General features: G+C 44.2%; 3 protein-coding genes across 6 annotated transcripts in view; 2 read left to right on the top strand and 1 right to left on the bottom strand.

Moving 5' to 3' along the window:
- HEATR9 (HEAT repeat containing 9) overlaps window positions 1–46,493 on the bottom strand; it is a 56,548-nt gene extending 10,055 nt beyond the window's left edge. Inside the window, exons 1-12 of the mRNA XM_061613369.1 lie at window positions 46,397–46,493; window positions 43,855–43,904; window positions 24,471–24,640; window positions 19,642–19,738; window positions 18,139–18,195; window positions 16,734–16,790; window positions 14,537–14,597; window positions 7,878–8,008; window positions 7,561–7,749; window positions 5,164–5,256; window positions 2,388–2,507; window positions 674–747 (exon numbers count right to left, since the gene is read on the bottom strand). Of these exons, the coding sequence (XP_061469353.1) occupies window positions 674–747; window positions 2,388–2,507; window positions 5,164–5,256; window positions 7,561–7,749; window positions 7,878–8,008; window positions 14,537–14,597; window positions 16,734–16,790; window positions 18,139–18,195; window positions 19,642–19,738; window positions 24,471–24,640; window positions 43,855–43,904; window positions 46,397–46,493 (1,196 nt within the window). The remainder of the gene's footprint in view (window positions 1–673; window positions 748–2,387; window positions 2,508–5,163; window positions 5,257–7,560; window positions 7,750–7,877; window positions 8,009–14,536; window positions 14,598–16,733; window positions 16,791–18,138; window positions 18,196–19,641; window positions 19,739–24,470; window positions 24,641–43,854; window positions 43,905–46,396) is intronic.
- Window positions 46,494–59,260: 12,767 nt separating this feature from the next.
- XYLT2 (xylosyltransferase 2) lies at window positions 59,261–104,148 on the top strand. Of its 2 annotated transcripts, none has more exons than XM_061616066.1 (11): window positions 59,261–59,767; window positions 79,749–80,220; window positions 81,578–81,753; window positions 86,120–86,322; window positions 88,076–88,156; window positions 89,878–90,094; window positions 92,273–92,449; window positions 94,001–94,263; window positions 95,231–95,426; window positions 99,068–99,299; window positions 101,626–104,148. In XM_061616066.1, the coding sequence occupies exons 1-11, from the start codon at window positions 59,627–59,629 to the stop codon at window positions 101,946–101,948; spliced, it is 2,481 nt and encodes an 826-aa protein (XP_061472050.1). In that variant the 5' UTR covers window positions 59,261–59,626; the 3' UTR covers window positions 101,949–104,148. The 2 variants fall into 2 exon arrangements, with proteins under 2 accessions (XP_061472050.1, XP_061472049.1); XM_061616065.1 differs by having other exon boundaries at window positions 59,263–59,767; window positions 99,068–99,401.
- Window positions 104,149–111,585: 7,437 nt separating this feature from the next.
- LOC133379905 (uncharacterized) lies at window positions 111,586–143,836 on the top strand. 3 transcript variants are annotated; one of them, XR_009761303.1, is made up of 6 exons: window positions 111,586–112,561; window positions 124,623–124,744; window positions 135,357–135,455; window positions 136,589–136,753; window positions 136,991–137,136; window positions 141,747–141,834. XR_009761303.1 is itself a non-coding variant. In XM_061616064.1 (5 exons), the coding sequence occupies exons 1-5, from the start codon at window positions 112,474–112,476 to the stop codon at window positions 141,891–141,893; spliced, it is 618 nt and encodes a 205-aa protein (XP_061472048.1). In that variant the 5' UTR covers window positions 111,586–112,473; the 3' UTR covers window positions 141,894–143,836. The 3 variants fall into 3 exon arrangements, 2 of the variants coding, with proteins under 2 accessions (XP_061472048.1, XP_061472047.1); XM_061616064.1 differs by lacking the exon at window positions 136,991–137,136 and having other exon boundaries at window positions 124,626–124,744; window positions 141,747–143,836; XM_061616063.1 differs by lacking the exon at window positions 136,991–137,136 and having other exon boundaries at window positions 141,747–143,836.
- Window positions 143,837–144,179: the final 343 nt, after the last annotated feature.

Below are 144,179 nucleotides of genomic sequence, written 5' to 3'. Positions count from 1 at the left end.
GTCCATGATGGGCCAAGGTTTTTTTAAATTTGTGTGTACTGAGGAAATGATAGTCTACAACATTATTTAAGCAGCTTTGTGGCCTACTCCAGCAGCTCAGCCAAGCAGGATATTTTCCAGAGAAAACAGTGGTCAAGTTTAGAGAAACAGCAGATACTTTATATATTATCTCCTAATCACACAATCCACACCTCTATATATACCTGTCCTCATAAACCTTTCCTCAGTGTAACTCCTCCTCCCACCCCAAACTAGAGGCCTTTAGGCTTCTAGAACTTTCCCTGGCCATCAGGGTCTACCTCTCTACACATTCCCCTCCCACTAGGAGTTGTTTTAAAAGAGTATAAGGCATACAGTGACTTTGTGCTACAATATTGTATTAACTCTCTGATAAATAATCATCTGTACCCAGCTGAAGCAGATCAGGATTTCCTTGACTTTAACAATATGGACTCTAGGCCATGAAATTAGTAATCAAATGCTAGATTCGGTAAAATGTAAAGTGTGTGTGTAGCTCTATGGCCCCTTTCACACTAGCACCTGGTGCCACAGGAGCTGCAGCTGGGAAATGTGTATGAATGTTGCAACCACTTGAGAAGGGCCGTCGTGTGGGTCTTTCTTGCTGAAGGAAAGAATGGAACACAGTGAGTCATTGCTTTTTCTTTCAACTTACTTCTCCACTATATCCCAGACTCGTTTCTTCATCTTCAGTTCTTCAATAGCCAAGGCAACTGCCTGCCTTACAACCTGCATGAAGGACGAAAGAGACAGACTAGGGAATTAGATACAAACCACATAGCACTGTCTGAATTGTTTAAAACAATATGGTATGTACATAGTGGCTATTTGTGCTCCAGAAACAGGATAGGTATCTGACTGTGGATCTTAGCAGTATTATACCTAAGATGAAGCTCATGTCTGACAATCAACAGCAATGAAATTAGGATCAGAGCAGCCTGCTTTTTTTGTGGAGCAAGATCCAAATCTTGTGGCTTGTACTGAAGCCCTGATCTCTTCATCCAAGGATTATGTCCTTCCTGGATGAGTTTTACAGCTGACTAGTCCCATTCCATCGTATTTCAGATGAAATTAAATTGGGTGTGCATGCCTATTGAGGTTTTTTGGCAGCTGTATATTTCCCATTGCCTATAACACAGCACCTACTTATCTATCTGAAGGCATGCTGGGAGGAAGGAATGGTCTCCCTTTGTGTAAGCTGGGAAACACATCAGAAAGTACCACTTAACATATAGTTCCCATTACATCTGAACTAGGAAACTTTAATGGCTTCTGAACAAGCCAGGATATGAAACCATTGTTTAATGTTGGCTTAATATCCTGGCTTATTTGGGAACCATAGCTTCCCAGTTGGGATGTAATACAGGAAACTGAGACCTCCCGACTTCTTCACTTGTTCATCCAAAGGGAGGAGAGAAGCAGCTGCATGCATGGAAGCAAGACTATTTTATATCTCAGCTTATTAAGCCAAGATATGTCTGTCCAAATGTGACCAGTGTTCTAGAAGGAGCTTGTGATGGATGGCAACACCACACTCCAGTGCCAGCCTAGCAGGGCAGCCCACTAGCAATGGGTGTTCTGTCATATGTTTCTCTCTTCGTCACCACCCACTTATTTGTTACCTAGGGCAAGGGGTGCAGGATTCCTATTTCACTGTGAAGAAAGGGGACTGCCAGCTAAATTCCAAGTCCCCTGCCTGGGAAATTCAACCTGTCCACTTCCTGATCTCCCAAGCACTTTAAAGCAGTCATGTAGCCCAAACAGTCTAAGCCACATGGAGAGATCAACCACCCTTGAATATGTTCAGAAACCAATACGAGCTAGAAATCCAATTTAAATTTTTATTTAAGAGGAGTATGGAAAAAGGGGGCAAAATAGCAAGTATACACAATTAAAATGAAAATAAAACTATGCTAGAATACTGGTCTAACTGACCCTTACACAGTAAAACTAACTCATGTGGTTTCCTCTGATGTTAGTAGCCTTGGATTTGGTTGAAGCATGATGAGGAATGCATGGACCATATCAGTATTTATGGTCTTTTATGCCCAGGTGGCTTTGAGTGATTGGTTACTAGGCCTTGCCAATCACAGAATATGCATGTCAGGGAAGTAAGCTCAACATATCGAGGAAGTTGGGAGATGGGGCTAACTGTTGTCAGAGATGTCCAGCTTCCCTACCAGATAGCAATCTGTCCTCAGCTTGCGTACTGAAGGGGAAACGTGAGCTCTTCGCTTGGGCAGGATGGAGAAGCAGAGAACTTGGGTATCTTAAAGGGTCAGGCTAAGGCAAGGCAGAACCATGGCATAGAGCCTAGTCAGCAAAATTGAAAAACCACAGGAACGGCCCTGAAAAGTTTTCAGCATCACCAGAAATGGTTCCTCAGACAACTTCTCCAGAAGCACGTTAAACACATCCTCCTCCAAGCCTTCCTGTTGGATTGTTTTGAGCCCTATGGTGGTCAACAGTCTTGCAGAGTCAGCACGATGCTGGTGGAACAAGACAACAAGAGAACATGAACTATTCAACAAGTGATGTGCATGTGGCAGCTCAACACACTCTCCCTTCAGCCTCCTCCTCATTAAGTCCCACTGCATCAAGTAGTGCTGCCTTTCTTTCTTCTGCCATTCACTACCACCACTTAAGCTGCATCCACCTCATCGACAAAACATTTAAATCAGTGCATGTGCAAATGGAAGAGGGGGGTGGGTCCAGAGGTAGGTGATCCTTGAAAAAGTATACAATGCTTGTAGTCCAATTCCATGCATATTATTCTCAGAAATAAGTCTCAATGAATTTAATGAGACTTAGGCCCAAATTAGGAACACCATAGAACACTGCCTTATACTGAGTCAGACCATAGGTCCGTCTAGCGCAGTACTGTCTACAGTCCAGCCTTTCCCAACCAGTGTGCCTCCAGATGTTGTTGGACCACAACTCCCATCAGCCTCAGCCAGCATTGCCAATGGTCAGGAAAGATGGGAATTGTGGTCCAACAACATCTGGAGGCACACTGGTTGTGAAAGGCGGGTACACTAACTGGAAGCAGCCAGGGGTGTAGTCGTCCAGGGTCTCGGGCGGTCTTAGACCCCTTACGTTTTTGAGAGCAGGCTCCCAATGTCTCTGGCATCCTACTAGCCAATCAGCATGAAAGGGCAGTGTGTTGCCACTAAGAAAAGTCTTCTAACTTGCATTCTTGTCCTTTCCTGCTGATTGGAGCCAATTAGAGTTACAGGAGGCAAGTCAGCCACTGAGAATGCTCTTCTCAGTACCTAACACTCTCTCTTTTCATGCTTATTGGCTCCTAGGAACATCTGTTGTTGTGGGAGAAGGCATTAGCAAAGCTCTCGTTCTCAATCCAGCAGCAAAAAGGGGGGGAGGGGTGTGATTGTAAGTTTGTAACTATCATGAAGGGACCCTGCACTTCTGAATTTACCGCTACATTACTGGAAGCTGCTCTCCAGGGTTGCAGTCAGGATTCTCTCCTAGTTCTACCTGGATTTGTCAGGTATTGAACCTGGGACCTTCTGCATGCAAGGCAGATACTCTACCACTGATTTCTGGGTAGATTGCATAGAGATTGCAGTCTCAGCTGTTTCTGCACATTACTTATACCACAACTCCTGAGGTATCATTTGAAAAACCCCAATTCAAAAGTGTATCTGGGGATGTTTCAGTAACATTCTAAGAAGGTGATTTCAAGGTCTAGTCATCAGGGACTCTCTTAGACTACGCCCTTTTGTTGATTTTTTTATAAGCTTTCTGTTCAGGGAGTTCTAGATGAAGCACTAGCCTAAAGAATGGAATAATGGGAACATGTCAGGTGCATTTGACAAATCATTACATATTAACAGCAATAACTGAAGCCAAATTGCATTGCTCCAATGATAACACTAGCTGCAAGATTTCTAGACATAGAACTGAGCAGTTTCTGCAAAAATGGAAATGTGAAGTCCTGTTCTAAAGCACAGTTAGGGAATCTGTGGCCCTCCAGATGTTGTTACGCTACAACTGCCATAATCCCTGTCCATTAGCCATGCTGCGGAAGCTGATGGGAGCTAGCTGATGGGAGCTGAACATCTGGAGGGCCACAGTTTTCCCATCCCTGGTTTAAAGCTGCTCTGGATTGACATCCCTAGCCGGGGGGGGGGAATGTTAGTATGTTGCAGCAAAAACACAGGGTCCTGTAACACCTTAAAGACTATAATGTACAGTGTAGACACTCTCTCAGGAGGATATTTGTTGAGGTGACTGGGAGAAGTGAAGATTGGTATTTTGTCCATGTTCCACACTGCAGTGTCTTTTGTCCTTCCAATGTACTGCTTTAAAATATTTTTATGTTGCTGTACATCACCCTGATGTTTTGTGAGAGGCCAGTATCCAAATACCTTTATAAATAAAATTAAATAGATGTAGTTTTCTTTTCTGCTCCTTTTTTTGGTTGTCTCAGCCCAATGTAGTATGATAAAACTTGCTACAATTTAGGTAGACAATCAAAATGGATCCAAATCTGAACAGGTCAAAGAATTTAAATTAGTCCTGTCCTGTTACAAAGACTGGCCTGATCCAGCAGGCTCTTCTTATGTTCTTAAGAGCCACCTTAAAGACAAACACATTTAGTATGGATGAAGTGGGCTCTAGTTCAAGAAAGAAAATGACATGATCAGTTAGCCATTGAGGTGCTATAAGACTTTGTTGCTTCTGTGATAGCAGCAGTATTTCCTCATTGTGACTAAGGATACTCCATAGTGATGAAACACACTTCACACATTTTTGAAGCAATATTGTTATTTTCAAATGTTCCAGAACTGAGCAGGAAAAACAAGTTCTGGGCATAAGCCCTGAAGCATGAACCCTTAAGCAGCAATCCTATGCCAACTTACTTGGAAAGGGTCCCAATGAACCCAATGCAACTTATTTCTAAATATAGATAAATAGAATAATGTTGCAAGAATTAAACAGAGATAAGCTCAAATACAGTCTGGCATCAAAGGACCTAAACAGCTAGATTCAAACATGAAAAAAAATACGGAGAGGACAGTAGAAGAATTTCTAAATCCATGGACAAGCAAAAGAGCAGGAGGGAAATCCTGACAAGAATGAGATACGCCATACAAAGGGCTCCAGGGAACAAAAACTACTTACAGTATATACAGTACAATGCTGAAGCTGGTCCAAAACACCCTTGATAAGTACAGCATCCATTATGCCCATTTGCTTTATCAGCATGATCAAAGCCTAGAAGAAAACATGGATGGAGAGAGAGAGCACATGTTTGGGAGGAGGGAGAAAAAAAATTGGGCTGCATAGCAAGAAGATTAAGGCAGAACTAAAAGAAATTTAGGGGCCCTCCAGACTGGTGTTTTGTTGCAGGGTGTAACAAAATCAGAATTATGTATATGTTTAAAACTGTTTTGAAATTGTGTTCAGCTAAGATAGTGTTAACAGAATGTTAGTATGTGTAGATGAGGTATGACTGACAGGTGGGAGGGGTGTGACAGTGAGAATTCCAAGGCAAGTTTTAAAGAGAAAAACCGTTGGGGTTCGACAGTTGAATTACATAAGATTAGGGATCAAGAAGAGAACATCTGGTTAGAAGGGCTGGGGTTTTGGGGGAGGATTTCATTGGGATTAGTGGGGTAGGAGAGGTAGGTAGAATAGGGATAGCAACAACTTATTCATTTACTATCACATTTAACATCTTGTATATAATAAAGTTTATTTGTTTTATTCAAAATCCCATGTGTCAGCTTGGTCAAGAGTGCTACCATACCAAGGTCCTATTTTGTACCTATACCAGTATTACAGACAGATTACACCAGTGGTCACCTTTTATGGAAAAAGCGTTGGGGCTGAAGCTTGTGGTTCAGAGGGCCCAGGCTGAGGTGGACTTCCTGAGGATTACCTGATCCAGGCATTTGGGAATCAGGAGATTGGAATCCCAGAGACACAGGAACATCACACAGGTCTATTCTGCAACATGCTCTTGACACAATAATAGTTCATTAGCAGTGGATTTCTTCTGCTTTAGTTTGTTCTGCAATGCTTCCCCAATGTTACCACATTATTGCTGTCTGGAGAGGCTATAGTGCTATAAAAGCAGGGCTAAAATAACCCATAGCATATGTGCAGTAAAAAGCTATGGGATTTCAGCAGGAAGTTACAGGATATGAACAGATTAGAAATGAAGAAGTGGGATAACCCCAAAACATTTGCAGGCACAAACAGTAGTGAACGAGGGTTCACATGTGACTGCCCAAAAGCATCATGAGCACAAATAATCATGAAAGCACAATAAAAAGGAAGTCTGGAAGGCCCCTTATAGTCCCTGAAAACCAGCCCCACTGTCTAAAACCAGCCCCACTGTCTAAAACCAGCCCCACTGTCCAACCACTCCTGATAAATTTATAGAAAGGGAGATTTCAAAATGACAGAGAATTGCCCAACTGTTCTCATACTGACAAGGGATGGAAAGACTGGTCACATTTGGTTCTCTCGGTTTCTAATTTCCCCCCCAATCTTAAATTCAGTTCTCTACAGTTCTGCAGCAGTTTGCTAATTTCTTTTTTTTAAAGCCTCATGAAAATTCTTCAGCATTTTAGTGTGAATTTCTCCTAATAAACACATTTTTGTATGCAGTTTGAACTAAAGTACATATTTTTCAAGTAATTTCTCCTAACATAATACATTTTGTATGTTATTTTCACAAATATATTAATTCCTATGCATACATTTTTGTAAACGAAAGAGAGAGCTTGCATTGCAAAACTTGTATAAGTGCAAATTTCAAAGGATTGCTGTGTTTCAGTTCTCATACCATTTCAGAAAGTGTGGATTTGATAAATGAATCCAATTTAAATGAATCTAATTTCTTCCCCACCCCTAATGCTGATGTATTAGGAATCTTCCACAGTTTAAATCTTTTCAGCTTGATCCTAAACTTGTGTCTTTGAAAGCTTTTTCTTCTTCCCTTTTCTAAAAAGTCTCTAGGCCTTGTGGAGAAGTTGAAAACGTACAATGAGGTATTAGAAAAGGTTACGCCCCCCCATCACAGCTCTACAACCTTAATCTAATTCTCTCCTCTCCCTCTTACCCATTCCGTGCCACAGCTGCTTTTGCATTTTGTTGTTGTTATTGCTTAAGGAAGATCCAATCTTGCATCTTCCAATGCCTTGACCAGTCTGTGCCAAGGACAAGGGTTCCATTCACCAATGGGTGGGACCACAGCACAAATCCAAACCAAATGAATATGGCTATTTTTCTGCATAGCAAATGTCTCCCATCTTTGGGACACTACTAGCAAAGGAAAAGAGAAGCAAATTGGAAAAGATGATGGACAAACCTATATTTTAAAATTCCCTTGAATAGGAGGAAGCAACAATAACTGCAACTCCTCCACCACCCAACTAGGATGAAGAATGCAGAACAGTGTTGATTCTCTTTTGTTCATGGGCAAATATTTCTGAGGGACTCACTTCACAGAGATATTTGGAATATCAAATGCAACTTGGATCTCTCTGTTCATTTATGCAACACCCTCACCTGAATTTTCTTCTTCCAGTCGTTTTGGGACAGGCACATAAACATAGTCTCTTTGGCAATTGGATTAGACTTATCCAGATACCCCAAACAAATGGCTGCACTGAAAGATATAATGTCCAAGGGATCCTGCAGTGTCACCAACCGCTTTAGATTTCGGATTAAGCTGGACCTGGCACCTATCCAATACCACTAGAAAAAGAGAATAGCTGCATTAGGACAGTAGTGATCTGAATGTTGTTTAAATAGGCCCAGAAAGAGAAGAGCTGCCCAGGACTTGCAGAGCATGTGTCTATCAACAGTACATCCCCATATATTACCTCTAGTTCAGGTGTCATTGACCACGCCTGCAGAGATACCTTCAAAGCAGCAAGTGTATCTTCTCTCCGATTCAGGCTCACATCCTTCAGGTGTCTAATTAGTAATTTCACTACAGGGGTCTCTAGGCAACCTGCTCCAGAGAATCAAAGTTAAAAGCAAAACTCTGATGAAGTTTTATTTGTTTGTCCACAGCAGTTCTATGCCACCACATAAGTGAAGATTTCTAGGGGCAGCATACATAAACATATTCAAAATAAAATACAAAACAATAAAAATACAATTACAATATAAAATGCACCATGTCAAAGAAAACCAATAAACTCAAGCACAGACCGGTCTTAAGAGTTCAAGGGGAAACACACTAGAAGGCCAAACAATTTTGAGGGGATATTTTATAGACAGAAGATTGTTGTTGTTATGTGCCTTGAAGTCAATTACAACTTATGGCAACCCTATGAATCAGTGATCTCCAAGAGCATCTGTCATGAACCACCTTGTTCAGATCTTGTAAGTTCAGGTCTGTGGCTTCCCCTATGGAATCAAAACATCTCTTGTTTGGCCTTCCTCTTTTTCTACTCCCTTCAGTTTTTCCCAGCATTATTGTCTTTTCTAGCGAATCATGTCTTTTCATTAAGTGTCCAAAGTATGATAACCTCAGTTTCATCATTTTAACTTCTAGTAACAGTTCTGGTTTAATTGGTTCTAACACTCAATTATTTGTCTTTTTCGCAGTCCATGGTATGCACAAAGCTCTCCTCCAACACCACATTTCAAATGAGTTGATTTTTCTCTTATCCGCTTTTTTCACTGTCCAGCTTTCACATCCATACATAGAGATCGGGAATACCATGATCTGAATGATCCTCACTTGAGTGTTCAGTGATACATCTTTGCATTTGAGGACCTTTTCTCATTCTCTCATAGCTCCTAGCCTTCTTCTCATTTCTTGACTATTGTCTCCATTTTGGTTAATGACTGTACCGAGGTATTGATAATAGACAGAAGATAATAAACAGAAGATAGTAGCCTTAAATGCAGAAGTACCAGCATGACACGTCTTCCTCCTTGAGAAGCTGGCTGTTGGGACTCATTAATGAACAAAAAGGCACATTGGCTGCTTAAGATGATTACTGCTTATTATTACTTTAGCTATTTCAAGCTGAGCCATGGTGTCAAAAAAAGTTTGTGAGACCTGGCTCAAATTAAATCCTGCTTCCAGATGTGATTTTAAAACTCAGAAGCATTCTAAAAGATCACTGGACAATTTGCAGCCTGTCCCTATATGTGCTTGTTTGAAAGTAAGGGTAGAATCACACACTCACTGTTCTGCGAGTTCCAGTGCATCTCCACCTCTCTCTTCTGAAAACAGGGACACATGACTCTAGTTAAACCTGCCCCTTTTTACTGTAAAACCTGGTGGGAGCAGCCTGAGTGCATTTTTTTTAAAATTAAGCTTCAAAGAGATTTCGCAACTTATCAGCAGATCAACCCGTTCCTCCTCCAGGAGTGGCTAATGGAAACACTTTGCTGTAGGTGACTAATCTGTTCACAACCTAAGAAATCTCAAAGCGGTTTACAGAAGGAATTAAAACAATAAAATTATTGGCAAAAGCAGTTAAAGACAGCTATTTAAAAACTTTCAAAATAATAAAAGCAACAATGAGTTAAAAACAGATAAAAAAACACAATAGCTTCTACATGCCTGGGTAGGCTAAACAAAAATATTTTTACCAGGTGCTGAAAAGAGTACAATGAAGGCACCTCCCTAATGTCAATAGGCAGGGAGTTCCAAAGTGTAGGTGCTGCCATACTGAAGGACTGATTTCTTACAACAGCAGAACAAGTACTGTGTGGCACCCGTAACACAAAAAAGGAAAGCACACCTTGAACTTGGCCTGGTAGCAAATCAGCAACCAGATTTCAGAGCAGAGGTATTATGTGCTGATAGGGTCTCACTCATGTCAGCAATTGTGCCACAGCATTCTCCACTAAGTGTAGCCCCCGAGTCAGGTTGTGTTGCATGGGGAATTCTGTGACTTTGGTTAACTACCTGCCAGGATTTTTTTCGTTTTGGTTTTTGGTTAGGAATCCTGACTGGTTGTAGGATGCAGAGTTTTCTGCCTTACTCATAGGAATCTTGATGTGTTTGGCATGGTATTGCATTTAGGAAATCATCATTGTCTTTTGTTTTTGTTTTTCTATTTGTATTTCATTTATCTTTAACCTCACTCCCTTACACCCATAGAAGCAACAAGAGTGGTCCCATGTGGTCAGCTCAACCCCCTTAAACTCACTTATGATGCACCTTGTTGGTTGCATGATGGTATGTTTCTTGCCCAATAGTGGTACATTAAAATTCACATACTGGGCAACGTGGCTACAATTGTTATTGTTCCCAAGCCACTGCCTGTGAAGGTAGACCAAACCATGTGTGTTTTCTCTCTGTCAATTATTATTCACTGGAATTGGATTGGCTGTCAAAGTGAGTTTATAGCAGCCCACAGGGTAGACAGAAAAGGGTAGAGAATCTTCTTACTCATTTCTCAGACCTCTTTCTGAAGTGAAGGGTCAAATCTGTAAAGAGATTTGGAGCAGCCATGTTAAAAGGTAGGGGCAGGGCATTCCAGACAGGGGGTTGCCAACCCTGCTTGGATATGGATATCTTTGCAGAGGAACCCTAGTCAAGCTTTACCAACAGCACAATCTAAACCATATCAGAAGTAAAGTCCTATTGAGTTATATGGGGCTTAGTCCCTTAGTAAGTGTGTTTAGAATTGCAGCCTTTAGGGGCTTCCATCTTTACTCCTGAATGCTCCCATCTAACATCACCAAAACACTAGGCTCCTTTCTTCCTACAGTGGCCTTCTGGTGACTGGCCTGGCCTGAGGGCACTTAAACCCTTCTTGCCAGAAGCAAGTAGGCTAGATTAAATGTTCCCTACCTAGGCACTATCTTTTAGCTAAGATTTCTATCTTAATTTCCAATCAGAGAAATGTTTGTGTTTGAATTGTATGCACCAAGTAACTGTGTTTGATGATTAATATATCATGCTTAATGACATCACTAGGGCCCACCCCTGCGACATCATTAAGGCCTGCCCCCATGACATCACTAGGGCCCACCCCTGAAATCTCAGGGTTTGGGATGCTTCTGATCTGGCAACCCTAGTAGGTGGGGTTTCCCAAGACTTTGTATTGACTGTATATTTTTGTGGCACAGACTCAGTGCAAGACAAGATTGTGGAACAAGGTGGGTGGAGATGCCAGACTTCTATAGCTCAGAGGCAGAGCATATGCTTTGCATGCAATTCCTGACATCTCCAGGTAGACTTGGGAAACACTCCCATTTGAAACCCTGGAGAGCTACTGACAGTCAGCGTAGACAGTACTGAGCTAGACAGACTATTGGTCCCACTCAAATATAAGGCAGCTCCCTTTGTTCCTAACCATCAGCCACCTGCTAAGTGAAGATGGGGGCTTGGAGTCAGGCAAGTCGGCCATGCTCATTTGGAGACAGGGTTGCAGAACATACAGGGGACCAAAGGTAAAACGAAGCTGTTCAGTTTTTTAAAAAAATATCAGCTGTTCAATTCTTCTCCAGCTGTTAGGAGTTAGAGGAGCAGGGAAGATTTGCCACATCAGAATTAACGAGAAAGAAAAGAGCTCAGCCGACAAATAATTCTTCCTCTATTTCTGCTGATGGTGATGGAGTAAAACACAGGAAGGTTCCTTATACCAAGTCAAACCATTTATCCAGCTAGCTCAGTATTATCTACACTGACTGGCAGCAGTTCCCCAGGTTTCAGGCAGGGGACATTCCCATCCCTACCTGGAGATACTAGGAACTGAACCTGGGGCCTTCTGCATGCAAAGCAGGTCCTCTACTGATGAGCTGCAGCACTTCCCCAAGCACTCCTCAACAACAGTGCAGGAAGATTAGGGCCATGGAAGTGCTTCAAATGCCGGTGATCTTGATCTGCTGATAGGAACAGCTGGTGGGACAGCACTTGTGCTCCCTTCTTCAGGATTCTAAAAAGGCAAAGAAGTGCTGGCTTGTGTGATGATTCATTACGATGGGATTCAGGTTGCAAAGAGGAATAATTAAACAACATCACCAAAAAACTGAGAAATGTGAGGGGACTGGAAGGATGGAGTAAATTTTTTTCCATAAATGGGAAGCATTGTATGACATGACTTGACAAGTTAGGGTTAGCTAGAAATGAATCTGCTTCCACTGCTGGCTGATTTTACAACAGGAAGACTACACCTGGATGGTTCCATATCTCCAGGGCTTATTTTCCTAATAATAACTGCCTTTCCCTTCACACATACAGCATAATAAATCTGCCCAGTGCACTGATAAGAGATCAGTAAAGTTCAAAACTGGTAAGTGGAACATTGTACATTAATATAAGCTTTCTGAGGATGGTGGTCAGCAGGATGATGTCAGAATTAGCCACAGTTAGACTACTTCAACAAATATACAGACCAGCCTTGGGTTTGATGGGACCAGAATAAGTCAGTCCAGTTCTAGTAATATATTCCACCCTCTCCTACTAAGGAGTAGCATGCAATGGCACATGCAAGAGGATGGGGTCATGGCGAATGTGAGGGGGATACAGCAGCTGTGCCAAGGAAATGTAAACTCTGACACTAATCTTGAGGCAATTCAGAATTAAGCCTCAGAAAGGGTTACTTTGTTATTAATTTAACTATTAATTTTTTAATTCACGATTTTGCATAGTACAAAACATGAAAAGAGAGCAAGAAACAGCTCTCAGTGAAATTCTTAGATCTACACAACCTTTAAAGAAACAGGAGCCCCCATGGAGTTTGGCTGTCACTAGAGTACCAGCATTTGAGGTCAATCAACAAACACCAATTGACTGGCAGGGAGACAAGGAGGAGGAGGGAAAAATAGATAGAAAGGTATGGGTTGAACATTGTTGAAGGGGCAGAACTGTCAGACTGCTTTGAAGTGAAATGTGCATGAATTCGTTCATTAAGTACATAATGTGTATGCCTCCTTTCCAAAACAAATAACTAAAAGTAGGACACAACAACTGACAAATGTTTTAAAATGCAATATAAAATTGCAATAATGCAATAAAACCCAAATACTGATTTCTAAAACGAAACATGTTAAAATTTAGATAACAGCTCTGGTAAATACAGAAGTCTTTGCGAGGTGGTAGAAGGTATACACTGAGGTGGCCTAATTGATAACTGAGTGTGATAACTGAGCACAAAACACAGGCATGTTGTTGTATGTGCTGGGGTGGAGCCACCCTCGCAACAACAGCATTGCTACTGCATAACTAAACTAGAGAGGAGCAGTGGCAAACTCAGGGCCATGCAGGTGCACCAGTGGTAGCATCGGATTGGAGGTGGCAGTCCTGCTGGTGCACCTGTGCAGCCCAATCTCACTGCTGCCCCGTTCAGGAAAGCAGCAGTGATACTGCTGTTGAGAGGTTAGCTCTGCCCCACCACATGCACAACTACTGGTATGCATGTATATATATATTCTTAGCAATTTTGTCCTTAAGCAAATTTAAACGTTTCCCAACTGCCATTCACAAATATTTGAAAGGGCCAAGGGGACAGTGTGTGGCTGTTCGTTTACATGAATTATACTGGTCTGGTTTCTACATAATGCTAAACAGTTCCTGTCCTCTGCTATGGCTACGAGTAGGAAATTGGAAGCATTCACTTCTGTTTTTATCTGACCATGGTTTGTTTTTGGCTGCTGGTTTGCCAGCTTCGGCCCCTTTTGGACAGAGATGACTTGGCCACAGTACTCCATGCTCTGGTAACTTCCAGACTGGATTATTGCAGTGTGCTCTATGTGGGGCTATCCTTGAAGACTACTTGGAAACTTCAACTGGTCCAAACTGCAAAAGCCAGATTACTAGCTGAGGTTCCCTTTAGAACTCATATAACCCATGTTTTAAAACAGTTGCATTAGTTGCCAATTTGTTTTTGGGCCCAATACAAGGTGCTCACATTAGTATTTAAAGCCCTAAACAACTTAGGTCCCAAATATCTGAAAGACTGCCTCCTTCCCTACAGACCTTCTCAGGCGTTGAGATCCACAGAAGGGGCTCTTTTGGTGGTTCTGCAGCTCTCAGAATCTCAGGGTGGGGTGGCCTGGGAGAGGGCATTCTCTGTGGCAGCCCCTAAGTTGTGGAACTCCCTCCCCATAGAAGTACGTCTGGGTACTGTACAGTTTTTGTCAAATGCTGAAGATGCACCTCTTTACCCTGGCCTTTGACACCTGAGGTGGATATTTTTAGAATCCACCTCATTTTTTGTGATATTGTGATTTTAGGTCATTTTAAACTGTGTTGATGTGTTTTAAAACTGTTGTGACCCATCCTGGGACCTTTGGGTGAAGGGTGAGCAATAATTCTTAATAATAATAATACCTTTAAAGCACAGAACTACACTTCCCCCCACCCTAAACAAACTACAGTTCCCAGGATTCTTTGTCTGGGGGCGAATGTGCTTTGAATATGTTTTGAAGATATGGTGTGCATGCAGCCTTTTTGTTCAAATCAGGACTAACTGTGGTTAGTTTTTACTATGGCTGTCCAAACACCAAGCTGTACTGAATGATCCAGTCTTGCGCAGATAAAGATCTGAGGTGAAATGTCACTCACCCAGCAAAGCCAAGGACCGTGCTGCTTCATACTGCAAAGACAGACTGTTGCATTCCTGGAGCTGAGAGAATAAGTACTAATAATAGGCTAGCTGGAAGCCACTTACATGCATGAACATCTACTATCGCAGATTCATAGAATTAATAATTCATAGAAGTGGAACGGTTCAAAAGGCCATTGCTTCCCATACCAAAGCCCAATGGTGTGCCTGTCCACTCACCAGATCCCATGCAAAACAGGGTAGTATGCACCATACACACAGAGCAGGTGCATGAAGAGCAAATAGTTGTAAATTAATCATGACAAGTCATATGCTGATAAAGCAAATTTTCCCCACGCAAATGATTTCTAGCCATCTTAACTTGGGAGGAAAACCCTTCTCAGTACCAAATATGGCAATTGGTATTATCCTAAATGTGCGCAAAACCAAATCCACTCATCATTTTTTCATATAATCTTTGACTTTTATAATCTGCGGCCCTATTTATTTTATCACTTATAATCACCACATTAATCAGAATAACTGATTTGTTAGGGAGTTTCCTCAGTCTGAAAACCCCTATATTCTGATTTATGTTGAACTGTAATGGACAACAATGCTAGAGAGCATTTGGGAATCTGGACCCCTGCATGGAAGCAACATCCTTGGCTTTATTTCAAATCCACTTTATTGGTTTATTCCACGTTTTACAATAGCACAGCTAGTCTGAACTAGTTACCTCTCCTGTCTGTTAAGTTATAGAAGTGAGGCAGCAGATATCAAATTTAAAGAAGCAAATACAACAGTTAAGAGTGTTTTACCAGATGTTACCACACCCACATTGATGGTTCACCATGACATATTGCTCAACTGCACAGCTATTATGCTACCCTGGTGTTCGAAGAATAGGTGCAATGTTTTGTACGATTTGGAATTCTCTGGACTTTAGGAAAATAAAACTGTTTAGTATGCCTAGTATTGATCCTTAAGATTTGGGGCTTTGAAACCACCCACTCAAATAGCCAGACAGCATAGTGGTTTTCAGGATAGGTTTAGCCAGCATGGTCGGAAACTCTTACTAAAATAAATGGGGATCTGCCAGTTGGAAAAGACTGCTGTCTGATCTGTCATAGTCATGCAAACTCTTTCTTGAACAAAATGTTCTAATGCTTCAGAAGCTCTACCTTTTTTTCTATGTTGTTCAAGTTGCTGAAAATGTTTGCTTATGGTCATGGTACATAATGGGACTTGCAGTCTTTTGTAAGTTGTATAAACAGTTTTCAAGTATGCATATTTGACTTAACATAGTATTGCATTATGGGAGTTGTAGTCTTTAAGCTGTGCAAAACTCCAATAGAACAAACGTTCTCAATTTTAAATGGATCTTGATGTGAAAAAATGATATTGTTTGATGGAAACTTTAACATAACAGGAGAATAAAAGATATTGCAAGAATAGTACATGCTCATTCCTGTGGCCCAGAGTCAACAACAAACTTCCTGGAAGAAGATGATAGATTTTATTGAATCCGGTTCATCTCCTGTTTTGTTTCCATGTAATTTAAGTCAGTGAAATTTTGGTACAAAATATCAAGAAAGAAAGTCTAAGCGCAGAAAAGTGTAAAGGTAGAGTCTTGCTCCAGCCCACAAAAATGAGGGGTTCTATGTTTAACCTCACAATAGTTACTATACACATACTAATTTACCTTGTAGGCACTGCCATTGCCAGTTGTTAAATATGGTGACTTATGAGGGTCTAACTCAGCCTTCCCAACCAGTGTGCCTCCAGAAGTTGTTGGATCACAACTCCCACCTTCCTGACCATTGGCAATGCTGGCTGAGGCTGATGGGAGTTGTGGTCCAACAACATCTGGAGGCACACTGGTTGGGAAAGGCTGGTCTAACTAGATGTTATGGGTGATGCAAGGCTGCCACTGACCCACATCTCCCCCAAAACATCTGTTAAAAGAAATGCATAACAAAACATAATCACATTCAGTGTTCCTTGCCCCTACATATGGCAGTTAATGAACTGGCCTGATGGTCACACAATGATATAACATTCCTATTACTCTTCCCTCACAGATGTTACTAAGTTATTAGGAAGATGTACATAAGCCACTGCCAAATATCCTCTTTAATACCTAATAAGAACCTGAAAAGTCTCTAAAATCTTGCTCATCATAGGAGGACCAGAGTTTATGAGTATTTTACTTACAGTATTATGAAGTGAGGATATGACTGATTCTTCAGCGATCCCAAGCTGTCCAAGAGCCTAGATAGACCAGCCAGAGAAATCAGAATAATCACTAGTGCAGCCTCTTCCAAATCTTACAGAAGTTCAGCTTGGCTCAGGAAAAGATACAGAAACTGCAGAGAGATTGGTTTCTGTCTTGAAAAATATAAACAACCACAAAGAAAGAGGCTTTTAAAAGGCACACATTGAACCCACACGTGGTTCCTTTTTCTGGTCCACCACAACTTGTAACAACAGACATTCATCACCAGCTATTGCCCCTGCTATGAGTTCAGCTATCACCATCCACCTGGAATATGTACAAGGTAAGATAAGCTTTAGCTGAAAGAACTTCTGGGGCTGCAGAGCATGGCAGAAAGTCTAGAGGCCAACCATGTGTTGCATGTCCTTGAAGTGTCTTGTTTATGACAGTATAACCAGCTTGAAAGTGTTATAGCCCTATTTAGCAAGTACTAACAGCATGACCCGCTACTCCCTAACAACTTGTCCTAGCAATTTATAGATAAGCAGAATGCTTTGAATTAAAGGAATTTCTTGTGTGTTACACATGCTCTAAATGTGAGAGTGTTCTCTCCTGAAGTCTTTGTTCCTTGAAAGACTATAAAGGCCTGCGCCATCTTTTAGAGAGTCAGACTCAGTTGCAGTTTTCTGCTTGGCTGTTCAGCACTGAATACTTTGAATAAACTTGCAATCTGCTTCACTTCAAATCGCCTCCAAGTGAATTCCTCCACAGTGCAAACATGGCCAATAAATGAAGATCCTACATAGCATGGACTAAATCCTTGATTCCCTAATAATAGTCTTTGTCTACCCCTCCAAACTGGGTTTTCTGAAGTTGTTCCAGATAATATATGTACACATGTGTGTGTGTACACACACACACACACACACACACACACACAAACACATATACACATATATGAGCCTGCCTTACATTGACTGCCTTATATTGAGTCACACCATTGGTCCATCTAGCTAGTATGTTGTTGTTGTTATGTCTACACTGATTGGTAGTGGCTCACCAGGATTTCAGACATTCCCAGCCCTACCTGAAGGTGCCAATGACTTAACCTGGGACCTTCTGTAGATGCTCGGCCACTAAGCTATTGCCCTTTCCTAGAATTCTTTGACAGACACATTGGTCTGAACCTTTATATGGAACTTCCATGGAAAATAATATCTTACCTCTTGTAAAAGGACTTCATCAGCAATATGATTTCTGACCTGCAGTCTCGACACTCTTAAATCCTGATAATCTTAGGTTTGTTTGTTGTTGTTTTAAGCAGATATTGCCTATACATTGAAAGAAATCTGAAGCTAAAGGCTTTGCAAAGTTCAAAAAGAATGGATGGAGACCTTACTTTACCTGAACTGCATAAAGTTGTTCAAGTTCCACAGGGGAAGCTAAATAGTTTATGAGAACCTGCAAGCACACAAAGTAAAATGTACAAATATATCAACAAGGGAGGAAGAAGAGAGCTAAAACATCTGTGATGGATTACACTGTCTTGTAAGTGGTACTGAAATGCTCTTCGCCTGGCTAGCCATAAAGTTAAATCTGACTCAGGTCATTGGGTCTAAATAGATTAGGGGCTAGTGCCAATAGGAAGATACAGAATCCACCTCTGAAAGGATTCAGGCAGTGTCATTAGTCTCAGTCTCTTTGCCTCAATTCCACACCTGTAAAATGGAAATAACAGTGACATTGGATTGTTGTGATGGCAGCAAATAAATAAATAAATAAATAAATAAAAGGACTACATTAATGATTGGTAGTGAAGTCCTACTGATGCCACTTTACAGAAAAGAGCCCTCTTTAAAGAAAAGATTGAATCAACTGGAAGAGCTCCAAAAAGATTATTAAAGAATTAGATGGTGGCAGCACAAACCTAAATATGTTTACTCAGAAGTAAACTCCTGTGCACTTAGGGAATAAGCCCTGTTGATTCAACAGGACTTAGTTCTGAATAGCCATGTACAGGATCACACTGTTAGGCTCCAATCCCTATTTGAGAATAAGCCCTTGTGAATCTGCCCTGAATTATCATTTGCTGCCCCCATGTTGGGCTTAAGGAAAGGGGCAAGGGGGCATTTGTGGGGGAGACGAAATAGGGATAGGGTTCTTAAGGCTTCCCTGGCCTGCCACTCCCCACCAACCTTTCTCCCCAGCTGTATTTTCCCCCTTTCTCCAAGACAGGCTTCAAGACTGCAAAGATGTCTGGCAGGAAGGAAAATGGCCTGGGGACAGGGGTTGTGGAGGAGAAGTGGTAGGTGGAGGAAGAATTAAGTAATCTCCCTCTCGCCAGCTACTTCTCCCCTGAAACGCCTACCCATTTTCACATTAGTCAGCAAAAGCCTGTGCTTGCCAGTCTGAAATGTAGTCCTGGCCTCAGATTCCAAGAAGGTGTCTAATAGCCATACATCATTTCTTCCAAGCAACCCCTTCTTGGCGAGCTTTAGATAGCATGGTGGTGAGAGTAGTGAGAGTAGCTGCAAACAAGCTGCAGATCAGACAAGCAGCTTCTTTTCCATCCTCACTTCCGTCACACACCAGAAAGGTATATGCAGAAAACAAGAAAAGCTCCCATTCCCTATAAAACAGTATAATATACAAAGTGTCCCTGTCAATGGGAGGAAAAAGTGTGTTGGTGCCTTCATGTTCGCACAGGAGAGAATGAAGATGTGGCCCATTTATACATGGCATTTCAAAGCGACAATGAGGCTCACACACAATAAAAATTTCCTCATTCCTGTCCTGGTGTGTGGGTAAAAAAAAAAGTATGCACCAATTCATCTACAATGGAACAAAGATTCTTCAACTTGTTCTTGACAGGTGCCTTGTCACAAATCATAACCTTTGGCTTCTGACCTGGAGCCTTTCTGGCTTCAACTTTTTCTCCCAAGTGTAGATCTCTTTCTCTTTAATCCTTGCTAACTTGATAAACTTTGCGAGGGAAAAGTCAGACCTGAGTGAGAGAAAAGACACCATTACAGACCCAAGCGCTTTAGTGCACTTGTTGAGAGTGTTAGAAAGCAACAACAGCAACAGCAAAACTCATTGCAGCACCAATCCACACTATACTAGCAAGTCCTGGACGGCCTAAATTAAAATGGGGAGAAGCAGTTTATTATTTATTATTTTGATTATGCTACGCATGGAGAAGGTTCTCAAAATGTGGGACATCTCTTGATGCTCATGCTGTGATGCCATCAGATAGTTATCATGTAAACTGTCCACTGGACAAATCACTTCCATATATTCACCATTCATCTGGATTTGTTTGCACAAAGTTTGTGAGGAGGTGAGATGGTGTTGGCTATTTATTGAACATTCATCCGGAATTGTTTGCAGAGTGGTTATACTATGTTAGCAAGTTACTTGCAAAAGAGCATCAAATCAACTTTAATTGCACAACCTGAATTTGTGGGTATGTTATTGAATCTCATCCTCAAAACAGTGACATTCTGGAAGCACCTATAGAAATCTATCCCTGTTTCAAGCCTGCAAGGAATGCTGGAGAACCAGTTGTTCCCACTACCAGTTCCTGTGGTCCAAATATGCTCAGCAGTTGCCATACTCAGTTGCTTCTTGTGGTTATACATGAGCAAGTTCCTAAGTCATGATTGCCACTTCCACGTGTATATAGTAACTAATGTAAATCTTCTTTCAAAGTTTCTACGCCTATGTGCTTCCCTGCTCTTTAGATGGCATTATTTCAAAATATAGTATGCCAGCTCTGCTGCATTGGGGGCTCTCCCAGCTCATCCTGTTGGACTTCTGCCCCAGTGTCCTGTCCTGATACAACCATTGCACACTAACACACGCAAACCACCATATGAGTCTGCCCTAAAAGCTAGTAGGCACCGCAGTGACTATTGCTTTCCTAAGCTGATGAAACATGAGAGGTTGCAAAAATGCAAGTGTGGCTTATAAACAGAGGCAGGCAATATTTGGGTACATGAAAGTTAACTCTGAAACACACATACAATATACAGACACTTTGATTTGAATAATATTTTTTCTGGTATATTTGGTAATTAAATTAATATTTGGTAATTTAATTAAGTAATTAAAGTTTGGACTGCTTCATTGTTATTCATGTCTGAGAGGTCAGTTGAACACAAAACAATGCTGATCAAATCAGTTAGATGGGAGACTCCCTCACAGAGAGTTCGATCTGCTTAGCTAAAGGACGGTGTCAACAGCTATAATGTTCCAAATTGACCCTGTTGACAAAGATGAAGAATCTGTGATAAACTAGCACCACCTACTGGACAATGGAAAGATGAAGTTTCTGAGACAAACATTTGTGCAAAGTTCCTAAGGGAGGGGAGGCCTCCTGCTATGTCCATCTTTAAGAATGGCTAATACAGCCCTTATACACATGCCAAGGCCTTATTTAAAAGACTCAGGGCCCAGACCAATGACACAAATTTGAATAACATTTGCATATGCTAATATATATGTATAGATGCAAATTTAAGCCTCTGAACAAATTAAGATGGTGGATGGCTGGGGTCTCAACGGCACTGTGTTTGCAGCATAACTAGCTGCCCCTGTAAGTAAAGTGAAAATAAAATAAAGGCTGCATGCACATCATACATTTAAAGCACACGACGCTCCCCCCAGAATACTGGGAAGTTCATTTGTTCAGGGTGTTGGGAATTGTAGCTCTGTGAGGAGTAAACTATAGTTCCCAGGATTCTTTGGGGAAGTCATGTGCTTTAAATGTATGGTGTATAGTGTACACAACTATCGTTTGTTGTTGCTGTTAAAAAGGGAGAGAATGGGGAGAGAGTTCTGGAGCTCAGTGCAAAGGATCTGGGGCTTGGCCCCCCTGAGACACCCCAAACAAAATCCCTGGGCAGCTCCCTGCACGTGGAACTCCCTGCTCTAAGAACTTTGGTTATTTTATTTTTTTTGGTGTTCCACTAATGTTTTAAAACCTTTTTCTTCCAGCAGTCTTGTATTTCTGTTGCTGTCTGTTAGTTGAATCCTTGAGTTCTTTGTTTTTTTAATGCTGGTTTCAGCTTCATGTTGTGATGCTTATTTCATAATCCTAATGGTATGGCTTATAGTTATTTTTATCTTTGAAATTGGTTGGACATTGAGTACCTCTGCTGGAGTGGGTAAACAGAGTAGAAATAACAATGAGCATATCAGCTGGGAAGTCTGAACAACGGTGAAATAGTAATAGCGCCTGAGGCCTTAATGAAAGAAGCATGAGGAGCAATGCAGCAGTGGGGAGCCTCATGTCTATGGGCCTAATTACCCTCCCCAGGCCTCCCCATTTGGCTTGCAAAGCCATTGTGGACAAGCCACAGCCATCGGCCCTACACCTGGCATCATATATGATGAAGAACTAAATGTCACAAACAGCAGCCACCTGGTCCACCACATATCCACTACGGCAGCCCAGTGGCAACATGTCTGCCATGATAATTGCCCTCTTCTTATCATCACCCATGGACTAAGGCCCATGGGACTCCCACCAGCATGCAGTTTATGTACTCAAGAGTAGGGAAACTGCCACCCAGACTCCAAGGCTGAGTGCACGCCATACGTTTAAAGCACATCATTTCCCCCCAAAAATCCTGGAAACTGTAATTTACCCTTCACAGAGCTATAATTCCTGACACGCTTAACAAATTACAGCTCCCAGGATTCTTTGGGGGAAATGATGTGCTTTAAGCCTTTAAATGTGTTTTTAATGTATACAGTCTCCTGCTTGGCAGCTTCAGCTTGTTATTGGAACAACTGCAGCAAGAGAATGCATTGAAAACCAGACTGTTACTATCTGGCCTCCCAGTTTCACAGACTCCCTTTCTGTTTCACAGACTCTCTTACTGTGTATAGGAGCCTCTGGTGCAACTGTGAGTGTGACAAGGAAATATCAAATATAGCTCTGTCAGAGGACATGGGAAAGTAGATTGTGGAATCTACAGATGCTTTCCTGGAAAGCTTCAGGTTGTCGTCCTTTCTTATCACCCTCACACTTGAATCTAATCATGTTGTCCAAATGGTCTAAACTGGAAGGGGATGGCTCTGACTTCAGGCTTGCAGGATCTACTTCCCCCCCCCCCCAGTTAGAACACTGAAATCTACCAACTGGAGCCAGCTGCAAAAGGCAGACACTTAGAATTAAAATAATTCAGAGCCCAGGAATTTGTTTTGAGCACTAGAACTGAGCTAACCTCACATTCCCCCCCCCCAAAAAAAACCTACTCCTGGTTAACCCCTGTCCTTGCTTCCTTCATTTCATTAGAATAAATTGAGGAGGGGGTAGAGGGAAGAGTCCTGGAGTTTGTTGTTGCCCTTATTGAACAACTGGGAATCAGAAATCCTTCCTGATCTACTTCAAATTGCCCTGAGATCAACCAGTAGATCCCGATCTCTACCTTCTGCCCACCCCAGCTAAGCAACATGGAGAGGCTACCAGCCCTTGAATGTTACAATAAACCAGTACACCCTAGGAATCCAGTTAAGAAATGTATTCAAGAGCAGTATACAAAAGGGTAGAGTAGGAGAAACAGTGAGATCACCACACTAGGCAGCCTAACAAAACAACACTTACAGCAGCGTCACTTCCACAGTTGGTAACTTCTTGGGATGGTTGAAAGAGGAGTGAGAATCCAGTCTAAGAGCATAACGCCATGTATCTTAAACCCTTATGTTTAATCAGGTGAGCATGATTGACAGCTAAAAGGGCAATAGACCAATGAAAGTCAATGGAGGCAGGGGGTGCTTGGAGGAAAAGGACTTTGGCGCTAGGAAAGCAAGAAGCAGCAAGGATGTGGCTAATTGTCTCCTGCTGTACAGCCTCTAGAAAAGCTGGTTGAGTAGGTGGGAGAACACAAAATGGGGTGGCTGTTCCAACCAACTACGGAAGATTCAAAATGTATGCCTTGGTCAACCCGAAGGCATTTGTTTTGCTTGAGGTGGAAAAGCAAACCATCAAGGTGTATAGTACCAACAGTTGTCCAAGTTATTTTCTGCCTCTGAGACAGAAAACCCCACAAGTGGGATAATAATAAATAATAACAACAAACAATAAATGACTGACCATCTGCTGCTGCATTTTCATGACACCCAAAGTCAGCTGCTGGAGACAGTCCCGTCACGCTCTGCTTGATGGTGCAGGCTTGTCAGATTCAGGGTTCTTCACATGGAACATCTTTCATCCATTTCAACCCTAACAAAGGTGAGGGATGTTTCCAGGGTTGGAAAGGATGAAAGGAGTTGTGAGATGCATTCTCCAAAATACTTCTGCCCTTTTCTGCCTAATCTCGCATGTACCACATCAGATTATGACTACCTTGGTTTTGCGAGCTTGTTTAGACAATCGAGTTGGCCTAAGAGAAAACTTCTATTTTAATTTGTCGGCAATTGCCTCCATTACTCAAATCAATATCTTTCCTGAAGACTACAAAAGGGTAAAAGGGTATTTTGCCTTTTTTCTGCAATTGAACTGTTGTTTGAATTTGCAGTATTGTTTTCTGTTTTCGTTTTTGGTTCAGGCAAGCCAATCCTATAATTCTTACAAGCCAGTGGTCATCTTACACCAACATAAATATCAGCATAGAATGGTTTGCACTCCAAGCAGCAAAGTTGAGATATAGTTTAATGGAATATTTATTTATTTTAAATTACTTAAAGTCAGAACTGTAGAGTTAGAAACTCAGCATTCTATTTCTTACTTTTTCTTCATGGCCTTTTTTTTCTCCTTTTCCATCTTCTTTTCATACATGCATTTTTTCTTCAGCCTAGCTGGATCAGGCTGCTCAACTATTCTAGGCTGGATAAAGTGGGCCTCAGGCATGTACGTTCTCCACTCTGAAGGAGAACGTGGGTAGGTTACACGAGGAATCTAAGGTTGAAAAAGTTTAAATCATCAGGACAACTAAAGGAGAAAGCAAAGCACTCTTATTGTCAGAAATACATTTGTCTTAGTCTTAATACAATGGCCAGTATGTGCCTCTGAATGCTTATACCAAAGTACAAGCCTAGCCTTGGACATTTTCCCTCTTTTAATATTTCCTCTTTCAACATTTAACATATTAGAAGGCCAGTCCCCATTCCTGGAATGGTATCTTGGACGCTTTTCATTACTCATCCTGCTTGAACCTTCAAAAGCTCCAACTGAGCATTCTTCAGCAACACACACACAAATTCCTCACTGAGGACTGAGTCATTCAATAGAGCCGTCCCTGCTTTAAAATGAAAACGTTTCTCTGCTAGCCTTGTGCGGTGTGATGTTTCTCTCATGTCATAGAAATCACAGACCTAAACTGAGACTGAGGCTGTGGTCACACTATTTGCCTGCAGCAAAGCATTTCCATTGGCTACACTTGGAAGGGGAATGGGTTGATCTGCTGATCTGTTGCTAAATCTGTTTGAAGTTGAATTATTTATTTATTTATTTAAAATATTTCTATCCCGTCCTTCTACCCTACAATAGGGCACTCAGGGTGGCTACAATAAAATAGCACACATATATAGTAAAATACACAATAAAAACACAAACATTACAGTAAATTAAAAAGCATGAAATACAATTAAAATACATAAAATGCATTATGCATATACATACACACACACACAAACATACATACATGTATATATGTGCATACGCATATAAGAGAGTGAGAATAAAAGAACTTAAAAGATAAAAATAAAAGATAAGAAACTTTAAACAGTGTCAGGCTGACCCGTCAGTCCCAACCAAAGGCTCTCCGGAACAAAATAGTTTTTACAAGTTTCCGGAAGACCATCAAGCGAGAGAGTAAAGCGGGGTTCTTGGGGCAAGGAGTTCCAAAGTCTGGGAGCCACAATTGAAAAGGCTCTCTCCCGCGTGCCTGTCAATCTAACATCTTTCATTCCAGGCATGCAGAGGAGACCAGAGGCAGATGATCTTAAATCCAGGGTAGGAACATATGGACGTAAGCGGTCCCTTAAGTACACTGGTCCAAGTCTGTTTAGGGCTTTAAAGGTCAAAACCAGCACTTTGAATTGGGCTCGGAAACAAATTGGGAGCCAGTGGAGTCAATAAAGCACAGGGGTGATATGCTCCCTGCACTGTGCTCCAGTTAACATTCTGGCTGCTGCATTTTGGACCAACGGTAGTTTCCGAATTGTTTTCAAAGACAGTCCCACATAGAATTAAAAAAACCCCACTCAAGCTGATCCCACCAGGGGCTCATCTACATGGTGATTTAGTTTGTGTTTGGTGCTAATCACATCTCTTTTTAATTTGCATGGTTCACATGATGTTACTGGTAAACAGAAGCTATCACACAGTTTCCCCCCTTAAATCCTTACTAACCCAAACTGCTAATACGAAAAGTTTAGAACAATACAGCTGCACTCTGCTCCACCCTTCTTTGCAGACAGTTTGCTCCAATGGTTTTTAGTAGGTGAGTGAATCGTCACTTTCAGCTACTCCACTTTCTCCGCCAACTAACTCTCCCATGAGTTCCATTTTGCTTCTGGTGGTTCATCTAGCAACTTCTGACTGCTCTGTCCTCCCCTCTTCACCGTTTGCTGCAGCCCTCCCACCTTTCCTCCCTTTCTCCCCGAGTAAATTTCCTTCACTCCTTGCAACAAGCAATGGGAATCGCCATTGGATTTTATCATTCTTTCTCATATTCTCAATCTTTGCAGAAAGAATTTTGAAGTAACATCTCTCTGGACCCGGTTTCCGATTTCCCCCCCCCCCTACAAAATCTAAGTGCATTTTTTTAAAAAGTCATCTCAAAAGTATCAATATTAATATCAATATTTTAAAGAAAATATCAATATTGATACTGATATTTTGAGAAAATATTGGTATTTTCTCAAAATATTGATATTTTCTCAAAATATTGATATTTTCTTTAAAATATCTATATATTGAAGCTGAGTGTGTGTGTTTGGAAGGACTCTGTGTGCTGCTGCAGCTGTAGCCATTTGCCCACACTGTGCCATATTCTTTTCTTCTGCTCCAGGTATATAAAGGTATATAAAAGGGACTTGGAGTCACACTTGGAGTCGTCGTGGAGTCTGGAATCCATCGCCCGCCAAGAAAAATCATTGCTGCAAGTGCTGGAGAGAGAAGGCAAACCAGCGAGCTGTTGTGATTGAAAGCCTGCGCTTCTTTAGGGTGAACATTTGAGATCTGAATGGTTTTTGTTCCTCAGTTGAGAGATGAGGGAAGTGTCATTGTCTACTATGTTGGAAAAAGTGGTTTCTATACCCCCAGGGTGAGAGCCTGGTGGGCATAGTTTCTGCCCCCTTGAGTGAGAGACAAGGGGGAATGTTGTACTTAATGAGAGTTTAGTATGAATGTTGTACTTAGAATATGTGTGTGCATTACTTGGCTATATGTAGATTTGAGTGCTTGTCATGGGTGCACATGTGAATATGCTGTTTTTAGGATGTGTGGTTGAATTATGTGAGTGCTTGTAGAGTGTGATTTGAGATAAGTCTGAGTGTGTTGGCTTAGAATGTTATGTTTAAATATGAATGTGCTGATCTTGTAAGGGTGTGTTCGAAATCAAGAGTCACCATTTGCCATGGCTCCTCAGGCATGGGAAGAGGTTCCAGTAAGCCTGCAGGGTGCCCCGAGGAGTGCTTAGTCCTCATGCAAGTTGGACAGGACTGGATGTACCTCTCAACGTAATGTTTTATTTTAGGCCACCAAAAGTCTTGTGTGACAGTCTGTAGGTTTTAAAGACCCCAAATTGTCCAGCAGTAGGGATGTCATGGCATTGGCAGAGGACCCTAGATCATAGCTCCCCGGCAGGCACATACAAAGCCTCATGGTGATAGAGCAGACCCCCCCCTTTTGGAGTACCCAGCGGACAATTCTGCGCAACTTGCTCCATCTCTTGCACACGCTCCTGTGCAAATGGGTCCTTTTCCTGAGCACTGCGCAACTCCTCCACCCAAGATTCTTGGCAACTTGCAATCATCATTTTCTCCAGCAAAATAATGTGGCTCAGCAAATCAACAGGTTGAATCCTCCCTGAACTCAGGTTTGCGAGACAGGGCATCCGCTCAACAGTTTTGAGCCTGTGAGATGCAATGAATACGGAAGTGGAACCGGGCGAAGAACTGCGCCCAACGCACTTGACGCTAGTTCAGTTTATGGGCCATCTGAAGGCTCTCCAAATTCCAGTGGTCCGTGTGAACTTCTGCTTCATGCTGTGCTCCCTCCAACAGATGTCACCAAGTCTCAAAAGTGTTCTGAATGGCAAAGAGCTCTTTCTCCTCCCATACGGTATAATTGCGCTCACCACTCAACAGCTTTCTAGAGAAGTAAGCGCAGGGGCACACACACACACGACTCCGAGCTGGCTGCAACACCACCACTCCAATGGCAACCTCTGACACATCACTCTCTACCACAAAAGGCTGCTGGGGATCTAGGTGTTGGAGTACTGGTTCTAAGGTAAACAACAGCTTCAACTCCTCAAATGCCTTCTGCTGTGCCTCAGACAAGTGAAATGGCCCTGGCCCCTTTAGACAGTCTGTCAGGGGGGCGGTCTTGTTGGGAAAGGCTGTGATGAAATGTTGATAGTAGTTGGCAAACCCAAAAAACACTGTAGGTCCTTCTTGGTTTTAAGGGGGTGCCACGAGAGCACGCAATGCACCTTCTCTGGATCCATCTCAACCCCAGCGGGGGAGATGTGATAGCCCTAGAAGTCCAAAGTGGTCAAATCAAACCCGCACTTCTCCAACTTGGCATACAGGTGATGCTCTTGGAGTCCCTGTAGCACTGCCTTAACATGTGCCTCCTGCTGCTCACGGGAGTCCAAGAAAATGAGGATGTCATCTAAATAAACTATCACAAAACAGTTCAAATAGTCCCAAAATATGTTGTTCATTAAATTTTGGAAGACACTAGGAGCGTTCAATAGACCAAACGACATTACTAAGTATTCGAAGTGCCCATAACATGTCTTGAAATCCGTCTTCCACTCATTTCCTTCCTTAATACAGACCAGATTGTAAAGTCCACTTAAATCCAATTTGGTGTAAATCTTTGCAGAGCGCAGACGTTCCAGCATCTCCTCAATCAAAGGGAGTAGGTACCGCTTGGGAATGGTGATTTTATTGAGTTCATGGTAGTCCTGACACGGGCAGAGCTCCCCATTTTTTTTCTTGACAAACAACAGTGGTGCCCCTACAGGGAATTTAGACGTCCGGATGAAGCCTCACTGTAGATTGGTATCCAAAATCTCTTGCAGTGCTGCTAACTCTGGCTCTGACAGGGAGTAGATGCGCCCCGATGGGATGCGCGCCCCCAGCAACAAGTCTGTGTGTTCTGTCCAGAACCCGAGGCACGAGACGGAGGCAAGGCTTGGTTTAATTCTCGCTTTATTAAGGTGATGCTTACATCCAAAGCAGTGTGCTTCATACACCTGTCTACTCCAGCTCACTACTTTCCCTAGCTAAACTACCTAAACAGTCTCTGCAGCATGTGGGGAGAGTTGAATCAGCACTAGAGCCTGGGTGGGCATCTGCTTAAGTAGGGAAAGTCTTTGCCCGTAAACAACGGCCCCTCTGAAGTTCCACTCTCTCAAGGTCCCTTTTCTCACGCCGTCTCACATGGAGTGAGGGGGCAAGCCTCCAACGGCACATCTGACAGAAGGGCTTCACTAGCTGATGGCTTGGCTTCAGGGAGTGGGAAGCTGGTTGGCGGAAAAGCGTTTGAAGTGCTAGGCGGGGATTCCTGGGGGGCCGTGCTTGGCGCACACGAGGGGTCGCTTCACAACAGCTCTGGCGAGGAGCTCTCAGGCGGAGCGGGAACTGCCTCGATGGGGGGCTGGTTGAAGGAGTCTGCGGGCCGACTGCACTCCCCCTTCCTTCAATGCTCCCAGGAACCTCATCCTCATATGACTCCTCTCCCTGAGCTAACTCCTCTTGTGCCTGGGGCAAAACACTATGGCACAGTCATAGGGATGGTGAGGCAGCAATTGATCGGCTTCTTTCTTGTCAAACACATCCCTGAACTCCTGATATTTTGCCAGCAGGAGTGTCTCTGACGATGGGGTTGTAGTGGCCAGAGTCAAAGCCGCAGACCTCTCAGAGGGCTGGCAGTGCTGCTCACAATAGTCGGACTGAAATGTCACAGTCGCCTCCTTCCAGGAAATGCCGGGGTCGTGTTTGGCCAGCCAGGGCATACCCAGCACCACTGGGAAAAGGGGTAAAGCAGCTAGGTAAAAAGCTATCCATTCAACATGCCCAGGCACTTCTACCCTCAGCAGTACAGTAGCCTTGGATACCACACCCAACTTCAGTAGCCTGTTGTCTATAGTTTCCACTGGGAGGGGTGTCTGGACTTCAGCAATAGGCACTTTGTGCTTATGAGCATAGTCCAAGTCCATAAAAGTTCCAGAAGCCCCACAATCAACCATGGCAAACACTTGAATGTCTTCCCCAGCTGGCAAGCCCAAGCGGACAGGTAGCAGTAAAGCAGATCTCGGCAGGAGTGGCTCAACTTAAGGTCGTTGGCTGACAGTTGATCCCAGCTCTTGGACCTCTACAAGGGCTGGGATTTGTAGTTATCCTGCACCAGTGCCTTTTCCAGCTTGGAGGGGCAGGACCTGGCCACATGGCACGCCCTTCCGCAGTACAGACATAAGCCCTCCTTGTGCCTCTTCTCCTCCTCCTCTGACAAATGTGGCCACGCCCCTCCAATTTGAATGGGCTCTCCCCCCCCCACTGTAAGGAGGTTCCCAAGCCAGGCGGATGATGGACGCGGGGACCGTCACGGGAGGCAAGGATCGAGCCGCCTCTGACCTACGTTGCTGGCGGCGACCTTCTAGCCTGCTGTCAATCTGGAGACAAAGCTGCATGAGTTCTGCAAAAGTGCCTGGTGGAGGGGCTCGAGCCAACTCATCCAAAACCTCTGAGCTGAGTCCCTGGCGGTACAAAAACATCAGTCCAAAATCATTGAAATCTGTCTCCTGAGCCAGGATGCGAAAAGAGTTGGTTTAGGTTCCAACTGAATTTTTCCCTCGTCTCAGGTGCCCCAGCTGTCTGGACACTGTTTCCTTGTGCTGGGGGTCCTTGAAAATCTCAGCCATGGCATTAACAAAAGCTGTATATTGGGTCAGGACAGGATCATTTCGAAGCAGCAGCGGGGTTGCCCACTGGGCAGCCTCCCCCTTTAGGAGACTGATGATGAAAGCCACCTTCACATTGTCATTGGGAAATTCTGACTGTTGCACATGCATATACAGTTCACTGGGTGAGGAACATGGAAAATAACTCAACTTTTCCCCCATAGCAGGCTGGCATTCTGACCAGGGGTTTATTCCTGGGTGCCGGCTGGGGCTGGGCGCTTCCATGCCTCTGTTGTACAGGGAGTCCCTGAGTGACCAGTTGAGTCATCTGTAGGCACAAGGCTTGATTCTTGGCTCAAAGAGACCGGGTTTCAGTTTGAAGGCTCTGAAGTTCAGTTAGCACGCCTTGTGTGGCTTGCTGAAAGTCCTCCCCTGCTCTGCCACTGGCTTCCATCCTTTCGGTCATGGGGGCGCCGGAGGGAGAAGGTGTTGGCTGAGTCAAACTGTCCCGTTCAGAGGCGAGGAACGCAGGCATACACATTTCAGTAAAGCTTTCTCGTTTTATTAAAGTTACATCAACCTTAAATGCCTTTCGACTCATTCATCTAACTATGCGTTCGTCAGCTCTACACTGCCTCAGCAGTGTCGGGGGGGGGGGCTGGAAATTCCTGGGTCTTTGGCAGGGAAGGAAAGTCCTTAGCCAGCAGTCGGTTTGTAAATCTGCCAGGCCTATCCGAAGCGTACTTGCCGAGTCAGAAGTCCAGAAGCGAGGTCAGTGGAGGTCCGGGATCAATTGCCAAGGAGGTCAGTCAAAGAGATGCTGCAGGGAAACTAGGTCTACACAAAGCCACGCCTGATGTTGCAGTCAGCAACAAGCTGCAGCCAAGGTGTGCCTTATAAAGAGCAGGATGGACAGCAGGTGTGAGCCCTCAGCGTTTGGACCTTAAGGAGACAGGCCTGCCTCTCTTCTGCCTGACCTTCTGCTGTCTACGTTCTGCAGGTGAGGGGGGAGTATCCTGTTCACTGTCTGTGTCTGGCTGCAGAGCCTCTGCTGTCCCTGAGGTGCTCTGCAGCTGAGGGGCAGAAGGAGCTGGATTCTCAGGAGGCTCCTCCGTGTCTCCTGCTGCTCCTGGGTCTGCTGCTGTTACTCCCGAGTCGTCCTCATCTGAGGAGTCCTCTGACGGGGCCACGACACTATCCCCCGCCCCACGACCAACCCTCCGCCTCCCGCCGGGGCCCTGGTGGGGCGCTGGTGGAAGCGCCGGACCAGACGAGGGGCATGCACCTGCGCCTCATCTTCCCATGAGCGTTCCTCAGGGCCGTACCCCTACCAGTCTATGAGGTACTGGAGGCGGCCCCGATGCCTCCGGGAGTCCAGGATCTGCGCCACTTCGAATTCCTCTTCCCTGTTGACTTGTATCGGTGGTGGGGGCCGTGGTTGACTACCCAAGGGGTGAGGCGGGAGAGCAGGAGTCAGCAGTGATCTATGGAAGACAGGGTGAATGCGGAAGGAGGCAGGGAGTTGGAGCCGGAACGCCACCGGGTTAATTTGCTGGGTGATCCGGAAGGGACCTGCATTCCGAGCCTCCAGCTTGTGAGACGGCCGTTGCGAACGCAGGAATTTGGTTGAGAGCCATACCCGGTCGCCTACCTTCAGCGGCGGGCCTGGTTGGCGGTAGTGGTCAGCAAAGCGCTTATACGCGTCCTTGGCCTGCTCCAGCTGCTCCTTCAGGACTGCCTGCAGGGCTTGCAACTCCTGCAGCATGACATCCGCAGCGGGGACCGGCGACGGGGGTCACACTGAGGGGAAGAATCGGGGGTGGTAGCCGTAAGAGGCAAAGAACGGGGTCTGGCGCGTGGAGGCATGCACGGAGTTATTATATGCAAACTCCGCCAGCGGTAACAGATCCACCCAATTGTCCTGTTGGAAGCAGGTGTAACACCGCAGGTATTGTTCGACGGTGGCGTTGGTACGTTCTGTTTGTCCATCTGATTGAGGGTGGTGGGCGGAGGACAAGTGGATCTGGACGTTCAGGGCCCGAAACAGGGCCTGCCAGAACCGGGCGGTGAACTGGGCTCCTCGGTCAGAGATCAGGTGGTCGGGGAGGCCGTGTAACCGGAAAACCTGGGTCAAGAACAGTTGCGCAGTTTCTGGGGCAGAGGGTAGGCCGGCACAGGGGAGGAAATGGGCCATCTTGGTGAACAGGTCTACGACTACGAGGATGGTGGTCATTCCCCGGGAGGCTGGTAAGTCCGTGATAAAATCCAGGGAGACCGAGCGCCAGGGCCCGGGGGGGTAGGCAGCGCGAGCAGGAGCCCCGGGGGCTTGCCGGGGTGGCTCTTGGCTCGCTGGCAGGTATCACAGGCCGCTACATAGTCCTTGACGTCCGCTTGGACCCGGGGCCACCAGAAATCCCGTAGGACCAGGTGGAGGGTTTTACATGTTCCAAAATGCCCTGCCGGCTGGCTGTCATGGCAGAGGTGGAGCACCTCTCCCCGCAGAGCTCCCGGGGGAACGTACAACCGGTTCCGGTGATACAAGAGGCCCTGCTGCAAGGAAAAGGGGCTGTCCCAGGCGGGCATCCCTGACTGGAGCTCTCGCTGCTGGGCCAGGGCGTAGGGGTCCTTTTGCTGCTGTTCCTGCACCCGGTCCAGGAGGGGTTGTGGCTGGTGGGTAGCGGCGAAGTTCTCTGGGCAAAGAATTGGGCGAAGGGGGCAATCGACCTGCTCGGCTTGGTATTCTGGCTTGCGACAGAGCGCGTCTGCTAGGGTGTTTCGGCGGCCAGGGAGGTAGGTGACCATGAACTGGAACCGGGAGAAAAACAGGGACCACCGGATCTGGCGTTGGTTCAGCCGTCGGGTGCTTTGCAGATGCTCCAGGTTTCGGTGGTCTGTTCGTACCTGGACCGGATGGCGTGCCCCTTCCAGGAGATGACGCCAGGTCTCGAAGGCTACTTTGATGGCCAGTAACTCCTTCTCCCAAATGGTGTAGTTCTGTTCCGCAGCGTTGAGTTTCCGGGAGTGGAACGCACAGGGGAGCAGGGACTGCTTGCTCCCCACCGGCTGAAGTAAGACCGCTGCCACTGCCTTATCCGATGCATCGGCCTCCACTATGTAAGGTCGGGTGGGGTCGGGTTGCTGGAGGATGGGTTCAGATGTAAAGGCGTGTTGGAGGCGCCGGAAGGCCTGTTGAGCGCCTCGGTCCAAACAAACTTCTCTTTGCCTCGAACCAGGTCTGATATGGGCGTGGTGAGTTCGGAGAAGTGGGAGATGAACCGGCGGTAATAGTTGGCGAAGCCCAAGAAGCGCTGCACATCTTTGTGGCTTCGCGGAGCTGCCCAGTGGAGGATGGTCTCAATTTTGGCAGGGTCCATCTGGATACCCGAGGGCGAGATCCGATGGCCTAGGAAATCCATGGTCGTGAGGTCAAAGGCGCATTTTTCGAGCTTGGCGAAGAGCCGGTGCTCCCGCAGGCGCTGCAGCACTGCTCGAACGTGCTCCTTATGTTCTGAGGGGTTCCGCGAGTAGATCAGGATGTCATCCAAGTAGATCACCAGGAAGCGGTCTAGGAGGTCCCGGAAGATGTCGTTCATGAAGTGCTGGAAGATGGCAGCGGTGTTGCACAAGCCAAACGGCATCACGGTGTACTCAAAGTGCCCCTAACGGGTGCGGAAGGCCGTCTTCCACTCATTGCCCTCCCGCATACGCACCAGGTTGTAGGCCCCTCTCAGGTCTAGTTTGGTGAAAATGCGAGCGCCCCGCAGCCGCTCTAACAGTTCTGGGATCAGGGGCAGAGGGTAGCGATTCCGAACTGTAATCTGGTTGAGGGCGCGGTAGTCATTGCACAGCCGGAGTTCCCCACATTTCTTTTTGACAAAGAGGACAGGGGCGGCTGCAGGGGACGTGGAAGGGCGAATGAACCCTCGGCGCAGGTTCTTGTTGAGGAACTCTCAGGGCTGCCAGTTCGGGTCCTGACAGGGAATAAAGCCGGCCCACGGGAATCTTGGCTCCGGGGAGCAGATCAATGGGACAGTCGTAAGGACGATGTGGCGGCAACTGGTCTGCCTCTTGCTTCCCAAACACATCCGCGAACTCCCGGTACTGTTCCGGTAAGGCCTCGGGCACGGAGCTTGCCTCCTGGGTCATCAGGATGCGCTCCTTCGGCCTCCAGCAGTTGGCTTGGCAATAGGGGGATCTGAGGGTCAGTCGGCCCGTGGACCACTGGATGATGGGGTCATGCCGCTGGAGCCATGCCAGGCCCAGCACGACCGGGAAGTGGGGTGCGGCAGCCAGGTAGAACTGGAGGCTTTCCTCGTGCTCCCCCAGGGCCATGTCGAGCGGCACTGTCTCCTGTACTACAGGGCCCGAGGCGAGAAGCCGGCCATCAATAGTCTCCACCAGGAGGGGGCGGTGAATGGGTTTACTAGGAACCCGGTGGAGCTTGGCAAAGGACGCGTCCATAAAATTGCTGGTGGATCCTGAGTCCAGCATGGCGGGTACTTGTAGGGTCCTCCTTCCGGGGACTGTCAGTGCGATCAACATGGTGAGATGCTTGGGCGGTGAGGAACTGAGGTGGCAGGCCCCTTGAACCATGAGGTTGCCCCGGCTCAGGGGCCTGTGAAGGCCGGGGCATGGGCGTTTCCCGAGGCAGGGGCTGTGGGTCGTTTCGCGGAACACTGGGCTGCAAAATGTCCCGGGGCCCCGCAATACAGGCAGAGGCCCTGTTGCCGGCGTCGCAGCTTTTCGGCCGCAGAGAGACGTGGACGAGCCCCTCCCAGCTGCATCGGTTCTGCCGGGGGTGTAGGGTCCTTGCCGACAGGCTCCAAGGGCCCAGCCACTGGGGCTGATGCTCTGTAGACTGGCCGGGGTCGGTTGGCAGCACGCCTGCTTTCCAGCCTCCCGTCAATCTGGAGACACAGGCGTATGAGGGCTTGCAGGGTTCCAGGGCGCTCCACCCTAGCTAGCTCATCCAGGAGCTCATCCGACAGCCCCTCCTGAAACTGGTCCATGAGAGCGGCTTCGTTCCAGCCCAGGGTTTGTTGCAATAGACGAAAGTCTGTTACATATTCCCCGAAGGGGCGTCGGCCTTGCCGCAGCCTGCGTATCCGGCGGTTGGCTGTGGCAGATTGGACTGGGTCCTCGAACATAGCCTTCAGTTCTCTGGTGAAGGCGGCGAGGTCGTTGAGCACGGGGCTCCGCTCGAGGAGCAGGGGCGTGGCCCATCTAGCTGCCGCCCCGGTGCAGAGGTTAATCAAGAATCCCACCCAGGTCTTATCATCTGGAAAGGCCTCTGGGCGTAACTCCATGAAGAGCTGGGCCTGGGCCAAGAAGGCTGAGAGCTGGTCGGAAGCCCCAGTAAATTTCTCTGGGAGAGTCACAGGGCACTTGGCTCTCCCTGTAGGGAGAGGGGGTGGGGCTGCTGCTAGCTGGGTTTGCAAGCCTTGGACGGCCAACAGCAGCTGGTCTACTTGTGAGCACAGGAGCAAGTTTTCCTGCTGGAGTTGCTCCATGGTCAGCACTTCCCCCACTCCTTTGTTGCCTGCTTTGTTTGGGCTGACTGCAAACTGTCAGCTCTACACTGCCTCAGCAGTGTCAGGGGGGGCTGGAAATTCCTGGGTCTTTGGCAGGGAAGGAAAGTCCTTAGCCAGCAGTCGGGTTGTAAATCTGCCAGGCCTATCCGAAGCGTACTTGCCGAGTCAGAAGTCCAGAAGCGAGGTCAGTGGAGGTCCGGGATCAATTGCCAAGGAGGTCAGTCAAAGAGATGCTGCAGGGAAACTAGGTCTACACAAAGCCACGCCTGATGTTGCAGTCAGCAACAAGCTGCAGCCAAGGTGTGCCTTATAAAGAGCAGGATGGACAGCAGGTGTGAGCCCTCAGCGTTTGGACCTTAAGGAGACAGGCCTGCCTCTCTTCTGCCTGACCTTCTGCTGTCTACGTTCTGCAGGTGAGGGGGGAGTATCCTGTTCACTGTCTGTGTCTGGCTGCAGGGCCTCTGCTGTCCCTAGGGTGCTCTGCAGCTGAGGGGCAGAAGGAGCTGGATTCTCAGGAGGCTCCTCCGTGTCTCCTGCTGCTCCTGGGTCTGCTGCTGTTACTCCCGAGTTGTCCTCATCTGAGGAGTCCTCTGACGGGGCCATGACAGCGTTCTAGGAACTATTTCCCTGCTTGACACTAACTAACCTCCTCTCCAGTTGCAGATGTTGACTCAGCACCCCTTCCTTGTCTCCCCCCACTTAAATAGGTTTCCCTTTTGCGTGCAAACGCTCGCTCCTTTGAAGTGCTGGCTGTTACTCTTGGTGCCTCTGAATCCTGCAAGAGCAGGGAGAGAGGGGCTGGACCTCGACTTACCCCTCTGACTGAGGGGAGCTGGCCATCTGGGCGGGCATGGGAAGCTACTGGATGTCTAGCGGGGAGTCTGCCACCTGGTCAGGTGTCTCCTCTGCTGCTGGAGCAGGGGACATGCCCTCTACAGCTTCCTCTGACAGCTCTCCCTGTGTTTCCACAGGGGAAGGGGGGAGCTGGGGGAGCTGCAAGACCTCCTCCCTCAATCCCTCGCTCAAGTCCTCAAAGTCAGAGTCCTCCTCCTGCCAGCCCTCCTCCCTCACCTGTGTCATAACACTGCCAAACTTCAGGAAGCGGTGAGGCAGGAGGGAGTGGAAATACTATGCAGGTCAAAAATATTTGCACATGCCCAGTAGCTGAGCAGTAACTGGAGGAAGTAAAAATGTAAAATTAGAGGGCGGGCCCACAAGGAAACAGCGACACTAATCCTTTTCAGATAGGGTTGCCAGGTGTCCAGTTTGTGCCCGGAGACTCTGGTTTTTGGGAGTTCTCTCTGGCTCTCCAGGTGAGTCATCTTAATCCGCGGACTCTTAGCTGTCATTTAAACAAAAATTAAGTTTCTTGGTGGCTTGGTTCAAAAGATATAAACCAAAATGTCAGCAGCCCCCCCTGCAACTTTTGTTAGCACTAGCTGCTCAGATCCCTGCCCTTTCAGGTTTTTAGCCAATAAGTGAAGTCAGGGTTGTGATTGACAAGAATTGTTGACCCCCAGGCAATACCTAAACCCTATTTCAAGTTCTGAGAACAATTTCCTTTTCCTGCATCTCTCACATCAGGAATTCGTTAAATTTATAGCTTTCAGCAGCATAAAGAGTACTCTCTCTGTACAGGATTGGGACTTGCTTCTGAGTGAGCATGCATAGGATTGCACTACAAGAGAAGATCAGCAGGATCTTCGTGGGCATACTCAGTAAACAATTTTAGTTATAATTATAATAAAAGTGTGCATGCAGGTTTTCTTAATTACTTTTAATTTTAATTTTATCTTTCAAATGATTTTTGAACAGAAGTTTTAAAAAGTGTGTATGCTGCAGCGTTATACTTTTCTAATTAAGGAGTCAAACAAGTTTAAATTTTACTGGACAGTTGAAGAGGGCAGTTTATTTGTCTTATTCATAACCTGTTTTGAAAACTTTCTCAATATGAAGCTTTTCTGGGAGTAAAGATGCAATGCTGATTCCACATACTTGGGAGTTAACCCCATTGAATTCAGTAGGACTTACTTTTGAGTAGACATGGTTAGGATTGTGCTGAAAATCAATGGGAATTTTGAGTGATCATAGAAAAGGATTGTGTTGTAAATCTTTCCCTCCCCCTCCAATGCTTTTTTTTTAAGCAGTTAGGCAGGGCTTACTTAGGTGTGACTGCTTTTATTTGGCAGGAAACTAATACTTAAACAAAAAGTTCTGCAATGGCCAACTGGTTTTGACAATAAACCAACAACCCTGTGAGATAAGGTTAGAAATCAAGGCAGCTCACAAGAAATAAAGCCATTTAAAATCCAATAACCACAAAACAAGAATAGGTGCAAAACTGCTTAAAGTGGCATAATTCTGAATTTTGAATTGGGTGAGTAAAGTTCCTTATCACTGAATTGCAGTCCTGTGCATGCTTCCTTGTTTGAGTAAGCCCCGTTGAATACATTGGGACTTGCTTCTGAGTAAACATGCATAAGATTGCACTATAAATATCATTATTGGTTGTAAATAATAAATATCTTTGACATTTATGCTGATATAAATATTTCTTCATACTATGTCTTGATATGTGTCTGATTTCACACTATGGTTGTTAATTATTATTTACAAATTATTGTTTCCTCTACATTTTACGTGTGCCCTTCTTCTTTGGAGTGGTCATGGATACCTTCTGTTGTTTTCACCCTGAGGGGCAGATTAGGCTGAGAGATGGTATGTAGCCCATGATCACCCAGTCAGCTTTATAGCTCATTTCCATTTTAAAATTCAATTAAAATGATTTATATGCTGGCAAAGTTTATGAACTAATGCAGATCCACACAATACATTTAAAGCACATCCAACTCGCATTTAAAGTGCATGACTTCCCCCAAGGTATCCTGGGAAGTGTAGTTTCCCCCTCACAGTTATCTTTCCCACCACCCTTAACAAACTACAGTTCCCAGGATTCTGTGATGGGATTCATGTGCTTCAAATGTATGTTGAATGTGCTTTAAATGCATGGTGTGCATCTGCCCTAGTATGCTGTGCATTCATTAGTGAACTGAAAAGAACAATTTTAAAAGATACATTTTTAAACAGGGCTGTAGCATGCAAAGGTCCAAAATTCAATCTCTGGAAGAGACTATTGCCTGGAATCCTGGAGAGCCAATGCTAGTTCATATAATCAGTACTACGCTAAATACTATCAAATGGCCTGACTTCGTATCAAATGGCCTGACTTCATATAAGGCAGATTCCTTTGTGCCTAAAAGAGGAAAGAGACTCAAGAGCCACAGTGACTCTGAAATTATGTATTTTATTTACAACATTTATATATTGCTTTATTGTAAAACCCCCTCAAAGTGGTTTATAGAAGGAATTAAAACAATATAATTATTGGCAAAAAAAAGTTAGACAGGTATTTTAAAACATTCAAGATAATAAAACCAACAATGAGTTAAAACCCGATAAAAAACATAATACCTTCTACATACCTGGGTAGGCTTACCTAAACAAAAATGTTTTTAGCAGGTGCCAAAATGAATACTATGAAGCGCCTCCCAAATATCAATGGGCAGGGAGTTCCAAAGTGTAGGTACTGCTATACTAAAGGAACAGTTTCTTACAAGACCAGAACAAGTATTATGTGGAATCTGTAAGATAGAAAGCACACCTTGAACTTAACCTGATAGGAAATCAGGAACCAGTGCAGATTTCAGAGCAGCTGTATTATGTGCTGATAGGGTCTCACGCATGTGAGTAATCGTGCCACAGCATTCTGCACTAACTGCAGCCCCTGGGTCAGGTTGTGCTGCATGGGGATTTCTGTAACCTTGGCTGACTGGCTGCCAGGAATTTTTTAGTTTTGGTTAGGAACCCTTAATGGGGAATTTTATATATCCATACATGTTTGATCATAACTATTAAAAGGGGTATATGTTTTATAATTATCAAGAATTAAGTATTGAATTGCAGGCCTAGTGGGGCCCTGAGTTCATGCTTATAGGGAAAACAGAATCTTAGCATTTTATTCAGGCTAATAGCAAAAACCTGTTACGATGGCAACAGGTCACAGCGGTCTCCTGTTTTCCTGCCAAATCGCCGGTACTTGACAAGGCTGAGATTAATTACTTATTGTTTGGAATCAGGGAGTGTTTGACCTGTGAGAGAAGTTGTGATTGATGTAATAAGTAGGGATTGCCAATGTTTGATTCTTGGGTAAAGCAAGAACTCCACCTAGGGGGAAAAATTATGAAATGTATTGGAAGTTTTAATGAAGAGAAAATAGTGAAATTTTATAATATTTTACAACTTTATAAGTGTGCTGTCATTAAGAAAAAGGTACTTCTGGGGTGGCCTGCTTGCCTGCCTCTATATTTCTGAGGATGCTGGTTAACCAGAGTCACCCAGCTTTCCTTTGCTTGTGTGACTTCAAAATGAGCCTAAGTGTTTTAAATACAGTATAATTCCCTCTCTTGAGCTATGTATTTCATAGGCAAGGGAATTAGATTTCTGAGAAAATATAAGGACATAAGAACGCCATGGCAAAAGAAATAGAACTGGGGGTGCTCATACATTCACAAACACCCTGAGTTAAGTTCCCAAGCTTAACTCAAGGGAACTTGTCCAAAATAGTTCCAGATGTACCAGGGTCAGCCTGACTGATCAGAAAACAATGAACCAATGGCATATGCTTGAAACATATTCACTGTAGAAACTGTTCTGACAATGGTAACATTTATGATATGGACAGAATCTTGGAATCACCACTGGAGTTTGTTAATGCTTTCTGATTGGGTTGGAACGATTGTAGTGAGGAGGAACTGTGATGAGATTGGTGAAATCATTGTCACATGCTGTAACTGTACTCTATAAAGGAAGCTTGCACACAGTGCTGCAGTGCAGTCTCTCCTGGATGTTTCTGGGAGGCTGACTCTGCATGTGCTTGTAAAGAATAAAGGCCTACCTTTTTGCTTCAAGCCTGTGTCTTCAATTTTATTTAAGGACCCCCAGTAAAAGATCCCAATGGAGAAGAATTCTCCTACACCCTGAGTGGTTATTGGATGCAGAGTATTTTTGTCTTACTCATAGGAATCTTGTTGTGGTTGGTATGGTATTGCATTTCGGGAATCATCACTGTCTTTTCTTCTTTTTTTCTTTTTCTATTTGCATTTCATTTACCTCTGACCTTACTCCCTTACATTCATAGAAGCAACAACAATGGTTCCATGTAGTCAGCTCAACCCCCTTAAACCCACTGATGATATGCCTTGTTATTTGCATGATGGTTTGTTTCTTACCCAATAGTGGTAAAAGAGAATTCACATACTGGGTAGTGTGGCTTCCATTGCTGTTGTTCCCAATCTACTACCTGTGAAGGTCGACTAAACCATGCATGTTTTCTCTGTGTCAATTATTACTCACTGGAATTGGGTTGGCTGTCAAAGTGAGTTTATAGCACACACACACCCCCGGAGTAGGCAGGAAAGAGTAGAAAATCTTCTTAACAATTATTCATTTCTCAAACCTCTCTCTGTAGTGAAGGGTCAAGTCTGTAAAGAAGTTTGGAGCAGCCACGCTAAAAGGCAGGGGGTTGCCACCCTGCTTTGATATGGATATCTTTGCAAAGGATCCCTAGTCAAGCGTTACAAACAGCACAATCCTAACAATATCTACTCAGAAGTAAGTCCTGTTGAGTTCTATGGGGTGTAGTCCCTTAGTGTGTTTAGAATTGCAGCCTTCAGGGGCATCCGTCTTTACTCCTGAGTGCTCCCATCTAACATTTCCACAACACTAGGCATCTTTTTTCCTAGAGTGGCCTTCTAGTGACTGTCCTGGCCTGAGGGCACTTAAACTCTTTTTGCCAGAAGCAAGTAGGCTAGATTAAATGTTCCTTACCCAGGCTGTCTAAGCAGGTGAGAAGGAATGATTCCGTCACTTCAGCTGGACCTGGAAATACCCTCTACCTAAGATTTCTATCTTAATTTCCAATCAGAGAATTTTTTTTGTTTGAGTGGATTGCTCCAAGCAACTGTGGTTGATGCTTAATGTATCATGCTTAATGACATCACTAGGGCCTGCCCCTATAGTATCACTAGGACATGCCCCCATGACATCACCAGGACACACCCTCGTGACATCATTAGGGCCTACCTGTGTAATCTCAGGATTTGGGATGCTCCTGACCTGGCAACCCTACTCCCAGAGGAATGCCTACTTGTGTGAATGGGAAACAACGAATTTGAAGCTACCATTGGGCACAAAGTGTGGACCTTGCAAATCTATTATGATGGAAAAGCAGTGTATTTGCTATGAAGAAATGCGCCCATGTGAATAAGCCCCAGGTTTTACAGTCAATAGGGTGGGGTTTGACTAGCATGTGTCCCCATTTTCAGAAAAGAGAGGAGATGCACTGGAACCGGCAGTATAGTAAGTATGCCTCTGCCCTGAATTGTAGTTTCTGTGAATGGGCAAGCAGGAAATTCTAGTGCTTGTATTTTGAGAGGCTAAGTGAATTATGCCTTCCTATGTGATGTGCATTCTGAAGAATTACAACTTTGAAAGTTCCTGGAGGGTTTCCTATGCATAGGTGGTGTTTGGATGGGGGTGGAGCAACAGGCTGCTGCAGCAGGAGAGAAGGACACTGAGATCCCAGGGTCATTGGGAGCTTGTGCTGCTGTTAGGATTTCTAGGCCTGAGAACATAGTTGGAGGAATGTGTTAGTTAGGCCTTTGGTCTCTGGCATGCATAGCAGAGCAGAGAATAGATCCCACAGACAGGGGACAGGGCATTTGGCATTTTTGTATAATTAATATGCTTTCGTGCCACTCTACCATGTCTGACTATAAATACAAATCAAGCTGGTAGAAGCCACAGGAGGTAAACAAAGGGGCATAAAGAAGTTACGGACTACCACCCAATCCTCTAGTTTTTCAAAATAGACAAGGCTTTGAGGAGGTGGGGTGGCGGGGGGCTGTGTTAACAAATGTATGCTACCTAGCACAGAACGATTGTGCTTGGGCACTGGTGCAGGGACACTAGGTAGAAAGCAGTATCCATTGCTGCTGCTGGCTGCTGCTGCTGCTGCTGCATACATGTACATAGAAAAGTAAGCCCGTGACAGCCTCAAGTAGAGAGTGGGTTTTGCCTTCCCCCTCTCCCATTTCTGTAGGAGCAACTGGCAGCCATTTGCTTATATGGAGGAAAGTAAAAGGCTGCTTTGACCTTGCAAATGGATTCCGAAACCCTGACATCTGGGCTAAGGGTGAAGTTTTTCCTGCTGGAGGCTCTGTTGCAGATTTGCGGCCTGTTTACTTTGTTCTGCACAGAACAGAATAGCCACTGAGAGCAGAACCAGCCCAGCTGTAGAGCCTTGTCCCTTCCTCAGAATAACCCGGCTCTTGGATGCATTTCTTGGCATAAAAAGTGACAGAGTGGGAAAGGGTCTTCCCAGTTGGCTTTTAGATATACTGGTAAGAACCAGTGGGTTCTGGAAGCTACAGCAAAGACCATACCTGGTGGAAGGAGCACTTTGCCATTGTGGACTGGACTCCCTTCCCAGTTCCTAAAATGAGAGAACCAGGGAAAACCCCATCACTAAGCAAAGCAGTATGTTACATCTTTGGTGATCAACTTTTTCTTTGTTTAACTGCAATGTAGATAATCCTTGGACCAAAGTAGGCACCACATGTTAAAAAAACGAAAGGCTCCTCCAGACTGGTATTTTTTTGTGGGTGTATTTTGCAACATGTAATAAGCACAATAATAATAGTGCGTGAACAGTGGATTTTTACTGTACCGTCTAGACATCATTCCGCTTTATTAGTTGTTCTGTGTTGCTTACCTTATGTTACCGCATTATTACTGTCTGGAGGGGCACTCTTGCACTATAATGCAACCCAAGTGGGACTATTCCCCCCCTCAAAAAAAAATGTGTGGCATAAAAAGTTGTGGGACTTTAGCAGGACGTTACAGGACATGAACAGATTGGAAATGTAGCAGTATGTCCTCTACAGAGCTTTTGCAGGCACAAACAGTATTGAAAGCGGGATTGTGTATAACAACCCCAATACTCTCCTGAGCGCAAATAAGCACGAATGCACAATGAAAAAGACATCTGGAGAGGCCCAAGGATGATATTGTTTACTAAACATGTGCTTGCCAGTGCAACTATAAAGTGAGAGGTTAACTTGCACAGAGCATGGGAGAAAAAGCCACGGAACTGGGCTGGGGGGGAATATCTTAAATCAGTGGAGGTAAAGCAGGAGAGGGGGCGACTTCCACTTCTTTCCCCTGTGCACTTTATTCAGTATTAAAATTTATTTATTTAATGTATTTATATCCCAACTTTTCACCAAGGGGAACTCAAAATGTAAATGTACAGCTTTCAAGTCGATTCTGACTTATGGCAACCCTATGAATAGCATTTTCATGAGGCTGAGAGGCAGTGACTGGTCCAAGGTCACCCAGTGAGCTTCATGATTATGTGGGGATTCAAACCCTGGTCTCCCAGGTCATAGTCCAACACCTTAACCACTACACCACACTGGGTCTCCTAAGGGGGACGAAAGGTGGTATATATAGTTTGTCCCTCCAATTTTATCCTCACAAAAATCCTGTGAGGTAGGTTAGACTGAGAGATAGTGACTGGCCAAAGGTCATCCAGTGAGCATCATGTCTGTAGGGATTCAAATCCATGGTATCCCCTGTCCTAGTCAAACACTGTAGCTACTACACTACACTGGTTGTCTAAACTAGAGTGCATGTTTAATACACACACACACAAGCATTTAGTTTGGCCCTTACTTGACAGTAAGCTCCACTGAATGTAATTCTGGGTAAGCATGTAGCATGTATAGCAACACGTCATAATGGGAATGGATAGAAATGGGGAAAAAAAGCCTGTATTTTGCAAGCATTGGCTGCAAAGTGGGAGAAGTCCCTCACAGCTGGTGCCTGCAAAAAAAACCATGACTGCTTGCTTTGGCTACTCATATCTGTTCCCAGCAGGGAGCAAGTGCATACAGCCAAACGGAGCAGGATTTAATGCCCCATCTGCTTGTCAGCTGATAAGTGGAAGAGGGTTAAATCCTGCTTTGGCTGCAAGCACCTCTTCCCACTAGGGAGCAGGCACACTCAGTCAAGGCAGAATTAAACCCCACCTCCCACCTATCAACTGACATCACGAGTGACATCAAGTGATTGGCAGGTGGACATGGTTTGGGAAAAATGGTCTTGTGGGCCAAACTGGACCCCCTGGTGAGCCAAGACTGTCCCATGGGCTGGAGCTCCCCACCCCTGATGTAGAGGTTGTAAGAGGTTGTAAGTGCCCCATCCATTTAGTAGCCTTCTCTAATTATTGTTATTGTGGCATATATGTTAAATCTTTGTGGCACTATAAGACACTGTGCTATTTTTGCTGCTACAGAACAGCAGAGGTACTCCTCTGGAATGTGCAGTTAAGTAACCCAGCAAGAAGGCCAACAAGAAAGAACATGATTATTAGTGCTAACTTAAACAATAAACAGGAGGCCCTTTCATAATTTGATCAAATATATCATATCTGTAGAAAAAACTCATGAAATACTATGTGAGTTTTTCTTCCACCATCCCTCTGGACATACACATCTCTATGCATGATGGGTTCTACAGGTATTAAGTCACTGGACAATCTAGCAGCAGATCCCAGGGTTAGGAGTCTATTGTTAGGCACCTGCAAGGGGCCCACAGCCTCCAGACCCTGCTGCTCTTTCTGCGGTGAAATCACTGCCTATTTGTCTCCAAACACAGAGCCAATCACCCTAATGGGGAGATGGAGCATCCTCCTCCTCTTGCCTTGCACTCTCCTCCTGGGTGGTTCTGTGGTTTGGGCTCAGAGGAAGATGGCAAATGAATGTGCAATGGTGATGCCAGCAAGGAGGTTATGGGCCCATATTTGGAGGGAAAGGCCCACTAAGAGCATCTGGCCTGTGTGCCCTCAAAACCTGGACCAGCACTGCAAGTTCATATAATAATAGCAGATAACATCAATGTAACATTATTTCCTGGAACTCTCACCTTTGTCCACTAATTTCTCAATGACAGAACCCCATGTTAACTTTCGAGGTATTTTGGCACCACAAGTCATCTCTGGGAGCATTTTTGATCCACCCATTTTTGGTCCTTTCACTGCAAGTCTTAGCTTTGATCTAAGGAATCTCCTCAGCAGTTGGTAGAAGAAAGATATTTCAGTTAACTCCTGGTGCTTCTTGGGGGTTCATTTTTCCTGAACTGGGAGTGTGGAGTGATGTCATAAACAACTACTATGATTAGACCCTCACTTTACATAACCCCAAACTTACCTCAGGAGTGAGGGCAACTCAACTCTGGATATTTTCTGCATGATACTGATTATCTAGATCGTTTTCAATCTGGTTTCTGACTGGTTTGGGAACTCAGATGATCTTGGTCAACCTGATGGATGATCAGCCCCAGCAGCTGGATCTCTTAGCAGCTTTCAGTACCATCTGATATGGAGTGCTATGAACTGGTTAGCATAAGGCTTGAGGGCACTTACAGTGGTTCCAATACTTCTTGGAGGGTAGGTTTCAGGTGGTAAGGAGGGATTACCACTTGATGCCATGGCTTTTGGCTTATAGTGTCCCACAGAGTTTCATCTTGTACCTCCTCTTGTTTAACATCTACATGGAACCGTTTCCCAGAGAACTGGAGTTCAATGTCATTAATATGCTGATGAGACTTGGATCTATCTTTCCTTCCTATCTCATTCCACAAAGGCTGTGTAGGTTCTAAATTGGTGCTTGAGATCCAGTAATGGAATGATGGAGGTAACAAACTGAAACATAATCTTGATACAGCAGAAGGGTTCTTTGTTGGTTTGATTTCTGATCCAAGGATAGGGGCCCTGCCTGCGTTATACAGGGTAGTACTCTTTGGGCTCGCAACATTGGGCATGCTCCTAGACCTGGCCTTACCTCTGGGTTCCCAAGTGGTGGGTGCCAGGAATGCTTTTGCCTAGGTTAGGTGTGTACAGTAACTATACACTTTTCTGGTGAATATGACCCTGGCCATGGTCACACATGTTCAGATGTCCACCATTGTTGGCTTGCTTTGTTGGTCAAAACAAAAATGGTAGTCACCACCCTTCCTCTCCTGGTAAGCCCTATCACTGCCATGCTCACTTGGGTGTTGCTGCTTAAAAGCACCCTTGATGTCATGTCCTCTGGATCCTAGTGTTTGGATTTGGATGATTCACAGGTGTGTCCCCCTCGGCACCCCTTTCTACACTGACCTGATGATGTGGCTCTCCCATCATCCTTAGATTCTGCAGATGATTTCCCTACAGCTCCTCCTGCTCCATAGCTACTCAAGAGCATGCAGCTGTAGAGTTAGCTAAAGGCTGTTTAAGGATTGCCAACAGTTCTCCTGGAGGAGGATGAAGTCATTGGAAGAGAAAGCCCTGCCAGCCTTAAGTCTTCAGATCCATCCATTCCTTTCCTGAGAGGTCTTCCATAGTTTAGCTGGCAGCTGCCCAGGGTCCTGCTTTGCTTTGTTTTGCCTTTGTCTGACAAGTTTCCGGTAATAGTTACTGCTTCCCCTGTGAGCCCCAAGCCCTAGTGGAGCAAGATACTGTGGGCTGGTTTTTCCATCGCGATTGATCTTGACAGTTCACATACTTCTGCCCTCGCTACGAATAAATTGGCTGTTTTTCTTTTTAGCATTCACACGTGTGTGCGTTTATTGCTATCAGCGTTTCCTTGTTGCCGTGCCCACACATTAGAATGTTAACTGCGGAGGTGGGGAAGGGGCAGTGTTTCCCTAAATGAAGGGAGGAATAGGCGCTTGAAAGAAAAGGAATCACCTACAGCTGCCCCCCTTCCCTGCGGTGCAGGCTTTCTTCCATACCCTCTGCTCCCACCCGTGGCTGTTAGGCTGTCCCTGCGTGAGATTGGTGTTCCTTTGGCACCCTGGGACAAGCCTCAGCATGCGTTCTGGGAAACATAAAAAACCCCCAAACAATTATCTTTAGAGAGACATTAAAAGCAGCTACTAAAGGAAGCATCGACCGTTTAATAGTATCGCTGTCCATGAGTGGGTGAGTGGAGCAGATGCTGGAATGAGACGCCAAGGCAGCTCCCCTTTCCCCTGCACTTTTGGACGCTTATAAATTACCCCAGCAGCGCCTTCGCCAGCCTCCTCTCGCCGTGGCTGTGCACGCTCCAAGCCTGGGTGTAGCTCCAGCGAGCGGCGCATAGCAGCTTCTCTGGCAGCCAAAAAGGAATTTCCTGAGCTCCAGCTCTTCCATGCTACCCTCGGGGAGTTGTTGGTGTCACTGCAGAAGAGAGAGAATGAAGGGGTGGGGAAAAAACCTGCTTGCATCACATGCAGAGAGCTTTCACAGAATTAGATATTCTAGGGTGAGTAATTTGGATGAATGTGATTTTGTTTAAAGGAGCAGGGGAGGAAATGTATTGGGGGGCAAGCGGGTGAAAGCGGGAGAAAGCGGGAGAAAGGAAGGCAGGAGCGACAGGAAATTGCTTCATCAACGGCAGGAAACAAAATGACGCCCAGAGACAGTTAAAGGGGCGGAGAAAAGGGAGGATCTAATGGCGAAGAAACTGCGCAGCCAAAAAAAGGCGCTTAAAAGGTAATACATGGTAGAAGCACACCGAAGCAGGTGCTGATTTTAAAAGCAATTTCGGTTTTTTGTCACATCCATTTAATCAGGAGTTAAAGGCAAATGCAGCTGAAAAATGTACTCACGTTGGCGGGGGGAGAGCGAGTGGGCACGGCAGGCCGGCAAGCAGGCCAGCAGCTCCCTCCCTGCAATCCATGGCAGTGAGCCTGCCATAGAAGGGGAGCACTACTCCCCCATCATAACGAGGGGCGCTTCAGGGGGCCCTGTGGGCTGCGGGGCCCGTGGCCAAGGCCCCATCTGGCCACCCTTTGGAGCTGTCCCTGTGTGCAACAGAAAATAAAGGGAGGGGTCTTAGAGCAAGAAAAAAGGAGAACATTCATACAAGTTAAAACAAACTCTGACTGGAGGTGGGGGACAGGCTGTTTCTAACTATTTAAGCAGCAAAATACCAGAATTAACAGTTAAAGCAGCCTTTCCCAACCAGTGTGCCTCCAGATGTTGTTGGACCACAATTCCCATATTTCCTGACCATTGGCAATGCTGGCTGAGGCTGATGGGAGTTGTGGTTCAACAACATCTGGAGGCACACTGGTTGGGAAAGGCTGAGTTAGAGGAACTAATAAACAGAACAGTTATTAAAAGAACTCATCTTTGCATTCATTGTTAAACTGACCTAGCTGAATATATGAATGATCCTATTCCCCTGCTGGAGGTGTTCAAGCAGAAACTAGATGGCCATCCACTGGGGATGCTGTAACTCTGGATAAATAAAGGGCTTATTTGTTTTGTTTTATTATTTAATTTGTATCCCACTCTTTCTGCCAAAGCTTGAACTTTACAAGGCCCCCTTCAGCTCTGTGATTCTATGATTCCAGAAGAACGTGCAAGAATTGTGCGCCAAGAATTGTACCCAGCACCTTCTGCCACACACAAGGGTTCTGGAGAGTGGACCCCTCAGGTCATGTGGCCTAGTTTCATGTAACACCAAAATGCACTGAGCTGGACCTTTTCCTGTTAACAGCACGGCCCTCTTAAAATGCTACCTCCTGGTTCTCTTCGTAGGGCAGTCTAATATGTTAGAGCAATGGGTACATTGTTAAACATTCCCCCTGTGCATCTGGCCCTGGTTTAATTTGATTCACCACAAGGGGCTCTTTAACTTTCAGGTAAACATGAGGAGGAAATTTGTTCATATTAATTCAGACAAGGGAGTTCTGAAAACAAAACTGTATATTGAATCTATATGTGCTTCCGTTTTGCTATTTACAGACCATTAAACAGTGCAAAGGGGACCATGCCAGAGGCTTTGTTGCTTTATGTAATCTTGATTATAACAGGATAGAAATGCAGTGTAAACAAACCTTAAAAGCTAGAGTATTTTTGTACATTGAGCCACTTGAGAATATTCTGTTTAAGGTCTAGGAACACAGGAAGCAACCTTATACCTAGTCAGACCAGATTGCATTATACTGATCGAGCTCAGTATTAACTACATTGGAGATGCTGGGAATTCAGTCTGGGACCTTCTGCATGCAAAGCGTGCACTCTTCAACACTGAGCTGCAGCCCCTCCTTTTGTGACTAGTCCACATCAAATCTGAAACAAGTTAAAATGCTTTTAAATGCAGAACTTAAGAAGTGCCTTTAAACTACAGTATAAAAAATGTACTGCCTTCAAGTCGATTCCGATTTATGGCGACCCTATGAATAGGGTTTTCATGAGGCTGAGAGGCAGTGACTGGCCCAAGGTCACCCAGTGAGCTTCATGGCTATGTGGGGATTTGAACCCTGGTCTCCCAGGTCGTAGTCCAACACCTTAACCACTACACCTATAAATATCCATATTAAGTACACGTGGGTATAGTAGAGCCCTAATGCGTGTTTTTTTAATCATTGTCCAGCAGGAACAGCTGGCATATTCTGTTGTGACATTGTGAGGCACCGTGCTGCTCAGAGCTTGCTAGCACCTCTGCAGCATGATCAGCCACAACTATAGCTGGAAACGATGTGTGGGTGTCTACAGTGCAGCAAGGCAACCCTAGAACCCACCCCTAATCTAGGATTAAAGCAGGGAGAGAGCAGAGATGAGAGGAATGCTGTGACACCAGACCAGGGAGGCACTCAGAGAGAGTCCATACCTGAGCTGTGGAAGAATTTGTCTGACAGATCCACATCCCAGACCTAATTTACTGGCTGATTTCCAGCCAAGATTGGTGAGCTGATGTTAATTCCATCCTAATGAGTTGTCTGCAAAAATTCTGTAACTGTTACTGCCCATGAACAGATGCTACCCCCCAGTATCTGACTGATAGCATGGGATGCCAAGGGACCTGGAGGTTAGAATTGTGCTGTGCTCTCATTGTGGCACTGAGCTTGGTACTCCTTGTGAGTCCTGACAGCCACAGAAGCCGGGCCATGATAGAATGCTTCAAATACCTGAAGGAAGTGTCATATAGAAGAAAGCAAAGACTTGTGCTCTGCTGACCCAGAGGGCAGGACTAGGGGCCCCTCCAGACTGGTGTTTTATTGTGGATGTATTCTGCAACATGTTCTTGACACAATAATAGTGCATTAATGGTGGATTTATTCTCCTGTAATTTGTTATAGCAGAATAGAAGCAGGACAAATAAACCAGAACACTGATAATCTTAAAAGTTATAAGATCATGCACTGATTAGAAATGAAGCAGTGTCTGTTGCAAGGCTTTTGCTGTTAGTCTCGATTTTGTGTTCAGGAGTGAACCAAAGGTTAGCCTAGCTAGTGAAGGATCCTGGGTAAAATTCCCTACTTCCACCGTATTTTCTGTCCTATTTACTCCTTAATGCTTGACCCTCTTCTCAGCAAGGTCACAGGGTGACAGAAACCCCATTGATTAAATCACTAGGAATGCTGAGTTGCAATCATGATAATGAGGCAAAGAACTGGCAAAGAAAAGGTCATCAGATGCAGGGTTTGGGACTTAAAACCTCTGTATCAGGCTCCAGAGACAGGCTCCCTCCACCAACTAGAAATCCAATAGAAATGGACCAGATAGAACAACAGGCTTCCAATGCAGGTGAGTTGACAAGTCAGGAAGCCACATGCCACAGTAATTGTCCCCAAGAGGCAATCCATTCATGAGAGCCATCAAGAGAAAAGCTTTGGTAGGCAAACTAACATTCCCTCTCCAAACATTCCCCCTCCATGCACACCCCAAACCATCCCTTGCCTCACCAAAAACCCTCCTCATCGCATCAGGCTTCCCACCCCCTTACTCCTCCCTCTTACATCACAGGGTCTTCTCCCTCCTTACATCACCTAATCCCTCCTTTGGATATACTCTCCCATGAATCCCAAAAATATATTTAAGAGCAGAGTTTAGCATTGTTTAGCCTGTTCTTCTCTTCCCATCACCTTTCCACTAAACTTCACATTAGTCTCAAGGAGCATCTTTGACTCCCCGCTGGACTCTAGACCTAAGACTTGGTGAAGAGTCTATACCTGTGATCCTGCTCTCCTAATAAAGATCTGAAATCACTTCAGGCATAAACCTCCTGAGCTCAGTGCCTAGGACTCCGGTTCCTTTACCCCCTCCACACATGCAGCTTCAGAAGAGCTTTAACCAGAATTAGGAGAGGTGACTTTGCATCTATCTCTGTCTTCCATTGCTATTTCCCCTTGTAGTGTAGAAACTCTAATATCTTTAAGTTAGAACGGCAGTTTGTAGTAGAATACTGTTTAATGTGTGCCCATGACTGTATATGAATATGGTGCCAAGCCTTGATCAGTGTATTGTGAAAAATACCTTTTATTCTTTCTAAAAATTATCTCCTCCATTAGATTTCATGCACGTACACCTTTTCTAGTCATATGAGGGTTTAAACGCACACACTCATGACAGTGTGTGATTTGACTCCAATAAAAGAGTCTGCCCTTTTGAAAGCGTGTTCAGAGATCCCATGCATGGTGGGGGCACATGGGGGATTCCCAAGCACATGTATTAACAATGTGGCCGCCCCAAAACCTTTGCAGGTGCAAACAGTATTGAAAAGGGAATTGCATATGACCACCCTGATAACTTCATGAGCACAAATGATCACAGATGTGCAATAAAAAGGACACCTGGGGGGGGCTTTAGATCTAATGGGCTTAAGTGACAGGAGACTAGATTTTGGTTGAACATTAGGAGAAGCCTTTTAACCGTAAGAGCAGTTTGACACTGGAATTATTTATCGAGAAGGGCAGTGTGTTCTTCTTTGGTGGAGACCTTCTAGCAGAGGCTGGGCCAGCCACCTCCTCAGGATAATCAAGACCTGGATTTCCCACATTGAGTGGGGGGTTGGACTAGATAACCTATAAGACCCACATTGACTTTATGATTCCAGGAAAATTGATTAAAAGTGAAAACAGGAGGGAAACTTGCACTGTGCAGAATTAGAATTCCTGGAAGGCTATTTAGCACAAAGCTTGAGGCAACCAATGTACTCACAAGTATGTACAACTAGTGAATCATCGTTATACAAAGCACTTAGGTTGAAGACAGATGGTAGTTGAAAGTGGTGTGAAAGAGGCATTGCTTCTCATGGACTATACATAAATAAATCTTAAGACCTCCAGGGACAATTCCTCTTTTGCGCCCCCTTCGACTCTTTGAAAAAATGATGTCCGTCTCCTCCAGCTTGACTACTGACAGTCTTGGTATGTAGCTAATAATAGCCTTGCCACCCATTATTATGTGCATCCGACACTGGGGCAGGATGCTGCGTCAGCACTTGACAAAGAGCTGGAATAATGGTCAAAAGTCTGTCTTGCTAAGGAATGGGAAAGCATTGCTTCTAAAAGACAGATAAAGTATGCAAGCCTCATTCCAAGAGTTCAGCCTATCTGATTCTTATGTAAGTCAACCAATGTCTTAGGCTGCAATTGTAACCATGTCTACTCAGAGGTAGACTTATTTCCAGGTAAACAGGGTTAGGACTGCAGCCTTCAGTCACAATACTACACCAGCTCTCTGTGCTCTGGCTTACTTTATTTGCAGCTCATTGCCATACATTTCTCCTTGTCTTACCATGCCTGTAATTATTCTCCCTTTTGTACACTAGCTTTGGAAATTTTGGTCAAGGTATAGAGTGTCAGCAAACAGAACCAACACAAAAACAAGCCCAGGATCCTGGCTAGAACTACCATAAAAACACTGTCACCAACACATTATTTCTAATCTGTCAGTCAGATCTGAGCATTCATTTCCTTTGAGAGCTCTTTGGAAGACTCCAAATCATGCCCTCTGAAAACCTCACTGAACTGTGACTGCCAGTGAATAATTTACTTAATTCATAATTCACAGTTCATTAATTCATAATGCGTAATTCATTAATTTTTTGACTTCTTAATTCATAATGTGTCATTGGTAAGGAGCTTCACAATCTGCATATTTATGGAACTCTCCCAATATCCATTGTTTGGTTGAACAATTACAGCTCAAGATGGGATGCTGACTCTCTAGTCCACAAAAAAACCTCCTTAGGACTGGCCTCCCTCTTTGAGATCCAGGCTGTACCAGACCTGCAACATGAACAAAACATGTCAAAGATTGTTGGCCTTGTTTTTAAATAAGGTTGTAATGTACCTTTGTCTTTACCACTTCAGACTGCAAGCAAGGCCTCACATGACTGAATGATCCTCCATACAACCCCCCCAACTCTGTTCATAGAAAACTAGATATCAGGGAGGAACTGTTCTAGTCTAGTCTTCGCCCTGGCCTCTAGTCTTCACCTGGCCTCTAGCCTTCTGTGTGCAGGGTATTTTTATTACAATTATCTTGCATGGAGGAGTATTCAGTTATGTGAGCCCCTGCCTGAAGTCTGAAGTGGCATAGTCTACATTTAGGTTTATAACTTCATTGAGAATTAGGTCCACTTCAGTTTCCAAATAGGTATCAGGATTCCTTACTGCAGCTGAAACATATGGTAACTTATGAGGCCTGTTCAGCAACTAATGTTATTGATTCTCATTTCCACTGGGACTAGTAACGCAAACTAGTTTGTTTTAGCAGTGGTGTCACAATGACTTGAAAATCAATAAGGAATCCAGTTCAGCCTGCAGATCCTTTTGGACACTCTCAGGAAGGGCGTTGAAGAAAAAGAGGTTCAGAGAGACTTCCAACTATAACTGTCCTTGTCCAAGGACACAGAGGAACAAGGACAGGAGAAGAATGGAGAAATTCTGCCTCAGCAAGGATGATTTAAATAGGCCCAAGAGTAAATACAGGAACACTGTGCATAGGGAAAAAGGAGGTGCCGGGAATGTTGTAAAATAGGGGTGGGGAATCTCCATCCGTGAGTCAGTCTAAGTTGGCCAGTGAGGCTGTTTTCCCAAAATCACATCCATGTGGACATCAGCTGACATCACTGACACTGATCTGGCCCATGGAGCCAAAACAGTTCCGTACCCCTATTGTAAAACAAGAGAGCTGCAAGGTTAGACTACAGCTCCTATCATCCCTGACCACTGACCATGCTGGCTGGGCTGATGGGAGTGGTAATCCAAGAACACTTGAGGGCACCATGTTGGCTGCCTCTGCTTTATCAGAATTTGGTTTTTAAGCACAAAATGAACCACCAGTATTCAGTTTGTATAGTTTGATATAACTGGCTCCAAAAGAAGTTTTTTTAAGAGGCATTTTCATATGGTACATAATAAAATCATTTCTAAAATCAACAAAACTTTTAAAAACAAATATATACACAGTGCCTTGCAAAAGTAATCAGACCCCTGACCAATGCTCTCATATGACTGAATTACAAATGGTACATTGTAATTTTGTTCTGTATGATATTTTATTTTGAAACACTGAAACTCAAAATCAATTATTGTAAGGTGACACTGGTTTTATGTTGGGAAATGTTTGTAAGAAACATAAAAAACTGAAACATGTTGCTTGCATAAGTATTCAGTCCCTGAGCTGTGGAAGCTCCCAGTTTACACAGATGAAAGAAATTGCCTTATCGAGGACACAATTACCTTACCATTGGCCTCTACCTGTGAACCATTAAAGTTGCTGTCACGTTGTCAGGATCACACCCCCTTGAAGGATAATTGGTCAGGCTGTGGATCTGAAGGAAATGAAGACCAAAGAGCATTCTATAGAAGTAAGAGATAATGTAATACAAATGCATAGATTAGGAAAAGAGTACAAAATAATATCCAAGTGTTTGGATCCCAGTGAGCACAGTTGGATCAATAATCAGGAAGTAAAAGCTGCATCACACCTCCCAGATACTGCCAAGAAAAGGTTGTTCCTCGAAACTCAGTGCTCAGACAAGGAGAGAAGCCAACAGTCACTTTGAAGGAGCTACAGAGTTCAGTGGCTGGGAGTGGAGTAATGGTACACCAGTCAACCATATCAAGAGCTCTGCATAACACTAACCTGTATGAGAGGGTGGCAAGAAAGAAGCTATTACTCAACATATACCATCTGACAGCATGTCTGGAGTTTGCCAGAAAGCATGAGAGTACCCCAGCTGTGATGTGGGAAAAGGTTTTGTGGTCACATGAGACCAAGATAGAGCTTTTTGGCCAAACCTCAAAGCACTATGTGTGGTGCAAACCTAACACTACCCATGCCTCAAGACACACCATCCCTACAGTGAAGTATGGTGGTGGCAGCATCATGCTGTGGGGATGCTTCTCGTCAGCTGGGACTAGGCATCTTGTTAAAATCGAAGGAAGAATGGATGGAGCAAAATATATGGAAATACTGCAAGAGAACCTGCTTCAGTCCACTAAAAAACTGATGTTTGGGAGGAAATTCACTTTTCAGCAGGACAATGATCCCAAGCACAAGGCCAAGGCAACGCTGGAGTGGCTCAAGAACAAAAAGGTGAATGTCCTACAGTGGGCCAGTCAAAGTCCTGATCTCAATCCCATTGAGAATCTGTGGCGCTCTTTGAAAATTGCAGTCCATAAGTGACTTCCAACCAACCTGAATGACCTGAAGCAAATCTGCCAAAAAGAATGGGCCAAAACACTCCGACACTGTGTGCAAAGCTACTACATTCCTATTCCAAAAGACTTAATGCTGTTATTGCAGTGAAAGGTGGCTCTACCAAATGTTAATGTGTGGGGGTTGAATACTTATACAAGCAACATGTTTCAGTGTTTTATGATTCTTACAGACATTTCCCAACATAAAACCAATGTCACCTTACAATAATTGATTTTGAGGTTCAGTGTTTCAAAACAAAATATCATACAAAACGGAATTACAATGTACCATTTGTAATTCAATTGTATGAGAGCATTGATCAGGGGTCTGATTACTTTTGCAAGTCACTGTATAACTAAATTATAGGTCTGGGTAGGCTTGCTGAAAGAAAAAGTTTTCAGCAGGTATCTAAAACAATATAGTGAGGGCACCTGCCTAATGTCAATAGTTAGGGAGTTCCAAAGCATAGATGCTTCCACGCTAAAAGATTAACTCCTCATAAATGCAGAACAAGCATTATATGGAACAGGTAAAAGTACAAGTTCCACAGCAGTAGAGACACTTGATCCTATTAGAGTGGATCTAGACTTAATTCACATTCAGAGTAAACCCATTAATGGGTCTATAAGTATGACTTAGTCTGGGTCCAACCCACAGATTTTAATGGATTGAACTGTTGGATTGTCACTCCAGACTATAATCTAAATAAAATGTATAAGAAATGTATGAAAAAATCATCAGGAAGAAAGGATATTCAGATAACCTTCCAATAAAAACCAGTCAGGAGACAGGATGTTAATAATAAAAAGTATATTTAACCAACTGGTAATAAATCTGCTGAATGAGGATTGTGAAACACACTTTGCAGCTTTGAAACATGGCAGTCTGCAGGTGGAGAGACCTCCAACTATTTATCTGGCCTGGATTCACACATCACCCTTCTTCCAGTGGCCACCTTTCCATAAACACCACACCATTTTCATACAACATGAGAATAGGGTTGCCAGGCCCAGCCTTCAAGAGGTCTTCTGTATTTTTAAAAGTTGTGCAGGGGCAAGGGAGAATTTCACCTTGTGGTTTTTTCCATTACAGTGTTGCAAGAACCTGTACTTGGCTGAATTTTCTCTTCTCTTAAAGATACAGAATCATTCTCAGGCCCTGAGCCTGGCAACCCTACATGAGAATGAGCTCACCAGACTATCATCCCAGTACATATATCGGGAAACCACCCCAACCACTGATTTGCATGTTACAGGATGAAAATATACATTGGTGCAGACATTTTTACATCAACATTTGTATGGCTCTGTATGAACTGGCCCCTACAATTGATTTAGCTAGTCACATTTTAGCTCATCTTTCTCCCAAGGTGTATATGGGACTATCCCCTTTTACTATCTCATCAAATCCCTAGGAGGGTGGATAACCTGAGCGAGTTCTTGCCAAAGGCTATTCAACCCCTACCCCATCCACTGTCTTTAAATGATGAAACTGAAAATCATTCCATTTCTGTGTGTGACCGAAACACTGAATCAGTGCCTATTTTCTGGTACCTAACCCTAGAAAATACGTCTGTAATTTGTGTGTTTTCCACTGCTTCCTTGTCAACAGCCCCTTTCAACAGCCCCCCGTCCTAGGAATGGGGCATTCTGTGGCCCTCTAGATGTTTTTGGACTTCAAGTCCCAGCAGCCCTGACCATTGGCTGCACTCAACGAGCTGATGTGAGTTGGAGTCCAAGTTCATATGAAGGGCTACGTGTTATCTACCCATGCCTGACCTAACCAGACCATCCACCTTGCTGAACGTGTTTGCATTGCAGCCATTCTGTAGCCAGACTCATCGTCAGACTATAAACTTTCTCCAGCGTTGTGTGCGTATAAACCGCTACGGCTACTTTACTAACACTGGCCACATTCACAAGATACATTTATTCCACTGTTGTTCCACTAAACAGTCATTGTTTCCCACAAAGAATCCTGGGAAGAGTAGTTTGTGAAGGGTGCTGAGAGTTGTTGGGAGACCCTGACTCCCCTCACAGAGCAACAATTTTCAGAACTCCCTGGGAAGGACTGACTATTAAACCACTCCGGTCATTGTAGCTCTGTAAGGGGGAAAGGGATATCCTAACATCTCTCAGCATCCTTCACAAACTACCCTTCTAAGGATTCTTTGGAGGAATCATGACTGTTAAAGTGGAATAAATGCAATGTGTTAATGTGACCACTGTGCACAGTTAGCGAAGAAGAGCCTTCAACAAAGGATAAAAAGAGGGAGGGAGGATCCTTTCTTCGGCAGTGGCTCTTGGAATAAGAACGACAGCTTCTACGAAAAGTAAGAGCGTAGGCGTCAAGCAGGAACCACTCCGTTTTTTCGACCCAGAGTTCTGCAGCCCTCGTCGTCGTCGTGTCGTCGCCGCACGCCTGTTAACGGCTCCGGGGTACCGACCGTCCTCTGCCTTGCTTAGCAAACCTCAGTCCTTCCCACACATATTTATTTTCCTCTCGCCGTGCGGGTGTTCGAGATCTGCCGCGTTGTGCGTGCTCGTGCCCGCGATCTGCAGGGTTCTCAACTCTGCCGCCCTCTCTCTCTCTCTCTCTCTCCCTCCCCCTCCTTCCTTCCTTCCTTCCTTCCCCCCCCGTTCTCTCTCTTGCTTCCCTCTCACCCTCCCTCTCCCTGGCCGCCAGGAATGAAGATGGTGGCAAGCGTCCGGGTGCAGAAGCTGGTTCGCCGGTATAAACTGGCGATCGCCACGGCGCTGGCCATCCTGCTTATCCAGGGCCTGGTGGTGTGGAGCTTCAGCAACCTGGAAGAGGACGACCAGGGAGAGGTAAGGGCAGGACAGGGCAGCTGGTGCCCGCAGCGATCACGCAGGAGGGCAAGGAGAGGGGGGCATAGCCGGAGAGGGAGGGAGAAGAGTATGGTGTCTGTGGGAAGTGGGCTCCTTGGGGTCAGTGCCAAGAGCCGTTGGAAGGGGCTTCTGGTGTGGGGCTGAAGGGTGGTGGTGATGGGTTGGGTCAGTCAGGAGTGGGCGGATGTGTGATTTCAGGGCGATGGTGGTCTCCGGAGTGTAAGGCCGCCCCGCCTGCTGCGGAAGGAAGCATGCGTTCATTACACATACATATATACAGTAATGTTGGTGTGAGGTGTTATAGTGCATTAGGACCAGAGTAGCCGGAGGCGAGGCTGGTACCTTTCCACGGCATGGGGGTGACTGTGCTTTGGGGATTACGTGAAACTCTTACTGAGTGCTGGTGTAGCAGGGTCGGAACGGTTGGGTGATAACGCACTATGTGTTCCTGATAGTTTTAGGAGTCGGTAACTTGTTTGGTGTGTGATGGAATGGTCTGTCTATTGGCAATTTTTAAATAAAAACAATCTTTGAGAGAGGGGGTGCTTTGGATGATAGTGAATGAATGTTGCATTAAGGATCTTGTCTGCTCCAATTCTGTGTTATGTTACTCTGAAGCTAGTAGTACCACTAAACTCAGTGGAGCTCACTCCCCCCAAGTAAGTAGAATCTGGAAGGCATGTTATGAAGTTACTGTAGCAGGAGCTTGAAGCTGTTATTGAAGAAGAAGTGCACCTGGGGGCCTGTGCCGAAGTGTGTTTGCTCTGGAGACATGGTTGGGATAGCTTAGGCCTTGGGCTTACTAGTGGGAAAATATGCTATTAGTAGGGCCATTAAGGAAACTTGGTGTGGCAATTTAGATTTGATGGGGCGTGGCATAGGAAGAACATAGGAAGGGCCCTGCAGGATCCGACCAAGTGCAGCATCTTCTAACAATGGCCATATGCATGCTTTCAGGAAGGACTTTCACTTTACTGTGGATACCAGAATTTGAATCTGGGACCTTCTCCATGAGGGACATTTGCTCTACCTTTAAGCTATGTCCACCCCCTTGTATTCAGGAAATGTAACACAGTACAGTGAAATATGAGATGATGTTGCAACAGAGAGCATGAGATAGTAAACAATGAGCTGGGTGGAATACTCTGGGGTTGAGGAATACATGGGGAAAGTTGCAGCTTGCTGTAACAGTGCTGGCTTACATTTGGAGGTTGCTATGAATGTTTCGTGGGGCAGGTGCAACTACGCAGTGAGCAATTTGTATGTAGCAGAGACTTGCCATGTGAATCTCAATGGTGAAAACAATCAGATTCACATGGTGAGTCTCTGCTACATACAAACTCCATGCAGCAACTCACCCCATACAAACATCAAAATTGATAAGTCTCAATGGTGTAAACAATCTCAGTGGTGAAAACCACTGAGACTTATCACAGTTTGGATGTTTGTATGGGGTGAGTTGCCGCATGCAGTTTGTACGTAGCAGAGACTCGCCGTGTGAATATGATTGTTTTCATCATTGAGATTTATCAGTTTTGATGTTTGTATGGGGTGAGTTGCTACATGCAAACATTACATGGAGCTATTTAGATAAGTCTCTGTATAGTGGCTGTAGTATCCTGGCCCTTAGAGTGGGGCTGGACAACTTAGTTGGCACCAAGCTGGCACCAAGAATTACCTTGGAAATGTGTGATGAGTGGGAGAGGCAAAGATAAGTTCTCTCTTGTCTGTTCAAACTCGAATGAATGGGGATGCCACACTGTGGCCGATGGAAAGATTACAACACATCTGTGTTGCCATTTGTACACATGAACATTTCTTATGTGCTTTCAAACCTGAGTTGATTTGAAATCTTCCCCCACCCCACGTCAGCTTGGGTTAGATATGTACATATCTTCTTACTTCTCAAGTTGAGTTAATTTCTGATTTGGACACACACTGAATCATTTCCAGAGTGGTTCTGAATATCTGTCTCAAGTTTACTGAAGAGGGCTACAGTACTGGCCACCAAATCAGCCTTCAGGCATGAAATTAGAAGCATCAATTTTGAATGTTATAGAAATTATCTTTTTGTTGCATATGAGAAAATTGAAACATGGCTAAGCTAAATCATTCTGCTATTCCCATGCTGTCTTATGTGTGTGGAATCATTCTGACTGATGTAAAATAAAAGGTGAGCATGATGCCTTTTCATTTAACACAGGGCTAGAGAACCTGTGGCTTTCTCAATGTTGCTGGATTCCATTTCCCTTCAGCCCAACCAGTGGGCAGGGATCACAGGAGATGGATCCCAGCAACATATTAGAGGGTCCAGATTCCCCACCCCTGATCTAACGCTTGTAAAACATTTTGAACACCTAAAGAATTTGAATCACTTTGTGCTGTGGTTACAATAGTCAACCTCTTCATTACCAATGACAAAACTGCACTGCCTGCATGCTTTTCCTGATGTTCTTGATCATCTTTAGGGAGGCTAAGTCCCACTGGAATGTTCAACCCAAAGTTTGCTGGCACAGAACATCTGCTTTATATCTTGAGCTACATTTACCACTTTTATGTCAGAACTGGCTTACCATGACAGACATAGTCTGTCTGGATTAGATAAACTAGATCCCTTCTGTCTCTACCATAGAGATTGCTAGCTTGCATCTGGTGTAGTACACGTAATGGGAGATCTATTTTCACTGTCTGGTTTGGAAAATTGGATGTTATTGGCATCTTAAGAATGTGTTCTCTAAAAACTGAAGGGGAAAGATCTTTTGAAACTCTCCACCCTTGTCCATGAATAGTGTGTACTTGGCTGCCTGATCTCTTGCTGTTTGCCTCCAAATCGGTGAAAAATAATTTTTGTACAGAAGACATTTTTGTACATTCACCCAACACATTATATGAGAACATGAGCCCATTAGCCAGTTCAGCAAGCTGAGGACAACATCTTTTCATATATGCACCCATTGCTCCCTGAGTAATCGCAACTGGATAAGCCTTACTGCGAAGACATAAATAAACAATGAAAGTCTTTCCATGGCAATCTTTACTATTATGATGTCTGTCTGATTTTGCAGATGCAGTAGACTTTCCAGAGACCCTTGGTCTTCTGCAGTAAGATATGAGATGTTAGATAAGTAGACCTGCACTACAGGGCCATGAAAGTGTTACCTCAGGGAGATGTGGATGGATGGATTTTGCTTCACACTGTGGGCCTCACTGTTGGTTTAGGAAAAATTTATATGTTCGAGAAGCATGTGGTAGAGCTCTCTTGGGGCTGTTACTTCAGAAGGGTAGCTGAGAAGTTTTCTCCATGGCATGATTTTCATGAATGGGGAATTCTTGATGTAGGGTAGGTCACCTCATGATCCCCCCAGCTGCATTCTGAAGTGGTACAAACCTGGGAAGGTTGTGCCACATGATTAATCTGAAAGCACAGATTGGCTCTCATTTTAAGATCTGGAAAGAATTTTCTCTTTGATCAGTCTAAGTAAGATCTTGGTGATGGGGGAAGTGATCTATTTCATGGGTGTGGAATTGCTCACTTGTTTCTGCCATTTTTCAAAACTATTCCTTGCCTGCAGGGACTTGGTGTTCACTCTACTTTCTGCTAATACCACACTGTCATCTGAGTTATATACATTGGTCTGCAAAGGAGTTTATGCATGGTATAGATGTAGATTTGTTGGTAAGTGGACAGTTGCAACTCGTTTGATCTGAATGACTTTCAGATTTCTCCCATTTTGTGGGTTTTTTTCTCATCCTAATGAAGCTGTAGAAACACACCCTTCACAAGTCAGAGGGCCTAAGTGGCATAATTACTTTCAAGCCTTTGTAGTCAGTCTGTCACTTTGGTCACTATTTATGCCAATCTGGACCACCTTTGAGAAGTGTTAGCAGTAGTGTGGTATAAAGTAGGATCAGGGTTCAGGATGGAACTCCCAAATGTTCACATCACCATGCAGATCCAGACTGGCTAAAAAAAGTTGGTACAGATTGAATATCATCCCTTAAACTGGTGATTTGGTTCTGAATCAGCCCATCATACATTTTAGTTTCACAGTACAGAAAACACAGTGGTGAAAGGATCAATTGATTATGCTGGTCAAGTATAGATTCCACCTTTTACCTCCTGTGGTGATTTTTATCAGAGTTTGATTAGGAAAGTTCCTTGAATCATGCAATAAATTTGCAAGAGGATTTTATCAAATGATAACTTGTTGGCATTTAATTACTGCTGTTTCTGTAAAATATCCATAAAATGAGCTCTACCCTGATGTGTAATTCTAATCAATTGCAAGCAAATGTTTTGAATAACCTATTCACAACTTCTGTAATATTAACTGTCTAATTGTCCCATAGTGGTAACTTAACACTGTATTCTTATACATGCATACTCAGAAGTGTCCCATCTACCTAAGTAAGTGGGTATAGGATTGCAACCTGAATTAAAAATTACACACACACACCCCGGCTCACAAGCAGACATGTACCCAAAGCCCAGTTGCCACACCAGGAACAAAATGATAATTCACTGGTCTTTTTTCCAGAGTTTGGAAATGTTACTTTTTTTCAACTACAACTCCCATCAGTCCAATCCAGTGGCCATGCTGGCTGGGGCTGATGGGAGTTGTAGTTCAAAAAAGTGACTTTTCCAAGCTCTGCTTTTCCCCCCAGAATAATGCTATTGACTTTAATCTGAATATTCCAAAGCTGTAGCTCTCATATGTTCTGATTTTTAAGTGCAGCAAAACCATTACCTCCACCCTCAGACCTTGATCTCTGGTTCTTTTCATGATGTTCATGCACTGTTGCAGCCTGTAGCCATATTTGTTTTCCCAGAAGGGACAGTTAGATTTATCCATTGGACTGTCTAGCTTCTGCTTAAAAGCAGCTGTTTCTGGCTTTAGTTCTGTTTTTGGAAAGCTCCTCTTTAGTACATGCTTCCTTTTGCCTTCCTTCCTAACTTTTTGAGGTTCAGGGTTTTTTTTTTTTTTGTTCAAAGCAAGCTTTACCACAAGATGCTAAGTTGCAGCTAAGTATAGAGTGAAAGTGGGAGGAGACGCAAGACCTTCCGGTCGATTCAAAATCTCAGTAAGGTCACTAGTCTTATTGTGGACCATGTGGTTCCCCAACAGAGATGTAGATGTGGCAAAGAGCAGCTGGGACAAGAAAAGGAGACTGGTCCTTCAGAAACAGTTTTTTAAAGGAAATAAGAAACAAGAATCCAGATTTCAGCATAATAGGCTGAAATGAAAAGGAAGCTTCTCTTGTTGGTGGAAAAAGGTGACATTTTCTTTCTTTCATCCTAGCTGTTCACAACAATAAAAATGGCTTTGTTCAAAGTATAGGGGGAAATATAGGTAGAATGTATTATTGTCAGGATTGCATTTTCTGTGTTTTTTGCCTGGACATAGATTTTTGTACATTCAGTGGGGGATTAGTTTAAACTTAAATATATCCATTATTTGGATAAAGCTAAACAAAAATGTCCAGATGACGCAGACTGTGCACAAAAGTCCCACTGTTGAAATAAGTGGATCATATTTCCAGAGGAAAAAAATACAGTATATCGGGCTCCACTTCTAAGCATGCAGCATACTTGGAAGTAAGCCCTATTGAAATATGTGTGACACTCCTCAGTAAACGTGGTTGTGATGTGGCTGTAGGAGCCTACGGTATTTGAAACATGTCCAGATTATGTTGTTTGTCTCATGTAAAACATTACCTGCTCAGTGTTCAAATTGAGAGAGATGAGAAACATCTCCATGAATACTTAATGCTAATCTTACTTATATCTGAGTGCTTTCTAAAAGGAAACGTATAGGGTTTCATATCAATATTACATCTTGGTACATACTCGGATCCTGTCTGCTCTATACATTTTAAGCCCCTTTGGTGCTACTTTAAACTGTCATGGTGTCCCCCACAGAATCTTGGGAGCTGTAGTTTGCTGAGAGTTGTTAGGAGATCCCTGACAGAGCTACAGTTCTCAAAGTGGTTTAACGATCAGTCCCTATTCCCAGGGAATTCTGGGAATTGTAGCTCCGTGAGGGGAATAGGAGTCTCCTAACAACTCTCAGCACCCTTTGCAAACTACAGTTCCCAGGATTTTTTGGAAGAAGCCATGATTGTTTAACATGGTATAAGGTGCTTTATATGTACAGTAGGGCCCTGCTTTTTGGCGGCCCACTAATACGGCGGCTTTCAATTAGAGTAAGGCTGCACTCATATGATGCTCGTTCCGCTTTTATGGCGTTTTTCGGGCATCGGGTGCCATTTTATTGATGGAGTTCTGCTTTTTGGCAGGTTTCGCTTTTAGGCGGGGGTCCGGAACATAACCCACCATATGAGTGGAGCCCTGCTGTATAGTAAGGATGTGGCCTCGGACTTGGAAAAGAAAACATTCTAAAACAAAAAATCAGTTGAAATGTTTTTTCTATCAGTCAACAAGATTCTCAAGCTTTTTAAGAAAGTATCTCAAAGTGTCTATATTGGCCATACAGATTTAGCTTAATGCTAATCTTACATCATGTACACCAGTTTACACCATTGTATTCTGAACTGATTAATTTGGTATAACTAATTACCAGCCCTTTTGAGTTTGTAGCCTCTTCCCTGCAAGTACATAAATACTGGATTCATTCTCCAAGACTTGTTAGCCACAGAAGAAGAAATGAAAGTCTGAAGAGCATTGATGCTGTAAAGCAGATGGTTTGAACATTCATTGACCTACAGTTGTTGGAGGTATATTTGTCTGTAACCCTGGGGAGGCCACAGTTTCAGCACAAGGAAGGAGGAAAATATGTGTATTTGCTTTCGTTCTTTATTCTGTTAGTTGTATTGGGCAAGCCCTCATTCTTATATAATGTGTGCCCAGCACAAGAACTGGGGCGTCTCATTGGAAAGAGGGAGGGGATGAAGCTCGGTGGTAGAGTACATGCTTTGCCTGCAGAAAGTCCCACATTCAGTCCTGGTGTTTCCAGTTGAAAAGATCAGGTTGCAAGTGATGGGAAAGGTCTTTCCCTGCCTGAGCCCCTGGAGAGCTGCTGCCAGTCAGAGTAGGCAATACTAAGCTAAATGGATAAAGGTCTGACCTGGTATAAGTAACCTTCCTATGTTCACAAATCAGCAAGTAACACTGGGCGGGAAGGGGTGTGGCTCAGGGGTAGAGCACATGCTTTGTATGCAAAAGGTCCCAGATTCAGTTCCTGACATTTTTGGATAGGCTGGGAGTAGACAGTACTGACCTAGATTAACCAGTGGGATGACTTTGTATAAGGCAACTTTCTAGAACAAACAACAGGGATAAGACAGACAAAAGGAAGCACTTTTAAAGACAGAAGAACACTGTTAGTCTGTGGTACTCCGAGCCACTTCATACATTTCAAAATTTCTGCATGGGCCAGCCACATGTAACTTAATTGTGTGTGATTATGACATGTGATTTGATACATATGCAAGCAACAAATAAGCACTGGGAAGCTGTAGCCTGTTACATGCATGTGTGGTTGTCATAAGTAGCAATCTATATAAGGCTTATATATTTTGTGCATGGTATGAAGTGGCTTTTATTGTGTGGAGATACAATGCCAAAAATATGAGCAGGGTTAAAAATGGAGGTAGTTAGAACTTGAAAAAAACCACTGTTGGTGTCTATTACTCACAAAATAAGGAAGTCTAGAAACCAGTCATGCAAGGAAACATGGCATCGTATACAGCAATGCTTGAGGGGGGGGAGTCTGATCCCAGTTTTAATTTTTAGGAGCTACAGAAGGTTTTTAGGTGCCAGTAGCACAGTTGCCCAAAATTTCCAATTTCTAGTTGCCAGCATCAAATTTGAGCAACCAGGTACCTGGGATTTCCTCCCCAGCCCTACGCAGCTCTGCAATAGGAAGGAAAATCCTCTGCTTACCTTGCAAAGGCGCCACTTCTTCCTTTTATATGTTGCCCTTTCTAGGAAGTCAGAGCATTCTTTTCTATTTTCAGAGCCAGTAAGACCTCCTAGTAGCCGTGGCACACAAGAGGAAGGAGATGCGTCTCTGCAAGAGGGGCTGGCAGGCCACTTCAGGCAACTTGAGGGGCCTAAGCTGGGCCATGAGTTTGCTGCCCATATCTCTTTAAGAGACCTCGGGGACCATCCTCCAAATCTGGACAGGTTTATAACTACCTGTGGCTCTGATAGTATGTACCTTTCTGTTTCCTTGGCCTGCCCCCAGTCTCTACTCAAAGGTTCCTGTTCTCGGTACCACATACAATTATTACTTTCTCCCACAGGCCACAACAACAACAAAAATAAAATAAAATTTCCAATTCTTTAAAAATATGAACTTTGTAACAGGAACTAATAAAGGAGCCCTGAGCTCCTGCTGGGAGGAAGGGAGGGATATAAACCAAGTAATAAATAAATAAATAAATATATGGCCATCTATGTACATAGCTCTCATTTGTGTGTTTTGGTGTTTCTTCTGGCAAAATTGGGGATCATTTTGTGCAGAACCCACATTAGTCCAAATTATGATTGGATGCAGCTGTTTTTAAACCTCCATATCCAGGAAGCTGCTGTGGTGGGATGATTGGATGGATTTTTTTTAATAATTGCCCTGTTACTTATTGCTTTGTACTGGTATTGATCGCTGCTGGAGGAAGTATATAGGATTATATATACAGGTTTTTATGGAATAAATAGTTATGAAAGATCAATAAGCCTGCTCTCCCAAAGCTGGTTATTGGCCAGACAAATCCTAATGGATCTTAGTTTTCTGATACCTTTGGTTGTATTCAAATATGTCACACCCCCTTCCCCAAAACCCATGGGGAGTACCTGTTTGGCTGTCTCTCCTAGCTCTGGACGGCAGGCATGAGCATTCAAAGAAATGTGGGAAGCTACAGCTGTTCTGGCCTGGTGTGCCAAAAGTTTGATTACAAGGATAGCCAATATTGTACTCTCTAGATTGTGGGCTGCAATGGCTGGAGACATGCATTGACTGATTAAATTGTGCATGCATGAGTGAGCCTCTGTAACAACCTGTTTTGATGCTAACCAAATAAATCCACAATAAATTAAAAAACAGCCCTCCATGTGCAAGCTTAGGCTGTGACATGTGGCAGAGTGATGGTGTACCAGTTATGCACAGACAGTAGCCTCTCTTACGTCACATGTGGACAGTGGAGGTTCTCAATGTTTTGAGATCAGATTTATTCCCTGATTTATGGTTTTACCAGTAAAGCTATCTTGTGTATATTGCGCTGCAGCCCAGTTCAGTGCAGCTGCTAGAGGTGGAGCAAAGTGGAAAGGAGAATCTGGAAATATGAGAGTGCTGGTCTGATGAGCAGCAGGCAGTCTGTGTAGGCAGAGACTGGTGCAAAAAGTTCTGCTGGATTGTTAAACAGAAGTTGGGAGTAATTTATTTTCCTTCCTCTGTGATTCGAGCAGAAAGGATTGCTTTGGCATGGTGTAGCAATTAGGAGCCACTGAGTTCATTAACTGGCAGCCAAAGGAAGGACTGGGACAGGAGGGATGCGTTCTCACCTGTCACAGACTAGATTAAGAGCTCCTTCTGGGAGAGACAGATCTGTCTGCAACTGTGTCTGCAGCTACCAGTTAGGAGACCCATCTTTAATGCTCAGCCGTGCACAGAAGGAGGGGGCAGTGGGCAGGTGTTCCAGCAGCTTGCTTCTCCTTCCTTGTCACACTCGCGCTCTCTCGCTCTCTCTTTTTTTTTTCCCAGGTTGAGTGTAGTGGGGAGAACACATTTGTCCCAAAGGGCATCTTCATTTGAAAAGACGGTGCAGTGGGCTGGACTTGTGGGAGGGCAGTGTGCTTGAAAGGAATAGAAACACTTGCACAGATGCTGCTCGGGGTTCAGCTCTCAGAGTCCACAAAATGCCTTTTCTTGGGAGAGAGAGGAGGCAGGGAGAACATATCCTGGACCACAGGCTCCTAAAGCACACACCTCTCCTTGCTTCCCCAGCCTAAGATTGAAGGCGAGCTGCATCCTTTCCAAAAGGATGCAAGCATTTCCTTCCTGCTGGGCATACCTGACTGACCCTGCCAGGATGTGTAGATTTCACTGGGGAGTTGGACTTCAGTTGTTTGCCAGTCTCCCTCCTCAGCTCTCCCTCCTCAGTGAACACAGGTTTTTAAGTCCCTGAACAGATGGCTCAGCCTGGTGACTAACGAGCTGTTATCTCTGCCTGTTCTGGCCTCTCTCTCTGTAAGGTATGCTTGTAGAAGAAACCTGGGGAAGTTTTTTTATCTTTCCTTTCATTTAGTCGGTTTAAAAAAACAACTGCTGATTAGAAAGTATGGTAGACGTTGGTCAATCAACTACTGACTAGTAGGGTATATGTAAAAATCAGCAAGCCTTGTTAGCGTGAAAGTTGGGGCCCAGGTTGTCTGCCATGCTGTTATATTTTTTAATAGACTAAAATTACTGCCTTTGCAGAAGTTCATCTAGGGGTGCTTCCAGGCTGCTGCTATTTTTGGGTGGGATTCAATAACATATCAGTAAACTCAGGTTATGCAATTATAGTTGACTGGGAGGTCTCGTGCAACAAACCTGCTTCCCCAAAAGATTGGACTTCTTGTGATAAGGAAATGATGGGAAATGCAATAGGAAGTGTGGGATAACACTTGCTTTGACCAATGTAATCTAACATCCCTGCAAACAAATCTGAATGAATGCTCAATAATACATTGTCTGGAAGCTCCCTAAGTTGGTTGGGATCCTTTCCCAGCCTTTCATTTCTTGGTCTCTGGGGGTGGTGCGTTCCAGGATCTTTGAGACTGAAAGAACACCCCAAGCCATCCGGTTATATTTGTGTGTGAGAAAGTGCACAGTTTCCTTTCCTTGCGATAGAGATGGCCAACTGTGGGGCCACATACCCCAGCTGTGCCTCTGGGTAGTACTCCATAACTGGGGCGCTCTTACTGTTAGCTGTAGAGCTTTGTCAGCTATAAAGGAATTGGGCATTGTTTACCAGAATAGACTTCTGACCCTCAGACTACTGTGTCTCCCTTGGCTATAGAAGATGATGTATAGTACTGTGCTCTGTACGAATGGAGGTGTAGCTACCTCAGTAACTGACCACCTGTAGCTTCAAGTGGATCAAGTAGTAACTCAGAGGTGAGTGGGTTGAATTCCATCAGCCCGTATGAATCCAAGTGTAATCTTCAAGAACGTTGTCTGTCGCCCTAATTGATTAGCCAATATAACTTTAACTGAGATTATATGAAATAATCGTATTCATTCTCTGGTCCTGATGATGATTCACATCTAAAATGGCACTGCTTCTGAGGCTGTGTTCATGTGAACAGTCTTGCCTGAGGGTTTATTCCAGATTAGCATCCTTACTTTGCAAGTGTTTGCATCAGTTCAGAGTGGGGAGGGTATATCTCATGCAAAAGCAGTTGCTGAAGAAGTCATCTTTTTTTTAAAGAGACTTGACACATTCACATAGTGTGCTCTGATTTTTACACGCAAAGATCGTGTACGTAGCTCTTGAAGTACTTCAGGACTGGCCCTGTGATGACTCATAATGATGACCACCCCCAACTTCACTTTAAGCGTTGTCTTTGTATGTACATGAAATGTCTTCAGTGGAGCACGATGTGTGTGTCACCCTGCAATAAGAAAGTAGGGAGAATGACACCTGGGAGACCAGAGTTAAACTGGAGGGTGGGGAAATGAAATTAGCTAGATGAAATTATTATGCATAAAATGAACAACCTCTCCAGATATGTATCTGTATACATTTGCGAGAGGGTTAAACAAAAGAGATGTGTTGTAAATCTATTGTTAATTGCAATCAAAGCAGATATAGGCAAATACATGGGCAATGATCCATACCTGGCAGTAATGGAGAAGTCTGCTCCATAATTAGAGCTAATCTGTGGTTTCTCAGTACCTTCAGCTGAAGCAGCCACTGCAGAGAGACAGGAGGTTGGCCTAAATCAGGTGGGGGGGATCTTTGGCCCTCCAGATGTTGCTGGACTACAACTCCCATCTTTCCTGGCCATTGGCCATGTTAGCTGGGGCTGATGGAACAGACAGAGCCGGACCAATGATGGAGAGCGCCTGGCTTGTGTCAAGGGCTACCATGGTAATGTGGAAAGACAGCTACTTTTCTTGTTTCCAGATTTTCTGGGACCTTCTTTAGTTCCTATGACTAGATTTCACCAGCAACCAAAAATAGACCCTTCTCTCTTGTCTCTTTTCTTCTTCGTGTCTGCTAGGATGATTACTCAATAGAAGCTATTTAGCTTCAATCAGGTTTAATTAACTTATTGTGATGGGCAAATCCTGTTTTTGGATGCTTTTGAAACACAAGTTATAAATTCACAACTGGTCCCAAGGTCACTTCAAAGGCATGCTAGATTAGTCACATCCCAGGAGACAGCAAATCTTGTGTGTGTTTCATACCCATTGTCCGAGCAGTCACAATGCACTTCTTTCCAGATGGATGTGTGGTTAAAGTGACAGTTTTAAGAAACATTAACCATCCTCATGAGTAGGAGTTCCCATTTCCTGCCTCTGTATGCCTTTAGCAGTTAATAATCACCTGGTAGGGACAGCATCAAAACTTCTTTTCCCCACTCTTCTGTTTCACATCTTCATCACCTGCTTTATCAGACAAGATATTACATAAGGACTTTGCCGCTATTTTGTGACATTTCGGCTGGTCCTAAAACAAGGTATTGCCCCAAAGTGAATTATGGACTGACATGACTACCTTGGCTTTCTACAGAAAAGGATAAACTTTCCCGGGGGGGGGCAGGGCAGGGACATCAGAAATGATTAGCTACCAGGGGAAAATGCTGTCCACTATGACTCTGATCCAGTTAATTTATGGAAGCTGATTTTTATCCTAATTATACAGACACAAGAGTGGCTGTATACTATAGTCAGCATGGATTTTTCACATTCCACAGTGTTAAATTGAAAATACCCCCCATGCCATTCTGATGCTTCCCATAACCTCATTTCACAACAAAACCTTAAACATACTCCTAAACTCAGAAACACTTGCTTAACAACCCCCTAAATTTTCTTGGCAATACACAAAACAGTCAGAGAATTGAGAGTTCAAAGTGTAAAAAGAGAGAGAGAAAACCAGAACCCTTCGGGACTTATTTTCTGTCAGAGTTCTCATAATCTGTTGAAATCAATTAAAAATCAGCCATGTCCACAGAGGATCTGTAATCCTGTTACTGACCTTGCCCCATACTCTGACCTTCATCTTCTGCAGTTTAAAGGTTTTAAAAGTGCCTCGCTGATTTTTAATTAATTTGAGAAATTTAGCATTGAACTCAGTGATAAGGCCAAGCATGCTCAGTAAGAACCAACTGTCAGTGTTCTAAAAGCCAGACTCAAAGCTGCTGAGCTTGCCTAATCAGGGGGCCACATCCATGCCAGACCTTTATTTCACTTTAGACAGTCAGGGCTTCCCCCAAAGAATCCTAGGAAGTGTAGTTTGTGAAGGGTGCTGAGAGGAGACTCCTTATTCCACTGACAGAGCTCCAGTGACCAGAGTGGTTTAACGGTCAGCCACTCTGATTGAAGCTCTGTGAGGGGAACAGGGCATCTCCTAGCAACTCTCAGCACCCTTCACTAACTACACTTCCCAGGATTCTTTGGGAAAAGCAATGACTGTCTAAAGTGAAATAAAGGTCTGGTGTGGATGTGGCCAGTGACAGCTTTGGTTTAAATTTGGGTGGGAGGCTACATGTGCCTGCTGTAGAATAAAAAGGTGAGGGAAACCCTGAAAAAGAATGATACTGTTCACAATGTTTTCCTTTTGGAAAGGAAAGGGTTTTCCCCAGTGCCCACCCACCCAATCTCCTTATCTCCCTCCCTGCCCCTTCTCCAGGTCAGTTTCACCTAACCTAAGCATGATTGCACAGGAGTAAATCCCACTGAACTCAAAAAGCATGCAAATGATCAAACCTGCCCTGCCCTCCTCCTCCCTCCTATCCCCTCCCTTTTGCTCCTTCCCCCACCTTCCTTCACCCCTCCCATCCCCTTCCAATCCCCTCCTTCCCCCTCCCCTTCCTTCCCCCTCCCCTTCCTTCCCCTCCCCTCCCCTCCACTCTCCCCCATGGTCAGTTTTACCTATCCTAAGCATGATTGCACGGGTGTACATCTCATTGAACTCAATAGGCATGCAAATAATCAGACTTGCCCTCCCCTCCTCCTCCCTCCTATCACCTCCCATCACCTCCCTTTTGCTCCTCCCCTTCCAATCCCCTCATTTCCCCTCCTCCTCCCCTCTACCCTCCCCCCCCTCCTCCTCCATGGTCAGTTTTACCTATCCTAGCCATGATTGCATGGGAGTAAATCCCACTGAACTCAATAAGCAGGCAAATGATCAGACCTGTCTTTCCCCTTCTTTGCTTCACCTCTGCCTTCCTCCTCCATTCTCCCTTCTCCCCTGCCCACTCCAGCCCTCCCTCCCTCCCCATAGTCAGCTTTACCTAGCCTAAGCATGATTGCATGGCAGTAAATCCCATGGAACTCAATAAACATGCAAATGATCAAACCTGCCCTCCCCCTCCTGCCTGCTCCCCCCCTCCCCATCCTCTGTGGTCAGTTTCCCCAATCCTAAGCATGATTGCAGGGGAGTAAATCCCACTGAACTCAATAAGCAGTGAGAGGGCCTTCTCAGTGGTGGCCCCCAAATTATGGAATGATCTCCTTGACGAGGTCCGCCTGGCACCAACACTGTTATCTTTTTGGCACAAGGTCATGACTTTCCTCTTCTCCCAGGCATTTTAGCATGTGTTTTATACTGTTTAAATTTTTAAATTGTGTTTTAAATTGTTTTTATAAGATCTGTTTTAAATTGTATTTGTTTTAATGTTTTTAGGTACTGTAAACTGCCCAGAGAGCTTCGGCTATGGGGCGGTATACAAACATAAATAAATAAATAAGCAAGCAAGCATGCATGCAAATGATCAATCCATTCTCAGCAAACTTGCACAGGATCCCATTTCTTACCTCCCAGATTAAAAAGCAGAGAAATTCACTAATAGGGGGAAAAAAACACTCTTTGGAGATGGCAGGTGTTGCCACCACTCACCATAGGCTCAGAGACACATGTTACCAAATTCTTCCAAGCTACACAGGAAGTGGATTGGACTGTGAAAGACCAACCCAAATGGTGTTTGCATTTTGACAAATGTGTAGGGCAGTACAATATCTCAAGAGAGGAGGTCAGGTCTCCTGCTCCTCTGGTGCATTCACTATAGCTGCCCAATTTCCCTGCTTTTTAAAATTTGATAAAAATATCTGTTGGCTATAGGTACATTCTTAAACTGCAAGGTTTTTTGCCTATTAGTGAATAACATTCAAAATCTTTAAAGCAGGGATGGAGAATCTGCAATTCTCTCAGTATTATTGGGCTACTCAGAAATAGGCAATATGATGCCCTCCAGATGTTGCACATCCTCTCTGACCCATTGCCCATGCTCGCTGGAGCTGATGAGTGTTGGACTCCAACAGCATCTGGAGTGCGCCATGTTGGCTACCCCAGGATCTGGAGGGCTACAGGTTCCCTGTCCCTGCTTTAGGGACAGCTCAATAAACTATCATCAATCCAGAGGCAGAATCGAGAAGTTTAGAATGTATAATCCTCTTTTGTTTTTGTTAAAATGCATACTGTTTTTATGATGCCTCCTCTCTAAGTGTTTTACCAATTAAAATAGCTTTGTTTGGTTAATTGCTCTAGACTGGTGCAGCTACAAGCTCAATATAAACCTATTTTATTGTTTATTATTACATTTATATCCCACCTTTCCTCCAAGGAGCTCAAGGTGGCATGGTTCTCCTCCTCCCAGTTGTATCCTCACAAAAACCCTGTGAGGTAGGTCAGGTTGAGAGATGGTGACTGACCCAAGGTCACCCAGTAAGCTTCATGGCAAAGCAGGGATTTGAACCCTGGTTTCCCAAGTCCTAGTCCAGTGCTCTAACCATTACACCACACTAGCTATATGTCTAGATGCTCAGCTAGAAAAGGAGTGGGTACTGGTTGAGGGTAGAGAGTGGTTGTAATAGGCCTTGCATTTGGGGCACATCCCCCTTAGCTATTTTTCCAAGGGAGACTCTGGTCCTTGTGGGAGAAATAGAATTTTAATGAGCTGGTAACAGCTAATGACTGTTGTGGAATATACCAGAGGAGACTTTAGTGAGATATCCCTGTATAAAAGAGGATGCTCATACCTGATTAGATGAATGGACTTTTTACAGTGATACCTGCCTCTCTGAACCAGCATGGACAGTTCGGTGGGAATGGGAGAGAACAGTACATGTTCATGGTCTCACGGTGCCTTGATGCTGAATGTGGGTGAGCCAATTAAATTGTGAGTTCAGACAGGCAAAGACTGCATACACATCATTCTTTTTGTAGAGCAAAGGAAGTGACTTTGCATTATAGCAACTAGCCCTGACTCAGCTTTGATGCCTTGCTAACTGTACAAACATAATGCAGACAAGGAGAATTCTAGCTGTGGGGAGCGGAAGTCATATTTGCCACGCTACCTTAATTGCATATACTTCCCCATGTCCCGTATAGTGATCTATAGAGCACTTAACTATAGATTAGCTTGCAAGCTGTGACTGGTCCAGTCAATTTCACTTTTGAGAAGATAGCCTTCTTGAAAGAGAGAATCCCGTTTGGTCTTTGACAAAGAGAAATGTATTGAGTCCAAAGAAAAAAGGATTGGGGGAAAAGAACAAAATGTGCTTGAAATGCTTGGTCATTACTGTGAAGGGAGCAAGTAGTCTTGCAGGATTATTTTTTCTTCTTAAGGGCTAACATGATTATGTACTAAAAGCAAACTTTAAAAACATAGGGTAGGACGGTTGGGCGGAGTTACTTTGTCCAAGGTTAGTTGTTAGCTAAAATCAACTAGACTTAATAATCATTCCCTCTGAAAGTGAACTCAGCTGGTGAGTGCCAAGAGGATTGTAAGATTAGCCTCATGGCTCAGACACTGTGGTCTGGTAGATAAGCAGTTGGAGGACCTGGGTTTAGGTCCCACCTCTGCTGTGGTCTGATAGTGTCCTCCCCAAGGCCATGTAGTATAAGAGGGTGGTGCCCAGTCAATGAAAAGCAATAGAACAGTGGTTGGGAGCCTGTGGTCTTCCAGATGTTTGATTCCAACTCCCATCAGCCCCAACCAGCATTGCCAATGGTCAGGAGCAATGAGAGTTGTGATCCCAACAACATCTGGAGGGCCACAGTTTCCTCATCCCTGCTATAGAACCAGGCCACAGTCCTATGTCCACTTACACGGGTTTAAGTCATACTGAACTCAGTGGGACTTAGTTTGTAGTAAGCATGCATAGAATCTGGCTGTACAAGAGTCAGAATCTTATCTGGAATTGTGAATGCATGTCTCTGTGAATCTAATTTTTCTCTGACAAAGACCTAATTTACGTTAAGATATGTTGTGTTTTGTCATCTTCACAATACCCTTCTGCAACTTACTGAGCGATGATATCTTCTGTTATCATTGTTCAAGGCCATACAATCTTCCAGCCTCATTTTCCTTTTTTGTAAAAGGAGAATAATAGTTGCCTGCCTTCAAGATAAATTGTAAAAGCAGATTACAAATAAGGAGTGATATCTAAACATATATGAATTTGTCATAAATAGATAAATATGGATTTTTATTTTATTTTTGACCTTAACAGCTCATCTTTCTTTCAAGGAGCTCAATGTGGTTCTTTATATTGATACTTTTATCCTTGCAATAACCCTGTAAGTTAGGTAAAGCTAGAGAGAGAGAGCAATAGATCACGTATTGAGCTTCATGGCTGAGTGAGAATTTGAGTCCAGGTCTCTCCAGCCCTACTTGGACACTCCCTCTACACCATACTGCCTATCTATGCAACTATCTGCATATCTATGTACCTAACATCAAAATGCAATTTAATTTTTATAATGCACACATATAAATGTTAATAGAAGTGTATACGTGTGTGTGTGTGTGTGTGTGTGTATATATATATATATATATATATATATATATATATATATAAACATACACACATACATTCACATTTATACTTCATATAGGCTGCTGACTTGGCACCATCACCAGCAGCGCTAATCACAGTGAACTGGAGAGGCCTCGGACCGATAAAGAGAGTGCTGGACGTTGGGGAAGCCAAAGCGAGGGCTTACGAGGTGCGCGAGAGAGACTTCCTGCCACCAATTCTCCTCTCTCCATTGTAGCACCTGGGCTGAAACTTCTTTTCTGTTCTATTTTTGTTCCGCCTTTTCCTGTAAAGCTAGATCTTTTCCCCATCTTTCTCTGTGAAATTAGATTTATGTACCTCAGTAGTAATATGTGTGTTTCTATCATGGAGATTGTTTTCATTTACTTTTGTCTGACTGACTGGGATGCTCCCTGTGAGGTGATGAATGTCAGGTGTGCTGGTGGCTGCAGCCAAACGCCCTAACAGGGTGGGAGCCTCTTGGTGGGGATGGGCTTAATCTCCCTATGTGAGAGGTGGGGAGAAGGTGTCTATTGCCGCAGGTGAGAGATGGGGTGAAATGAATGCAGCTTCATTCTTTGCTGCTGCTCTTGAATTGTTTCATTCAATGGACTTGCTTTCCTGAACTTGATTATTGGTTAGTTGAATGTTTGAGTGTTTGAGTGACGTGAGAACTGAGGGGATGGTTGGTTGTAAGAATGTGAGTGTTGAATGATTGTGTATGTGGGAGGTGTATGTTTAGATTAGTTTTGTGTAGCGCAAATTATTTTGGTGACTTCATTATAATGTGTTTCTTGTTGTAATGCTATTTTTATGATATATACTGTAATGTTACATTTTGTTGTATCTTGATGTGTGTTGATGTTTTTGACATGATTTGCTTTTGTGTTTCTCAGTAGTTTCTCAGTAGCACATTGTTCAGAGAGATTTAATGTTTAATTATGTTATTTAAAATGTGGAATTAACAGCAATAGGAATAGTATTTGTTGGTTTTGACCGTAGCTTTATAATGCATTTTTTATATTGATTTCTTTAGTTGGGGTACGTAAACCACTTAGAGATTTCTGTTGAAATATAAGCAGTATATAAATTGAATGAATATAATATATTTTTGTAAGCCTTCGTGCAGCGTGATGGCAGCATGGGGGTGAGGGGAGGGAGGGTGCACGGCAGGCTTGAGGCAAGTGAGAAAGGCAGACCAGCAGGCGAGTAAGTCGGGCTTGAGGCGAACAAGCAAGGTAAGAGAGCGAGCCACAGAAGGACAGTCAGGATAGCCTGGAGCAGGCTCCTAAACAGCTGTCCTGCTCTGCTGTTGCTGCCCCTCCCCCACTGCACCAGCAGCCTCAGCGGCAGAAGGCAAGAAGGAGGGAAGTGGCACGAGAGAAGGATGAGAGAAGGACAAGGACGGTTGCTGCGGTGGTGCTGCCCCGGCCTCTCCTCACTGTTCCTGTATCGCTCACCTCTGCAGGCCACCTCCCTCCTTGCATGAAAAGATCTAAAGGGGGGGAGAGGAGAAAGCTTAGCAACCCATTAGAGCAAGGAGAGTGACCTGTTTGGGAGTCCCTGTGTGTGCGTTTGGGAGTCTCTGGTTGGTGAACAGGGAGAATGGTGAGCAAAGCAAGCGGGAGGACAGAGCCCCCCTAGTGTATATAATGTATGCAGGTAGTATTCATAGTGCATATGGTTTCCTTGTTGCACACTGAATCCTGGATAGCTGTAGTGACCAGGAGTTTTACAGTTGTGTAAATGCTGTCCCCAAAGGCATGTGGATGCTATAGCAAGCAGCATGTATGATGTGCATTCTTGTACATTAAACTGTTGGAAAGCTCATCTTTCTTAGAAAAAGGGAAGGATGCTAGGGACTTTTTTTAAAAAAATGCTGCAGAGGATTTTGGAGATGAACCCTCAGGTTAATTCTTCCCTCACTCTTTGTGTGTGTGTGTGTGTGTGTCTAATTGAAACTGGAAAAGGGACGGCAGAAGAAGGCACAGCTGCTTGAAAATGGCGAAGGGTCCAAAGATTCAGACAGCTCAGCAGGCCGAAGAAGCAGCTTGAGCCGGAAGCACGGGCGATGGAAGCGTCGCCAAGATAATCCCGGAGTCCTGGTGGCCAAGGTGGTGAGAGCTGTTACAGTGAAGCACAAACCTGGGCGCAGATTGCCAGTCTACTTGGATTCCTCAAGTCAGAGGAACCTGACGGAGCTCAGAGGGGATGCCCAGCTGGCTGGGTTCCAACACGGGGACACGGGCAGCGTGGAGGGGGCACCACAGCCCACCGAGAACAACTTCACTCCCAAGTGTGAGATCTCTGGCAAGGATGCTTTGTCTGCATTAGCCAGGGCCAACAGCAAACAGTGTCAGCAAGAGATTGCCAATGTGGTGTGTCTGCACCAAGCTGGGAATCTAATGCCACGCTCTGTACCCCGGCAGTGCCAGCTTTCAGGTGAGTGCTGGATTTCCCTTTGAGTATCATTACCAGTTTGCAGAGAGGTGCTTCTTTGATGCTATGTGCTTCTCTTGTCTCTGGGTAGGGTTGTTTGCCCTCTGCACACACAAGCGCAGTCTGGGAGCTCAGTGGACCATTGCCTCATGCAGCCTTCCACTGAGTGAGATCACTGGCCCATATACTCTGACTGGCAGTGGTTCTCCAAGGGGAGCCAACCATAGGTCTTGTCTAACCTAGCCGCCTGAGATATTTTTCAACTGGAAATAGCAGGGATTGAACTTGGGACGTTCTGCATGCAAATCAGCTATCTGGCCACTGGGCTAGTGCTACAGCCAAAGAGAGAGGTTGGGAACATTATGACCCATAACTAGCCCCTTGGTTAAATGAGGCAGGGGTTATCTAATTTAGGAAGGGCAGTAGATCAATGCTAGAGCATCTCCTTTGTATGCAAAAGGTCCAGGGTCAATCCCCAGCATCTCTGAAACCCTGGAGAGCTGCTGTCAGTCAGTGTAGACAATACTGAGCTGGGCGGACCAATGGTCTGGCTTGGTATAAGGCAACTTCTTATGTTACTAATTAAGGTTCTGCCTGGCAGCTAAGTGAATCTTCCTTGCAGTGAGACTGATGCATACATGTTAGTTGGGTTGGTGTCTCTTAGGTTGCCAACCAGTCAGAGGAAAAAAAAAACCAGCTTTGTGAACTGCTCTTTTACCTTTAAACAGAGTTTTGATATACAAAAATTCCCAGATGACTGTTTTCATAGCATGGCACTAAACATGATCACTTGCTAAGTGCTGCAAGTCATATTGAAGGATGGAAATGGTAATTTCCTTAGGCCTGAGGTCTGTAATTACGTATCAGAAAAGCTACCATTTCATTTTGAATAAATTGGAAGTGAAGACTAATGCTGATGCAGAATGAATTTTGCACAGTTTATCATTGGTAATCATGCTCAGACCTCTTACAGTTTTTGAGTTTCATAAGGCATTGCCCACACACTTTCAAACCTGACTTCACAGCCTTAAGAGCTAGAAACTTGTCTCTGTGAGCTGATGTTTACCCAGGCCTGATTTATGCACAGGAAGAGATAGTGTGTTGATGGCGTACCCTTTTCTTGCCTCCTTCGGTGCTGGCTTGTATATTTATTTCTAGTACTTTGCTGCTGCTAGTTGGATAACAGTATAAATGTGCTGCTTTTGGTTATTCTTCTGCACTTGATTTCTGGGATAAGGATAGGAATAGAGCTTTCCTCCTGACCTGAAGGTCACCTAGCCTATAGAGTTTGTGCAATGGCTCCTCTCCTTCCAGCTCAGATAATGCTGATTCCATCTGCGGTTCTTTTTGCTGTCTGCAGGGAAAGTCAGCCCTGTTATCCAGTGGGATGAGAGCAGAATGCTCCACTCCTTTATGAGCAAGCCAGTTCGGATTGCCTATATGTTGGTAGTTCATGGGCGAGCTATCCGTCAACTGAAGCGCCTCATCAAGGCTGTGTATCACCAGCAACATTTCTTCTACATTCATGTTGACAAGGTAAGGTTGGTGGCCTCTTGGGCTGTAGTTAATGCAGCTTGGTACCAGGAGGTGCGAGTGGGATGGGAGAATGAGATGAACCAAGAGTCCACAGATCCTCCTTGCCAGGTTGCCCAGAGCAACTGTCTTGCCCTTCTGATGATTGCCTCTGCTGTACAGCCCAAATATCTCCTCCACTGAGTCCTCTCTGCGTTGCAGGCAACTTGGAGGCAGAGAAGGTCTCTGTCCTCTCTCTTTCCCACTTGCTGGCTTTATTGACAGGAAGAAGCAATTAGGGAGACTCGCCACTCCTGCCTTCATTAAAGTCCATTGCAAGGTCGCCTCCCTTAAGTCCTCTGGCACAAACAAAGGACTTTGGAGGGGAAGGAAAGGTGACCTTCCTCTCACTTTGCAATACTCTCTGGATGAGGGAAGAAACTGTGTGAGGAATTTATACCTCTTCTTTCCATACCCAAAATGTAGCCTAAAGCAAGGGGCTGAATTCTTAATAGTCCTCTGAGACTTGGGGTTCTGAATTGTAGTTGGCAAAATCCTCCATATCTGGGCAAGACTGGCATAAGGATGATTATGATTAGCATTTGTTGCCCGCCATTCACCCAGAGGTCCCCGGGCAGGTTACAACCACCTTAAAATATAGTGTTAGAAACAATTAAAAACAACCAGAATCACAAAATAAGGTGGGTCCTAAAAATATACGTCTCAGGCATCAAAGGCCAGGGTAAAGAGGTGCGTCTTCAGCATTCGCAGAAAGCTGTGCAGTGGGGAAGGAGTTCTGTAACTTAGGAGCTGCCACAGAGAATGCCCTCTCCCAGGCCACCACTCTCCAAGCTTCTGAGGGTGGTGGAATTACAAAAATGGTTTCTGCTGGGAGGAATGGTGGGAGATATGTTGGAATTGGAAATGAACTGGCCACCAATGCAGTTTTAAAACAAGAGTTATATGAGACCTAAAAGCAACCTACTTGGAGGAAGGGCGGGATATTAATCTAATAAATAAATAATAAATAAAACCCTAGCCAGTAATCTGGCTGCTGCATTTTGAACCATTTGAAATTTCTGAGTCGTCTTCAAGGGCAGCACCACGTACAGCGCATTGCAATAATCCAGTCTAGAAGTTACCAGAGCATGGAGTACTGTGGCCAAGTCATCTCTGTCCAAAAGGGGCCAAAGCTGGCAAACCAGCTAAATCTGGAAAAAGGCACTCCTAGCCACTGAGGCCACCTGAGCGTCCAGTGACAATGTTGGATCCAGGAGTACCCTCAAGTTGCAGGCCTGCTCCTTCCAGGGGAGTACAACCCCATCCAGAACAGGATGTCTCCCCACCTCCCGGACATGAGAACTCTGGACACATAACACCTCTGTCTTTTCAGGATTCAGCCTCAATTTATTGGCCCATGTCCAGTCCATCACCATCTTCAAGCACTGCTCCAGCACCTCCACCCCCTCTCCTGATTCAGATGGAGCAGAAAGATAGAATTGAGTGTCACCTGCATATTGATGACAACTCACTCCAAATCTCCTGATGATGGCTCCCATCGGCTTCATATTAATGTTAATTACCATGGGGGACAAGATGGAACCTTGTGGAACAGCTCCGATGGTGCTGAACAGTAGCCTCCCATACCTACTTTTTTGAAGCAGCCTTGGAGGTATGAGCGGAACCACTGAAGCACAGTGCCCCCAGCCCCCACCTCCTTGAGATGCTCCAAAAGGATACCATGGTCAACAGTATCAAAAGCCACTGAGAAATTGAGGCGAATGAACAAGGTTGCACTCCCCCTATCTCTGTCTCCACAGATGTCAGCAGCCAGGGCAACCAAGGCAGTTTCAGTACCATGGCCAGGCCTGAAGCCAGACTGGAATGGATCCAATAATCAGTTTCCTCCAACTATGTAGACTGAATGCCAGCTTTTGACTTCTGCTGCCTTTTCTCTCCTTATACTTCCTTTCTAACTGTTCATTTATTTTTTCTTTTTAAACTTCCCAGAGTTCTGTTCAAAAAAATCAATGAAAGAGACTCGCCCAGTGAGCAATATAACTCGGGGGGGGGGGAAGAGATATAAAGCATTATTTCAAGGCATCACAACAAAAAGGAATCTTCCAGCCCTATCTTGTTTATGTTTAACTGTTTACGTTGATTCACATATGCTTTCATCAACCTTGCTTTGCACACTGAAGATTTTAATCAGAACTGGAAATGTGGGCTATGTGGAACTGTTGGGTTTTTGTATATGTGTTGAGAGAGAGAAAATATTCCCCTCTGTGCATGTCTGCGGACTTCAGGGAGGAACAGTGGCCATGGAGGGTGGCACAAATAATGGATGTGTTCAGGTATAAAACACTAAGCCATGGTTTGTTCTCACAGATGAGCAAACAAGCCATGGCTTGTTTCTCCAAAGCTTGGTTTGTTTTCTGACTGCTCTTGCCTTGTGCCTTTGTAGCTTGATGACCATTGGGGGGATGGCTAAGTAAACCATGGTTAAGCAAGATTGCTGGGTTCAGCCATAATCCCAAGCCATAATTAAAACAAACCATGGCTTGTAAGACAACAAACTATGGCTTCATATCATGGTTTGTTGGCAGAAAACAGTTCGTGGTTAGTCTGCTAGACTATGTTTGCACTTTGAAATTAAGCATAGTTATCCCAAATAAACCATGGCTAAGGCAGGGCAACATCTGTAAATGCCTGAGAATAAACATAAAAGCAAGACCTCATTCTCACAAATAGCAGACAAGGCGGTAAATCTGTTTCTGAATTGTATCTCTTTGTAAATTGTTAGAACGTAAAAAAAATATTCCTACATGGAGGAAACTAGCAGGACTACCTTGAACCCTTTTCCCTACCCTCTAGCTGCCTATACACAGGATTTTTTATTTTTATGGAGGAGCATGGCATTGTGGGAGCCCCCACCTACAATCTGTACTAGTACAGTTCAGACACAAGTTTTCCATCCCATTTGTTGAAAACATTTGTATCCCCCTTTCAGCAAACATCTTCAAGGCAGTGAATAACATTTTTTTAAGTTTAAACATACATGTCTGCCTTGTCCTTAAGCTCTACAACATGACCCAGTGGCTAAGGCTGCAATCCTAACTCCACTTACCTGTAATAAATCCCATTGAATTCCATAGGACTCATGGTTAGGATTGTGCTGTAAAATGGATAGTTTCCTGACTTACTGCAGGTTCCTGACAAGACATGTAGCGTCTTTGCATTTGGGGAGATGAAGGCAAATATGGGGACACGGAAAATGTGTTATTAATGGGTGTATTTGTGGTCTATTTTGAAGGCAATTGGAGCTACATAGGTAGGGTGAACTAGAGCCCTGGTGTCTGAGACAGTCACTACTTGTCACATGTGGCGTAATGGCAATTTCCCCCCCCCAAAAAAATGTATATATTTTTTGTCATTGGGGGTTGAATAGTGGTTTATTATTGCTAACATAAAACATGAACGGCAGCCAAACCGTTTTGCAGCGACTTGGTGGTTTACTTCTACCAACTATTTTTTAAATAATTTTTAAAAATGCAATTATTTTATACGTGTACAGTTCATAAAAGTGCCCACCCTCCACCTTTAACAATCACAGATTTGTCTTTGGGTCCTATACACTGCAAAATGCTTTTGTGCTGTGGGCATAGTCCGCACACAGCCATTGTTTTCAAATGCTACATTGTAGTCTAACTGATTTTATGCCTATTTCCCTGCACTACTTAATGAAAAAAGTCAGATTTCTCATTAATTCTATCAATAAATAATTGAAAATGTTAATTGTTTGTTTCTCTACCCTCAAAAAACAGTTAACATTTTCACCACATGACAAAAAATATTAACACATTTGCCACAATTTTGGCATGTATGGAAAAAAAAACCCCGTTTTGGACACCACTGGTCTGGAGTTCTCTATTCATAATGCTTACTGCCGATGTTAAAGCAGGCTAATTAGGCATCTTTGCGTAATTTGAGTGGTAGAGTTGCAGAACATGGATATGTAGAGCACATATTGAGGGGGATATATTCATAATTATGGGGACAATAGCTATGAAGAGGCAAGCATTAAAGGTAAGGTACAGACAAACCCTTTTGGTGAGTTCTGGAAGTGCTATATTTTTTAATTAATATTTTTAGCAAATTATGTGAGATCTACAATTTATCTCTGTAATGAGGATAGCCATAAATCTTGCAAATGAAAGCAGACACACTGAAATTTCTGCCAAAGTCTACCCTACATGTCAGGGTCTTGTACTACTATGCATGTTCACAGACCTCCTAGGAAGGAAGGAAGGAACCAAATTAAGCAATGCTCCTCCTTCAGGGACTTGAACTTCACAGTGAGTTTCCTTGCTTTGTCCCTGTCCCCCTGCAGCGTTCCACTTACTTGCACCATGAAGTGGTGGAGCTGGCTCAGCACTATCCCAATATCCGGGTCACACCCTGGCGCATGATCACTATCTGGGGTGGGGCCAGCTTGCTGAAGATGTACCTGCGCAGCATGAAAGACCTGCTGGAAGTGACAGACTGGGCCTGGGACTACTTCATCAACCTGAGTGCGACAGACTATCCTACCAGGTTAGTTGTGGGAAAGCAGAGCAGGGCATTACCTGCAGGGTCAATTGAGGCTTTGACTGCTAACACATCATCATTTAGAGTTGGCCACCTCACATGGCAGGAGCCTTCTAAAGCAGAAAGGGAAGCAGGAGGTCCTCTTTTCCCCTCCGGTCCCATCTACTGGAGAAGATGCCTCTGGGAAAATAGGAGAGAACTGAAGAGCAAGCAGAATGCTCCAGGCTATGGTAAGCAAATGTGAGGCAAAGGCAGTTTGAATAAATGTGGGAGACTGAGTGAAGGAGACCAGTGACATAAATAGAGTAGGTTTTGGCTAAAATGCAGGACAATTAACCCAGATTTTCAAATCTTAAGATTGTCTACTTGTGAAGGTTTCTGGAACAGAGTCACTTCTCTGGGTGCTGGAGGCTTGAATTGTTGCATTTGCACAGAGCAACTTTTGACTTTAAATTAGGCATTGAGAACACTGGAACTACCATAGAATGCAGGATCAGTAATATAGGAAGCTGCCATACTGAGTCAGATTATTGATTCATCTAGTGCAGTCTTATCCACACAGACTGGCAACGGCTCACAAGGCTCTCAGGTCGGATCTCTCCCCGCCCCACCTGGAGATGCCAAGGATTGAACCTGAGACCTTCTCATCCACTGTCTATCAGTTGCAGCATCCTGACTGTCTCGTAAGCCTCTGGGACAGGCTATTGTCAGAACGTACAGATGGAGCAAAAAAATAATAATTATATACCAATCTTTTGTTAATTGGCACATTTGGGTCTCTTGGTTAAAAGGCAGCAACTCTTAAAAACTTGTGATGGATAACGTCTTCAGCTAATTTGTGGGAAAGTGCTCCGTTTGGAATATCGCAGCCTGTTTATGATTGTGAAAGGGATAATTCTGAATTTTATTTTTTCATGTCATCAGGGGCCTTTTTCTTATACCTAGTTAAGACCATAAATAACAACTCAAAGTATTAACTTCTGCATTGGGCCACACTGGAGTTTCTGATCTTCAAAGAATTCCTTAGGAGTTAAAAAGGTAGCAGCTTTTAATCCATTATCAAAAAGGCCAGCAAGACTCAAACTGCTTTCATGCTTTTATTCTTCATCAGTCGTCGCACCACTGAAGTTTGAGGGCTTGACCAGTTAGCTCTACCCTCATTTACACATGCAGATTCATATTACTATACAAAAGCTTTTAGATATACACTAGATCATTTTATCTTTAAACTGTTCTTGTTGTGTTCTCCTCTCACACAAAAGCTTTGTCATATTTCCAACAGTGCAGGAGTGGGGAACCTTTGGCCTTCCAGGTGTTGCCAGCAAGCATGGCCTATAATGAGGAATGAGGGTAGTTCTAGCTCAGCAACATCTGGAGGGCCAAAGGCTCCCCACCTCTATGATAGAGTTTTGGTAGCACATTTTCTGTCCTACTATTCTCTTTTTAAGGATTAGGGGCCCTAGAGCCTATGTACATCAAGGGTACGAATGCAGAGCTCTCTCCATAATGGGAACTTCAAAAAACCAGGATTTCCAATAATGTGGGGAGAGATGTACACACATGCAGTAGCATTTAGTCTCTCCTTAGGCCTTCAGATGAATGCAATTAGGTTGGGGCAGCACCTGCCTCCATGATCCCCCTCCTCTTCACTGTGACCTGATTAACCATCTAAAAATGCTCTCCTGTCTTGCCACCTAAGTGTTCCCCTGCCCCCCAAAACATTATATTAATTCCTCCTTTGAATTGTTGGCACCTGCAGGACCAATGAGGAGCTGGTGACTTTCCTGTCAAAATATCGAGACAAGAACTTCCTGAAGTCTCATGGCCGAGATAATGCCAGGTAATTCCCTCAGCGAGGCATGGCACTGGGAGAACGTTAAAAACAAACTGGGGGTGAGAATGAGTGTAAAGAGGGTGTGCATTAAAATGTCCATTAGGTACAGTCCTATCGCATTGCTGTTGCACTGTAGAACCATGGCATGGCAAAACAAGGTATAAGCACTCATGAGACATTTGCCTGAACTCGTGAGAGTGAAAACTGTGTAGAGGGGAAGGGGATGTGCACACAAGCCACCCACGCAACCCTCACACACCTCTAGTGTCCCAGCTCTTCTCAGGCCTTCGTGTGTTAAAGCCTGAAGGGGGCTTCTATGCACATTCCACCCAACGTTTTTAGAAGCTGCTCTAGGATTGGGAACCATCCCTTACCAGGTCTGAAAGGAGCCAGCATACCAGGGAACCGGGGGATGGGGGCAGGGTTTGCTCGAGCACCCCTCCACTTCTACACTCTTGTAATCCCCACCAGCTCACACAAATACCTGAAGAAGGCTACAACTGTTGCTTCACTGATTTAATGTAGTCAGGTAATTTGAAAACTTTTTGAGTCCTCAAGGGCCTCGGTACAGTTTAAATACAGGACCATAAACCTTGCCTGGCCACAAAGTGTGGAACCTGGCTGTTCTTACTGTGCAGTCCTATGCATGTCTGCTCAGAAGTCAGTGCCACTAAGTTCAATGGGGCTGACTCCCAGGAATGTGGGTATAGATTTGCAATCTCAGCTACCTTTTTTTTTTAAAGACTTCCGTCCTTGTTTGTGTTTTTGTATTTTATTGTATTATAATTTGTATTCCATAGAATTCAAACTGTATTGCAATAAAGTACAATATAAGAAATAAAATAAAAATACAATTAAAAATCAGTATAACCATTTAATGCAGACATGACGTGGATCACCTGAATGAAGCTTGTGGATCACTGATGGTCCATGGACCACAGTTTCAGAACCCCCGCTTTAGAATATATGGGAAGGTTTTGTCCAAAGTCTCAAAAAATTAAAGCAGTCTTTATTAGGCTTTCTCTTGGACTGAAAATTCCTCCTACACAGGATGCATTCTGGGTAGTCGTCCTACAGTCTCCTTTCCAGTCTCTGTCCTCCTCCCTCTTCTGCTATCACAACTCCAGTCACTGAGCAACACAAAAGTACACTGCAGTGCAAAGGTTGCAGATAAGATGTTTATACTGTAAATGAATACACTTAAAACTCTTCATAGCCTTCTGCTCTGTTTATCTTAAAATGTTTTCTTTGGGCAAGCTACAAGTTTCCTCTCCTGCTATCTGAATGTCCTTAGAGAGGCTTCTGTAGCTTGAAGAGGAAGGGTTGCAAAATCATGATAGTTATTGAAGCCTCTATATAGCACATTAGTAGCTAATGGGTGGCCATCCTGATGTTGTTGGACTCCAACTTCCATCAGTCCCAGCCAGTGTGGTTCAAAGATCAGAGATGATGGTAGTTGTAGTTCCACAACATCTGGAAGGCCACAGGTTCTCCACCCCTGGTCCAGTAGGTGACCAGAGCCAGGTGGATGACCTTCAGGATATTGAAGGTCCTGGTAGTTAAGATGAAAGTGCTACCACTGATGAATTGGGTAAAAGAAGTATAGTAATGCAGAGTGTTTTGAGTTTTCTGGCTGCAGAATCTAGATTTAAAAGAGTGCAGCATTCTGGAACTCTTCTTGCTCTGTGTTGCTTTCTAGTGAATCTGAGGCATTCATTCCTGCACAGGTTCATCAAGAAGCAGGGCCTAGACAGACTTTTCCATGAATGTGACTCTCACATGTGGCGGCTGGGTGAACGACAGATCCCAGAGGGCATCGTGGTGGATGGCGGCTCGGATTGGTTTGCCCTCACTCGCAGCTTTGTGGAATATGTGGTCTATACCAGTGACCGACTGGTCTCCCAGTTACGGCAGTTCTACACGTACACACTTCTCCCTGCAGAGGTGGGTTGGCTGGTGGCTCTAGTAGCATTCCTTTCCAATAGTTTGGCATTGATTGGGAATGCAATGAATACTGCCTCTGAATACCTTTGTAACCTGTTTGAGATTTCTTTACCTGCTGTGCACAGGTGACAGAGTGGAATTGCTGGGGGGTAGCTAAGTGAGCAGATGCCATTTTAAACATTTTTTTTTAAAAAATTACTATTTTTAAATACCAGTATCCTGATTAAGTTAACTATGGAAAGTTCATAAGAACTGTTGGGGAAAGGAAAAAAGCAGATTTACATTTTTTGAGGTTTGATTTGATTCATACAAAAATGAAAAAGAAGAAGCTGGCTTTTGCAACAACAACAGAAATTGTTTAAAAAAGTAGGTTTTTCCAATGAATGAAAAGATACCCTTGATGCAATTTTAAATATAAAACATATTATTTTGCCTTAGCTTCAGTGTCCTCTATGAAGAAATGCTGTACTGCACAGAAAGGTGTGTGAATCACTTCCCTGAGCAATTTGTGATAGGAAGTGCAAGTAGCAAACTATACTATGAGTTAGTGCAGTGTTCTTCAATGTTGGGTCCCCAGACATTATTGGACTACAACTCTCATGTTCGCTTGGCTAGTGGCTAAGTTGGCTGGGGATGGTGACAAGTGTAGTCAACAACGTCAGGGAACCCAAGGTTGAAGAACAGTAGGTTAGTGCAAAAGGAAAGGAGATTTTGTGAGGTATATTTTTCAGAAATATTAAATCCCCATATTATTATTAAAATTATTTTGCATTGTAGCCTACTTCATCTCTGACTTGAAGTAACAGTGTTCCCCTCATTTAGCCTCCCAACAACCTTGTAAATGTTGGATAGCATGATATAGCAGTTAGAGTGCTGGATTAGGATGGGAGGGGCCCAGGCTCAAGTTTCCACTCAGCCATGAAGCTCACTGGGTGATCTTGGGCCGGCCATGCACTCTCAACCTAACCTTCCTCACAGGTTGCTATGAGGAAAGAACCATTTTTGTTGTTGCTGCTGGTTGGTATTTAAATGTATGTATCTCCTAATGCAAGATGCCTCTAGGCAACTTACAAAATATATAATGCCACAAATGCAAAAAAAGAAGAAAACACACACTAAAATATATTAATAACATCACAAAGTGGATATTGACAACAAAGTTCCACGTTAATTAGAAGACTGAGGGGTACTTCCAGATGGGTGTTTACTATGGAATCTGTGCCTAGTTGCCGTGCAGGGGTGGGTGGGGGTGTTTCAGTTGAGGGAGGGCTGGGAGAGTTAACTTCTCCCTTTCCAGTAGTAACCTCCCTGAAAATGCTGTTTGCACTGCAGTTAACCTTGAAAAAAGCTTCCTCTTGGCTAGCTGCATTTATTTTTCAAGCCTAAGTGCAGTAGAGGAGCAGAAGGGTGAAGAGTGCCATCTTCTCAGAGACACCAGGTTGGCAATTCCTATTCTACGGTGTGCATCCTGTTCACTCAAGGCCCCCTGTCAGGACTGTTGGGTCTTGCCATGACCTTGCATGAACTGAATGTGTGCTGCAGCGTGTAACCAATACTCTCTGCTTCTGCAGCTGAGCATTGCAGGAGAAGATCAGTAGTGGTGGAGAGGCCCTCTTTCAGGAATCCTCTGACCCTCATTAAGAAATTTCTGATAAGAGCCCCAGGGTTTCCCTAGAATACAGTTTGAAATCTACTGGTTTATGGTACAGTTCATATGGTACTGAAAAGCAGCGGCTGCTAGGCACAGAAAGTCAGGCACAAAAACTTTGCAGATTCTCCCCAGTAGTAGTACCACTAATGCCATTGTCCCATTATTTCTATTGCATTTTCTGCCAGCACTTAAGTTTCCTGCAAAAGGAAATCCAATCAGAAGATGAGGCAAAGTCTGGAGGTGGAATGAAGTATCTTTTAGTAGGCAAATTGGTATGGGCAGCTTTATTTTGAATACAGTATTCCAATCATGCAAGCTTTAGGTTTCTTCTTGCAGAGTGTGGCTTTTCTCGTTTCAGAAAGTGGAAGTGTTTGCAGAATGCACAGCACCCACAGACCTGCACTTTAAATAATGGACAGGGCTAGAAACAAGGCGTGCTTCGAGTGAGGGGGCAGTGGCTGCCTGTTACAGGTGGTTGCCATGTTGTTCACTGTCCTGCTTCTCCCCCCTTCTCTCTCCACATACAGTCCTTCTTCCACACCGTCCTGGAGAACAGCTATGCCTGCGAGACCCTTGTAGACAACAACCTCCGAGTGACAAATTGGAACCGCAAGCTGGGCTGCAAATGCCAGTATAAGCACATCGTTGACTGGTGCGGCTGCTCCCCGAATGACTTCAAGCCACAGGACTTCCTGCGGCTGCAGGTGCCCCAGGCGTTCATTCTCTCATTCTCTCATTCTCTCTCTCTCTCTCTCTCTCTCTCTCTCTCTCTCTCTCTCTCTCTGAATTAATACTCTCTCTGAGAATTAATACTCTCTTGGAGAATTAATACTTCTAAATAGGTGCTACTTAATGCCACTATTGTATTGGGTGCAGTAGAGAACACAGTCCCCACCCAGAGTGCTTATTGCAGTGGTGGGAGAACCTCCAGCTCAGGGGCCTAATTTCGCCCACCACACCCCTCCAAATGGTCCGTGAGGCGATTTCTAGCAAACCCTGCCCCCATCCCTTTTTGCCTCTAGCCCTGTCCACCATTGGAATGCTGCCTCTCCAGAAGTTTGGTCAGGTTTGGATCTGGCCTCTTGGGTTGAAAGTGGTCCCCCACCCACAGTTTATAGACTGCAGCAGAGGGGGAAGACAGAGGCAAGTGGAGCAGTCAGAGACTGAGAGTGAGTGGGGAAGGGAATATCGAATGGTGATGGGAAGGCAGGCAAGGGGAAACGAGGGTGGTTTGGTTTAAAGAAGCAAAGAGGAGGGGGACAAGGCTAAATGTGGAGGGCTGTTTCAACAGTAGGGAGTGGCATGGCAGACAAGCATTTAAGCGGGTGGGAGGGAAGCATTTGGAGTTGTAGGAGATGATCTTGAGGGGCTGGAGGGAGGGTGGAGAGGTTTCATCATGGGGACTTGAACCTTGTAAGTGATATGAAGTACTTCAGAGATTTAAAAGAGAAGGGTGGCAGAGTCTTTAAATACAAGAGTGGATTACACAGGTTAAGATGCCTTGATCAGCATCCATCGTCTGAGGCAAAATTAATCTCTGTTGACCTTAACATAAAATGATGCTCCTGTTGATGCTTTCAAAAACTGACCCTGAAAGTTCAGTGGCCTGTGAATACGTCTGTTCAGAGCCTGCAAACCAAACTGGTACAACAGTGACCTGAATAAACGATGTAAAAGGCAAGGTCACAGTGTTAAAATGTCAAAAATGTACCTTGTGGCTGAAAATGTTATTTGAAGATAGTTTTTGTAACTGTTTTACAAGGATTGCTTTCCAGTAAGACCTTGACATTTGGTACCTGTGTTTGGTGGCTATGAATTATGACTTCATAAGCACCCACTAACCTAAGTCTCTGAAGGCTTGGATCCAGATTCAGTTTTGGACTGTGCAACAACAGTAACATGTTGGGAACTGATTTCCCTCTCCTATTTAAAAGGGCTTCTTCTGCTCTTAAACACTTTGTCTAATCACTCCTCCGAAGGGACTGAATTCTAGAAGAAGCTGGGGCCCTGGAAGCCCAAATTTTAGTAGTGATAGGGCATGTCCTATGGCAATTGTATGCATTTTGCCTTCACTTCCACAATGCAAGTGTTGTTTCAAATGGAACCTTTGGGGATGGATCAAGGCAAGGAGATTTCTCTGGTTAGATTCCCCCCAGGTCCCCTCCAGGTTGTATATTTCTAGCAAGTTTTGTTTTCAGATTTGAGCATGCATTACGTTGTAAATGATCCCCCCCAAAAAATGTTTGTCTTTTCAGCAACTCTCAAGACCCACGTTCTTTGCCAGGAAGTTTGAATCAACTATCAATCAGGAAGTTCTGGAGATCTTGGACTCCCATCTCTATGGTAACTACCCACCTAACACGCCAGCCCTCAAAGCCTATTGGGAGAGTGTCTATGATCGTGTGGATGGGCTGAGTGGGCTCAGCGACGTCACCCTGACTGTGTACACATCCTTCTCCAGGCTGGGGCTGCAGAAAGTGACATCTGCGCAAGCACAGAAAGAGGAGAGGCTTTGCAGGTAATTCAGTCAGTTGGCAAAAACTAGGGTTACATTCAGCAGTGAGTTACAAGAGCTTTTGTCTGTGGATTCCTGGACCATCAGCCATTTGGCTTGAAGGAAAGGGCACCACCTACTTTGATAAAAGGTCCAGTGTTTGACTCTGCTCCCAGGGCAGTGAGCCACTATACCTTGGGAGATGGGCCAGACCATGGTGGCAATATGCCTCTGTATACCTATTGCTGGGAATCACAAACGGGGAGAGTGCTGTCGTGTTCAGGTTCTGCTTGTGGGCTTCCCAAGAGCATCTGTTTGGCCACTGGTTATGGACTAGATACGCCCCTGGCCTGATCCAGCAGGGCTTTGCTTCTTATATTCTTATAGTGGAGCACATGCTTTGCAAACAGTAAACAATGAGGTTGTATGCCTGGAGAAAGGCATTGGATTTGAAAGTACTAGGCTAGTTGGACCATCATGTGTTATATGGCAGGAGGTATTTAGGGCAAGGAGGGGGTCAAGGGTAAGGGATCATACCAAGGGGCCCTGCAGGCAAATAGGATTATTTTGATAACTCTCCTTCATTAAAAGGTTTAGGACCAGAGCCTGTGATTTCTGGCTCTTGCTACACCAGCTCCCAAAGTAGTCATGATACTGTCTTGGAGTGGCAAAGAGACAGAACTACAAATTGGAAAGTCTCTGGTTCAGATCTTGCCTCTGCCATGTACTTGCTTAGGTAAGCCACTTACTCCCAGCCTCAGTCTCCTGCCCTGCAAGATGAAGGATAATAATCCTGCCTTATTTTACAGGGTTGGTGCATTGGGGGCAAGGACTACAAGTAAACAATGTATGTGAAGCCCTTTGGAGACTTGGAAAGGCTGTACCAAATGGGGATGCCTGGTGGACCTAATTAGGCCTGCGTGCCAGAAGTTTACTATTGCCACACTATTCAAATGGTCAACTTCTCATTCTTATTTCTTTCATTCTCTAGATTTGAGCCACAGGTCTTCCCATCCAGTGTGCACCTCTATTTCTATGATGACCATTTCCAGGGCTACTTGGTGACTCAGGAAGTACAGAACTCTGTGACACAGCAAGTGGAGTCTCTAGAAATGTGGATGATGCCCCGGGGGACTCTCAAGCTAGCAGGTCGCGGCAGGCAAGCTAACCGCTTGCAGAATCTTGAGGTAGGATTCCTGCTTCCTCCTTTCTCTTGATGATCCTTCCTGGCTCAAATCTGTCAAAATGTTCTGTCAACATGAAGGCATCTCAAAGAAAAGACGCCCTCAATTAAGATACAAGTTAGTTTCTGATTTGGAAATATCCCAGTCTGAAAGAGAGAGGTAGGTAGAGACTATGGATGGGTTGATACTTCTGAGCAGAATGCACCATAGCCTCAAAGTTTGCAGCAGCTTAAGCTCATGTATGTTTTCTTTCCACTAGAGAGGAAGCCCTGTCTTCAAAAGTTGGTACCACGTCCAATATCTTTGATATCTTTCTGACTGTGAACATAAGAAAAGCTCTTCTTGACCAGGCAAAAAGTTCATCTAGTCTGGTGTCCTGTTCTCACAGTGGTCAAACAGATGCCTGTGGGAAGCTTGCAAGCAGAACTTGAGTGCAATGCAACAGTGCTCTCTCCCCACTTGCAATTCCCAGCCACTGTTATTTGGAGGCATAGTGGAGGCAGAGCATAGCCATTGTGACTAGTAGCCACTGATAGCCTTGCCCTCACTGAATTTATCTAATTCTCTTTTAAAGCCATCCATGTTGGTGGTCATCACTGCCTCTTGTGGGACAGAATTCTATAGTTTAACTATGCACTGTGGGAAGAAGTATTATTTTGTCTGTCCTGAATTTTCTAACATTCAGCTTCATTGGATGTCTATGAGTTCTAGTGTTATAAGAGAGGGAGAAAAACTTTTCTCTACCCGCTTTCTCCATGCTATGCATAATTTTATATACCTCTGTCATGTTCCTCCTTACTCAGCTTGTCTCTAAATGAAAAGGCCCCAGATTTTAATTCCCTTTTCTCATAGGGAACTTGCGTTGATCATTTTAGTTGTCCTTTTCAGGAATTTTCCAGCTCTACATTCACCTTTTTGAGATGTGGCAACCAGACTGTACACAGAATTCCAAGTGTGGTCTTGCCATAGATTTGTATAATGGCATTATGATATTGGCAGTTTTATTTTTCTGTACCTCTCCTAATGATCACTAACATGGAATTTGCCTTTTTCTCACCTGTTACACACTGATTTGCCATTTTCATTTAGGTATCCACTGTAATGCCAAGGTCTCTTGTCTGGTCACTTACCACCAGTTGAGGGCCCATAAGTGAAGTTATGTTTCTTTGTCCCAATGTGCATCACTTTACACTTGCTTACACTGAATTGTGTTTTGCTTTTTAATGCCTGTTCACCCAGTTTGGGAAATATCATTTTGAAACTCTTCAAATCGTCAGCAAACTTGGCTACTTTGCTACTCACTCCTAACTCTAGATCACTTATGAATGAGTTGAAAAGCATGTCCCAATCCTTTGGGGGCTCCACTTATATTCCTCCACTGGCAGTACTGTCAATTTATTTCTGTTCTCAGTTTCTTGTTCTTTAATCAGTTTCTGATCCACAAGAGGACCTGTCCTCTTATCACATGACTGTTGGTTTTGAACTAAGCTGAATTTTGGCTGTAAGCCAAAAGGAAACCACTTAAGACCAGGCTCTGCTCCCCTCTGGTTAGGTCTATGTCCAACTGTTCTAGTGAGGGTAATTGAAGTTGCTCACTACTTCAACATTTCCTCCTTTAGATGTCTCCTTGATTTCATTCTCTATCTCAAGATCATCCTAGGCATTTTGGATAATGTCCCCAGTACCAAATTATTCATGGGCCCCAGTATTGTCAACCACAGTAATTCTGTGGAGGAGTCTGCCCCTTTTGGGATTTCTAGCTCGTTGAACTCTATCCTCTCTGACGTACAGAGCAGCAGCACTTCCACTGTGCCATGCACTGTCCCTTCTACAGTAGGGCCCCACTCATAGGGCGGGTTACATTCCAGACCCCCGCTGAAAAGCAAAACCCGCCAAAAAGCGGAACTCCATCAATAAAATGGCGCCCGACGCCTGAAAAATGCCGTAAAAGTGGAACAAGCACCATATGAGTGGGGCCTTACTGTAATTGAAAGCTGCCGTATTAGTGGGACGCTGAAAAACAGGCCACCGAAAAGCAGGGCCCTACAGTATAGAGTTTGTATCAAGATAACCGTGTCCCACGGGTTCTCTCTATTCCACCAGGTTTTCATCATGCCCACTTTATCTATGTTCTCCTTTTAAAACCAAGCATTACAACTTGCCCAACTTGGTTCAGAGGCTTCTAGCATTAGCTTTTAAGTATTTATACATATGGTGTCTTTCCCCCCCAAATGTCTGTGCAGTTTACCTTGTTGCCCTTTGGCCTTTTTGAATTGCTATCGCGTCCCCTGGCAGTTTCATTGCCTGGTTCTGCCCCTCTCCCATATAGACAACTGTAAACATTTTCACTCTCATCCCATAAGAGGTGATTTTATCCCAAACTGGACACTCCTCAACTCCTGTCAGCTTTCCCCCACCTGTGACACGAGCCAACTGTATTAACTGCCATGTGAAGACAAATATTAGCCTCTGTTTTCCAGGCTGGGTGGATGCCCTTATAAAACTATTTGGCCCCTATATACCAAGCAGATAAAATGGAGGTTTTATCTGAGTTCATCTGAGAATGTCCTCTTTAAGAATGCCATCTGTGACACAAGCCGAACAACAAGAGCACATAGACAGGAACTCTGTACTCCAGTTTTGGAACTGTTTTCTCTAGAAGTCCCCTTGCCACATTCACATGGGAGCCACATTTTTGTGGTTCTTTCCTAAGTGACTGTGGGGTATATGGATGCTATAACTATATGTGCTGGAATGATTGCGTGCAGCATTAGCCAGTGTGATTCTCTCCAGATGTTGTGGGCTGCAACTCCTATCATCCCTGACCATTGACCATAGTCATGCTGGCTGAGGCAGATGGGAGTTGCCATCCACAACATCCAGAGAACATAATGTTGGCTATCCCGCCATAGGTCTTCCCCATGAAAGTGATGGTGCCAGTCAGTTGGGAAAGACCCACATGATTGGCTCTGCCCACATGGGATAGAAGTACAGAAAAATGCTTCCCTCTTGTGAAGAAGACCTTAAAGAAGACAGAATCTGAGTGTCATGCTGAAGTGAAGTGGAGGTTTCTTTTTTGGATAAGCATTTAGTGGCTGAACATAAGGAAGGGTTTGTTCTAGCCATTAGAATCTAGCCGCATTTGGTATAAAATGTGTTTTTAATGCATTGTATTTCAGTCTATCGTATATTTATGTAATAAACTTCTTTCTACAACTGTTGTTGTCTTGAGTGAGGACTTGGGACAGGTTCTAATTGTTACCTGGCTGTTGGAGAGTCTGCCATACCATGATGGAAACCAGCAGGTGCTGAGGATCATAAAATCATAGAATAGTAGAGTTGGAAGGGGCCTATAATGCCATCAAGTCCAACCCCCTGCGCAATGCGGGAATCTGTATCAAAGCATTCCCAACAGATGGCTGTCCAGCTGCCTCTTGAATGCCTCCAGTGTCGGAGAGCCCACTACCTCTCTAGGTAATTGGTTCCATTGCCATATGGCTCTAACAGGAAGTTTTTCCTGATGTCCAGTCAAAATCTGGCTTCCTGCAACTTGATTGTGCTCTCTGTGCTCTCTGTGTGTGTGTGTGCGTGCGTGCGTGTGCTTTCCCATTCTCAGTGTCTCTCGTTTTCCTTCCCTCCTGCAGGTAGGTACTGAGTGGGACCCAAAAGAGAGGATCTTTCGCAACTTTGGTGGCTTGATTGGGCCTTTCGACGAGCCAGTAGCCATGCAGAAGTGGGCACGGGGCCCCAACCTTACAGCCACCGTCGTTTGGATTGACCCCACCTACATCATTGCCACATCCTATGATATCACGGTGGATGCAGAGGCAGAATTCACACAGTACAAGCCGCCCCTCAACCGGCCTCTTCGCCCAGGTGTGTGGACCGTCCGCCTCCTCCAGTTCTGGGAGCCCCTGGGAGAGAGCCAGTTCCTGGTGGTCCCACAGACCTTCAACCACAAGCAGCCTCTCAGGAAAGGTATGGGGCGGGGGGACTGAGGTGGGGATGGAGCTGCTGCTGGCAGTTAACCTGATGGTCCTTTAGGGTCTTTCTGCCCATTATTGGGCAACAAACTGAGATTTGCTGCTGATTGGTATACTCAGCAGGGAGCGCCAGCCACTGCGGGCTCTGTGCTGAGTGTACCTGCATGATGCTCATGTTTTTAAATACATGTTTGTCTAATTTGCACATTGCATTTGTGGCTGTACCCATAAGCATAATGTGTGGCCCCTTTCTTGGAGTTCATCTGCTTGTGCTCTCCCTTTTCTCTGAGAATATTCTCACATTATGCTTGTGTTTTTAAATCTCCATGATATGATAAAGTACGCTGTGCAAATCTGTCTGTGTCTGGTTAAGGAGGTTTACAGTGCAATCCTGAGCACATTTATTTGAAAGACTCTCTGATTTACTGCCAGGTAAATGTTCACAGGATTGCAGCCCAAGACGTTCCATGGTGGGGTGGCCCAAGCCATCTTGCTGCCTGAAAGGAAGCAGTCAATGGTACCTCCTACCCACTCAAAAAAGTAAAGTTGCATAGTACCCTGAGAATGTACAGAGTTGGTTTTAGGGGAACAGTAGTAGAGTAGCAGGTAGAGCAAATAAGTAGCTTCCTTAAGTGTGAAAACCCATGCATGCACACATCTCACCCCAATCCACCAAGTTGGCTCAGCTCCCCTCCTACTCCCATCAACAGAGGGAGACTAGGCAGGCAAGCTCCTTTTCCCAACACTTCAGCGCTGGCCCAAGGTATCGGGCAAAGAGGAAGGCAGCTGCAACTGCTGCTGGCCAAGCCAAAACTGGGTGCGACCCTTGCAGGTGGTGGCAGGCAGCCGACACTGTTTCTATTGCAACCGCGAAGGCTAGGCAGGCAGCCAGTGCTCCTGTCAGCAGCTCCAAGACAGCTTTTATTGCTGTTGCTGGCAGGCATGGGGAGTGCTATCACAGCCCTGCAACTGTCTCCTGATCGGTTTTGCAACCAACCAAACTGCTCTGCCCTCTTCCTGCCTCCTCCTGGCTAGTCGGAATACAGCAAGAAGGCAAAATGGTCCAATGAAGTCAAATAGGGAGGGGGAGGGGGGGGAGGGACAGACAGACAGACACTTAGTGCTCATTTCCGTTCTTTGCTCTTCCATTTCTGTTCTTTGCTCTTCCTGGCTTTGGTAGCCTGTCCTACCCAGGGACTGGCCATCTGGTCCAGGGGGCACAAGGCAATGCCCTCAGTGCCATAATCTGGCTCAGAGAGGGAGTTGCAGGGAGAAAGGGATAGCAGTGGGGAGGGGCAGCATTGCCCCCCTCCACAATAGAAGCAGTGTAGTGAGTTTGCCTAATTAAGAAACCAGGAAGAGGAGGGGTGGGGGGGTGCCACAGCCAGCACCATGCAGGTCCTAGGTTGCTAAGTGGATGGTCATCCTGGTTACGGGGCACAGGCCGTTGCTGTCATGCAAGATGACCATCCATTCAGCAGTTGCAAGCAGCCGCTGCCTCCTCCCTTCTAACACCATGCTGTGGCAGGCAACAGCTTTGCCTAGCAAACTGCTTTACCGGCCATCGGTGCTGAGGATCTGGAATGGATCTGAAATATGAGAGGCCCCACCTGTATTGGCTTTCCGCCGGTTTTGAAGATGCACCTGTTTACACAGGCATTCCCATGATCTCTCGACCTAAGACTCCTGTTTTAATCACGGTGTTTTAATTGCATTGTTTTATTGCATATTTTAATTGTGGATGTTTATATTTAACTGGTTTTAATACTTGTGAACCACTTAAAAGCCTATTTTGGCATAAATGAGTAAAATAATAGTAATAATCATGAGTTGTATCCAGTGCTAGTCCTACTCAGAGTAGATCAATTGAAGCTAATGGACATGATTAACTTAGGCTTATTCATTACAATGGATCTACTCTGAGTAGGACTAGCATTTGATACAACCCAATAATAATAATAAATAGGAATGAGGTGAGCCTTTCACAGGGGTGGGGAGCCTTTCACAGGGGTGGGGAACCTTTGGCCCTGTAGAACAACAAGCATGGCCAATGGTGAGGGATGATGGGAGTTGTAGTTCAGCAACATCTGGAGGGCCAAGGGTTCCCCAACCCTGGCCTAGAGGAAGGTTGTTAAATCCTACTTCATTGGAGGAGTTAACAGAGCACTTGGGCATGTGTGCCTTTAGCTAATTGCCTTTCCTTCTCTGTTCTGTTTCAGATGATGGCAAGTCGCTGCATGCTGGTCCTCCCCGCAACGAGTACATGGAGCAGAATTTCCAGGGACTGGCTGGGATCTTGAGTCTCCCCCGTTTGGATGAAATGGGAGGAGCCTCCCATCAGCACACACAGCTAGTTGGCAAGGCTCTAGAGAACTGGACAGATAGCAGTGTCAGCAACTTCTGGTCAGTGGCTGGCCTCTGTGTGGCAAGTCCCTCCAGCTGCTCCATTCTGGAGCTCTGTAGCAAAACCTCCTGGAGTTCGCTGTCCCCGGACCCCAAGTCAGAACTGGGAGCCATCAAGCCTGATGGACGATTGAGGTAGCAGGAGCTGCCGGCAGCACATTTTTGGGATCAAGGAAGCATCCTCTGTGGCAGGTGTGGGGTGGGCAAACATGCCCCTCCTCTCCACAGGGAAAACTCTTGACTTCATTATGCTGTGAAAGGGCACCATCTTTAAGTGGGCTAACAAGAGAGAGGGATCTTGGCTGTTGGTGGTGCAGATGGTGTGAAGGCACAGATCCCACTCACCATTCTCAGGATTGGCTAGAGAGATTATGTGGATGGGAGGTGCTACGTATTTATGGGTCCAAGCACTGGAAACTCTCTAGACTGGCAGGTGAGCTTTCAGATTCCTGGCTGCAGCATGCTTAAGTCAGCATGCCCTTCTCAACCGTGGATGATGCTCTGCAAGATCCGGACTCATTGTTCCCAAATGGTTGCTGGCAGAGGATTCTGGGAAATGGTCAGGTGGGGTAGATTGGGAATGCAGGAAACCAGGCTGTCACTTCCTGGGTCTGTGTCCTCTGAGTAGCTGGGGGCTGGCTTGACAGACCTGTTTCCCATCTTCCCCCCCCCCATCCTTTTAGTTCTTATTTTTTTACAAATGTATTATGTGTACATATATATATAAATATATATAAAAGAACAAAGTGCAATAGAGGCAATGGTCATCCCACCCCTCCACCTCCGAGGGGAGCATTTCAGTGTTCATTTCTTCTTCTTACACAGTAACATAACTTTGTCCTTTTGGCTGTTTCTCTAGGGATGGGAAGAGGGTGGGATGTATGTTCTCTCCTAGAAGTACTGGGGGCTTGGATCTTGCTGCTGACATATGAGAGAGCAAGTTTCCCTATTTTTCTTTTTTGCAACTCAGAGTTGTCCAACCCCCAGCTGGAAGCAAGGAGGGAACTGGGCCTCTCCAGCAGCTGTGCCAACGCTCCACGTTAATGGAGCTGCCAATTGTGCCAAACCTCCATACTTGCTAATGTCCCTTGTACAGTGTGTCATTCTCAAGCCCCTGTATCTATCTTGCATATTATTCTTCCCCTTTTGGCTTGAAATCTGGCTATATTTTGTGTCTTGGTGACATGTTGCAGAGCTAGATAAATGGCTCTACCTGTCCCATCCAAAGGGTCTTAAACCAGGTTGTGTTGATGTCTGATGCGTTCAGGATGAACGTTCTTGACATTAGATTGCTGAAATTTGCACCTGCTACTGCTGCCAGAGTGGACAGTCAACCCTGACCTTCTGCCCCAGTCTGTCAACTGATGTGAATTGTTTTCCCATTCATTGTTAACATTGTCAAATCAGGTAGCCTGATTTGTGACCTCCCTCCCTCCCACCCACCCTCTCAGTGGAGAATCTAGTCCTCTAAAGCTGTATGTTTCCCAGCCAAAAAGAGTGTTCCCATCCATAGAGGGTGACCTGTATTGAATGTTGTCCAATGTCTAATCATATTTTATCTCCTGATCTGATCTTTCAAGCACATCCCAGTTCCTGAGTAAACTGGGGACAGCAGTGTCTGGGGCTCATTGTCTCCCCCCCCAATGATTGTTAACGAAACAAAAGTGTTAAAACAAAACAGTCTCTTTTGGAGTTTTTTTTAAAGTGTGCCATATCAGATTCCAGAGAGAACACATAGTTGATTTGACAAGGGGAGGAGCTGTTGCTGCCTCTGAAAAGCTTCTCTAGGAGGTAGCTATTCTTCGCAGTTGAAATGGACCTGAGGTTCACAGTTCTGATACAGTTTTATTAAGATTTATGAAAGTTCTGATCTCAGGGTTTGTTTGGTCTGAGCCTTTCAAGAAAGAGTACTTCCCCTTCTTTTTTCTTGGATCAGAAGCACAGATCACAAATGACCTCTGTTTTTTTAAAGTTCTTTGATTTCAAGAGTTATGGTGGTGCTAAAAAGAATCTTAAGATAATGGAAGATTTTTATGAATGCGGTCTGCCAGACCTGTAGTACACTGATCGTTCTTTGGCCTGAGCTCCTACTAGGCCACTTTCCCCCCACCAAGGGCACAACCCACTCTGTTTCCAGTTACACAGTGTGATGTAGGGGGATTGTACCTTAGTCTGGGAAGGGGACTCATTAAGTGCATTGAGCATTCTGAGCCAAGGGGGTGAGCTAGGCAGAGCTAACATTGAAACCTGACCCAAAGAACAAGTGCCGAAATTTTTGTGTTGAAAGCATTATGTAAAAGTTGTCTTAAATATGCAACACAAATATATCTCTATCTCTATGGCGTGAAGAGTGTGGATTCTTATAGCTGGCTGCTTGTTTTGTTTTATTGATGGACAGAATTGATATTTTGTCCCTCAACACAAGTGATCTCGGGGAAGGGTCACTTCTCTGGGTATATTTACGAAACATCACACTGGTTCCTTTGGTAGCGTGATCTGTAGCAAAAAGACACCCAGCCTGCTAGCATCACACATGCTAGCATGAGATGTTTAGAGAACAGTGCCAAAATCATCTTCCAAAGTGCTTGACCATCTGCTTATCAGCTGGAAGGGTTAGGTGGAGCTGAACACACAGTGGCTGCCTCCAGCTTGATTCTTTTGACCTGCAGGCTTAGAACTGGGTTGGGAGATCCAGCCCGTGCAACATTTATTTCCCTTTCTCCAACTACAAAACCTCGGGAGCATACAACACTATTAAGAGTGCCTGTCCTGAAGACCAAAGTACTGAGCTGGAGTATACAAGGTAAGGTGCTCCCAGAGGTAACCTGGTCCACAAGTTGTTGTGGACTCTATATGCCAATAGCAAGATCTTAAACTGGTAGCACATTGGGAGCCAATGCAGCTGTTTCATCATAGGTGTTATGGGCTGTTGATAGAGTACACCCTTTAGTGGCCTTGCTGCAGGATTCTGCACTAGCAGCTTCCAACCTCGGGGGGACATTAAAACATATGTGACGTGATTCTCTCCCATTACCTGTTCATGTCCTTCAGTACCTTTGAATTGTTGCTGCAAGCTGGATTCTGGTGTTCTATATCCACACCAGTTATACGGCACGAGAGCCATTTGCCACTGAATTTGGCTTACAGAGACTCAGTTTTTAAAAAGATTTCTAGTTCACATGGTTGTAAAAAATGGGAACACATCGGGGGTGGGGCTTAGGCATGGTTCACATTAGTCAAATGAGATGGACCATATCCTTTGTTCTTAATGTCGTTATCTGTCCTGACCTGTTGGGATTGGGCAGACTTTGAATGCTACTAAGTGCAATAAAATAATAAACGTATCTTTGGAGCCAAATAAATCCAGTTCTAGCATATTATACAAAGGACAGGTGGGAGGGGAGAAACTGCATTGGCAAAGAAGTAGTAGATTCTATTCCTCACCATATCAGTAATTTTGTGGGATCTCTGGTGTGCTACATCATAGTGTTTCCAAGTACTGTACGAGATCATTATCCCTCCATTGCAAAAGAGATGAATAAATTAATCTTTGCAAAGTGTTCAGAGGTCCCTTGCATAAAAATTGGTATAGCACTGTCAAGCATGATTAACCTTGCCGTATTCCCCTTTATTACCGACCTGTGCACTGCTGCACTCCAGGGTGCAAAGTGAGGCTGCCTACGCTCTGATATTATAATCTTTTAATGAGCCTAATGAGAGCTGATCAAGTAAATGTGGCACTTTTCCAAACCATTCAGCAAATAGATTTTGAAACAGCACCAGGGAGACTACTTCCATTTATTGGAAAATGCGGGGGGCAGGGGGGGGGAATGTTAAACAAAACCAGCTTCTGGTTTGGGGTCATATTTTTCTAGCTGATATGTATGCAAGGGTACACAATTTTGGGTTATTTTATCTAGTAACTACTGCACAAGGTCTCACTATAAAATCATAGCAGTTTCATTCCCTGAGGCCAGTGTAGCAACAGTTCTTTCTACCAGGACAGGCCAACTAATGCTTGTGATTAGCTTAACAACCACAGCTTGGTTTTTGATCACTTTCCACCACCTGACACCATTTTGGTTCTTATGTGCTCTTACAAGGCTCTTGCTACAAGGAAAGAATGTCTTGTAAACTGTCAAATGGAAGCTGACAAGATTGGCAGTAGAATCTTAGTTCTACATGAGTGATGGGACAGCATCTTCCACTCTCTTAGCCTAACTCTGGGGATGCAGTGCAGGCCTCATGGCACACAGTTCTGTCATCCAACACCTCAGTCCCCCTCCAGCATCTGCTGCCTGGGGCAGCTTCCTTATTTGCAAAATGGTGGGCTGCCCTAATCCGTTACACCCACAGAAGCAGGGCTGGCCCTAAGATAGAGTGCCTTTAGTGCCCCCCCCCGGTCAGCCCTGTAGGGCCATCCAGAGGGTTTATGGGGCCTGGTGCAGGTGTGACATTTAGGGATCTGCTGCTGCCCCCTCAAGAATGCAAACTACATGTGAGAATTCTCCTTGCCCTGGGATCAAGCAGAATGAAGGGTGAGCTTCATTTTTTTTACATGGGGATAAGGAAATAGGGATGGGGTTGTGATTCTCCTGAGCACCACCTCCAAATTCCAACCCCCTTCTGGAAGAGCTTTCTGCTTCCTGGGGCTCAGACTCGCAGGTCTTTTAATTGTAGCCTGCTGCTCACTCAGGAAGGGTTCCTCCCTTAAAGCCTGGCCTCACGCCACTCCTACGCCTTTCCCTGTGGTAACTGTCACAGAAAATTACTCCCTAGCAGCACCTTACTGGAAATCTTTGCTGGCATTCACTCACTCAGTGACTTGAACTCTTTCCCCAGCGGGCCTGGAGTTCTTTCTGTGACAGAGAATCCCTGTTAAAGCCTTTCCTGTTCCTTCTCTCCTTACAACGAACTCTGTAACTGGGACTACTTGACTGGGATGGTCATCAGCCTGCCTGACCTATCTTAGCTCTACTGCTGCCCAGACATAAAGATTTTACATTCCCACTGGTTTTGCTTTTAACACTCTTTTGTTTTGTAGCAGTTCCTGTCTTTTGGTAAGTATTCTTTATTTTAGAATCTCTATTTTTATCTTTAAACATAATAAAAGTTGTAAATGAAAAGGTATCCAGCTGACCTCTTACACCTCACTGTTTTACTTTATTATTCTTGATGTATTTGTAGTATTTGCGGTGCTAAGTGCTCAGTAATGGTGCCTCAAAGTAAAGCTGTGGTCCACTGATTTCTGCCTAGCACAAATGACATCAAAGAAGAAACTGCAAAAGAAACATACTTTAAAGCTAACTGAAGGAAGATTATTTTTGTATTAGTACCCAAACAACCTGGCACACCTCTCAGCTCAGCTAGGCACCCTGGGCAACTGCCCAGCTCACCAATCCCTAAGGCTGGCCCTGCATAGAAAAGCTGTGCCCTCTGATGTTTGCCCACTGCTTATAAAGTAAAATTAAATTAAAAGAATAACTCATATTTTTGCAAATGACATCCTTGGTGTTCAAAGATGAGCATTCTACCTTAAAATTTGTAGAAGACAATTGTTGTCCCTGCGTTGTGTCACAGGAAAGTGTTTTATAGAACTATGGATGGTTATCAGTAGTAGGATTCACTAAACATCATGTCCAGCTTTCGTAAAGGTTTATTCTATCTTCAACTTAAGTCGTGTGAGTTGTACACTTTTCATTTTCATGTTACGAGAGGCACAAATAGAAGGACTACAAATTATTGCCAAAATTAGAGTGTGCTAGCTATGTTGTGATCCTTGCAGCATGCAAGCAAGAATTACTTCTTAAGGGCATGTTCTAGGAGATAATTGTTTCATTTATATCTCACCTTTCCTCCAAGGAGCAAAAGGTGGCATAATGGTTCTCCCAGCTCTCCATGTTATCTTTACAACAACGCTGTGAAGTAGGTTGTTCCTTTCCACCTTGTCCAACAATAGTAAAATCCAAAAGATTCCCCTGTACACTCTCGCAGACTACCCTTTTTCTTAATCTGTACATGCAGCCAAATAAGCTGAAATTCCATGCTACGTAGAAGGTTCTTAGAAGAAATCTTCTGTGAAGCAAATAAATAGATCTCTTGCAAGAAAAAAGGTTCCTGTCACTTGATAAAATATTTGGTGGCTAACCAAGTTTAATGGACCCAGCAGAGAGAGCTTCCTGTAGATTCACTATCCAAGCAACGTCTCTACATTCGGCAGAGCACCATCATGAGGCAGATGTTAAGGGTATGATGTGTAGGCCATACTTGAATACAAGAGTAGGCACTTAGCATTGAATAAGCTTCCTACTTTTCCAGAATCTATGAAGGGTAATACCAGAAAGTACTCACCTGCCAATATTAGCTGGTGAGAGGACTTCAAGTTTAATTGAAGCTGCAAATTAGTTATTAACAAGACTTAATTAACTGTAAGGACTGATCATTCCCAGTATCAGTGCTCCTCTCCTATATTCAGAGACAGAATGATACTAGAGTGTTATACAGCTATTCATTTGCAACAACTCTGTAAGTTTAATAATATGCATTACTCAAAATCCCAAAGCTCCCTTGGGCTGCAATCCAATACATGTTTACTCAGAATTAAGTTCCATTGGGTTCAGTGGGACTTACACCCAATTAAGTGGGTATTGGATTGTAGCCTTAGCCATCTGCCATTTAAGCACTCTGAAGGATCAGGCCTGTTGAGAATTACAACATATTCTTCCTAACCAGCATCTGGTGATGCTATTAACATGGTCTGGAAGAATATGGGAAACGTCCACAATTCTAAAACAGTACTGTATCAGTCAAATTTGTGTCAGCATCTATAGGGTTATCTCATTTTGTCCTTACGGGAGTACAGAAGACTGAAAAGTAGTGAGACTTATCCAAGTCAGTGAGCATATTCTGCATTTCCAGAGGGGTAGCTGTGCTAAACTGCTGCAACAAGAATAACAAAGAGTCTTGTGACACCTTCAAGACTAACAGATAGAGACTCACAACTTAGACACTTATGTCAGGCATTCCTGAGAGTTCTCCAGTGAGAAGGGGTGGGGGGCACAGATCAACGAGGGCAGGCTGGTATCAGGAATAGTTTACTATAATGGGACAGACTAAGAAGAAAAAGAATAATGGAACACTATTTGTTGCCATTTAACCATGTAAATGTATCATCAATTATCTGTAGCCTATCCTGTACAATGACACTTCCCTCTCACAGGCCTTGGATGGTAGTTCTGCCTCTTAATCTAAAACAGCTACTCACCTGTAGCAGGCCCCAAACTGGAGCTGCAGCTACAGGAGCCAGCCTCTGTGCCAGGCCAAGATGCCAACTGTTTCCACATGTCCTCTCTAGCAATGCTATTATAGGACCTAATAGTGTCATCTACAGCATCAGGGGTTTGTTCAGTATTATATCAGCAATATTATCATAGATGATAGAGTTGGAAGGGGCCTATAAGGCCATTACGTCCAAGCCCCTGCTCAATGCAGCAATCCAAATCAAAGCATTCCTGACACATGGCTGTCCAGCTGCCTCTTGAATGCCTCCAGTATCGGAGAGCCCACTACCTCTCTAGGTAATTGCTTCCATTGTCGTATGGCTCTAACAGTTAGGAAGTTTTTCCTGATGTCCAGTCGAAATCTGGCTTCCTGCAACTTGAGCCCATTACTCCATGTCCTGCACTTTGGGATGATCAAGGAGAGATCCCGGCCCTCCTCTGTGTGACAACCTTTCCTGTACTTGAAGAGTGCTATCATATCTCCCCTCAGTCTTCTCTTCTCCAGGCTAAATATGCCCAGTTCTTTCAGTCTCTCCTCATAGGGCTTTGTTTCCAGTCCCCTGATCATCTCTGTTGCCCTCCTCTGAACCTGTTCCAGTTTGTCTGCATCCTTCTTTAAGTGCGGAGACCAGAACTGGATGCAGTATTCAAGATAAGGCCTAACCAGTGCTGAATTATATAAATTTAAAGAATCCTGGGAACTGTAATTTGTTAAGATGTTAGGTAACCCCTAGTCTCCTCATAGAACTACAATTTCCAGAGTGGTTTAATAGTCAACTCCTCTTCCCAGGGAACTCTGGAAACTGTAGCTCTGTGAGCAGAATAGGCACCACCTAACAACTATCAGCACCCTTAACAACTACAGTTCCCAGGTTTTTGTTTAGGGGGGGAGGGAGAGTCGGGACTATTAAAGTTGTATGGTACTGCTTTAAATGTATAGTGCAGATGGGGCTCCCTTCTACATAGGACAAACAGTTCAGTCTCAGTACAAAAGCATAAATGGGCACGAATCTGACAGCAGAAATAGCAGTATTAAAAAGCCAGTGTGGTGGACATGGATATAGTTGTCTGGGATTGCCGAGGGGTGGGTGTAGATCCATTACTTTTTTGGGAGCAGGGTCCCAATCAGCTCTCTATACTGTATATGAGCCAATCAGCATGAAAAGGGAGCGTGTTAGCCACTAGAACAATCCTTATCCTTTTGCACTCCCAATAGGGAGTGAAAGGAGATGAGTCAGCTGCTGAGAAGACTCTTCTCAGTAGGTAACACAGAGACTTTCATACTGACTGGCTCCTAAGGATGTCTGTTGCAGTAGAGCATGGAGAAAAAGCAGAATAGGGGGCCGTGGCTGTGAGCGGGTGTAGCATGGCTATCATGAAATGACCCTGCACTTCTGAATTTAACACTACACAACTGGTGGTAGTGGCCATTAAAGCTTATGCCATAATAAATATATTAAGTCTTTAAGGTGCCGGAAGACTCTAGTTATGTGACAAGAAACATGCCACCCAATGGGCACTTAGTATCATTATTTTTAATGTGTCCAGCAGACGGGGCAGATTTTTCCTCACATTCTATCTTCCCCTCTCTCCCCTACACCACACTTAGTTCTTCCATCAGACTTGTTAGAATGTGGTACGGGCTAACTAAATATGGGGAAGACCAGCCTGGCTGCATCGATTGGCGAGAAAAGGGGCAACTGCGGAGAACTCGCTTCCCTACACGGAAGAATACTCTGCTCCAGCTTCGAGTTACTTTGGACTGTGAACCTGAAAACAGACCCACTTTGGCCTCTGCTTCCAGTCAGGTATCTTCGATCCCCCTGGGCGGCTGCCTTCCCACCGATGAGTATTATGGCAAGGGGGGGCAACCTACCCCCAGCCATCAGCTAGGCAGGGAGCAGCTGCTCCAGTGCTTGCTTTCCTCTTCTCTCCCCGTTTCTTTGTGCTTTCATATGGTGTCTATGGACAAGGACTCCCTTACCTTTTAAGTACAAGGGCAGCGCTTGCAGTGAAGGCTGGTGGCTCCGATGTTAGTGGGACAGTGAGTCTTCACTGCCCCAGTGAAATCGGAGCCACCAGCCTCCACTGGCGCTTAGGAAATTTTAGGCCCTTTACAAGCGAACAACGACGACGAGATATTTGAAAACATTTCAAAGTAGAGTTACCGTACAATTATCATCATAATCGATGCTTTAAAGAAAGTTCCTCTGCCCTTCATGGTTTTGTTTCTCGGACAGACAGAAGCCAATAACTGAGGGGGATATCAGGGCAAACACGATGCACAATAATATCCATTGATAATGGAACGTTGGAGGAGGAAAGGAAGAGCGTTCCTTTAGCTTCCCCTCGTGCACCGTTTCTATGACGACCACCGACACAATATTCCATCCGGAGAAGGTAGCGGTTCTCACTTTTGACCAATCGGGACCGAGAGCGTTGTATCAGAAACCAATCAGAAGCGAAGCCTGGGAGATAGGCGTAGGAAGGCGGTAGAGAGTGCAAAGATCTCTCCGCGAGACTGGCGAGAAGTCGTGCATCTCAAAACCCGGGGGGGGTGTTTTTTGTTTCACCTAGTCCGATTTGATTCCAGCCCTGGGTCAGCATTGCATTTCTCCCATCCACCTTTGATGGCTTTTTCAGGTACGTGTAACTCGACTGGGCTCGGGATGCCGAATGGAACTGGCCAGGCCCAGAAGGCTTAAAAACATTTTTAGAGCCTTCCGTCGAGGTGAGGCAACTGGATTTGCCCCAAACCCCGAATTGTATAGAATAGGTCCTATGGAGAGTAGAGACCAATGTGAAACCCGAGCAGAACCGACAGCGGGTCTCCTTCGGGAGGAGCAGAAGATCAAAACCAAGGCTACCGAAAGAACCAAACCAACCTCCTGGTACTTCCACCTTTGGAACAGCTTATCTGTTATAAGGGAGACGAGAACGGAAAGTAGTCGCAGTTTCTTCCGGTGGTGACCAAAATACTCCAGAACCAGTCCACTTCTGGAGGAAAAGGAGAACTCAGGGCCATCTCCCAACATGCCAAAAACATTTTTGCCAGAAGAATAATATGCTAATACCAAGAGAGCTGAGTGGAACCCACCAGGCGACAACAGACGGAGAGTTCAGAATCCAGGCACAATAGGAGCGGACACCCATTCATTAATTGGACCTATCCCAGGATCAAACCCAAGGGAAAGAAGAGAAGCCGGAAGAAACCGGAGTGGACTGAATGGGCTCCATCGTGTGGGGCAAAAGCTGATCGAGCTGGGTGGCTGGTCAAATAATAAGCCATTCATTTGAGGGGACTGGCTTTGGTCAGCCTGGCAGGTGTCCCTACATGTAGAGCCACCAAGCTGGAAGGGAGTTCAAAGTAGACCAATAACAGAGATGAACGAGCCAAGTGAGGCACGGACACATGCTCCCACTGCCAGTGTTCCCATGGACAGCAGTGTAGTGGCCATAATCATAGCTACCAGTGAGTACTTACATGACTTTCTCTGTTTCTTAAACTGGGCTTTATGGGGAAGTGGGGGGGAGATCCTCTCTCTGAATGAGATGGCCTGCAGAAAACTCCCTATCTCACCACCCTCCTCCTGGTGCTTGATTCTGTGTACGCACACTGGTTTTGTGTGTGTGTGTGTTGTTTTTGCATCTGGACTCTGTGTATGGCTCCTTCAAGGAAACTGGTAAATTCAAGTGCTTGGGACCTGATTGTTTGTATTACATGAGCTGGACAAAGCCTTGGCCAGTTCTGATGCCAGAGGTAACTGCAGGTTTTAGTATCCTTGCAAGTCACACCATTTGTGGCAGATAGGGGGTGATTTTAGTGCTTTCCTGCTGTGAATGCTAGGTTAGGACATGTTCTTAGGGAAGCAGCCTGTGCTCCTAGTTTGGCATCCTTTTACAGTGTGGAAACATCACCCATGTTGATCCTACACTTACCCCACACATCTCCATTTTTTTGTGTGGTTAGAGGAGAGAACCCATTACAGGGCTATCTGTTGGTGTCGGTTTGCCTCCAGAGATTGGATGTGCCTCATAAATACCTCAAAAGCCTCAATGACACTCCTTTAGAACTGTAGGGAACATATAGGGATATTGTTCAAATTCGGACAGAGGGAATCCTGCTTATGCATTTGAATTTTCTCTGACTTCTCCAGTACTTTTGAGTAAAGGTTTAATAGACAGAGGTATGGGCAGAATGGTATGCCTTATCAGACCAACTTATTTCGGTACAGAAATAAGAAAGCTTTTGAAAGCCACAGAACTGTTTCTGCCTGATGAAGATTTCTGTGAACTCAAAATCTTGCATATTTCTTTCTATACCAATTTTTTTTTATCTAATCACATTTGTTTACTTCGGATTTCCTTGGAATAAAAAGGTTGCCTAAAATAGTTATGGCTCTGAGCTTTTTCATAAGCTAAATCCTGGCTGGAATAAGAAAAGACTTTTAGGATCACCTACTAGAGAAAGAGTCATAATTGGCTGTTGCCAATCCCCTGCTTCCTATTTGTATATTATTGTGTCCATTTTTCTTTCAGGATGTGAGAATGAGACAAAGAGGCTCAGGACATATTTTATTGAACAAGCTTCTGAGTTTCATAGTGCAACCTGTGCTTTGAGGCCTGAAGGCTAGTGTCATCTGAACCACAGATACTGGTGTAGTAAAGCATCCGTTGTATTGCATTGTAATTGTATTGTTTTAGTATTGACATGTTTGCTGCTCTGGGCTCCTTTGGAGGAAGGTGCAGGATATAAATTTAATTATTTTGTAGATCATTATCCAGGCTCTTCTCAGAAGCCTCTTCATATTCTTCAGGCAAAAAGTGCATCACCCTATCTGAAAGGATAATTTTTTAAAATTCAGTCAATATATCTCCTTCACTTTCATCGAAACATGCCCAAGATGGTTAACAACATAAAACCAAATACAATATCATTTAAAAAGCAAGTATTGAAAACAGGGCATCAGTAAAATAAATTGTGAAACTGACAAAAGTGATGAAATTAGCCAGTTAAATATAAAACTGTATGCTGGAACTGACATCAAAATATAATTAAAAATGGCTCCAAGGGCAAGACTCCTCTCCAGGATAGAGTGTTTCACAGCATGGGTGCATCTTCAGAAAAAGCTCTCTTCCATGTTCCTGCCCAGCATTCCTCACGTACAGGTGGGATAGTCAGACCAAGGAAGTGTGGAATTTGAAACAGAGTCTTTGTCATCCAAAGCAAAGGTTAGAGACCAACAATTCCCATCATGGAAATGTCAGAATCAGGGAGATGAAATATATTGGCTTTCTCTATATTACAATAAGAGGTAGTAACACGTGTTCATTTAAATTTGTTAGTGGAAGCATTATTGTTGTTGTTATGTGCCTTCAAGTCGATTACAACTTATGGCGACCCTATGAATCAGTGACCTCCAACAGCATATCAAAGCATGCCATACTTGGCATTGAAAAATCTGGATTTGCAGATGATCACTAGGAAAGGTTGTTTCAAACAAGGGGTGGGAATCCAGTGGCCTTCCAGAAGTTGTTGGACTCCAACTCCCACCATAGGCCATACTGGTAATGGGAGTTTGGAGTCTAACAATATCCCCAGGGCTGCAGGTTCACCAGCCCTTATTTAAACAAACAAAAGTCCAGCACAGGTGAGAAGCTCCTTCTACTAAGTTCTGCTGACTCTACATGGTAGAATATGGGCAATTTCCCACCTGCTAACAAGATTGTTCCATCAAGGTCTAGTGTAGAAAGTTATAAATTAAGTCTGTTGCATGCATGATCCCTGATCCACCATGCCTAAACCAAAATGTTTTAAAACCCCAATAAATGAATATATGTTGAAGGTGCAAGGGCTTTTGAACATATCCCTCAAATTAGAGATCTAGCATTAGCTCCTAAACTTCCTTGCTCTGATAGTGGGCAGCTACTTTGAAGTAAATTATTTGTTTGAGAGCTGCAAGCTGGAAATGTTTGGACCTTTGAGTGCGCTTTCACAAAAAAATAAGTGGATTATATCTACCATCTTCAGTTTCTTGTGGAGTAAGGAAATATTACCATCTAGCTTTCACCAAAAGCAGAAAAATGACATGTGTAAAAGTAAAGAGATCCCAAACCTGTTTAGTTCAATCCTATTAAAGCCATTAGAACTAATCTGAAGTAAGCATTGGGTGGAATTACAGGCTTCTAGGACCAGAAGCAGAGTCCTGCTGTCCTGCACTGATTTAATTGCTGCCAGTTTCACTGGATTTTCAGCTAGTTGCTGAATTTTGGCATCATACAATTATTTGTTCAGCACTTACCTCTTGCTAAGCACTACTGGAGTAGAATAAAGGTGGGCCCCTGCCCACACGTTTATGTTCTAAGAATATGTGATACAAAGGAAGAAGGCGAGGCAGGGATTAAAGAGGAGAGAGGAAATAATTAAGGAAAAACAGAGGGAAGGATTTATAACTGTTTTTTTTAAACTACTTTAACAGAAATGAAGAGACTTATAGATTGGGAGTGGGGGGGATTTTACTACCTGCAGCCAAATTCCAATGCATCCTGGTCTAGTAAAATTCCCCAAGCTGTGTGTGTTGTGTCAGAAGAAAGGAAATAAATTCTGCTTCTCTGGGTCAGTTTTCATTTGGCATTATGTACTGTAATAATTTCCATTGGCCGGGCTAAAAATATACCACAAATACAATAATCAATAGAGAATTATTTGGGAAACTTTGTATGAACACTTAAATCTGCTTTTCTGGTTCAGTTTTATTGCAGTATTTTTACCCTAGCGTGTTACATTGGCTAGAGTAAAGGAACATCCAAATCCAACAGTTCAGTGGGAATTTTTGTGATTTTCTTTTGCCCCAGATGGTTTTTGAAAGAAAACTGTTGGGGGGGGGAACTGTAAATGAGAAGTGACTAAAATTTGGTAGCAGTGCTTAATAGAGCCAGTGTGTGTAGTGGTAGAGTGTTGGACTATGACCTGGGAGACAGGGTTCAAATTCCCACACAACTTTGAAGCTCAGTGAGTTAGCTTGAGCCAGTCACTGTCTCTCAATCTAAACTACCTCACTGGGTTGTTGTGAGGCTAAAATGGAGAGGAAGGAGAACTATATACACCACTTTGAGCTCCTTGGAGGAAAGGTGGAATATAAATGTAAGAAATACATTTAAAAAATAGTATGTGGGTGACAATATCTTAGGGCCCATCCATATCTAACCTCAAAACCCCCATTTTCCATATTTCATTGGTAGGCTCAAGATCCATACATGTTCTGTATGTACATGTATTTTATTTTTTAAAACCTGAATTTTCATATCCACATAAACTAGGGATGGGGGAGAATATCCGCTAAATCGGAGTTAGTACCGGATTTTGACTGACTTCAACAGTCTGCTGTCTTTTCAGACCGGCACTGATTTCTTGTGGTGGGACGCTCTGTAATCGGCATGTTTTCCCCCCTCAATTTTCTCCCTGATTTTATGTAATTATCTTTGTAATTACAATCGCTATTATCAATTAACATACATACATCTACATAAGTATTTATGTTAAAAATTGCATAATTTTTTTTGCCACCAAAAACAACAGCAGCAGCGGACTGAATCAGCAAGTGCAAAAGCAAGTGGGAACAAAAAAAGGCAGATCAGGATTGAACAACAGACTATCAGAATATAAGGGGATCAGAACTAGGCAGTGAACCCCATCCCTAATATGCACAGGTGTTAATTTTGGGGGTGTCTAATCACTTCTGCATTAGTCACACCCCTAAGTCCACCCCTTACGGTGATTGGTCCAGAACAATACTTTGCTTTTGCGGAAGAGCACATAAATGTATATCTAACTTTTTGAATTTTAATGTGCATGCGCAGGTTTGCCATGATTTCAATGTCTTGACCCTTGTTTGTATAATATCACAAAATAGCTTTTAAGTGGAAACGTAAGTCATTAAACATTTTATTTTACATTTGATTGCAAAAAAGTAGGGTATTTTTTAAAAAAGCAATGTGATACAGTTACAGAAGCCAGAAGGAGGAAGCAGCCTGGTTCACTACCAGAAGTAGGAATGAACTGTAAGCAAGGAGGAGGCATGGACAGAGGGTGGGATCTTACATCATCCTCCCGTAATACAAAAAAGTGGGGAAAGATGTCATCACTACAGAGGTTAGAGTGCTTAATAATCAGGACAGAAAAAATAATCGATTTATAACAGGGTAGGGGAAGTGCAGATTTAACTAGGAGAAAGTCTGAAATGGTGGGGAACGTAATATGGACGCTGGCAAATTAATGGACACAAAAGGGGGTTAGTTCGCAGATTAAAAGAAGATATTGATGGGCCCTTGAAAATGGAAATGGACTGCCTTCAAGTCAATTTTGACTTATGGCAACCCTATGAATAGGGTTTTCAGGGTAAGTGGTATTCAGAGGTGGTTTACCATTGCCTTCCTCTGAGGCTGAGAGGCAGTGACTGGCCCAAGGTCACCCAGTGAGCTTCATGGCTGTGTGGGGATTCGAACCCTGGTTTCCCAGGTTGTAGTCCGACACTCTCACCACTACTCCACAATGGCTCTCCAGGGCAGGTTACAATAATATAAAATTCAGTGCTAAAAAACTTTAAAATTAATTATGAAACCTTAGAAGTTTGTATTATAGGTCCACTTCCGTGTAAATTCTGCAATGAAAAGTGCACCCTCAATAGATTTATAGTATGAAAGGGTATACATAAAATAGCAAGTTGGCAGTTAGGTAGTAATAAATTCCAGAAATATGATGCAATAGGGGAAAAGCACATAATTGGGAAATAGTAGCATTAAGAAGGGGATTTTTGTCTGAGAAATCAACGATTTGTACTGAACTCTTGCAGAATCCTGCCATTGGATAATGCCAAGTTCTCTAGGAAGGGTGGGCAGAAGGTAGATAACAATCGACTGGTAGATCTTTGAGTGGTTTGCAGTAGATCAGCAAAGGTTTCTGACTCCCAACTGTTTAACAGTGGCAACAATGAAGCAATTTTAGTCACCCAAATTAGGCTGCAGAATTAAAGAACTGGACCTCTGCCAGGAGAATAGCAGTCTCCTCTCAGCACACTTCACAAACTACACTTTCCAGGATTCTCTGAGGGAAGCCATGACTGTCTCAAGTGAAATCTAAGTCTGGTGTGGGTGTGGCCCCCTGATTAGCCAAGCCAAGCATCTGTGAGTCTGGCTTTTAGAACACTGACAGTTGGTTCTTACTGAGCATGCCCAACATTATCATTCAGTGCAAGCCAAAATTTCTTAAATTAATTAAAAATCAGCCAGGCATTTTTTTAACTTTTAAACTGCAGAAGATGAAGGTCATAGTATGGGGCAAGGTCAGTAACAGGATTACAGGTTCTCTGTGAACATGGCTGAGTTTTAATGAATTTCAACAGATTATGAGAACTCTCAGAGACAAAAGTCCAAAAGGGCTCTGGGTTTTTTCCCTCTCTTTTTAGACTTTGAACTCTCTATTCTCTCTGACTGTTTTGTGTATCACCATGAAAATTGAGAGCGTTGTTAAGCAAGCGTTTCTGAGTTCAGGACTATAAGTTTTGTAAGGTTTTGTTTTGAATTTTCAATTTAACGTTGTGGAATGTGAAAAATCCACACTGTGTAATACAGCAGCATAAGGAATAACGGAGAAAGTTATGTAATTTTTCAGAAAAAAATAATGAAAAAAGAAGGGAGAACTGGGAATTGCGATAACTAGTAGAACACAATTTCTAGAGAATAGGCAGCCCATTTAACAAATTGAAAAATGGAATGGAATCAGGTAGCAAACCCCATCCCTAGTTGCGACTGAGTAACTGGGTGGAAACTCCATCACACAGTAGGGCTGTTACAACAGCCCAGGATCAGGAGACTGAATTGAAAGTCTATCCTCGCTTTGTTTTTTCAACCGCTGCTTCTGTCTCCTGGGAAATATAGAAAAAGGCTCCCCTTTATTTGCTGTTTATTATTATTATCATCATCATCATCGTTGTTGTTGTTATTTGATTTATATCCTGCCCTTCCTCCAAGCAGGAGCCCAGGGAGGCAATCAAAAGCACCAAAAACATTAAAACATCATAAAAACAAACTTTAAAACACATTAAGCATCTTCAAAAATGTTACTTAAAAAAGGTATGAAAACATCTTCTAAGATTAAAAACATTTTAAAAAAGAAAGTTTAAAAAGCAATTCCAGCACAGATGCAGACTGGGATAGGTCTCAATTTAAAAGGCTTGTTGAAAGAGGAAAGTCTTCAGTAGGCGCCGAAAAGATAACAGAGATGGTGCTTGTCTAATACTTAAGGGGAGGGAATTCCACAGGGTAGGTGCCGCCACACTAAAGGTCCGTTTCCTATGTTGTGCAGAACGGACCTCCTGATAAGATGGTATCTGCAGGAGGCCCTCACCTGCAGAGTGCAGTGATTGACTGGATATATAAGGGATAAGATGGTCTTTCAGGTGTTCTGGTCGCAAGCAGTATAGGGCTTTGTAAACCCAAACTAGAACCTTGAATTTGGCCCAGTAGTAAATGGGCAGCCAGTACAATTCTTTCAGCAGCAGGGTGACATGTTGGTGATACCCTGCCCCAGTGAGCAGTCTCACCGCCGCATTTTGCACCAGCTGCAGCTTTCGGACCAACCTCAAGAGCAGCCCCACATAGAGCGCATTACAGTAATCCAGCCTGGAGGCTACCAGTGCTTGGACAACAGTGGTCAGGCTATCCCAGTCCAGAAAAGGCCGCAGCTGTCTTACCAGCCAAATCTGGTAAAAGGCACTCCTAGCCACTGAGGTCACCTGGGCCTCTAGCAACAAAGATGGATCCAGAAGCACCCCCAGACTACAGACCTGCTGTTTCAGAGGGAGTACGACCCTATCCAAAGAAGACAACTGACCAATTATCTGAACTTGAGAACCACCAACCCATAGTGCCTCTGTCTTGCTAGGATTCAGACTCAGTTTATTGGCCCTCATCCAGCCCACCACGGGGTTTGGAGGCTTGCACGGCCTCTCCCGATTCAGATGTTATAGAGAAATAGAGCTGGGTATCATCAGCATACTGCTGACACCTCACCCCAAATCTCCTGATGACCACTCCCAAGGGCTTCATATAGATATTAAACAGCATTGGGGACAAGATTACCCTGTGGCAACCCACAGCACAACTGCCAGGGGGTCGAAAGACAGTCACCCAATGCTATTCTCTGAGAATGACCTTGGAGATAAGATCGGAACCACTGTAAAACAGTACAGTATGGACCCCCGCCGTAAAGCGGAAATTGCCGAAAAGCGAAACCTCATCGAGTATAATGGGGCGCGTCACGTGAAAATGCTGCAAAATGCCGCAAAAGCACAAAATCGGCTTTAAAACGGGGAATGAAAGCCGCCGCATTAGTGGAACATCGGTAAGCGAAGCGTCGGTAAGCGGGGCCCTACTGTACCTCCAATACCTGTCAAAGAATTGTCCCCCTGGGGTCCTTTCCCCTCAACACCCCAAGGGAGGTTCTTTGCTTCCAAGAACAGTCCCAACTCCTTTGGGTCTCTGCTTCCCAGGCAAAAACTCTCCCTCCTTCAGGAGTAATTACTCAGTAGTACTGCCACCACCCTTCTTCCTGGTTCCTTTCTCTGAGAGAAGGGATCTCAGAGACCTATGTGAACTATAAAGGGATTAACCCTCATTAATCAATGGTAATCAGTAGCATTCAGCAATGAAGGACTAGATTTAGAATCGCTAGTTCCAAGCCAATACACACCATTTATAAAAGGATAGTTTATTTAAAAGAAAATAGAATGGTACATACAAAAGAGAGAGCAGCAGTTTGTTTCCTTAAAGCTAATCACTTACATGAAGTACATTGGCATAACCAAGGTGAGAGGTTCAATACAGAGCATGAAAAATAACAAAGAACTTTCTAAGCTAAGATCCTATACTTACAGTAGAATTGCCTGGTTCCCAAACAGCTTTTTTCTGTCACACTTCAGGCGAGTCAAGGTAGATGGAAATAGGGAACAAAGACTGAAGGAGCATCCTTCATTTTTATGGAGTTTATCGGTCAACAAGGAGGGGGGGAGGCAAACTGCCATATTCTGCCCCTGCCGTGATCCACTCCTTTGAAGCCTTTGAAGATAAGGGAGCTAGACAGCATCACCCAGGGGTTCTGATCTACAACACTTTTAATCTTAGGAAGCCGATAAGGGATAACAGCTAAGGTTCAGTTGCATCTTCTTGCAAGGTTGCAAATTGTCTGTCTGACACTGAGCCTCGGATCTCCCCCAGCAGGGAGTCCTAAGGAACCACAGGCTCCCAGAATTCTCTCTGGTTGACCCAATTCAGCTTGACCAACGTTAGGTATTCTTGACAATACCCATCTCACCAAGTCGGCCCAGATTAGGGTTGCCAGGTTCATGGCCTGAGACTGATCCTGTATCTTTAGGAGAAGAGAAAGTCAGCCAAGTACAGGTGGTCTTCCAACACTGTAATGGGAAAAACCACAAGGTGGAATTCTCCCTTCTCTATGCACAACTTTTAAAGGTACAGAAGAGTTTTTGGTTGCCAGGCTCGGCCTCCAAGAGGTCTTCTGTATCTTTAAAAGTTGTGCAAGGGGAAGGAAGAATTCCACCTTGTGGTTTTTCCCATTACAGAGTTGCAAGAACACCTGCACTTGGCTGACTTTCTCTTCTCCTAAAGATACAGGATCAGTCTCAGGCCATGGACCTGGCAACCCTAGCCCAGATGGAGACCATGGTCAATGGTATCAAAAGCCGCTGAGAGATCAAGTAAGAATAACAGGGTCGCACTCCCCCTGTCCTTCTCCTGGTAAAGGTAATCCATCAGGGCGACCAAAGCCTATTCAGTCCCATAATTAGGCCTGAACCCAGACTGGGATAGGTCAAGATAATCTGTTTCATCCAAGAGTACCTGCAATTGCTGCACCACAACCCTCTCAATCACCTTCTCTAAAAAGGGGGTATGGTCGGTAGTTGTCACAAACCAATGGGTCCAGGGTAGGCTTTTGCAGGAGTGGTCGGATCACCGCCTCTTTCAAGGTGGCTGGAGCCACTCCCTCCCGCAATGATGCATTGACCACACCCTAGATCCACTTGGTCAAACCCCCTTGGCAAGCTTTAATAAGCTTTTAATTCTTTTCATTTCTATTTATTTATTTACTATTTAGTCCCAAGAATGTACGTGGCACTTTACAGAGAAAAGGTTTGACAGGTCACTCCCCTAAGGGGTTACCAATGAGGAAAAGCCCTGACCATGGGCTCATCTACACAGTGGCTTACTGTTTGTCTGGTGCTCCTTACATCTCCTTTAAATTTGCATGGTTCACATGATGTTGCCAGCAAACAGAAGCGATCAAGCAGTTTCCCCCCTGTAAATCTGTACCCAATCCACTGATAATACAAATGGGGAGAAAAATACATGTCGGCTTTACTTCCCTGCTCCACATAGACACTTTGCTTCACTGTTGTTAGGTGGGTGTGTCAATCATTTCCCTTTCCATGCCCTCTGTCTCCTCCTCCCTTCTTTCATATTGTTTCCTATGGGCTGACAAGCAACTTCCAGCTGCTTTCTTCTGTTCTGCTGGCCCTTTTTATGTTGCTGCAAATGGTGCCTTTATTTTCTTTTCCCCCTAACTTGTGTGCAAAGCATAACACTGCTCAAAGATTTGTATTTCAGCTTTTTCCTACCAATTACAGGCATACCCCGCTTAAAGTCGCTTCACTTAAAGTCGCCTCACTATAAAGTACATGCTCCATACTCCACCATACCCCACTTTAACGTACGCGTTTCACAATAACGGACGCTTAATGGCATGACGCCGCTGCCATCTAGTGTCGATTGCTGTGCAGTACATGCATAGATAATTGCTTCACTTTACATTTTCACTTTACATACAAGCTCCAGTCCCATTGCGTATGTTAAAGCGGGGTATGCCTGTATAGGCAGGGAAAACACAGATATTCACACTTCCGTTTTTTTTTAAGGAACCTACTGCAGTTGGTAGAACAGACTGAGCATGCTTGGTCACCTAGCAACCAGGGGGAGTGAAAATGTATAATTGGAGGGCGGGGCCACAAGGAAACAGCGAGACCAATCTTTCCCAGAGGAATGCCTACTTGTGTGAATGGGAAAACCAATTGGTAGCTACCGTTGAGCAGAAACTGCAGACGGTGCAAATCAGTAACGAAGGTAAAAGCAATGCATTTGCTGTGAAGAAATGGTCCCATGTAGGTGAGCCCCATGTCTAACATGATAGACTTAAGAAAGATATAGATCATGCTGGTCTCAGAAAATTAGCTGCCTTACTGTTCTTCCTGATGAAGAGTTGTGTATTTCTTAGAGGCTTGTATATTCCTAAATGTGAAGAGATTTGGCTAGTCGAGGATATCGCTTGTTTTTTTAATCTTTACTGGAGCTCTGTGAAAAAAACTCATCCAGCAACATAGATTGATTCAATACAGCCTGTAAATGAGACAGGTTACTAGTCCACAAGCATGCTCAATAGACCAATTTCCCCATATATAGTCCCTTGTGGCATATTGATGGTCTGATTTTATTTTAAAGAGCAATTTCTCTTTTCAATTCACAGATGCTTCTTTGTCTGCTCAACCAGAAGCCATTTTTACTTGCCAAGAGTGAGCAGGCAAGTTCCTGTTTACAAGCTTGGTCCAATAAAATAATTGACTACCTTTATATTTCTCCCATGACTCATGGAGCTGTAATGTTACAATGTAAAGCAACCAAATCTTAGACAAGAAACCTCAGTTTTTGCCAATGGGAGGCACATTGCTATATCTACATTGTGTGTTTTAATTGTAAACTTGGGTCATATTCACACCATACATTTATTCCACTTTAAACAGTCATGACTTCCCCGAAAAAATCTTGGGAAGTGTAGTTTGTGAAGGGCATTGAGAGTTGTTAGCAAACTGTTATTCTCCTCACAGAGCTACAATTTTCAGAGTGGTTATACAATCAGTCCCTCTTTCCAGGGAACTCAGCGAACTGTATCTCTATGAGGGGAATAGGAGTCTCCTAACAACTCTCAGCACCATTCACAACCTGCCCTTCCCAGGATTCTTTGCAGGAAGCCATGAGGGTAGCCTTGGTTGCTTGTTTTCAGAACTGAGACTTCACACAACACCCATTTCTGCTTGTCAAGGACTAGAATGTCAATTAGGGGAGAAAGTTTTGGACAAACATGGTGACTAGAAGTGTGCTGTTTGCAACACCTGTTCCCAGTCTTCTGCAGCAGCATTTGGATGCTGCTTTGGGGGCCTATTTCTCTGATTCAGAATCCAGTTGTGCCTATACAGATTCCCAAAGTCAGCGCTCCTAGCTTGGAATGAAAGCAGTTATGAGGCCACGCAATTCTTGTCCTGCCACTCTCCCATCAGCCTTTGCCTTGCCTTTAGTTACTCCGGCAAGGGGTACATTTTTTGAGGCTGCAGCTGTGACACAGAGCCCGAGGGATAGTTCAAGGCTGTGCAACACCCTCAATTGTGTTTCGCTTTTCTCTTCTTTGGCAGCAGTTTCTTCCTCCATCTTCATCGTGGCCATTTTGGTGCTGCTGCTGCTTTTGTACCACCGAGACCCTCTGTGCTGCCAATTCCTGTGCTCTTGCCGTTTCTTCCAGAGCCCCAGTCAGTATGTGAGTATCTTCAGCTGTTTTATCAAGCCTCTCTTAACAGCCCACCAGGCATCCTAATCCTAAAATTAATCCTGGAGAAATAGCATGTTTCTTTGTGTTATGGCTGGGATTGAAGGAACCACAGCACATGCCCAGCTCAACTTTTGCAGGGTATCTTTGCATGGCCCTGATCTCACAGTTGGTACAGAATGGCCTTGGATTTTTTTTTCTTTCTCTCTCCCGGCTGGAGAGCAACTCAAGGTCTATTTGCAGTTATCTCCTGCTGAGTTATAGTGTTGTGCACCAAGGGACTCCTTGGCTCCCACCTTCCTTCCCACTCTTTGTCTACCAACAAAGGCCTTTCACCTGAGCCTATTGCCAATTGGCAGCTTTTGAGCATGGCTTGCACTGTCAGTGGGTACATTATTGAATAGTAAGAACATGAGAAGGCAACACTTGGAGTGACGCATGTCACCAGGGCAATGATGGACTCCTCCTGTGCCTAAGAGAAGTGTGCCCCTCCCTGACTCTCCGGCACACTCTTTCAGGGCCAGGACTCCCTTCTTTTCTTTTCTTTTCTTTTTTTTTTTTGAAGGAACAGAGCACAGGAGGAAATGCTCCTGTAAGGCACTGGTAAAATACAGACAATGCCACTCTCAGTTGCCTGTATCCCAGCAACCAGCATTATATTTTGCACAGCTCGCAACTGAGGACAGCTAGGGAGAGAACATTTCCCCCTTGTTTTCTCTCTCTGTCTCTCTCTCACACACACATACACACAGACTCACTCACAAACTCTCTCCCTCTTATGCGCACGCACACACACAAACACATGTTTTTTCATGACTGCTGTTTGAGGAGCAGCTGGAATAAAGGTGGACAACTTCATGGCCTCCCTCTCTCTCTCTCTCTCCTCCCTCCGCTCATTAGACATTCAAACTTGGTTATCCCAGACCCAAACTTGGACAGCCTGCATAGACTTTTTTCAAGGTGCATAAGAACATAAGAAGAGCCCTTCTGGATCAGATCAAGGCCTATCTAGTCTAGCATTCTGTTTTCCACAGTGGCCAGCCAGTTACCTTTGGGAAGCCCACAAGCAGGGCATGAGCACAACAGCCCTCTCCCCACTCATGTTCCTTAGCAGCTGGTATTCAGAGGCATACCAGTTCCCCTGTAGCAGAGAACAAATCCCTTTGTTAATTTACATTGGTACTTCAATGTATCTAAATCCAAAGTTGCCCATTGCACATTATAAAGTGTAGTTTGGCCATGAGAAACTGTAAAGGTGGCCCACTTACTCTCCTGGACAGGAACAAATCAGAAGGGTTTTAAGCAATTCCTGGCTGATAGGATAGAATAGAATATGTTTATTGCACACGTCCGTAGACCATAGCAGAACAAAACATAATACCAAACATTAAAAATTTGCATACAAGGTCAAAAATCACAATTAAGATTGATACATAAAATATATGGATGGCCTTGAAATAAAAGAGCTTTACTTATAAAACATAGAATTGGTATGGTATGGTCTGCCTTCAAGTCGATCCCGACTTATGACGACCCCACGAATGGGTTTTCATGGTAAGTGGTATTCAGAGGGGGTTTACCATTGCCTTCCTTCGAGGCTGAGAGGCAGTGACTGGCCCAAGGTCATCCAGTGAGTTTCATGGCTGTGTGGGGATTCGAACCCTGGTCTCCCAGGTCATAGTCCAGCACCTTAACCACTGCACCACACTGGCTCTCATAGAATTGGTACTATGGCAAAAAATGAATAAGCAAATAAAATAACATTTAAAAATTATGTCAGAATGCATTCTGTATGCTCATATCTTTAGGTCTCCATGACACTTTACAGCAATAGAATCCAGGAACATTTCCCTACATCTGGCAGCGCTCACCACAAATGCAGCAACTCTTCAGATCACATACTGGTTTGTTGCTTGTAAGAGAGAGCCCAATTTCTTTTTCACATCCCAGTCCTTCATTTTCTTTTTTAAAAAGTCTCTAAATAACTTTATCTGATGGCCATGTATCACTGGCATTTGAGTGTGTAATGAGCCAGATTCTCCAGTACTGTTTCTCCCCAAACACACAATCTTATCTTGGGCTGGCCAATAGCAGGGATTCACTACTGGATGAATATTGGTGTAAATATAGCCACATAGCAAAAGCAGGACAAATCCAGAGTACCTGGGTCAAACCCTGATATTTGCCATTTCTGTCCAACTATTGAGTGAACTGTATCCAGAGCTGGTAGTCATCCACAATTCAGAGTAGAAACCAAGGATTCCACATTTCATTAAAAAAAAAGCTTCTGACCCTCATGATTGTGATATAAGTAGAGTCTACAAAAGATTTTAAGACTTTGTACCTTCATTACTACCTGTCCCTTTTTATTGTAGCCCTCCTCATTGTAACAGCAATAGCTTTGGATGTCTTCAGGTTGGTAGACAAGTGAGGCCTAGAAAAACCCTCTGTAAATTTAACACAGCCTCCACTCCATTCTTCCATGACTGCTAGACGTTTACTGCTAGGCTTCTGAAGATATCCAGTCTTCACTCAGAAATGCTGAATCTTTCTTTAAATCTTGTAATAAGTCCTGATCTTCTATGGTATCTTGCAAGTTTGGAGATATATAATTTGCTAAATGAAGTAACATGGTTAATCCAAATTGTGTAGAAAGCCTTTAGCAACGTGATGCCCTCCAGGTGTTTTTGACTGCAACTCCCATCAGACCTGCACCTGGCTAGGGCTGAAGGGAGTTGTAGTCCAAAACATTTGGAGGGCACCACAGTGGCAAAGATGGCCATAGAGTTATGATCTGAGAATTTGCAGTAGCTGAAATCTGTCTCATCCATGATTCAGCCAAGAGTACTGTGATAAGGGGTTTCCTCAGGGAAGCCTCTTCCCAAGAAGTTTTATATATCATATTACATCCCCAGGAGATTGGAAGGCAACCTCTGTTTTAATCAGGCAGATGAAAGAGGGCTATCACACTGTGAAACCAGGCCAGGATTTACCCAGTCATCATGGCTGATTTTGCACTATTTATTAAAACATCAATTCAAGTCATGTCAAGATGACATGTTTGGTGGAGTGGGTGGCTGTGGTTTCTCCTGTGGGGCTCCATGTTGCCCCATGTGGAGGACTTCCAGAATAGATCCCTTTTGTCTCCTGGGACTGTAAGCAAAGTCAGTACCCTTGTGGATTTGTGGCAGGACGCCATTTGAGTTGATAGATTCTTCAGCAGACCCAGTGGAAAAGCTTCTTAAAAGCTTATGGCATTTGTGCCTGCCTAGGAAAGTGATAATCTGTGGCTTCCAGCCATGTGGTGAGGGTGCAGGAAAGCATGCATGTGGTTAATCATATGGTTGCAACCTACAGTCAAACACTGGCTCATCCAGTCAAAGGCCCCACACTGTAAGCCTTTAAGCTGCCATATAGTTTCCGGTCATTTGAATCCATCTTGCATGGTCTGCATGCTGACATGGCCATGTAATTACTTTCCTGGGCTCCCAGAGCTGAGTTCTCACACTTGCCATACCACCACAAAGTGTGTTGGTGTTAACATGTGAGTATGCATTGAAACCTTTAGTCTACGGGTAGCAATGAAGCAATCATATAACTTTCACAGCACACATATACTTAGCATGAATCAGCTTTGCAGAGCTCAGGGCCATGTGAATCTATGCCGTGTGCCAAATTCTACAGAGGGAACACCTGGGTCTTCCTTGCGTGCGGTTCACCTTTCAAATCCCAGATTCAGATTTCAAAGCTTCAGAAAGCCAATCTTGTTATTATTTTTGCTAATGAAGGTATTAACTGGAAGACAGCAGAGACTCACAGTGCTATTGGTCTAGTACCTCTTATTTAGGTCATTCCACCTGTGGAAGCTTATCTCAAAGCAATGGATGTGTATACTCAGATACTTTACTGTAGGAAAAGAAAAGGGGGGGAAGGAAGGTGAAATGCAAAACTGCGAGTTTGACCCTTGGTTGTCATGCAAACACACAATCCACTTTTCAAAAGAATATGATTAGTTGCATTGGCCAGCATGTATAAATTACAGTTTGCTTCCTCTCAACATCCCTCTTTCCTCACTCTCCCGTAGCTCATCCAGAGATGTTAATCTTCACGAGAGGAAATGGATTAGGTCTGGAGACAGATCTGGGCCCGTTTAAGTGCCACATTTACTAATTATTTAAGTTTCCTTAGGCTGTCAAGATTAGTAGTGCTGTAGTATAATCAGTGGTGTTAACATCCTTTGAAGTGAGTCCATGTGTATTTTTGCTGTGATTCCATTCATCCTGTTCCTTCTCCCTTTGGACTTTTCTGTTCCATTTTTGCTGTTGGTTGTGATGGTTCCCTTTGCAGCTCTGCCTTCTGTGCCTCTTTAATAGGTGCTGACTTAGTAGTGACTCACGGAGTTCAAAGGGAATGGGGTTGGGAGCAAGAACTGAGATTATGTTCTGTACAGCAGTGTTCTTCAACTTTGGCTTCCCATATGTTGCTGGACTACAACTCCCATCATCCCTGACCATTGGCTAAGTTGTCTGAGGATGATGGGAGTTGTAGTCTAACAACATCTGGGGACCCAAGTTGAACACTGCTGTACATCCTTACTTTGGGGATAGGGGTATTGGCACCTCTGAGGACTTCTTGTACTCAGCACACTCCTCTCTAGGGGAACCAGCCTGTAGAGCTCAGGCACGGAGTGGTAAGTCTGGAAAGGAGCAGTCCTAGGAATTTCTATAGATGATTCACTCTTATCTACAACCAAGCTGCTTTGATCACTGCTATAGGCATGCTGTCATAATTCCATATGATATCAACCACAGCATGGAATGTGGTTTATATCATTTTACTACCGCCACCTACAAGAATAATTGCCTATGCAAATAATATTGTAGGCAGTCAGAAGCATTTTTGAGAATTGCCTATAGTTGTACAGTAGGGCCCTGCTTTACGGCACTTCGCTTTACAGCGATTCGCTAATGCGGTGGCTTTCAATTAGGGAAAGTCCCCGCATTGACTTCCGGGAAGGGTGACTTCGCTTGTGCCTGCTTTTGAGACGGGCTCCCGCCTCAGAAGAAGCTTATTCAGATATAAATCAGTCAGAACATTTTTTTTTTTGACTGATGAAATTTCTCCCGGGCAGGGAGAAACGTAGAGATCAACCTCAAAAGCCTGTTTTTGTTGGGAGGACTGGATTTCATTAATTTATGAGACAAGGTCCAGCCAGCAATGCCGGACGGACTTCCGAACAAGCTCTATCTGATTAATGCGATACGTGTATCTTTTCTTCAAAGAGAAAACGGACTAACAGGCAAGCACCCTTCTTTCTATTATTTTTTTTACTTGGTTTAAATTGTTGCAGCAAAAAGAGATTTGTCAAATGAATCAGCTTTAAAGAACTTCTGGGTGAGCTATAACTCTTCTCTGTTATTCACGAAATTAACAGCTTATCTCTGTTTCTATTGCAAAAAGCTGTCGTGGAAGTGCATTCTAAAGATATAAACAGAAGAGGGATTTCTATTCCGAGGAGAAAAAAATAAAAAATATGAACTTTGGAACATTATATTGTCTGGGACTATTCTCTTTTTGGTCTATTTTATTTTGACGAATCTGCTTCTTCACGACGCCACTAACTGTTTTGATGCTGGGAACTAAATTTGTTTTGTATTCTTGAACATAGAGAGATAAGGCAGGCCGCTCTGTTTATACTGTGATGTCATCAAGCCTGGAATATTAACCCAATTGTTGCTGAAATAAGAAGTGGTTCTTCTTTATTTTTGTTTTGTTTTGTTTTCATGGTTTTAAAAATGGCAATCAAGAAAGTGGCTGAGAATCTGGAAGTAATTATGTTTCAGAAAATAATGGATGAGATTGAGATAACGAAACAAACCCTGCGACAGGGCAGTAAGGAGCTGAAAATTGAACTGAGCAAAATGACGCAGGAGCTTAAAGAAATAGGGGATCCTGTGAGAGAGGAGAATGAGATCAGAGATGAGAAAAGAAAAAATAAAGGGAAGATACAAGCCCTGGAGATTGGAACAAATGTGGAATTGGAAAAAGATCTGGAGTTTATGGATATTAGAAATAAAATCTACTGTTTGGAATTTAATGTTATCTCTGAAGAAATTAATGAAGATATTAGAGATAAAGTTATCAATGGCTTGGATAATTTTCTGGACTGGAATGACGTGATGGAGCTTGATATAGAGAAAATCTATGGAATTAACTGCAGCCATGTGACAATGGAAAAACTCTCAAGAGATGAGCCAGTGCATTTTGTAAAAAAGAAGAACAGAGATATGACTTTACAACAATATTTCAGCAACTTATTCAGAATCGATGGCAAGAAAATATTTGGGATAGAGGAAATTCCCATCAGACTCTTATTATATGACTACGGCTATGACAGCAAGATTATTATGGAATACTGATAATGGAAGATTGGACACTGAAATTACTGGACAACAGGACTACTGAAGATGGAAGATGGAATTAATATGGATAATGGAATAATGGCTATTGAAATTATTGGACTTAACAGATTTGATGGGATGGATTAATCGATATGTTTATTTGGACTATGGTTATGACAATAAGATTATTATTATTATTAACGAGATGGATTAATCGACATGTTTATTTGGAGAAAAATTGATAGATATATTTCTTAAAGAATTGAAACCTCTCTTTGACTTTTTGTGGAAAGAATAAAGTAATGTTTATGAGATTTGATGATTAATTAAGATAACTACTGGAGGAAAGTGATTTTATAATATAATTTAAGAGACAGGATTGTTATGTATTGTAGACCTATAACTGATCTGAGACAAATGGAAAGTCAACATTTTATTTTTTTGTTTAATCATTTTTGTTTTGTTTTTTGTCTTTGAATGTTTTATGGTCTTGTTTTGTTTGTTTTATGGAAATTTGAATAAAAATTATTGTAAAAAAAAAAAAGGGAAAGTCCCCGCATTAAGGCGCTTGTTCCGTTTTTACGGTGGTTTTTTTCCGTCGCACGCCATTTTTATGTCATTTTCGTGCGACGCATCCCATTGTCAATGGGTTTCGCTTTATGGTGATTTCCGCTTTACGGCGGGGGTCTGGAACGGAACCCACCGTATGAGTGGGGCCTTACTGTAGTTACATACCCAAATAACCAAGGTGGCTCACACGTTTTTTAAAAAAAGTGCTAGACACATATATAGTGTGTTGGATTACATATTTTAGGATAGAGGCAGATAGGACATAGATTGGGATCTGCTAGTCAATTTCTGGGTGATTTGCAGTAGATTGACAATGGTTTTTGATCTCCAATTGTTGAAACAGCGGCAGCAAAAAGGCTGAAACAAAGAAAGCTTGGGAGAACACAAAGTGGTTTTTTTGTGTGTGTGTGAAGGGACAGTAAGTTCATTCTGGTACTGACAACAAGTTGGCTGAATATGTTCTCAGAAGCATGCTGTTCCTTAACTTTATCTCCTGTGAGCCACTACTTTGCACTTGTTTCTGGCTCATAGATCTCAAGATTCTAGTAAAAAGGAAGGTAGATACCATAAGCCAGCTCAGCCCTGCCTGAGAAGATGGAAACAATCTCTAGAGTAAATCAGTAGTCTTCAGCTTCTTCAGACCTGGGAGCCACCATTCATTTGGGGACCCCTTTCTTTTACCATATATTTGTATGGTGGTAGTGCTGCTGCTGCAGCAGCTGTTGTGACCCACCTTAGACCAGGCTACAACCTGGTAATGGGTCGCAACCCACAAGTTGAAGACCAATGGTGTAAGTGGTGTTGGGGTTCCTAAAACCAAAATGATAATTGGAAGGAAACCACAAAATGGCCTTTGGCATTTGTGTTCAGGTGTCAGGAAAGCAGCATAAAGGAGTTGCCTTTGAGCGTGTTGCCCAGACACTACACTTTTTTGTTGCTGCTGTTGTTGAGAGCTGTTCCGTGGACCAAGATTGATATCATTTTGTCATGCTAGTTATATACCAAGGTGAGCATAGCTGGGAAAGTCTAGCTTAACTGGAAGCTATTTGCTATAGAAAACTGTGCCCCAGCAAATGACTCAATGACAGCAGCTGTCAGAGCACAAAAAGCTCTGAGCGTCTGTTTTCAGAGATGAAACTTTTCAATTGATGCTTTGTCACATAAACACGCAGAGGCTTGAAGTAATAATGGTTTGCAGATGCCTCAGTCGTATGAAACAGGCATGGTTCATAAAGGCAGCTCATAACTATTTGAAATAGATAATAAAAACTAAATAAACATGGGCCTCTGCTCTGGACAGGATGGTTCCCCATAAACACTACACCCCTGCTCCTAAGAGGAGGCAGAGTTCTCTTGTTTATGCCCTTGAGCCAGTGCTTAGCTTTGACGTAGGCCAGGAATGGAGAGCGTGGGGCCCTCCCAATTTTTTTATTATTATTATTATTATAAATTTTTATTTGCAAATTTAACAACAAAAGGAAAGAAACAGAAAACAAAGAAAAAATAAGATAGAAAATAAGATACAAAAATTAAAGAATATATATATGAATACTACTAATAATAACAATAAACCATTGTTTATTGTTTTTGTTAGTGGCCCTCAAGGTGTTGTTGAACTCCAGCTCCCGTTGGTCCCAGCCAGCATAGCCAATGGTCAGGGATCGCGGGAGCTGTAATCCCACAACGTCTGGAGGGCCACAGGTTCCCCATGCCTGACGTAGGCAAAATTGTGTGGTGTAGTTCTCTGCAACCATATGAAATAGTTTGAAACTATCTTTGCATCACACTGTGTTTATTTGATAACATTTATAACCTGCTTTCCTTTAAACAGCTGAAGGCAGTGTAGATTGATCTCTGCCATCACTCCTCCCCTCAATTCTGTGGTCAAAAACAACTCTGTGTGATAGGCTAAGAAATAGTGACTGTGCAAGGTCACCCAGTGAGCTCTGTGGCTGAGTGAGGATTTGAGCTGAGGTCTCCTCAGTCCTAGTCTGACGCTTTAAGTAGGGTGTTAACTCTCGGGGAAAGGGGAGACGCCCAGGCTAAGGTGCTAATGCCATCAGCTCCTGAAATAGGCCTGTACCATTTGTTTGTGTTATTATTTTAAAATTGTAAACTGCCTTGGGGGCTTGACTGAAAGGCAGCATATCAGTGCAATAAATAAAAAACAAACATGTATCCTGGTCCCTGCTTGCAGGCTTGTGACTTGAGAGGCTTAGGCAAGTAAGCTGCTATTTTTGCACACTCTTATCTATTACAGTTCCAATAGCTCAGTTATTGAAAGAGAAGGCGGGGACGGGGGAAATGGTTGGAAGCTCTCCTATAAAAACATACCTCCAGCACTGGCCAGATGAAAGAGATGTAAAGACAGAACTGCATGCAAGAAAAACCACAGGGCTGTCTGTCACTGAAAATAGCAGGCCCCCTGTCAAGTTTTCTCCTCTGTAATGTATAGCTCAATTTACCTCATGTTCTGAGCCATTATTCTGCGTGTTTCCTAATTCCTGCCTGACCCACAGCATTGAATGCTGCTGGCGGGGTTCGGAAAGTGTTCATGGTTATAGCATCAAGACATAAAGTAACTAGAACTACAGGTTATGAGGAAAAGAGAGAACCCAGTATTTTATTTGATTGATTGATTTGACTTCATTTATGAGTCGCTTCCCACACAATCTCTTGAAGTGATCTCACAGTAAAAATGCCAAAACTAAGCAATGAAAAACAATTCCATACGTAAAACCAGTTTAAAACAATTCCATATGTAAAAACAATTTCAGATAAAGTACAGACCTCCACTTAAAAGGCTTGTTGAAAAGGGAAGATCGTCAGCAGGCACCAAAAAGACAGCAGAGATGGTGCCTGTCTGATATGTAGGTACGTGCCACCACATAAAAGACCAGATTTCTACATTCTGCAGAATTCCTGATGAGATGGTGTCTGCAAAAGGCCCTCTCCTGCAGAATGCAGTGATTGATTTGGGATGTAAGGGGTGAAATGATCTTTTAGGTACCTTAGGGGGCTGTCTTTTTTTTGCAAAAGCAGCGTGAGTGCATGTTTTGTCACATGTCATTCCACTCTGTAGAGGGGGGGGTACAGAGTGTTATTAAGCAACTGGTTGGTTAAATATGACCAAATTTTCTGGGAGGATAATAACATCTCATTTCCAGGTGAGTCATTGCTGTTGTATGTATGACCATTTAGCCAGCATTTTTAATACCCCTGGACATTTTAGTGACATTCTTGGAGGGGTTCCCATAAATTAGGGGTGGGGAACTTTTTCTAGCCCAAGGGTCATGTAACTTCATGAGCAACCTTCAAGGGCCATATGCCAGTGCTGGACAGGGCCAGATGCAAACGTGGGTGAAGCAATGAATGTGACTCTTCACTTTGTACAGTAGGCTACATTCTAGCAACACAAAATCCAGAGGTGGTTGCACAGACGCACATCTCTGCATCCTTACTGCCTCCATGCAAAGGATAAGGTAGCATTAATGTTTCTAGTGGGCAGCTTATTCCTTTTGATCTGTGCAATAGGCTGCATTGTCAACTTGCTGCACATCATCTGGAGATGCCAAGAGGAAAGTTCAGGTTGTATTTTCGTTTTCTTTCCCCCCTCTCTTCATCTCACACAGGATCGTCCTCCTCCGTACTTCAGCAGCAACCAGCGTCTGGTGGGACCTCAGTCTGGAACACAGCGCCTGGAGAGTGTTGCTGAAAATCCTGCCGTACAGGTGAGGGGAGATTTTTTTCTAAATTGGGGGGAATCATCTGTGAAACATGTGTGGGAAGGGCCTCGGTTTGGGAGGCCAGGTAAGCTCAAGGGAGGAAGCTGGAACTGCTGCTGATCACTGGCTTGCCCTTTCTGGACAAGAGGATGGATAAATGAAGAGGTGGAACCAGGGAAGAGGAGCAAGTAGATCCAGGGGTCTGTTCATTGTGGGCCCCCGAGCATGAGGCATGAGCCTCAACAGGTGCCCATCTATGGCATCACTTGATGCCACCTCCTGTGCCTATGTGTTGAACAAGCATTGTATTCACCGTTCCAGGGAGAGGCTTCCACAGATGCAGCATTTTTACACTATGCCTCTTAGGCCTGTGCATGTATGCAAATAATACATTTCAACATCCATAGAGGAAAGCATTCAGAATAGCACACCATATGCAAAAACTGGCATGTGAATTCCTAAATTCCCATAAAGTGGGAGTATGACAGATGTGTTTGCAAACAGGCCTACTGTACAGGTACACTTCTTAAGAAGTCCGCGGCAGCTTTCTGTTACGTATATTTTCAGTGGCAAATCTAGGTTTGAATTGCATAAAATGTAAGGACACCCAATTGCTCAGACACACCTGATTGCTTAGAGTAAATCTCAGGATTCCTCACACAGACCATAGAGAAGCTTGGAAGACTGGACTTTTTTATGTTTCTTGCAGACAACAGCAGTCTTGTTGCTGGAAACCAAGATACTAAATGGTAGGCCTTTGCAGGCTACGTTGAATGCTTGCACATAATATTTAGGCTAATTTTGTGGACTGGGGTGGCTTATGGCAGGACCCTCCAGATGTTGTTGGACTCCATTACCCATATTGCCCATGCTGGATGGGACCAATATGAGTTGGAGTCCAACAGCATCTGGAGGGCTGTAGGTTCCTTATCCCTTACATATGAGCACAGTTTGAAAGGGAGAAGGCAAGCTTAACCTTGGCTCTGTTTGGAGCAAAGTATTTTCATGTAAGTGCTATAAACCCTCCTGTTCGGTGTGGGTGCATGCCTGCTGTGGCTATACTAAATGCAGCCAAAAATATTGTTTCTAGTAAACTTAGTGAGCAAAGCAAAATGATCTTTGTTCCTTTGTGTGTTTAGGGAGACGAACTATTCTGCGTTGGACCCCCCAGCAGTTATCAACTCCCACCATGGGAACAGCCACGCCTCCCAAGCTATGAGAGCGTCCGGAAGAAGGATCGCCAGCGGGAGATCCACCAGATGATTGCTGAAAGGTTTGGCTTGTGGGCGGAGATCTCCCAGGAGGTAAGTAATCTATGGCAAAAACTCCACCTTCCTGCTATCTAAGTGTATATAGAATTGTCCCATTTACGGGGTTCTAGTTATAAAGCTTAATCTAACACTCCTCATTGCAACCCAGCTCTATCTTTTCAATGGCTTTTTTTTAATCTTGGAGGAAGAAACAGAGTGTTCCAGGAGACTCCAGTGCTAAGCCACTTGTTTACATTCCTTCTGGTTAATGATTCATTCTGTATCTTTTAGGAAAAAGCGTTTCTATCTTCCACAAGGAGCCAAAACAGCTGTGATGGCAGCCGTGGATAAAGTGTTTGCTGGTGTAAATGTTCCACGTAATCTTTGCCATGCCCCTAATGTGCAAACCCTCCATGTGCATGAGGCCAGCTCAGAAGGTACATGGTGCCACAGAGGTGTTCATATGCAGATTAGATGCTTCCCTATGCAAGCCATTTATCTATGGCTGCTGTCACATCTGTTGACAGGCATCAGGGCACACAGCAATTCTGCCAGGATGAGTGTATGTGGATATTTATTTATATAAGAAAATGTATAAACCACCAACTCATTGTTTTTAAAAAATCATGTACAATAAAATTAAAAATATCTGAAAGAGTTTCAGCTTTTTTAAAAAACAAAACCCTGCCCTTACTTGTTGCCAGTTCTCCAAGCGTATTAAGGCTGCAAGCAAAAGTATACTTGGTTGAAAGTAAGCCACATTGACCCACATTGAATTTAAGAAGCTATTTTATGTTTGAATCAAACCAGCTGATCCATTATTATCTACTCTGTCTGACAGCAGAGGGTCTCAAACAGAGACCACTCCCACCCTGCTTCCTGAGATCCTCCATTTTAATTACCCACAATGCCCCAATATAGTACTCTTCAGAAGCATTGTGGGAAATTAAAATGGAAGCTAAACCCAAGAACCTGGTACTGTTGGAGCTCTTCTGTTGCTACCTGCTGCTGTCAGATAGGCCTGCCAGGGCTCACTGCCAGAGGAGGGTCGCCTGAGGGCCTTTTCCCTAGGGTTCCTTTATACCTTGAGCTAGCCCTGTAGTCCCGGGGTGGGAAACCACAAACCTTGGAGCCAAATGTGGCCCTCCAAACCTCTCTATCTAGCCCTCAAGATTCTCCCCAGGCCACGCCTCTCAGTGACCCTGCTTTGAATCCTCTTTGAGAGGTTTTTGCCTGGCTGGCATGTGTCCTTCAGTTCTGACAATGCCTCTTGCTTGCTTGGATGGAGGATAAGGAGTGGTGTGTGAGTGGTTGCAGAAACTTGCCTACTGTACAAAGGTGAATTTTACATCCATTGCTCTGCCCACTTTTGCCTCTGGCTCCACCCACCATCGGCATGTGGCCTCCAGAAGATTGCCCAGAAGGCAGTGTGGCCCCCAGGCTGAAAAAGGTTCTCTGCCCCGCTATAGTCAGGCAGTAGTGTTAGGTGGTATGATGGAGGAGGCATCAGTGTCTGTACACTCCTCTGGCAGTTGTCTTTGCTCACAAGTTTTGTGGGTGTTTTGTAGAGCTTCACATTTCTGCAAAACTTGTTTGACCAAAGATGATGATGAGGCAAAATAAGTCAGTGCTAACACCATGGGAAACCCTGGCGGTTCTTAACAATTGCAGCCACAGCTTAAGCAGTTTAAAACCTGTTTCAAAGAAATTTAAATTTGAGGTAAAGAGAGTGCAGTAGTTTAAAAAGGCAAAATAATTTTGCTTGGTGATGTTCCCGTCAAATGGCAATGATACCAGGATACTTAGTGCATGTGAAGGAGCATTGGCTCTTCTAAGGCTGCAATTCTTTACAAACGTACCTGGGACTCAGTGGGACTTACTTCAGAGTAGACATGTATAAGACTGTTGTGTTCAGTCTGTTTGGGATGACAATCTGAAAAAACTTCCAGATATTTTAAATTTTGCTCTTGGTTCTTCTAATGGCCTTGACCCTTGCAACTTGTATATCAAAGGAGTAATAACATTAGTCAGCACTCCAGCACTACTTACAATTTTATACTGCATATTTAACGTGCTTTCTGCAGATAGGTGAGCCTTCGTGAGAGCCCATGGTCTAGATAAGGGGAGGCCCAGAGCAGATAGGCAAGAGTACGTGTTGGAATAAACGTTGCACGTTGAGCTTACTTCTGGCTTCAGATCTTTGTACTCTAACTACACATCTGGCCTCGCACAATATTCCTATCAGCTCCTGTATTGTTCCTCCACCCCATTTCTTCCCTATCTCATTCTGAGATTCTCTCCCCTCCCCCCCCGCCTCTGAACAATGAGAGATGGGTATAAAAGGGAGAGTTTGACTTTTGAGTCTTGTGGAATGCTCAGGATCTGATAGTTCACCAAGGAAGACAAGCTATAAGCCCCTAGATTAGGGACAGGCTACTGGGACAGAGAAATAGGTTCCTTCAATAAAGGCGCAGAAAGGAATTTCTGATAGACTGGACATCTTTATGTTGCCAAAACAACACCTGGCCCAGACTAGGGTAGGGTAGCCAATACATATTTTGAGCTGTGTGTATTTTGTATACAGAGAGACAGACAGATAACCCACCAACTTGCCATTTGCTTATCCAACCAAAAAAAACCGACATAACCTAGCACAGGGCCAGTTTTGACTGCATGAGAAAGCGAGCGAATGCACCTTTTCTCTTTAATTTAATTGCTGGCATTATCTTACTAAACCTTTGACCTCTGGTCTTAGTGCAAAGGTACATAGAAGGTAGATCATAATCTGCTGGTAGATCTCTAGCTTATTTGGAGTCCAGCTCACTGTTTAATATGTGGTTCCAGCACTTGGCTTGGCAGAGTTTTTTTTTTTAAATACCCCAGAGTAGATCTCACAAGCCTGCCCATCTACCTTATTCTCTCTTGTGTCTGTGGTCTCTTGTTTTATGAGTTAATCTTTTAATGAGTTGCCTGTAGCACATCAGTGCAAGGATAACCAAATGGTAAAGAGAGCAGGGCTTTTGTGTGTTTTTTATAGTGCACAGAAGATGAAGTTTTGGAACAAATCACTTTTCTCACACTGTCAATACTCCTATCTCCTGTCTCATTCTGCGAAAAAGTACAGGAGTCCTGTTCCCCCTTACTATTTGGTAGTCTTACTTGGGGCAGGCGTTTGGTGCAGCTGATGGCAATAGTCTCTCTTTCTATGACCTTTAAAGTCCCTTGCAGCCCAATAACTCTCTGATTAATCAGATGACTTCAAGAAAAACGGGCAAAAGTTTGTAATGGAAGTTGCATAAGTTTTGCTGTTCAGCCACAAAACATCATCACAAAATCACAAGATGTGGTTAAAACTAGGCCTGCAAAGTGAAAACCAGCCTTCTCCAACCAGATGTTTTCTGTCTTCCAGATGTTTTGGACTACAACTCCCATCAGCCCCAGCCAGCCATGTGAACGCTTGTTTAAGCAATTAATTTATGAAATTAAGAGGTATCCCTAGTTAAATAGGAAGCATGTTTTTTCCTAAAAAAATTATCTTCTTACGAGTACTTATAAAAACCACAGGTGCCAAGCACCATCTTTTAAGACATATTTGCCCTTTTCTTGTCTCTTCCAAGATAAGGTCTGCTATGGCACACAGTTGCATCTTCCAAGAACAAAGTATGATTCTAGCTTTAAAACTATCATTTTTACTCATTCAATCCTTTGCCCACTTGCCTGAGAGTCAACCTCAATTAAATCAATGGGACTTACTTCTGGGTAGACATGTCTAGGATTGTGCTATTTAATATAATTAAATGATTTTATTTAATTAATTAATTAAATTATTGATTGACTAATAGCAGAATCCTGTACTCAGAAGTAAGGCCCAGAGTTTAATGGGGCATACTCTCAGGAAAGACAGTACAGAATTGCAGCCTTAAACACATGGAATTAAAAAATGAAATGACAGCCCCGGTTAACAAAAATAGTTAAAAAAAATAAAAATAAAAATATTTTATCTCCCCTCCCTGGCTTCTTTTACTTCCTTAAATTAAGTATAGGTGCAAAGTGTGAAGAGTCTCACAGCAGGCTAATGTTCTCATGTAGAGTGTCCTTTTCTGGGAAGGTGACTGATTGTTTAGAGCCTGGATGGAAGCAACTTTAACCAACACAAATGCCTTCACATGTTAATCTGCCAGTTATCCGGAGTAAGAGCAAACCCAAACCAATGAAACTAGACAAATGCCCATTAAGAGTTGCTGCACTGCTGTGAATCAAATCAGTGACTGTTCTGGATTGAGGAATCTCAGCAGAAATCCAAGTTTTTAAAAAAGAAGTGCCAATGTGATAATGAGAATTGCTGACAGCCATCTACATCCGTGGTCTCTAGGATGTTTGGAGAGTGGGAGGAAACTGAAAGAAGAATAACTTGAGGCAGCCCCAGAGTGCCAGATGGACTGAATAGGATATGAGAGGACCTATTTCCCCCCCTAATTTTCTAATTGCTTTGTCACTTGGGAATTAGATAGGAAGACCGCTATAACCCTTGCTCTGAGTGGGATTAGGATCTGGGAGACCCAAATTCAGATCCCCACTCAGCAGTGAAGTTCACTGGGGACCTTGGGCCAGTCCTTGTCTCTCAGCCTAACCTACCCCACAGGGTTGTTGTGAGGATAAAATGGTGAAGGGGAGAACCATGTGCCCTACTTTGATCTCCTTGGAGGAAAGGTGGGCTATAAATGTAATAATAATGACACAACTTTAGCTGGCACGCACAGTGGAGGATTGGGAGCGAACCAGCTCACCTTAGCCCTCTCTAGCATATCTGCCTAACATGCAGCCACTCATTGCACATCGCGTGAGCATAAAGGCCTGTGTGCATGGAGCCGAAGCTGACCAGCCCATGGACATCTGGCAGGGTGTGTGTGTGGTGAAGGCTGTTGGGTGAAGCTGGCAGGATACTAATCCTCACCATGGATTAAATCAAAAATTTGCCTAGGGCAAGGCAGGTGGGGTCATTCATGGTTCATTTGGAGGCATAACAAGCTCCTTCTTCTTTTTACAGTTACCACCACCCTACGAGCAGGCCCTGAGGTATCCTGCAACCTTATCAGGAACTGGAGCGGGTTCAGAGTTGTCAGCTGGACGGAGCTTGCCGGACATGCTCCAAGCTTCGCCCACTTATCATACTCAAAGAAACACGTCGGTTTAGACTGGACATCGGTCCCACCCTGCCTCATCCCTTCTCTGTAACAGCAGAGTTTGGGCCGTGGCTTTCAATTTCCACAGCACAGTTTGCCCACCCTTTCGTGATGCAACAGGAGCTGAATGAAACTCTCCAGAGTCGGCACAAAGCCAGCCAAATCCCCTATTCCCCCCCCTTTGTTTTTACTAGTATTACAGTATTGAGATGGATCCTGGAAGTTCTCCAGCTCTGGAACTGAGCCTAAGGACAACTTGACAATGGCATAAATTGCTTGGAAAAGCTTATAGTCTCTTATTTTTAAACCCCCCCCCAAAGTCTGTAGGAACTTCCATCAGGGCATCAGGGAGAGCCTAGATGCAGGGAATCCTCTCATGCAGCATAGAGGGTACAGGCTGTTACCTCAGGGGTACCTTCTTGCCCTAGGAATCAAAAAGCCAAGTAGAGACCCTACAGGGATTTCATTCTGCAGGGTCAAACCCAAAGCCCACCAGGCACTCCCCTTGCCATTTTGAAGAGACATCAACACTTCCTACTCAAAGAGCACCCTTGGAGGAAGCCCTGATGGCTGTTACATTTGAAAAAAATAATCTCCATGGGAGCTGCCAAACTCACAAAAGTATTCTCAGAAGGAGGTGGTTTCTTTTGTCTCTGGTCATCTTATTGTCACTGATCGGGGATGGTGGCTTCAAGTGACAGAATGAATGTATTTTGCCCTCTGGCTGTTTCCATCAACCTGCCCCTGCCTGCTCCTTGGACAAATTCCACTGGGATTGCTATCTTTTTTTAAGGCTGCAGGGCAGCTTTATGAGTCCAAAGAAAATAAAAGGTTCAGCAAAGGGCAGGATCTGGAGCTCCTGCAGCGAATTCCTTCCACTCTTGGGAGTCCAAAACAGCACAAGGTTTAGGGCCAAGCCATATAACTGAGAAAGGGTTAAGTGCGGAGACGAGGAGTCTTCCCGCAGGAGGGAAGAAGGTGGTGATAACTGGTAGCTATCTATCGCTCCCATCATTGTTTACTCCCCTTGATTGTCAGTTGGAGCTCAGACAATTTTGATAAGCTTTAACACTGACTTTTGTTATTTGGTTGTGGCGGGGATTTTTTTGTACGTGACAAAGAAGCTTTAAAATGTTCCTAATGCCATTGTTAAAACTAAAACAATTCTGATCCAAAAAAATGTTTGGGGCCTGCTCTCCCAGTACAACAGTGTAAGCATACTGAAATGCTTTTTTGAGGTAGTTGGCCATATTCCTTTCAGTGGAATTGACAAGGGCAGCAGTGACTCTGTTTCATCCAGATTTCAACCTATAGTTAAAGCTGGGGGAAGACACAACGCTAAATGTGCGAGAGAAACAGCCCTTGAGAAGCATTCTCTCCACTACTGCATCACATTCCCTTCTTCCCTCAACTAGTTTGTTAACCACTGTTAGCTAAGCAGGGTTTACCTTAAACCAGCATCTGACTAGTTTCAGATTCTGTTTTAAGGGATTGGCTTTAACTAAGGCTAACAAACTGCTGAACTGTGGTTAAAAGAAAAGGAAATGGTTACAGGAGGGCCCCGCTTACCAGTGCTTCGCTTCCCGGCGTTCCACTAATGCAGCGGCTTTCATTCCCCGTTTTAAAGCCACTATTGCGCTTTTGCGGCATTTTCACGTGACACGCCCCATTATACTCGATGGGGTTCCGCTTTACAGTGATTTAAGCTTTACGGCAATTTAAGATTTACGGCAGGGGTCCGGAACGGAACCTGCTGTATAAGCGGGGCCTGCCTGTACAGGCAGGGAATGCATATCACCATGGTTGGTCTTGTTTCTTAACGGCATTCAAGGAGCCCCTTACATGAAGTTTGCTTTGAGACCAGCTTTTAAAGAAAGAAAGAATACAGGCGGGCCCCGCTTATATGGCAGGTTCTGTTCCGGACCCCCGCCGTAAAGCAGAAATCGCCATAAAGCGGAACCCCATTGAATATAATGGGGCGTGTCGTGTGAAAATGCCACAAAATCAGCTTTAAAACGGGAAATGAAAGCCGCCGCATTAGCAGAACGCCGGAAAGCGAAGCGCCAGTAAGCAGGGCCCTACTGTAGTTTCTGGAATGCATCAAGCACTTCTTGATGTTTTTCTCTCTCGTGTGTTTGTGGTACCTTAGGCCAAGGATAGGGAAACTGGCCCTTCAGATGTTATTGGGACTGACTCCCATTAGCCATAGCCAGAATGGCCAATGATCAGGGATGATGGGAGGTGGGCCACTGGTTCCCCACCCCTTCCATAGAGAAACAAACATGCATCTGCTGAGA

This window comes from Rhineura floridana, chromosome 3 (assembly GCF_030035675.1).
Source record: "Rhineura floridana isolate rRhiFlo1 chromosome 3, rRhiFlo1.hap2, whole genome shotgun sequence".
NCBI classification, from domain to species: Eukaryota; Metazoa; Chordata; class Lepidosauria; order Squamata; family Rhineuridae; genus Rhineura; species Rhineura floridana.
Note: the sequence above shows the minus strand (reverse complement) of the source record. Positions and strands in the feature narration are given on the sequence as shown.

What these genes read in the sequence shown, in the direction of transcription:
- LOC133379905 (XM_061616063.1), top strand. Translation starts at nt 112,474, where the DNA reads ATGAACGAGCCAAGTGAGGCACGGACACATGCTCCCACTGCCAGTGTT. An exon ending in TCCAGAGCCCCAGTCAGTAT is followed by an intron (nt 124,745 to 135,356) that starts GTGAGTATCTTC and finishes CATCTCACACAG; the next exon opens with GATCGTCCTCCTCCGTACTT. An exon ending in CTGAAAATCCTGCCGTACAG is followed by an intron (nt 135,456 to 136,588) that starts GTGAGGGGAGAT and finishes TTGTGTGTTTAG; the next exon opens with GGAGACGAACTATTCTGCGT.
- XYLT2 (XM_061616065.1), top strand. Translation starts at nt 59,627, where the DNA reads ATGAAGATGGTGGCAAGCGTCCGGGTGCAGAAGCTGGTTCGCCGGTAT. An exon ending in AGGACTTCCTGCGGCTGCAG is followed by an intron (nt 92,450 to 94,000) that starts GTGCCCCAGGCG and finishes TTGTCTTTTCAG; the next exon opens with CAACTCTCAAGACCCACGTT. An exon ending in ACCGCTTGCAGAATCTTGAG is followed by an intron (nt 95,427 to 99,067) that starts GTAGGATTCCTG and finishes TCCCTCCTGCAG; the next exon opens with GTAGGTACTGAGTGGGACCC.